At 42.7% G+C, this 144,179-nt stretch overlaps 4 protein-coding genes and 1 long non-coding RNA gene across 5 annotated transcripts; 2 read left to right on the forward strand and 3 right to left on the reverse strand.

Annotated features, from left to right (window-relative positions):
• Positions 1-3,018: 3,018 nt before the first annotated feature.
• Positions 3,019-6,903, reverse strand: LOC111958139 (uncharacterized). Its single transcript, XM_070437104.1, has 2 exons — positions 6,843-6,903; positions 3,019-4,438 (listed from the first exon to the last, which is right to left on the reverse strand). The coding sequence occupies exons 1-2, from the start codon at positions 6,901-6,903 to the stop codon at positions 3,441-3,443; spliced, it is 1,059 nt and encodes a 352-aa protein (XP_070293205.1). The 3' UTR covers positions 3,019-3,440.
• Positions 6,904-9,946: 3,043 nt separating this feature from the next.
• LOC111957386 (neuronal calcium sensor 1) lies at positions 9,947-38,943 on the forward strand. Its single transcript, XM_023978184.2, has 9 exons — positions 9,947-10,036; positions 10,145-10,313; positions 20,438-20,462; positions 31,275-31,413; positions 35,926-36,004; positions 36,452-36,540; positions 36,659-36,736; positions 37,701-37,817; positions 38,408-38,943. The coding sequence occupies exons 2-8, from the start codon at positions 10,250-10,252 to the stop codon at positions 37,797-37,799; spliced, it is 573 nt and encodes a 190-aa protein (XP_023833952.1). The 5' UTR covers positions 9,947-10,036; positions 10,145-10,249; the 3' UTR covers positions 37,800-37,817; positions 38,408-38,943.
• Positions 21,527-28,129, reverse strand: LOC111957387 (uncharacterized). The gene is made up of 4 exons (XR_002876382.2): positions 27,970-28,129; positions 26,611-26,685; positions 24,194-24,403; positions 21,527-23,755 (listed from the first exon to the last, which is right to left on the reverse strand). It is a non-coding gene; the product is annotated as an uncharacterized lncRNA (long non-coding RNA).
• Positions 38,944-42,529: 3,586 nt separating the features above from the next.
• On the forward strand, positions 42,530-118,836 carry LOC111958140 (hemicentin-1-like). The gene is made up of 81 exons (XM_023979324.2): positions 42,530-43,108; positions 46,585-46,655; positions 46,992-47,150; positions 50,958-51,080; positions 63,339-63,510; positions 63,786-63,892; positions 64,004-64,124; positions 64,207-64,470; positions 64,570-64,714; positions 65,811-65,932; positions 66,175-66,447; positions 66,941-67,082; positions 67,402-67,529; positions 68,310-68,423; positions 68,566-68,724; positions 68,931-69,125; positions 70,221-70,316; positions 70,493-70,620; positions 70,712-70,856; positions 71,187-71,299; positions 71,892-72,051; positions 72,250-72,409; positions 74,352-74,479; positions 74,618-74,869; positions 77,037-77,120; positions 85,557-85,748; positions 87,298-87,428; positions 88,362-88,509; positions 88,705-88,831; positions 88,938-89,095; positions 89,307-89,585; positions 89,706-89,848; positions 89,960-90,110; positions 90,251-90,484; positions 90,609-90,722; positions 90,859-91,046; positions 91,353-91,449; positions 91,621-91,782; positions 91,914-92,027; positions 92,139-92,335; positions 92,488-92,569; positions 92,689-92,820; positions 92,965-93,108; positions 93,265-93,424; positions 93,523-93,647; positions 93,762-93,945; positions 94,064-94,161; positions 94,257-94,526; positions 94,654-94,847; positions 94,950-95,031; positions 95,132-95,262; positions 95,376-95,517; positions 97,487-97,631; positions 97,750-97,877; positions 98,081-98,237; positions 98,343-98,464; positions 98,559-98,723; positions 98,833-98,940; positions 99,083-99,217; positions 99,331-99,465; positions 99,592-99,861; positions 99,992-100,182; positions 100,268-100,481; positions 100,599-100,733; positions 100,853-101,043; positions 101,830-101,911; positions 105,731-105,901; positions 106,058-106,210; positions 106,458-106,595; positions 106,938-107,059; positions 107,197-107,437; positions 107,642-107,701; positions 107,827-107,946; positions 108,263-108,397; positions 108,552-108,671; positions 108,796-108,921; positions 109,053-109,181; positions 109,290-109,583; positions 109,774-109,893; positions 110,006-110,132; positions 112,565-118,836. The coding sequence occupies exons 1-81, from the start codon at positions 42,835-42,837 to the stop codon at positions 112,953-112,955; spliced, it is 12,639 nt and encodes a 4,212-aa protein (XP_023835092.1). The 5' UTR covers positions 42,530-42,834; the 3' UTR covers positions 112,956-118,836.
• Positions 118,837-123,583: 4,747 nt separating this feature from the next.
• On the reverse strand, positions 123,584-126,848 carry LOC111958063 (uncharacterized). Its single transcript, XM_023979246.2, has 2 exons — positions 126,595-126,848; positions 123,584-126,148 (listed from the first exon to the last, which is right to left on the reverse strand). The coding sequence occupies exon 2, from the start codon at positions 126,115-126,117 to the stop codon at positions 124,807-124,809; it is 1,311 nt and encodes a 436-aa protein (XP_023835014.1). The 5' UTR covers positions 126,118-126,148; positions 126,595-126,848; the 3' UTR covers positions 123,584-124,806.
• Positions 126,849-144,179: the final 17,331 nt, after the last annotated feature.

A 144,179-nucleotide genomic window follows, 5' to 3' on the forward strand; every position in this document is an offset into this window, starting at 1 on the left:
CCCTCCCACTTGCTAGTCAACAGATTTTCCCGTGGAGTTTTCATTCAATTGAGTTTTCACTACATTTATCTAAAGCCATCCCTTTAAATTGGCATACCGTTAATTACAATTTTCTCAACAGAGTCATGGAGAGCATGGTTCAGAATATTAGGGATCAATTAAAGAAAGCCATGTAAATACTAGGGCCGGAACAATACCAGTATTGTGATACTTGTTCATATCATGGCAAGGAAACAAAACACGAAGCAGTGTCACGACTTCCGCCAAAATCAGTCCCTCTCCTTGTTCGGGCGGCGTTCGGCGGTCGACGTCACCGGCCTTCTAGCCATCGCCGATCCACTTTTCATTTTCCATTTGTTTTGTCTTTGTCTTACACACCTGGTTTCAATCCCCCAATTTCTTGTTCATTATTTAACCCTCTGTTCCCCCATGTTTGTTTGTTTGTTTGAGTAATTGTTTATTGTAATGCCGTCCGTTTTGTGGCCTTGTATTTATACGACGTGTATTGGGATATATTTGAGTAAAATTGCTTTCATTACTCATATCTGCTGTTCTGCGTCTGACTCATCTCACCAGCTACACACAGACCCTTTACAAGCGGATCTAACTTCTTTAGGAAAACAGACCTAATTTTAGAAACAAACATTATTATGTTGTTATCCAGAATAACATAAATTTATTTTCCAAGCTATAGCACACATGATTTTACATCCAGCAGTTTGTTAAAGAGCCAAAGAGTTTGGTCTGCTTCCTGTTTTCATTTTTCATTTTTGCCATGGAAAAAACATTGCGATACTGTTATCGTCCAGGTCAAGTAAATACAAGCATATTCATCTCATTTTCAGTACCAATTGGTATATTTAAAAATAGTCTGAATTTGTATATTATTTAAGGTTAGGAAAGTATTTATGAATAATAAAAAAACTTTAAGCACCAAATATATTGGTGAATAAAAAATACAATGGTTTGATTCATCCTGAAAGTTGTCATATTCAATTGTTCAATCCATGAAATATTGGAAGGTGAGAAAAGTGTACARTAGGGGTTGAACAGTAGTCCTATAAATCTACCCTAATAATCCTCACTAATCATGGAACTGTGATGACAACGGTCCAGTCGTCGTGAACCGTGCACCAGGCTCCAGGCTCCAGGTTTAAACTGATATGTATGGTATGTGTTGCATAATGATTCAAATAGGCTACATGTCCTAAATGATTGCACAAATTGTAATGTGATAGCCATATGATCCACTATTGCTAGCGAACTTCGAGAAAAATCACACAAATGTGACAGAGGAAAGAAAAGTAAACGATGTAATGGAATGATGAACATTTTAAGGAAAGACTAAAGTGACAGACATAAATGTATGTGGGTATAACTGACGTTGGCTACTGATAGTGGCTAATATTTAGCACAATACAAATTGTAAAAAGTAGTCTGGGCATATAATTCAAACATTCTAGAAATCATAAATGAACTCGGTAGGTTTGGCGCTATACTATCATTTGCACATGGCTACAGAAGCCTATAGCTTGGGTCTCCAAATATAATACCTGCAAGTTATAAGGCCAGCATTTAATAAACTCCAATGTGGAAAAGTTATGTTGATATGCTTCAGTTTGCTGCCATATGACTGGTTTCACAATAATTGTAATTTATATTTACAATCCCCTTATCCAAACGGCTTCAATTTACATTTTATCAATTTGTAAACTACAGCGCATGGAGAATGGTGTTATTTCTATCGGGAAAATTAAAGTAATGTTGTTCCAATTGGAACCGACGGGTTTCGCGACCTTATTCATCGTGCATAAAGGTGATAGAATTATGAGGGAATTAAGTCCAGGTCAGAATATTGCGTATCTGTAGAAACACCTTAATTTCTTTGATCTCCACCCCAAACAAATATCGGGTGAATAGCATGTTATTCTCATGTTTATGTTCAAGGTCAGAATACTCGTAGAGAGAAAAGTGCATAAAAGGGAAATACAACCATTTATGCATGCTTTACTCCTCGGAATTACCCCCAAAGAGCTTTGAGTCACCATCATTAAGTATTCACCGCCAAGTCAGTCATTGTGAGTCATCCCAGGTTTCAAAACCTCTAAAGTAGAAGTAAGTCAGAGTCAGAATCTGTCAACTAAAACTTTATTATTGAATAAAACATTGATATACACTAGTATACACATATACACTACACTATATATACTAGTTTTTCATTTGCAAGTATATATTGTTTTCCTTAAGTCCCCCACTATTGGCAAGATAATTATAATTTTGCACAAAAAAACGAAGATAAACAGGCCCATTGGGCTAAAAATGGATCAGCCCATCTGGCATTTGCCCAAAAATCATTGGCCAAATTGTAATATGTTAGCCATATGTTCCACTATTGCTAGCGAACCTCAGGAACAATCACACGAACGTGACCGAGGAAAGAAAAGTAAAAGATGTAATGGAATGAGGCAATATGTATGGAAACTAACACTAAAGTGACAGTTATAAATGCATGTGGGTATAACTGATGGAGAATACACATTAGCAATTTTTGTTTGCTGATAAATGCTTTTTTTCCCMTTGAGACTGAATTGTGATGGCTAGTCCACCTCCGGGTGTTTGTGAAACAGGAAGAGAGGAATCAGATTAACATATTTTGTTAGTTTTTTTCAATTGAAAATCACTTAACAAATAATGATGCACTCTCACAAACAGTAATAGTACACACCCAAACACACAAATGTCAAATGGAAATTAATGTTATTAATGTTACTAATTATTCAGTAAATTATTGATAATTGCTGAATAATTGGTTGAAAACGTCACATCCTTTAATATAACGGCRCCTTTTTTATACACAAGGGGAGGTTCTTGGGACAAGTTAAAAACAGGTTTGTTAAATAAATGACATAAACAGAGTTAACCAATGTGTCAAAACTGAGAATCTAAGCCATTTTCGTCTGATATTTACTACCCTAACATATGAAATTGTTTTAAGATAGTAATTACATGGACCATCTAGCTGTTTTATTTTAGGACCCCTGGGGGTATAAGAAACAAATGTATTTATTTGTATTTTTATGAAACATTGAATTTGGCCTTAACGCTATTAACTCATGGCAACGCACTGAATAACACACAAATACATAGCAAAAAAGATAGGCCAAAAATAAATCAGAAGGAAGTATGGTTTGTAGTGTCTKAAATGCATCAGGTAGGTATTGGAAAKCTCAGGAAAACATCAGGGACRATCATAATGCAATAATTGTCCATTCACTCCCMTTCATTTCATCGCGCAGTCATTTTCTGCTGAGTTGGGATRTGGCTGACCTTACTGTCTAACGAGTCGTCAAGGCTTGGCTAGAGCAAAACAGACTATTATTYAGATGAAATAGGCCAAGAAACAAACATGACAAAAGAATGTYAAAATCAGATTTGCWTCATCAAAGCAACAGTCCAGATTTCCTTAAAGTGTTGTYAACATTTTGAACYAGCTCCTTYTCATATTCCCACAGCTTTTTGTCCACAAGCAGCTGATCTTTAGTGAGGCTCCCTTGCAGGGGAACTCTGACGTGTACTAGCCGACACACATCAGGTGGTACCCAGAAGGTCTCCCCTAAAGTCTTCAGCACAGAGTGAACAGATGTCTGTACTACATGTCTAGGGTTGACAATCAGTTTGGTAGGGTTGATAACAGCTTCTCTCGAGGGTTCTCTGTAAATATGCTCCAGGATATTGATCCCTGGAATTTCCCTCCATTGTGGCAGTTTGAACTTGCCACTGTCWTCGTAATGGTTTTTGGGGAATATGTGGTTCTYGATGASGAAGACTCYTACTCTGGGGTGCTGGTGTTGAARGTCCTCCAGYAGTAGATGCAAATTGGCATGTTGGTAAGGCATCACGATCTCATCAATGTCATGAAGAAGTACATACTTCGACTGGTACATGTATCTATAGATGCATTCATTCAGAGTGGTCAGCTGCCCATAGTAGTGGAGATCTCCTTTGTGCTCCTCAAACCTCCAGCCTTTGGATGGGTTGAGGAAYTGRTCAATCGRCCATTCTACTATTTCCAGTATACCCTCTTCCCTGTAGTGAACTAACACTGGTTCCAAGTCCTGACCACAGCTGGTGTTATAGATAACCACTCTCTGCACCCCAAGGAGTTTGTACATCTCCATAGTTTGGACAAACTGCAGGACATTGTTATAGCCCCCGAAAAGATTGGAGATGCACACTGTAAAGTTGTATGAAAATATCTTCTCCTCTCTCAGTTCTTTGTTTTGTATGGACAGGAAGTGCTGGTTTTGGGTGGCTTTGATATCTGAATGTATTGATATAGTGACATGTGTCACATTATACATAGATGGACTCTGGCACAGCACATCTGTGGTCACAAAGGGGAATCCAAAATGGTTGCTGTGCATCTCCACCTGTGCCACTGAGGCAGGAAAGCAGTCATGTCCACCACAGAAAAAACAATGAAGTGGGTATTTGTTTGTATTTGATTTGATATATATGGACCATGTCCAACATAAACATACCACAGCAAAGAATATTAGAAGACCAAACCTAAATTTCAGCATACTGTAGGCTATGTCCATCAAAATCCAGCTCTGTGATTCCAGACCAGACCTATTGGGGGGAGATGTTATTGTTGAGAGCTCAAGTTCTCTTTTTTAAATACAGTAGCTAACCAATGCAACTTTGTCCTTGTTTTTTTATTTGCGGACTCGGATGTGAATATTTTAACACTGCAACATCCACATTAAAAWATATATAATTTTCCAAATTAGGCTTTTTTTTGATGGGATGCGCATCAGAATGTTTTCACTCTAGTGCAGCAATAATACGAGCACTTAATTTCCAGATGAYGTTAACTATGAGGAAACACCGGTAATTATAATAACAGATTTTAAACATAATAAGGTAGTTGTGAGCTACATATGCTTTTTATCAGCGTAGTATAACATGAATTCGAGGAATCAATGTATTTACAATTGTCTTGATCAAAACAATCAAACATACAAAATGTCCCATTTAATAATAATTGTGTAGGCTACATACCTTATTCATTGATCTTTCTTAGCAGGTACTCCTCAATGCCATCGGAAGAATCCCGGAACATATTCCAGTCTGTGCTAGCAAAACAGTCCTGTAGTTTAGTATTTGCTTCATCTGACCACTTTTTTATAGACCGAGTTACTGGTGCTTCCGGCTTTAATTTTTTGCTTGTAAGCAGGAATCAGGAGGATAGAATTATGATCAGATTTGCCAAATTGAGGGTGAGGGAGAGCTTTGTACGTATCTCTGTGTGTGGAGTAAAGGTGGTCTAGAATTATTTTCCCTCTGGTTGCACATGTGACATGCTAATAGAGATTAGGCAAGACTGATTTAAGTTTCCCTGTAGACCTCACAGTGAAATGCTTACTTACAGGCTCTAACCAATAGTGCAAAAAAGGTATTAGGTGAACAATAGGTAAGTAAAGAAATAAAACAACAGTAAAAAGACAGGCTATATACAGTAGCGAGGCTGTAAAAGTAGTGAGTTAGTCAGGCTGATTGAGGTAGTATGTATATGTAGATATGGTTAAAGTGACTATGCATATATGATGAACAGAGAGTAGCAGTAGCGTAAAAGAGAGGTTGGTGGGTGGTGGGACACAATGCAGACAGCCCGGTTAGCCAATGTGCGGGAGCACTGGTTGGTCGGCCCAATTGAGGTAGTATAGGAATGAATGTATAGTTAAAGTGGCTATGCATATATGATAAACAGAGAGTAGCAGCAGCGTAAAAGAAGGGTTGGGGTTGGGGGGGTACACACAATGCAAATAGTCCGGGTAGCCATTTGATTACCTGTTCAGGAGTCTTATGGCTTGGGGGTAAAAACTGTTGAGAAGCCTTTTTGTCCTAGACTTGGCACTCTGGTACCGCTTGCCATGCGGTAGTAGAGAGAACAGTCTATGACTGGGGTGGCTGGGGTCTTTGACAATTTTTAGGGCCTTCCTCTGGTGTAGAGGTCCTGGATGGCAGGCAGCTTAGCCCCAGTGATGTACTGGGCCGTACGCACTACCCTCTGTAGTGCCTTGCGGTTAGAGGCCGAGCAATTGCCGTACCAGGCAGTGATGCAACCAGTCAGGATGCTCTCGATGTTGCAGCTGTAGAACCTTTTGAGGATCTCAGGATCCATGCCAAATCTTTTTAGTTTCCTGAGGGGGAATAGGCTTTGTCGTTCCCTCTTCACATGCCCTCTTTTCTCCCAGATTTGAAGGGTGCTTTCTCCCAACTGCTGTTTTCAGATCTCTCCCCAAGTTTTCAATGGGATCTAGATCTGGACTCATTGCTGGCGACTTCAGAACAGTCCAGTGTTTTGTCTTGAACCATTCCTGGGTGCTCTTTGAAGTGTGTTTGGGGTCATTRTCCTGCWGKAAGACCCATGACCTTTGACATAGACCAAGCTTTCTGTTACTGGGTCCGACATTGCGCTCCAAAATGCCTTGGTATTATCCTGATTTCATGATGCCATGTACATGTTCAAAGCACCCAGTGCCAGAGGCAGCAAAGCAACCCAAAACATGAACCTCCTCCATGTTTGACTGTAGGGAAGGTGTATTTTCTTTGAAGGCTTCATTTTGTTTTCTGTAAACATAGAGATGGTGTGCTTTACCAAAAATCTCTAATTTGTCCACAGGATAAGGATTTTGGCATGTTCAGGTGTGTTTTGGCAAATTGCTGTCAAGCTTTCTTATGTCTCTCTCTCAGCAGTGGGGTCCTCCTGGGTCTCCTACCTTATAACCCCCTTTCATTGAGTTGGCGACGGAAGGTGCGAGTTGAAACTGTCATACCTTGTGTCTGAAGGTCAGCTTGAATCTGTGTGGCAGTTGATCGAGGAGCTTTCTCCACCATTCAAACAATCCTTTGCTTCAATCTTCCATTAAGTTCTCTCTGCTTGGCTACAGTGGCATGGGCCTTAAACTTCTTGATAACATTACATACAGTGGAAACAGGAACATCAAGGTCTCTGGAGATGGACCTGTAGCCTTTAGATTGTCCATGCTTGGCTACAATCTTGTGTCTGACCTCCTCAGATAATACTCTGGTTTTCTTTCTTTTTTCCATGCYCATTGCAGTATACACAGTGACACAAAAYGGGAGAATAAGTCCTTTTCTCTATTCAAACTGGTTGAATGAGTGATTTTGATATTGCAGGCACCTGCAACTCACGACATGTGAGTTCAATTCCAAAGTAAAGGAGAATCACCTGCATGAAATCAAATTACTTCTAACTACTTCTAGAAGGTGCCAATAATATTGTCCGAGCCATTTTAGGATTTCTTTGTGGAATAAGCTAACATTTAGTAAATTATTCCTATTTTTTTGTTTTGTTCAACTGCAACCAAAGACATACATATGTGGATACCAAAATATGTTTTAATTTCAACACAACAGTTTTCTGGAAGAAATGGTGCAAAATTTGCAAGGGTGACAATATTTTTTCTAGGTACTCTTTGCCTGGTCCAGTCAGTGTGCTGCCTCTGCAAAATACCATTGACAGATCTTTTTGTAAATAATGATGATAAAATGTGGGATAAAAATGAAGAAATAACAAACCTGAGGGGGCACCTGCCCTTGTGCCCCCTATGGACATGACATCACTAACTGTAATGACAAAGTCTCTCATCCAGAACACCACAGCACACCACTAGAGATGGCACTCTCAAGGTGATATTATTTAAAAGGAATCCCAGCTCCACTGCCGTTGTGCCTTTGACCAAGGCACATAACGCCAAAATTTCTCCAACTGCACTGCACCGCTGCTGACCCTGTTCCACATTGGTGTGTGTCTGCTGGTTAATTAGGGAAGAGAACGAATCTCTGTTTCTAACCAAATGGAAAATAAAGTATCTATTCTGTTATATTCTCTTACACTTAATTGCTGTTCATCTTGAATAATTTCACAATACCTCTGATTTACAGTTCGAGACAGACTATCGAAAATTGCACAGGAAATAAACGGTTAATAGCACATGTTGTCCTGAGGTTCAGGACTGCGATGTCAGGCGCTTCTGAATCTAGCTGACGCCAGTGGATGAGACCGGCAGGAGAAGCGCGCTCTTGTAGACTACAGAAGCCTCGCGGGAAAAGCAGATAATTCGTCCATTTACAGTTAATTCCGGATGCCTGTCTGAAGATGAAGGTGAGTGTTTCAAAAGAAATCTGCCATCATGTCTTTCTTTTACAAGGGTATTATTTGTCATAGATAGTGGAAGTAGCTTTAGAAGTAAACGAATGAGAGGTAACAAACCGAAGAGGTCAGCCTTCACCGTCGCCATATCCATTTCTGTTTGTGTTGCTAAGCAATAGCGCTGAATCAGTCTCTGCTACTGGTATTCTACTTTCGCAAACTGGTAGCCTACTTTTTGACTGTTCCGTTATTGAGTTGTTATTTTGTTCAAAGAAACATCGCACAGCCTGGGTATAGTAGAAATATTGTAGTGAACTCAAACCAAAATGTAATGAGGAGTAAAATTATTATATGTAATTTAGATATGTTATTTTCTTTGAGCCTGGCAGAATGTCTTAATGTTTTTGGATAATTGATATGCTAGATTGAATGACATAGGGCAATTCCAAGGTAATGCTGAGACTTAGATTTTTCACTTTAAAATGTAGGCTATGTCAAACTAAAAAAATATGATTGCAAAGTTAAAGAAACCATACAACTCTATGCACAATAGACTACTTTTATTAATTACCACTGAACATTTTACCAAAGCACATTTACTTGAACAGTGCAGATGCAAAGTTTGGTAACAGAAGGAAGATTTGTGCTGTTTGTTCTGTCATTCCATTACCAAACTTTGCATCTGCACTGCAAGAGCATTGTGAGGACTGCATACAGGAGCAGGGCATTTCTCTCAACCCAATGAAGCCAAGCAAGTTGCTGTTTCATTATTGTCTGTGAATGCTTGAGGAGAACTCGGCATTGACAAGTGCTCAGCATTTGACACTGTCATTGGTGTGGAGTGGGTGAGATTCCAGGGATTAAGGCTTGCTGATGTTCACAGCAATCTTGCCCTCCTGGCACTGTCCTGACCTTGCAACTGCTGTTTGTTTTTTTACAGTGTCTGGGTTACTCGGGACCATGGAGCTGAGCAAACACAAGACGATGATTACCGTCACCACAGTCACATGCATAGAGAAGACAGTTCTGGCCAAGAACAGAACAAACACAGACATAGACCCTAATGCTTAGTGAGGAAAGGTGCCGTATTGTCCTGTGCTGTACTGAGACTCAGCCACCTACTGAGGTAGCATCTATGAATGCCATCTCAGGCCTGTGACACAGAGAAATTCCATTATTCATCTCCTGGCCACTGTGAGGCCAGGAAGGAGGGAGAATTATGAGTCAGAATGGAAGAGAAAAGAGAACTGTCACTCTGTAAATCCCTCAGCCTGTAAACTCACTGGGACATTTTTATTTTCTCTCTAATTTTCTGTATTTTGCATTTAAAATGACACTTTAAGTCGCAAAGACCTTTTGACTTTGTATTTTCTGCTGCCGTGTTTGAAGGAAGTCCTGCTGGGATCTGAGTTCAAGCCTGGGGTGTAATTGAAAAGGGAGTGCATCTAAGGCTGAGCCCTGTTCATTGTATTTTTTTTACCCACCCCCTTATCTCAGCTGTCAAGAGGGAGGATTCTCTTATAAGTTACCCGAAGCCACAGAGACAGTGGTGGGAAAAGAGGGTGGGAGGAAGATAAAGGAGGGGTGAAAGGAACAGTGAGCTGAGTGTGAGGGAGTGTGTACATACATCCCAGAGACTGAGTGACTCCTGTAACCAAGGACAAAGGTAGCAACGCATCACAACGTCACTCTCGCCCACTGAACATTCTAAAGAAAGGGGAGGCGAGCACTCTGAATCAACAGTCTCCCATTATTCAGTGCTGAGCCCCTGGGGTTGGAGTGATTGCCCTGGAGTGCTGAAGTCTGGGCACATCTTGGCCACATACAGAGTGGACTGCACTGAACAGAAGCCTGGTGGGTGGATGGAGTTCAAATCTCTGCCAGAGTTTACTGTTCTCTTATTTCAGTGGTATAATTGCATTGCTTTCTTTAACTGGCCCATATTTGCATCTGTTTGACCAGCGAGGACTGAGGAGTAGACTGAGAGGGGTGTTCAGTGTGTGTCAAGGTGGAGCTGGAGGAGGCGTGAAGGAGTAACCCAAGGCAGTGAGGACAAAGGTACCCACCATGGGAAAATCAAACAGCAAGCTCAAGCAGGAGGTGGTGGAGGAACTCACCAGGAAGACCTACTGTGAGTGGCCGTTTTTTTAATGTTCTATCTTCTATCTATCTTTTTTCAACTGGACTGAGATAGGACGTGGATTGTATAAAATGCTAATATTTTATTTTGGGATAACAAAATCATTGTAACATGGATTAATAAATAACCTATACTAATACATGCCTATTTCAAAGCTATGTAACAGCATTAAAACAGCACTATAAGAGCACTGAACCAAGTCTGATTTAGTGCTGGTGAATTTTCTAGTGCATTTTATGATGAGCAATATTGAATAAAATACTAAATGTGTACCTCATATGACCTGGTTTCCATGTAGCCTGTATAAGACATCTAGGCTTCTGTTTCTCTTAATCCTCAGAAACAACAGCACAAATTAAAGGCCCAATGCAGCCGTTTTATATCAATATTAAATCATTTCTGGGTAACAATTAAGTACCCTACTGTAATAGATGAATATTAACATGTGCAAAAATAGCTTTTTTTAAAACAATTTCTCAAGCAAGAATTTTGCTATGACTGTCTGGGAGTGGTCTACGTGGGGAGGGAAAACTGGCAGAGAGGTTTGGAACCGCATGGTGATGTCACCATGGAAACTCCAGCCCATGCAAACCTGCTGATTAGAAGGTCCTGTGTAGATTGTATTTTTAACAAGAAACTATCAGGAAATAACACTGATCACATTTTTCACACTTTTACAGTATTTGTTTCACCAGCTGTTACAATATGATAAAACACATAGGAAAACAGAATTTTTACTGCCCTGGGCCTTTAAATGTCATCTCCTCTGTGGATATAGCCTAGGCTTCATATTTTTGGCTGGCATAAATATTTCTATGGTGTCACAAATTGTGATTAGTTCAGGTCTTTGGAAACAGTCCACTGGGAAGGAGAGATATATGAATATGCAGATGGAGTTAAGACTTTGGATCAGCAATCAAGCTGGTGGTGGTTTGCCAAAAGTGAGCAAATATGGGCTTGATGGAGCCTTCATACATTGCCATTAGTGTATGCACATTTAGGCAAAGGTCTTCAAGTAGCAGGCAAAATAACACTATTTTCATTGTGTGCAATAGGTCACTTAGCCTAAGTCAGGCAAAGTGGACTGGAGGCATTTGCATCAATAACAAGATAATCACAATTATGTTAATTAGGATCTCTAATCACAGAATGAACATATCCACATACAGTTGAAGTCAGAAGTTCACATACACCTTAGCCAAATACATTTAAACTGTTTTTCACAATTCCTGACATTTAATCCTAGTAAAAATGTCCTGTCTTAGGTCAGTTAGGATCACCACTTTATTTTAAGAATGTGAAATGTCAGAATAATAGTAGAGAGAATGATTTATTTCAGCTTTTTGTCTTTCATCACATTCCCAGTGGGTCAGAAGTTTACATACAACATTTTTATAGGATTGAGGTCAGGACTTTGTGATGGCCATTCCAATACCTTGACTTTGTTGTCCTTAAGCCATTTTGCCACAACTTTGGAAGTATGCTTGGGGTCATTGTCTATTTGGAAGACCCATTTACGACCAAGCTTCAACTTCCTGACTGATGTCTTGAGATGTTGCTTCAATGTATCCACATAATTTTCCTGCCTCATGATGCCATCTATTTTGTGAAGTGCACCAGTCCCTCCTGCAGCAAAGCACCCCCACAACATGATGCTGTCACCCCCGTGCTTCACGGTTGGGATGGTGTTCTTTGGCTTGCAAGCTTCCCCCTTTTTCCTCCAAACATAACAATGGTCATAATGGCCAAACAGTTCTATTTTTGTTTCATCAGACCAGAGGACATTTCTCCAAAATGTACAGTCTTTGTCCCCATGTGCAGTTGCAAACCATAGTCTGGCTTTTTTATGGTGGTTTTGGAGCAGTGGCTTCTTCCTTGCTGAGCGGCCTTTCAGGTTATGTCGATATAAGACTCGTTTTACTGTGGATATAGATACTTTTGTACCTGTTTCCTCCAGCATCTTCACAAGGTCCTTTACTGTTGTTCTGGGATTGATTTGAACCTTTCGCACCAAAGGACGTTCATCTCTAGGAGACAGAATGCGTCTCCTTCCTGAGCGGTATGACGGCTGCGTGGTTCCATGGTGTTTATACTTGCGTACTATTGTTTGTACAGATGAACGTGGTACCTTCAGGTGTTTGGAAATTGCTCCCAAGGATGAACCAGAGTTGTGGGGGTCTACAATTTATTTTCTGAGGTCTTTTGGCTGATTTCTTTTGATTTTCCCATGATGTCAAGCAAAGAGGCACTGAGTTTGAAGGTAGGCCTTGAAATACATCCACGGGTACACCTACAATTGACTCAAATTATGTCAATTAGCCTATCAGAAGCTTCTAAAGCCATGACATCGTTTTCTGGAATTTTCCAAGCTGTTTAAAGGCACAGTCAACTTAGTGAATGTAAACTTCTGACCCCCTGGAATTGTGACACAGTGAAATAATCTGTCTGTAAACAATTGTTGGAAAAGTGACTTGTGTCATGCACAAAGTATATGTCCTAACCGACTTGCCAAAACTATAGTTTGTTAACAAGACATTTGTGGAGTGGTTGAAAAATGATTTTAATGACTCCAACATAAGTGTATGTAAACTTCCGACTTCAACTGTAGCCATTTAAATGAAGCTGTCCATTTTGCAAATAAATATTGCTTTTTGTTCCTTCAGCATTTAGAAGACTAGAGTTGAAACTTTCCATTTGTGCTCACAGTATTGAGTCTAGTGGGGTGGTGGTTAGCTTGTAGCATTGCATGCCAGGTGTTGGGTGGGAGTTGACAGCCAATGGCTGCCTAATGACAGTTCTGTTCACGCGGTGGGCTTCACCACACCACAACCAGGGAAGGCTGCTGTGGCAGGAGATTGAAGTGCTGAGGAAGATTGGACTTCGTGCTGGGATGGGCTGTTTGCTGCTCTCCTTTATCCAGCTCTCTCTTTTCTGTTTTCTCCTTCTCTCTCTCTCCCTCCACATCCCCTAATTGCCCTATTTGAGCAGGGAATGGAACAGTATAATTAGGATCTCATCTCCTTAGCTTTGCACAGAGGGGCACCCAGCCTTTTCTCCCAGCATGCCCACTCCCTTACCCCACTCTCGTCTAATTTAGACCCCTTATCATTTCTTCCCTCATTCCATCTCATTTTCTTTCTGATTCTTCTTCTCCCTCTCCTGTTGAGAGGCTTAAATATTCTTCCTCTGACTTATAAATCATATCCTTTCTTCCTTTCTCATCGGAAGTTGTTTTCAGTGATCAATTTTGAGCCCAGGAAGTTGTTGGCCTGTTTTCAGTGCCATAATAAAAGATTAAAAGAAGCTGGCTTACCCTACTGTCCTGTCCATGGCACACACCCAGATTAGAGGAGGAGCACCGTCTGCGCGTTAACAATTTCAGGATGCAGTTCTGGAGATTGTGTTTTTTTTGCATCTAAGGTAATTTGACAGCCAGTCAAGTAAATCTCATAAGCAACGTCTTTACTCCTATTGCCAACCTCACTTTGATCCAATGTCAAGTTTGAGACATTTTCTTTTGACACTTCAAAGTAAAAGCCTGTCTATAATTATACCAGTCTTACACGTTTGGTTGTGCGGGCAGAAAGCAGAGATACTTCCTCTGCTTTCCTTCTTTTTCTATTAGCTATTTCAATTTGCCAATTTAACAAGCATTTAATATTGCATGTTATGGCTTAAAACATACCCATATTTTAATGTTAGGGGGCCTCAGTTTATCCTACTGTACCTAAAACTAAACAAGCCTAAATGGTTTTCCAAATGACTGGTCTGATATCATATGGAAAGAGGAATCCCAGTCAAATAACTTGAGGATGTAATAGGTGTTTTTGTTAGCCGTCAGACTCAGCTCAGAGGTTGATACTGACAGAGTGCAAGCTGGATGTGAGTAGGCCTGCAGGGCAAATTAGCTGCTAGCCCTGGCCTCACTACTCTTCTCCCTCCTCATAGGCTGATTGTATTACTGCCCATTGCCTTTGACTGAGTTACATAATCAAACTTGATTAAATCTCAGCCATGGTGAATTGCCTAGATTTTTGGGCGGCATTGACTTTTGAGGCCAATTTAATGGCTTGCCTGACAGTCGTGAGATTGACTCTGTAATTTATGAATGTGTCACACGATAATTCTCTGTGAAGCGCTGAGCAAAGCAGGGATGTACATGTGGGCGTAGGGCGTAGGCTATACCCTCAGTAGAAATTGGTTGCATCATGTCTCTTTACTGCTCTGATACTAACTGCACCAGTCAGCCACAATACTGGACAATGATTCTAGGCTAATAAAAATATTGTAACTAGTCTGTTAAAACCTCTACGGGATCGGTGTACCCCCTGCGGGATGGCTGAGCTAACGTGCACTAATGTGATTAGCATGACGTTGTAAGGAACAAGAACATTTCCCAGGACATAGACATGTCTTATATGGGCAGAAAGATCAAATGTATCATAGTTTTGTTTGATAAAATCTATTTTTATATTCAAATGTAGGAACTGGGTTCTTGGGTACTTGGGTACTTGAAAATGTATCAATTAGGGCCTCCCGGTGGCGCAGTGGTCTAAGGCAACAGGGAATGGCAGGGAATGGATGCTACCCGTTAGATAAAATACGGAACGGTTCCGTATTTCACTGAAAGAATAAACGTTTTGTTTTCGAGATGATAGTTTCCGGATTCGACCATATTAATGACCTAAGGCTTGTATTTCTGTGTGTTATTATGTTATAATTAAGTCTATGATTTGATAGAGCAGTTAGACTGAGCGGTGGTAGGCAGCAGCAGGCTCGTAAGCATTCATTCAAACAGCACTTTAGTGCGTTTTGCCAGCAGCTCTTCGCAATGCTTCAAGCATTGCGCTGTTTATGACTTCAAGCCTATCAACTCCCGAGATTAGGCTGGTGTAACCGATGTGAAATAGCTAGCTAGTTAGCTGGGTGCGTGCTAATAGCGTTTCAAACGTCACTCGCTCTGAGACTTGGAGTAGTTGTTCCCCTTGCTCTGCATGGGTAACGCTGCTTCGAGGGTGGCTGTTGTCGATGTGTTCCTGGTTCGAGCCCAGATCGGAGCGAGGAGAGGGACGGAAGCTATACTGTTACACTGGCAATATTAAAGTGCCTATAAGAACATCCAATAGTCAAAGGTATATGAAATACAAATCGTATAGAGAGAAATAGTCCTATAATTCCTATAATAACTACAACCTAAAACTTCTTACCTGGGAATATTGAAGAATCATGTTTAAAGGAACCACCAGTTTTCATATGTTCTCATGTTCTGAGCAAGGAACTTAAACGTTAGCTTTCTTACATGGCACATATTGCACTTTTACTTTCTTCTCCAACACTTTGTTTTTGCATTATTTAAACCAAATTGAACATGTTTCATTATTTATTTGAGGCTAAATTGATTTTATTGATGTATTATATTAAGTAAAAAAATCGTCCGATTAATCGGTATCGTCTTTTTTTGGTCCTCCATGTATCGGTATCGGCGTTGAAAAATCATAATCGGTCGACCTCTACTCTATATATCATCAAAGTGTGTCATTGTTAATCCCAAATTACTTGTATAATACAACAATTACTGATCTTAATGCAATTGACAAAAATAACCCTTATTTCAGTATAGATATAAGTACTGTAATTACATGCATGTATATTTAAAAAAGTCAAAAGTGGACACATTTTATTTTTACAATTTATCCAAGGTCTTTACTGGTAATATTGGTTTGATTGTTATATTAAGACGTGGATATTTTAGGTTATAAGGTATTTTAGATGTATATCTGGGTTGAATAAGATCCTATGGGCAAACGGCATAACACAATATGAGATATGGACCAAAAACTTGGGATATCCAACAACAATATAGGTAAGTGTGAAAACAGGTACACATGTCAAAATGGAGGATATCCTCCTTTAATTAGTGGGGTTGATCTTTGCTGGAACACAAACTGTCGATTATGGCGTAAAGAAAATTAAATGGAGTTTATACACCCCATATTTCTTGATAAACCCTACTTAATCAAATAACTGTTTTTTTTTGTTTTTTTTTATCGTGAAATTAGAATGGTATTTGAAGAAAACCAGATCAAAGTATTATGACCAACGTTTGAAAAATGACTTGCTTCTACATTGATAACATTTAATCATAAAGTTTCTGGTCCCCTCCCCCATGTCAAACACTTAGATTCATTATTGAGGGGACAAGGTGACATTACCTTAACTCTCATTTAAATACACCAATGGTAACATGATATCCTCTTACTTCATTGAAATAAGTACTGCCTTGTAACCAACATCGGAGAAAACGTGTTTCAAGAGGAGCGTGGTTTATATAGCTAGATAGCTACTCTACAGGTGCCAAAATTTGACTGTAGGATGTCAGCAAAACTCTATTAATCTATGGCAAAGATACTTACAATAAGCTCCCTGCCAACTCAGCCTGTCTTTTCAAACTTCCTGGTAGTTAGCCATGAGAGAAAAAGTACTTTTCAGAATGACTGTTTAGGACCTTCCGATTTAAGTAGTGGTCCTAGTAAATAAAGAAAGTTACCAACACAGCACATCCAAATTAAGGTTCTCATTACCGAAACGGACCTAAAAATGGTGTGGTAATGAGAAATTGGTGTTTCGGTAATGTTACCTCCTAAACTCAATCTGCAAATAATAGAAGACAGATTATTATGAGTCAGCAAACAATTGACCACATCACATCACTAAAGCACATTCATGCCACCATGTTAACCATGGTAATGGTTCTCTGACTTTTCTCCAATTTGAGATTTTTTGCCATTTTGATAATGAAAAGGCCAAGTGGGGTATTGGGGTTGTTTGAGAATAAGAACCTTTTTCTGAAGGCATATACAGTGGGGAGAACAAGTATTTGATACACTGCCGATTTTGCAGGTTTTCCTACTTACAAAGCATGTAGAGGTCTGTAATTTTTATCATAGGTACACTTCAACTGTGAGAGACGGAATTTAAAACAAAAATCCAGAAAATCACATTGTATGATTTTTAAGTAATTAATTCGCATTTTATTGCATGACATAAGTATTTGATCACCTACCAACTAGTAAGAATTCCGGCTCTCACAGACCTGTTAGTTTTTCTTTAAGAAGCCCTCCTGTTCTCCACTCATTACCTGTATTAACTGCACCTGTTTGAACTCGTTACCTGTATAAAAGACACCTGTCCACACACTCAATCAAAGCAGACTCCAACCTCTCCCACAATGGCCAAGACCAGAGATCTGTGTAAGGACATCAGGGTAAAATTGTAGACCTGCACAAGGCTGGGATGGGCTACAGGACAATAGGTAAGCAGCTTGGTGAGAAGGCAACAACTGTTGGCGCAATTATTAGAAAATGGAAGAAGTTCAAGATGACGGTCAATCACCTTCGGTCTAGGGCTCCATGCAAGATCTCACCTCGTGGGGCATCAATGATCATGAGGAAGGTGAGGGATCAGCCCAGAACTACACGGCAGGACCTGGTCAATGACCTGAAGAGAGCTGGGACCACAGTCTCAAAGAAACCATTAGTAACACACTACGCCGTCATGGATTAAAATCCTGCAGCGCACGCAAGGTCCCCCTGCTCAAGCCAGCGCATGTCCAGGCCCGTCTGAAGTTTGCCAATGACCATCTGGATGATCCAGAGGAGGAATTGGAGAAGGTCATGTGGTCTGATGAGACAAAAATAGAGCTTTTTGGTCTAAAACTCCACTCGTCGTGTTTGGAGGAGAAGAAGGATTAGTACAACCCCAAGAACACATCCTAACCGTGAAGCTTGGAGGTGGAAACATCATTCTTTGGGGATGCTTTTCTGCAAAGGGGACAGGACGACTGCACCGTATTGAGGGGAGGATGGATGGGGCCATGCATCGCGAGATCTTGGCCAACAACTCCTTCCCTCAGTAAGAGCATTGAAGATAGGTCGTGGCTGGGTCTTCCAGCATGACAACGACCCGAAACACACAGCCAGGGCAACTAGGAGTGGCTCCGTAAGAAGCATCTCAAGGTCCTGGAGTGGCCTAGCCAGTCTCCAGACCTGAACCCAATAGAAATCTTTGGAGGGAGTGAAAGTCCGTATTGCCAGCGACAGCCCCGAAACCTGAAGGATCTGGAGAAGGTCTGTATGGAGGAGTGGGCCAAAATCCCTGCTGCAGTGTGTGCAAACCTGGTCAAGAACTACAGGAAACGTATGATCTCTGTAATTGCAAAACAAAGGTTTCTGTACCAAATATTAAGTTCTGCTTTTCTGATGTATCAAATACTTATGTCATGCAATAAAATGCAAATTAATTACTTAAAAATCATACAATGTGATTTTCTGGATTTTTGTTTTAGATTCCGTCTCTCACAGTTGAAGTGTACCTGTGATAAAAATTACAGACCTCTACATGCTTTGTAAGTAGGAAAACCTGCAAAATCGGCAGTGTATCAAATACTTGTTCTCCCCACTGTAAGTGAATAAATTCACTTCTGCTTACCTAAGGACTACTCCTCTAGATGATGCATCATGGGTGATTAACATTTTTATTTAAAAACTGGTTGGAGTTTTTACAGGAGCTTGAAAGTGTTGAGACACATCCACAGAGTGTTTTTATAAATATTATAGTTTAATGTAAACGTAAACTAGTATTCAATTTTTATGATTTATGGAAAAACTAAAGCAACATATTTTGTTGTTAGTTTTTTCTACAATGAAATTGTCACCAGATCTCAACCCAATTGAACACATTCTAGAGCGGTGCCTGAGACAGCGTTTTCCACCACCATCATCAACAAAACACCAAATTATGGAATTTTTCATGGAAGAATGGTGTCGCATCCCTCCAATAGAGTTCCAGACACTAGTAGAATATTTGCCAAGGTGTATTGAAGCAACGCCCTGTTTCCTTTATTTTGGCAGTTACCTGTATTTATTAAGCAAAACACCCAAGAAAACAACACTGCATCAGGCAATGTAAATAAATAGCCTATCCTTTGCTCTACATGACAAGCTTCATTAAAATGTTGAATTAACTACTTAGTGGTGAAATGGCACTGTCTAGGTTACTGTTGAATGAAAGAGGAAAATGAAGAGAACGGTTTCTTTTTTTTTTTGGTCTTTAAAATGAGGCAAATCTTTTCCCAAATGATATTTGTTTGAGCGTGTAGGAGGAAAGGCGGACACCTACTCTCAATTATATCATCCCTCTTTCCACTGGGAACTCATTCACTCACTGGCATGAGCTTGTACTTGAAGGTTACAGGTATGCCTGGACATGACTTTTGCACATTCACTGTGTAAGGTTCAGGTAATATGATAGTTGTGACTATTCAAACCTATGAATTATTCCCTCCACAGACTGGATAAAGTCTTGCAGGATTCTATATATGAGTTTTTTTTTTATCCAACCAAGATTATGGTGACAACAACATTATGACCTGTGGCAGAGGGAACAGCAAAATATAGCTTGTTGTATTGTGTGTAGTGCCTTAACCTTAAGTAGCATCCTGTATAGAGAAAGCTACCTGTCTGTCCGAAGAACCACTGCTATGAGCAGTGTACCTTCAGAACGCCGTCACAAGACCACCAGGTTTTCAGCCCTTGTTTTAGAGAGTATGCCCCAGGGTTCAGATTGTGAAAGGAGAACCATGAGGGAGTGGTTGATTAGATACTGGCAGGTAATAACGCTGCTTGTGTGGGCATAATAACATGTCTAGTTACCCAAGCCACTCACCTTCCTGCTGGGTGACCTCTCTCTCTCACACAATGTGCTAAATTGACCTTTGAAATAATAATAATGATGTGGTCCTTGGGAGCAATACAGCAGATTAGTGAATTCCATAGCTTCAGGTGTGATGAATAATTCAGTTTGTTAACAATATGTACGGAATTACACATTATTCCTCAGGGTGGTTACAAATTGAGAAACCCCAGTGCAATCATAATTTAAATAGACAGCACTATTAATAATATGCTTTCAAGCCAGATATACTGTCAGCCCAACCTGTACAGTCATGGGAATCAGTGATTTTCAACTGCCAATGGATTTGCCAAGTCATCTTAATGGTCTGATACATAGTACATTAGTTTGTCTCTTGCTAAAAACAGTTTCTTTTTTTCTTACAGTTACAGAGAAAGAGGTGCAACAGTGGTAAGTACATCCTTTTAAATGACCCTCCAAATCTCCTTCTCCTGCTCTACCCTTTTTTTACCCCTCTACTCCCAAAACTCAGATTCTTCTAACCTATGCATTGCCCCTAGTCCTCAAATAGACTCAAATAGAACTGTAGCTGCCCATGTGGGTGAGATGAGTCACTGAGTGACTGAGTCACCTGCAACATGTGCTGTCTACTACATTTGGCAGATGTTCTTGTGTTCATGCCAGGTGCACCAGGGGCCAGCTAAAGGCTGACTGCAGTCTACAGGGTCACTGTGACTGGTCTGAACCTGGAGAGTAGGTCTGCTGCTCTGGGGGCTGAGAGCAGTGACTAGGGTGTGAGCTGGCTGGGCTGGTGGCTAGGAGCTTCCTGAGTTGTTGACTCATGTCTGACTGATGCTCCAACTCTGCAGCTGGGTATTAAGGCTTTTCTACAGAGGGAGTATTTCACTTTATATAGCCCTCTGATTAAATCCTCAATTTGATAGATCTTTGACACACAGATATTGCTTCTGAGGTGAAATCCATGGGAAAAGTATTTAAGTAGGCTAGTTCTACTGCAAAGTTAATTTCTCACACATTGCCTTGGAGACAGATGAGTTCTGAAAATAGAATGACTTTGAAGCCTGATAATAGTGAGACAGAGGGAATTTCGGAGTCTGCCTGCTAACACTGATACAAACACCTCCGTGATCTAATCCCTGTGCCTCCCGGGGCTATTTTCAAGAGGGACTTCTGATAACAAAACAAAATCGCAAGGTGCAAAGAGCATTCTACACTCTTTTGTGTTACTATAGCTCATAGCATTCCCTCCGTGAGATTGTGGGTGTATCACCAGATTGCACCTTAAATGTGTTTCAGAGAGGGTAGCCGTATTACCATGTATTGCTCTCTGGCCTCCCTCTACTCTCAGACTGCACATAACCTACTGGCTTTGTGATTAAATAGGCCTACATGAACACATACACCTCTCAAACCAGCCAGGTCACAGATTTCCTACAGAGTCAGGGATTGGTGATATTGTTGATGAAGTCAAATCAAAGTTTATTGGTCGCATGCACAGTTTAGCAGATTGTCACGAATACGCAGGGAGTCAGGAAGCAGGTGCAGAAGGGGAGTTTAATAACAATGATGAAAGGCAAATTAACAAAACAGGAGATGCGTACTGAACATGAAAGCAAACCAATACTGCCTGATGACTGAGGCTACTGAGGGCCAAATAAAGGGAGAGTAATCAAGGTGATGATGAAGTCCAGGTGTGCATAATGATGGGGAGCAGGTGTGTGTAAGGATGGTTGCCAGCACCGGGGTTAGTAGACCGGCGACGTCGAGCGCTGGAGTAGGCGTGACATGTTATAGCGGGAGCAGCAAAATGCTTGTTACTAGCTCCTAACAATGCAGTAAAATGTCAAACAAGTACACATATAATAACAATTTTAAATAAAAACTAACGATCACCCCAATTAAATATAATATATACTGAGTGTACAAAACATTATGAACACCTGCTCTTTCCATGACAGACTGACCAGGTGAATCCAGGTAAAAGCTATGATCCCTTATTGATGTCACTTGTTAAATCCACTTTAATCAGTGTAGATGAAGGGGAGGAAAAAGGTTAAAGAAGGATTTTTAAGCCTTGAGACAATTGAGACRTGGATTGTGTATGTGTGCCATTCAGAGGGTGAATGGGCAAGACAAAAGATTTAAGTGCCTTTGAACGGGGTATGGTAGCAGGCACTGGTTTGTGTCAAGAACTGCAACGCTGCTGGGTTTTTCACGCTCAACAGTTTCCAGTGTGTATCAAGAATGGTCCGCCACTCAAAGGACATCCAGCCAACTTGACACAGCTATGGGAAGCATTGGAGTCAACATGGGCCAGCATCTCTATGGAACGCTTGAGACACCTTGTAGAGGCCATGCCCCGATGAATTGAGGCTGTTCTGAGGGAAAAAAGGGGGGTGCAAGTCAATATTAGGAAGGTGTTATTGTTTTGTACACTCACTGTATATTTTATATATTTTTATTTTACCTTTATTTAACTAGGCAAGTCAGTTAAGAACAAATTCTTATTTTCAATGACGTGAAAATAATGGACATCAAAGTCCATTTGATGTCACAAAGCTATCCAGTACTTTCAGAATATCCTCTCCTGTTATCCTGGTTTCCAGTGGTTTGCAGAAGAGGATGTCTTTCTTAATTAACCCCCCATAAACGTAACGGACATATACCAGGAGCTGTGCCAGGCCCGCCACATCTGTTGACTCATCCAGCTGTAACGCATAGAATTCACTGGCTTGTATGCGAAGCAGTAATTGTTTMAAAACATCTCCWGCCATGTCACTGATGCGTCATGAAAGTGTTGTTTGATGAAGATATTGTCTGTATAGTTTTTTTGGCCTTTTCCCCCTGCATTGTCCCAGCCATATCTGCGGCAGCAGGAATAATTAAGTCCTCCACAATAGTGTGGAGCTTGCCTGTTCTAGCCACTCGGTAGCTCACCATATAAGACACTTCTAGCCTTCTTATTAATGGTATCTGTTGCTTTTATACATGTCTTACTACTCGAAAGTCGTTTTAATTCTCGCTCAAAAAACTCCTGTGGCTTATTTTTCAAATTGTCATGTTTTGCTTCTAAGTGTCTGCACAGGAGTGAAGGTTTCATCGAGTTGTGAGATAGTACCTTTGCACATATAACACACTGTGGCTGAGGAAAAGCACTACTCCCAATATACACTACCGTTCAAAAGTTTGGGGTCACTTAGAAATGCCCTTGTTTTTGAAAGAAAAGCATTTTTTGTCTATTAAAATAACATCAAACTGATCAGAAATGCAGTGTAGACATTGTTAATGTTGTAAATGACTATTGTAGCTGGAAACGGCAGATTTTTTTTATCTACATAGGTGTACAGAGGCCTATAACCTGTGGGTACATGTACCCCCCAGTTTGGGAATACCGGATTTAAAATATTGTGTGCTACAATGTAAGGCTGCTTGTTTCCAACATTAGGACTGTTTTACTCAGGAAATGTAGTCTGCTGAACTGTTTTGTTTCCTTGCCACAATACCTCTTGAGTATCACGATACTGGTATTGTGACAACCCTAAAACATATACTTTATTGAAGTTTTAACAGGTTAGAAAAAAAAATACCCAATTATGGTCTCCCCATCATCATTGACACAAAAAAGGGTGTTGCTAATATTGGACATTTGTGCTGTACTGTATTATTAGTAAACTCCTCATTGTGGATGTGTTGAGTGCTTGGTCTCTCTGCATTTCATGAATCTGTGAACACATATAGAACAGTGACTGTGTGTTACCTCCCCATCGACGACCGTTCSTGAGCAGGCAAGTGGTGAGGCTGGAGGTGAGGTATTTGCTAGCGCCCCATTGATGAGCATAGCAGCATAGATCAGCTCCTAGCCCCTTATCAAAGATACTGGTCAGTCGCACACACACAGAGCACTGATTACATTATCAATATTGGTTATGATTAGCCTGGTGAAACCAACCTTATCGATGTGATCACCTTTCTATTTCACTTCAGATATCATCAAATGTGAAGTGAAATAGAATGGTGAACACAGCGATCAGGCTGGTTCCACCAGACTATGTCATGCCCTAAACATTATATGCATCTAAGAAGTCGTAAATAAGCAACAAATAATGTCAGTTTACATAAATTATGTTTCACAAATGTATCAAAGTGCTGAAGTGGCTTACCTTCTGTATTTGTACAAATGATGAGCCTGTAAAAGCTGTTTCCGCTGACAGGTGAAGGTTGCTGGCCGCATACTTGCCAAAATGTGGCTGACTGTTCCATTCATAGGAATGCTTACCGTGAGGACATGTCTTCATGATGGTGATGAGGGCCCCCTTTCTGGTCTTCTCTATGCTGCATGTTTGGCAGCAAACTGGACATCTCACAAACAACTGCAGAAGACAATCTTATGAGGTGGTGGCAAATTGCATTTTGTTCTAAAGGACAAAGCTTTTTGCTAATGCACTTCACAACCAAAATGACTCGATCAGTTGTATATGCTTGGCTGGGGAATTAGCCTACTAGTTTATCAAGCCAGGTATTTTTCAATGCAACTTTTCACATAAACATTATCTGTTGTTGTTAATGAAGCCGTCTGTGTTATCAGGGCAGTAACTCGGGTCACTATCAGAGGCCTCATGTCATGTCCTTTTCATAGGAGTTGAGGGAGACTGATGTCAAAAACTACTTTTTCCCCAAAACACTTGAGAATGCTGTCTCTGATCAACTTTTTTGTTATCTCTCTCAGAACAATCTTCTTGACCCTAACCAGTCAAGGTGGGTCACTCAACAGAGATTGCTCTTCTCTGCATCACGGAGACTCTCCGCACTGCCAAAGCTGACTCTCTCTCCTCTGTTCTCATCCTCCTAGACCTATCCGCTGCCTTCGACACCATGAACCATCAGATCCTCCTCTCCACCCTCTCATGGCTGGGCTTCTCAGGCTCTGCACACTTTTTGGATTGCATCCTACCTGGCAGGCCGCTCCGACCAGGTGACGTGGAGAAGATCTGTGTCTGCACCACAGACTCTCACTATTGGTGTTCCCCAGGACTTGGTTCTAGGCCCTCTCCTCTTCGCTTTATACACCAAGTAACTCGTTTCCATCATTTACTCACATGGTCTCTCCTGCGGGTGACACTCAACTACTTTTCTCCTTCCCCTCTTCTGACACCCATGGCAACATGCATCACTGCGTGCCTGGCAGATATCTCAGCTTGGATGTCGCCCCCACCACCTCAAGCTTTACCTCAACAAGACAGAGCTGCTCTTCCTCTCAGGGAAGGCCTGCCCGCTAAAAGTCCTCTCCATCACGGTTGACAACTCCACAGTGTCGCCCTTCCAGAGTGCAAAGAACCTTGGCTTGACCCTGGACAACACCCTGTCTATCTCTGCAAACATCAAAGCAGTGACTCGCTCCTGCAGGTTCATGCTCTACAACATCCGTAGAGTACGACCCTACATCACACAGGAAGCGGAGCAGGTCTTAATCCAGGCACTTGTCATCTCCCGTCTGGGCTACTGCAACTCGCTGTTGACTAGGCTCTCCGCTTGTGTCATCAAACCTCTGCAACTTATCCAGAACACTGCAAGTCCGCCTGATTTTCAACCTTCCCATGTTCTCCCATGTCACCTCGCTCCSCGCACACTCCACTGGCTTCCWGKAGAATCTCGCATCCACTAAAATACCATGGTGCATGCCTACAGAGCAGCAAGAGGAACTGCCCTGCCCTACCTTCAGGCTATGCTCAAACCTTACACCCAAAACCAATCACTCTGCTCTGCCACCTCTGGTCTCTTGGCCCTCCACCCCTACAGGAGGGCAGCTCCTGCTCAGCTCTTTTCTGTCTTGGCAATCCAATGGTGGAACCAGCTTCCCGCTGAAGCTAGGACAGCAGAGTCCCTGCCCATCTTCTGAAATCACCTGAAACCCTACCTCTTCAAATAGTGTCTTAAATAATACCCCTCCTTACCTCGAACCCCCCCCCCAAAAAAAATAAATCAATAAAATATAATTCCTGAAGCAACATTTGCAGTTGACTGCTCCCTTTCTAGCTCTGACTTTGCTGAGAACTACTTTATTGGGGAAAAGTGTACTTACTATGCATGTGATATGTGGTTGTTCCACCTAGTTGTCTTAAGATGAATGCACTAGCTGTAAGTCACTCTGGATAAGAGAGCCTGCTAAATGACTAAAATGAAACAATGGAGGTGTCACAAGGGTACTTGTGTCGCATTACACTTTTATTCTGAACTTTTGCCTGACAAGCTGTGAAAATTGCAAGTAAACAGTGAATTAAAATATTTTGTTAGGTCGCTAAACCATTCGGGTTCCCGAGTGACGCTGCGGTCTAATGTACTGCATCTCAGTGCTAGAGGCGTCACTACAGACCCTGGTTCGATTCCAGTCTGTATCACAACCGGCCATGATTGGGAGTCCCATAGGGCGGCTCACAATTGGCCCAGCGCTGTCCTGGTTAGTGTTCGGCCCGGGGTAGGCCGTCATTGTAAATAAGAATTTGTTCTTACTGACTTGCCTAGTTAAATAACAGTTTAAAAAAAATTGCAATCACATTGCTGGACATKTTACGATACCCACCTTTTCTCCTTCTGGTAGGTCCCGGCATCCGTTCATGACCAGGGGATCAGTCTGGCACCCAACTGTGCACTTTGTCTAACAGAAAAACAGGGTCAACAATTGTCATCATCCCTCAATTATAAACATAGCTCGAGAAATAACAATCTTGTTTGGAAGCTAATTCTATGCTTTTGTTAGGAGAATGAAGTTCTCATGTCCTTTAACCAATTCAATTAAATGACTCCGTCTGCTATATCAGGATTTGTAGGATACTGATAGAAATAAAAACAGACAGAGGCCCAGTCTACAATAGTCAAATGTTTATTTACGGGAACGTTCTGCCTATCATTTCCTGTACATTGGTCTATATACCTCACATTTCATCATAAATGTCCCTCCTCCTCTCAGAAACAATGACAATATAGTTCACAAGTCTTCTTCTCATGCATTGTCTGCCACTTGTTATACAATCTACTACAAGCCCAAGGTCTCTCCCCTCCCTGGGTGGGGACAGAATGTCCTGTAAGGAACACAGTAGTAGAGCTTGTCTGTCGATAGCTCCTCTTATCTCATACATTGTCTCACAATTGCACCCTGCTTACATACTAAAAAGGAACAAAAAGTCATTTTTTGTACACACATCAGATTTATAGATGTATGATTCTAATAAATTTCATACAATCATACAATGACAGGGTAGTTTTAGTTATAGTTCTACGTTAAATGTATACATCATTTAGTCATTATTCATAAAAATCCCATAACAGCTTTACAGATGTTGACTGATTGGCTCCAGATTGGATTCGATTCAGGCCGGTGACACCATACAACCTACTGTGACATGTTTTGTCCAGCCCTGGGTTGGTTTGAGTTGGTTGCTGCTAGTTAGTACACTGCTGTAGTCAGACATGAGTTGTTAGCTAGTACTACCATAGGTCCATCCAATATTTATTTGTGTCCTAGTCATGGGTTGCACCTTGGAGGCTAATGTGACTGTTTCATCTAAATTACATTAATTTACAGTGGCATGGAAATACGATGACATTGCTAGTAGGCAAATAGGCAAATAATTAGTAGCAAATAACTTTGCCATATAGCTAGCAATGCTAATGTTAGCTAGCTAAAAAAAATGGTGGTCCCTTCAATCTTAGTTGGCTGGCTAAAGTTATATTGCATCTAAAGTCAATCTGGCGACATCACAATCATGACAAAACGTTGTCCTACTAATTATATGCCTTGTTTTGAAATGGTATCGTGTTTCCAAGCCAAATCCGAGTTGTATTGAGGTAGGCTAACGTTATCTAGCTAACAGTGATAATGATTATCAAATATACATAACCGGCAGTCTATGGCCTASCTAGTTACTACCGGTATACTCACCACTGGGCTCCTTTCGCAGAGCATGCAAACCATTTGGATGTGCATCCTGCTGGAAGCATGCATTGCATAGTTAATCTGTATAGGGCTTTTCAGTCTAAAACATCTGTGATCCTTTGAACGCATTGGGGCGATGAAACAACGGAGCCACATTGAATGAAGGGAAGCGAAGTGGGCAGAGGGGCGATTTGCACGTGGAGCTTGGCAAAAGAGGGCATGATTTGTTTACATAATTGTAATCCAAACCCAACCTACTTCTACTTGTTGTGACGCACTGAGGTTCCAAACTCCGTTTCAGACAAGACTGACTTTATGACCAAAATTATCCTCTTTACACTTTGTAGTCAATATTGACACTAGAATACATGTTTCTGACTCAAATTGATGCCTCAGGCCGTTTTCAAAGGGATTAGTTGGTGTTTAGGGGCAGCAGCTCTTTAAGCAATTTGAAGCACACAGGGAATTGGGTCATTTCCTCTGCCATGCAATGCTATAACACAGTCAACTAATCTCAAAGCAAAATAATGATGGAGCTGCCTGATTATTCTGTTTTTATTTTTCTAGTAAATTAGTGAATGAAAGATAAATAGTTGCATACATCTTACCCCCAGGCTAGATCTAGCTATACAACATATGATGATTTACTGTAGCCTATAGCACTTTGTAAATGCTGCCTTTCCCTATCCGTCTCACGTGCCAGGTCTTTAACATTATTTCATCTGCCTTGGCTTTGTGTCAAAACCTGATCCTTGTACGAGAGAGAGAAGTCAGTGCCTCGTGAGCCAGTCAATCAGTGTGTTGATGCTCTACCCTCTCTGATAGGGTCAGGGAGCAAGGGCTCATCCACATCCCTGTCCACACGCAGCAGAAAGACAACGCTCGGCTGGCTGCTTCAGCACGTGGCTACAGAGTCAGCCAGTCTCAGGGGCTGCCTGGGTGCACTGGGGCAGAATAACACCCTGGCTGTGCACTCCATCCAAGTCAGTCAGCCTTCCATCCATTCTTTTACATAAAACGTTGCATGACTCCTCAATGGAAGATCAGCCGCAATCACCATGGTTGAGTGTGAAAGATGAGAGGCAATTTAAACAGGGGAAATGCAAGATGGTGTGTAATTAGTGGAGAAGCCACGGACAGACATAGAATAAATAGCAAGGTTAGATAAATAGACTCTTAAACACGACCCTAGGGACCACATTGACTAGGGTTTCACTCTTTTGGCATAGAGGAACTACATCACTGCCTAAGTCGATAAGAAAAAAAATAATACATCTGGGGGCTCTCCCAAAGAATCTCGAGGCAGACATGCCAGAATGCCGCGATTGAAAATCAAAGTTTGCAAGCAAAGCCTTTGCAGTGGTTTTAGTTAAGGTAGTTGATGCAAACTAGCCACTTGCGAAATGCACACATTAAAAATAACCTCTCCATCTTGCTAGCTACTATTTAGTATTTTGTTCAAGCAGATAAAGTAGTGACGTAGTTCCTGTATGCCTAAAGAGTCCGTCATTGAAACCAGACCCTAGTCACTGTGTTGCCTACGGTCGGGTTTTTGAAACTCTTAGATAAATGCTGGTACTGTTAAATGTCTCCTTCATATTGATCAATGCTAATCTATTCAGGGGGAAATGTCATTAGCATGCTTAGTGCTCACCTGCAATCAATAACACAGGGACATAGCCAAGTATCCCTGCCAACTGGACAACAACAAGGGAAAATAGCTAAATAGCCTTGTCCACAACACTGTTTATAGCCATCCACCATGATGACAGATTACAGCGTGTTGGTAGAAAGCTGCCAGTCATGTAAAGTATATCCCCAGGTTGCCTCACTAACTATGACATAAAGTCACTGGTCTACTGGTTTAGGCTATTTTCATGTGAGTAAGCACAATTATCCTGAAAGGCCTGGGAGCTAGGCTACATGTCCATGCACAACTGCACATATGCTAGTGAGTTAGCCAGGGTCACATCAAACTAGAGAAAGATGCTTCACATTTATTTAGATTGGGATCATTCTGCCCAATTACTAGTCAATGGTTACTAAGCAACTGATTGAATCTAAAGGCCTGTTTGTTTTTGCACTAGCCTGTTTTTGCATGAGTCCCCCAATGAATATACAGTACTGAAACGATTTCCCTCTCACAGAGACAATGGGAATTTCACAAATGAGTCAGACAAAATCAATTTCACTTGAAATGGGTCATATTGAGATTATGATGTGCTTTGTATTACCTGCCCGCTGAACGGCAATTAGACTTGATTCCTCATTGTTCTTCAATGGGCTTTCGTTTCCTCTGCATATCTCCACATCCGGATATGCAAATAGGAGGATTATGGCCTTCTCTTCAAAATTTTCTCAGCCCATCTTTAGAGATTCTCTGTGCACGTCTGTCCTATTCTAGGTTATGCAGGAGTGTGTTTTATCTGCGAGGCAGATTAAAAGTATGAGTTTCAGAGTGAGGAGCCAAAGGAAGGAGTGAGTGTAGGGAGGATCTGTCCTTGCTTCATTCTTCATTCCTCTCAGTCTGGCCTTCATTACAGCAGATCCTCATCAGGACCCGTCTGTGTCTGTTGTCAATCACACAGAGACATGGGAAGTTATGGGAACTCACAAAAGACCTGTCTACCTCTGAACATGACTGTCTAACACTGGGTCAGACGTCATGTGGATGCACATTTTAGTCCACCAAACTGATAATACCCCCATGCTTTAACCAGAGAGCGATGGAGAGAGAAATATACACTTATCTCGTTAAACTAGCCTGCCCATCTCTGATTCCTTCTTCGAATCTCCCTCTCCGTCTCCCTCTCTGTACAGACCCATTAAAGGCTTGTTATTTTACTATAACACTGTTTCTTTATTGAGTTGTACAACGAGACTGTCTACCTTTGAGTGACGAGGCTTGAAATTGGTTCTATAAATAGCTGTGGTGTTATGTCATTCTGGACATATCATCTCATCTCTAGAGGCTAGAAGCTCACAGATTGATTGATAATTTATGCACATTATCAAAAGACAAGAAAGTAATTTGATTTTAATTAAACTCCCTCTGCCTATTATATTTGATTAGAGACATTATCTTATCTGATAGCAAGATAAATAGCTTTGGGTTAAACCTTTTTATACAACATGCTGTTTTAAACTAGATCAATGCTGCTTGCCTGTGAAGAGCTGTGTCTGAAGCTCAGTGTTATTGAACAATTTCATATTATATTCAATAGGCTAATTGTATCCCTATCATGTTAACTTTCTCTTGTGTTCTCTTTGCCTTCCTCTCTTATCATTATCATCATCATCATCTCCTGCAGGTACAAAGGCTTTATAAAGGACTGTCCAAGTGGTCAGCTGGATGCTGTGGGCTTTCAAAAGATCTACAAGCAGTTCTTCCCTTTTGGTGACCCCACCAAGTTTGCTTCTTTTGTCTTCAACGTCTTTGATGAAAACAAGGTTTAAATGTTTTTATTATTTGTACCTCCATACAATTACATGTGCTTTTTCTGTGATTTTAATGACATTTTCAGTCRCTGTCATGTTAGGGGAGTAAATGCTTACATACTGTATAGTAAAAAGGTTTAGGATGCTGTTTCTGGTAGATGGGTGAGATTACTCTGTGATGATCTAACAGTTTCCAGTCTCTGTGGTGCCTTGAGGGTCATAGCACTGTGTAACGGTCTCTAATCAGAAGTGGAATCTGAGCGCAGAAAGGGTCCCTTTTGTGGGATCAATCAGAGGTGAGATGGGTTGACAAAGCACATGTCAGAGATTCCTGGAAATGAGAGGGAAATGGACTTTGAACAAAGGTTTTTGTGATTCACAACAAGGCATTGCAATTCTTGTTTCATCCCCATGGTCTGTAGGCTTTGAGAGGAACCCCAAACGTTGTGTGTGTGTGTGGCTTGTTAATGAAACATGCTAGCGCAGCCTGGCATTATGTTATCAATATTCAATATTAATCATTCATAAAGCAGCATCCTCGTTTAGTTATCAAGGTCATCTGTTGTGTTGTTAAGAGCAGCCCGCAGGCAGGCTGGTCGATGACCCCTGGCGGCCATAGCCACACACTGGTTCGGATGTTTCTTTATGAGTTTAATTTGTGCTAAGCACCCTGTAGTTAGAGAGAATGCATTGGTTCTAATAGTATTTGTAATCAGTGTAATTTTTCAGTTCAATGTCTGTTTTACAACAGCTGGCTGGCCGGCTGGTCCCTTGTCTGGTGGAGATAGAATCAGTCTGAGAGTCTGTAAAATGCTGTTAGATCCCATATCTCTCCTTTAGCTGGCCTGGCTCAGGTCTGGGGTATATAACCTAGGATGTAATTTTGCCTACAACAATATCTCATGAAAATCAGAAAAGGTCTACTGGTATCTTGAAAATAAATATTTTGTTCCCCTCTTCTCACTATCATGTAGTAGCAGGCATTGCTGTGTATTGTATGTAATCACAAGCGCATACATTTACATTACATTTAAGTCATTTAGCTGACGCTCTTATCCAGAGCGACTTACAAATTGGAAAGTTCATACATATCCATCCTGGTCCCCCCGTGGGGAATGAACCCACAACCCTGGCGTTGCAAGCGCCATGCTCTACCAACTGAGCCACACGGGACCACAGTCAGGATGCTCGCTGCATTTTGGCCAAGTTTTGGCAAATATCAAACAGCTGATTGTTTCGCAATTTTCCAAAATACAATCACGGGAAAAACAAAGTTTGGAAAAGCAAATGGTTTCTGTTGCAAATAGTAGATTCTAATCCGTCTGTAAAGTTGAAAGAAACAGATCTAGGCTTCACAAGCAGTGACGATGAGGATCACCCCAGACGCTCAGAGGCCAGCTCCTCCCAAGATTTTTTAGATCAGGAAGAGAAGTCACGCAGGTTCCTCAACAAGAGAGGGAGAGGACGCGGAAGAGGCCAACACGGAGGGGGAGGAAGAAATCAAGACTATCCAACCACACGGAGCAGGACCAGAACAAGACTGTGATCAACATTTCTGGAGAACCTCTTTCTGATGATTGCATAAGGGTCTTGTCTAAAGGACTGTCCTTTGCCCCCACATATTCAACTAATGAATTTAATACAAAGATTGACCTATTTAGTTTCTACAGGAATCTACATCTGAAGGCCTAGTACAAGCAAAACATCTCTCCAACTACAGACGCCAGTGTCTCAGGTCAGGCAGTTTCTGTTCCCTCAAAAACACCTTTTAAGCCCAAGTCTTGTTTTTGTCCCATCGTCCAGAATGCCACACTAAATACATTTGCCAAGAAAGTGAATTTTGATGTGGAGAATCTGTTTAAGGGTAAAATTGACTCCAACCAAACACRACGTAATCTTTCTRAGACAGAGMGGGATGCAGTTGAATCATTGTCCAAAAATGAACAGATTGTGGTTAAAAAAGCAGACAAAGGTGGTGCTACAGTAGTGTGGAGTAAAGACAAATATGTGACAGAAGCCTACCGTCAATTAGACAATGATGAATTCTACCAATCTCTTACCTTCAACYCTACAGAGGACCTAAAAACTGAATTGAAAGGGATCCTCACAGAAGCTAAGGAGAATGGCTACATTTCAGACAATGAGTTCAAATTTCTTTTCAATGGCAGTCTGCGTATGGCTTCTTTTTACCTTCTTCCAAAAGTCCACAAAAATCTTGAAAATCCCCCAGGCAGACCAGTCATTAGTGGTAATGAAAGTCTGACAGAACCCATCTCTAAGTACATTGATTACTTTATTAAGCCTTTTCTGACGTCACTCCCAGCCTATCTTCAAGATACCACAGATGTGTTGAACAAAATGTAAGGAATTGAACAATATAGGTACAGCTTCCTTTTTAGTCACCATGGATGTGGAGTCTCTATACACCACCATTGAGCATGAACAAGGTTTGGCAGCTATGCACCATTTCTTGAGTACCCGGCCTGAAACTGAGATGCCTCCTACAGAATTCATTGTCTCATTGACTGAATGGACTCTTAATCATAASATCTTTATCTTTCAGGACCGTATTTTTAAACAGGTCAAAGGATGTGCCATGGGAGCTTGCTACAGCCCTTCCTACGCTAGTTTGTACTTGGGTAAATGGGAAAATGACTTCATTTTGGATCCTTCTAATAACCATTTCTTTGACCGGATTATATGGTGGGGACGCTATATTGATGATGTTTGCCTGTTTTGGTCTGGCTCAGAAGATGAACTTATTTCCTTCCACCAATACCTTAACAGCATTAACCCTAATATCAAACTAACTATGGAGTACAGCAAGGATAACATTCATTTTTTGGACCTCGACATTAGTAAAAATGACAGGTTGTTTGCACACATCAATCTTTAGGAAGCCTACAGATGGGAATACCATTCTGAGGGCAGACAGCTTTCACCCCAAAAGGCTAAAAGAGAATATTCCATATGGCCAATTCCAAAGAGTCAATTTGCGATCAGGAAACAGACTACAGTGTCAAATCTGCTGAATTGGAGAATCGCTTCTTGRATCRGGGCTACAGCGTTCAGGTCCTGAAAGATGCAGRTATAAGGGCTGGATTACTTGACAGAGAGAACTTGTTGCGAAGGGGAGTGCCTCGTGATACATCAGAGAGAGTGTATTTTGTTACAAAATACAGCACTGAAGCAGAGAACATTAAAATAATAATTAAAAATAATTGGGTAATCATCCAAAGTGATACGCTACTACGCCAAGTCTTTCCTGAGCCACCAGTCATAAGCTTTAAGAGATGTCCTACCCTAAATGACAAATTAGTCCACAGTTATCTTCCGTGTGACTCTCAAAAAACTTGGCTTGACCACAAACCCAAGGGCTCTTTTAAATGTAACCAGTGCAACCATTGCAGTAATATTGCACAGAATAAGTATTTTGTTGACACAGCTTCCAAAATGGAGTATTACGTCAAGCATTTCATTAACTGTAAAACCACTCATGTCATCTATAGATTGGAATGTCCACAGTGCAAGGTGTTCTACATTGAACGGACAAAGAGACGCCTTCAAGACCGCTTAGCGGAACACAAGTACGCCATACGGGTAGGCAATGAAGACTACCCCATGACAAGGCACTACAAGTCCTTACACCATGGCAACCCTGCCTCCCTACAAGTTATGGGTATTGATCATATTCCCGCCTCTATTAGAAAAGGGGACCGTCTTAAACAGTTAAACCAAAGGGAAAGTTTTTGGATTTACAAACTACAGGCCACTAAATACCCTGGTTTAAATGAAGATATGGATTTCTCACCCTTCCTGTCGGGTTGTGATAGGTCCATTTGCTGTCATCTAGTGKACATTTTGCTCAATTGCCCTCAGCTATGTTTAGACTGTTGTTCATGTTTTGCTGTGTTCTAGTGTACTATGGAATATATTGMTTTCTTATTCTTGACACAAAATCCCTGCTGCAGTGTGTGCAAACCTGGTCAAGAACTACAGGAAACGTATGATCTCTGTAATTGCAAACAAAGGTTTCTGTACCAAATATTAAGTTCTGCTTTTCTGATGTATCAAATATTTATGTCATGCAATAAAATGCTAATTAATTACTTAAAAATCATACAATGTGATTTTCTGGATTTTTGTTTTAGATTCCGTCTCTCACAGTTGAAGTGTACCTATGATAAAAAATTACAGACCTCTACATGCTTTGTAAGTAGGAAACACTGCCGATTTTGCAGGTTATCAAATACTTGTTCTCCCCACTGTATATAGTGTACCTGGCAGCATGCATCCATCTTGCTAATGACCAGAGTTGACATGCTTTAGCCTCGGGAGATCCAGGTGCAGAGCAGAAATAGCAGCAGACATGAAGCACAAGTCTGCCCCACTTTTCAGCAGTAGACCAAACAAACTGTTTTGGGGAGTTAGTGTGAAAGAAGATATTTGTCTTGTGTCTAAACCCCCCCCCCCCTCTCTCTCTCTCTCTCTCTCTCTCTCTCTCTCTCTCTCTCTCTCTGTTAGGACGGACACATAGAGTTTTCAGAGTTCATCCAAGCCCTGTCGGTGACTTCGCGGGGGACACTGGATGAGAAGCTCAGATGTAAGGAGAGATGACCCCTTCACATCAGGCAGTGCACCTTGACATTTCAGTGACAGGACCTGAGTCTTTGTGATCGTATTGTTATGCATGTACAGAACAAAAAGACTGACATGCTCAGAAGACTGACAGGCTCTTACTACAAATAAGAGATTTTTAAGTATTGTTTTCCACTGTTCAATGGTGTTGCCTACGATGTGGGCACTGGGTTTGGATTACCTTTAGAAAATATTTGGGAGAAATAGTTCTGACTCTGTGGGGGTTCATTCTATCTCAAAACCCGCATCCCACCCCACTCCCCCACATACAGCCACTCATGTTTAATACCTTAGTAAAAGGTCAAGGCTACATACATTCATCCATCCCCGTCTACCTGTATACACAATCCCAAAACAACTTCATTTACAATCAGTACTGGGCCTTCAMCTTCTGTTTTTTTGCTGTATTTAGGGGCTTTCAAATTGTATGATCTTGATAACGATGGCTACGTCACACGAGATGAGATGTTAAACATCGTAGACGCCATATATCTGATGGTGGTAAGTTATACAATACCAAAATGTTCCAGTGTCAAAAAGGCTAATGGTAGAATTCACATACAGTATTTTACATTGACCTAAAATATTGCAAGACAATATATTTGCCTTTGTGTTCCAGGGGAACACTGTAGAGTTACCAGAAGAAGAGAATACACCTGAGAAGAGAGTGGACCGTATTTTTTCCATGATGGACAAGGTATACCTCTATTCCACAAATAAAACACTGTAGTAACCCAAAACCACCACCATGGGTTAAGATAGAATTATGTAACTATTTGATGGCCTCTGGTTTGTTGGTAGCTATTTTGCTCTTAGTTGTACAACTTATAGATCACTTTGTTTCTCAAGTCAGTGGCAGTACTATTGTAATGAGCTGACTAGCAACTCCACAGAAAATACCATGTATATTGTGTTCCTACTGTGTCCCTGTGCTGTAGTGCAGTGAGGCGGGCCGTCTAGAGTTTAGACCTCTTAGCCGTAGCCATCCCAGCATCACTAACAATTCCTGCAGTCTATAAACACCACAGATACCCCCTCCACCACCACAGCCCAGTGCTAATGCCCACTCAGCTCACTCAGGCCCTCCTCGTCCTTGGCTCAGTGAAAGATGAGATGGAGCCTGCTTGGGCATGTTTGTCAGTTCCATACCCAGTGCAAGGATCAGCCGATAGGACTGGCTTCAGAGCACAGCAGCAGTTGCTCAGTCATTTGTATGGGCGGAGGGAAGTGAGCTGACCATTCATGTGCACTGAACTAGATCAGCCAAGCCATGTAGAAAAGGCCCTGGTATATTACATTAATGGGGACGGAGTGGCGCAGAGGTCTAAGGCATTGCATCGCAGTGCTAGAGGCATCACTACAGACCCGGGTTCGATCCCGGGTTGTATGACAACCGGCCGTGATCGGGAGTCCCATAGGGCGGCGCGCAATTGGCCCATCGTCGTCCGGGTTAGGGGAGGGTTTGGCCGGGGTAGGCCGTCATTGTAAATAATAATTTGTTCTTAACTGACTTGCCTAGTTAAATAAAGGTTAAATAAAAACTAAAAACAATTACTCATGATTTGTTTGCCCCCTGCTGGTAAGATAGAGTAAAAGCGGCCTGATCTGCGATGGAGATGCTGTTCCGTTGTGCTATATCTTCTCCTGTGTTCTTATTCCAGAATGCTGATGGCAAGTTGACCCTGCAGGAGTTTCAGGAGGGTTCCAAGGCAGACCCCTCAATTGTGCAGGCACTGTCACTGTACGATGGGCTGGTATAGGGCCTAAAGTGTTTAAAGGTGAGTGGAGSAGTGATCATGCAGCATTGAATTCAATACTCCAGTGGTGGAAATGTCATAAGGTTGTACATACTGTATCATATAATCAAAATCATGTTTTATAATAAGAGAAACAAGGAATTGTGTGGTCAATTGATCTGTTTGAGGATGACAATGTGTGTTATTGAGAATACTACAGTTTACAAAGTGCATTATAGTGTAGAGGTCAGAGACTCGGTCTGAAAACAATGCAAAGCCGCCATTGTCAGACCACAGTTTGTCCTTATGCATTATTCAAGTGCCCTCTGCTGATTGCTGGCAATGAAACAGCCATGCAGTGCTCAGAGAGGAGAAAGGGCAGTTAGCTGGTCTATCCTCCCCTCTGTCTAATGTATTCCACAGCCCATTATTGCTRTAGCTGACAACCTGCTCAACATGGGATAGAGTGTGTTTCAGCTCAATATAGACACATATATGGGACAGCTTGGGTTTAAAGTAGCACTGCATTTACTTGTTAGTTCTGTGTCTCTTTTGTCAATAGGATCTTGCACTGTTTGTGTCCATGTCTGATTTCATTGTCACATTGAACTCAATGGTGATTATTATTACAGATTCGCAGATGAGTCGAACATAGTGCCATCACACCTGCTATGAGAAAAAAGCATCTACAAGCATCAACATCCCTCCATGCACCATCCAGAAGGAGATGTGTGGTGAGGAGAAGGGCAAGGACTTGTGTAATACTGCTGCTGTCAATTGCACATATTCATCTGCACTCTAAGCATTGAAAACAACTCTGAGCGCTCTGATATACAAAAATGTAAAATAAAAAAGGACAAGAGGGGAATATACACTGAACTTAYACATACAAGCAAGGCAGTTGTTTTTCCTTGTGGACTATACTGGAGGATACCCCTTGAGGTGTGTGTGAACTGTGAACGGCGCTCAACAGAGTCAGAGTGGTGTGACTGACACGTGGAGAGCTGTCACATGGCTACCTGAAAGACTACAGCAGGAGACATCAGCAGGCACTGATTGTTTTTGAGAGTGTTGAGGGAGATCAACTTATTTATAAATCCATGTATATAGGATATACTATAAATAGTCTTGTTATGTTGTGTTGCTTTGCTGCATTTGTTGGATTGCTGTTCATTAACATGAAATTAAGCTTAATCGTTTTTTAATCAAATTAATGGAATGCTTTTTTTCTTCCTGCTTCCTGCACAAACTTCTTCCTTAGTTATCTTTCATATTTTTATTTGAGGAATAAGTGGTCAGGGAGGGGCTTTCATTTGTAAGGCTTAATTTATTATGTTTGGGTTATGTGCCTCCTATTGTGTTGGATGTATGTGTCGTTTCCCATCAGCACTACTGTCCAGGCACTGTAATGTCTCAATGCCACATCCTGAATGACATGATCAAGCAACACAGTGTAATTCCTCACAGTTGACATATCTCAATTGAGGCTCATTATTTCCTTTGACGTAGTCTTACTCCACCCTGTGTATACACAAGGCTTCAGCTATTGAGAACAAACAGACATACATTCTCGTTGTAAAGCTTTTTGCAGGATGTGTGTTTGAGCCTGTCCTTTTTGTGTGTCCTGTGTGTTCAACAGAAGCCATAAATCCCAGCATGTGATGATGCCTTTCCCGTTCAGTCTCGGTCATTTCAATCTTAACATTAGGCATTTGTCAGCTTCACTGATTTAGCCTTACTCAAGTGATACAGATAATTTCCCCCTGTGCTGTCATTTACATTGAACAACACAGAGCACAGAGTAAAATGCATTTTAAAGCTGCAATATGTAACTTTTTGAACGACCCGACCAAATTCACATAGAAATGTGAGTTATAGACCTGTTATTCCCATTGAAATTAAGTCTAAGAAGCTGTAGACCTGTTCTATGTGCGCTATTTTTATGCTTCCCGTTCATAAATTTTGTTTTTGCATCTTTTACTTTTGGTTTTGTACACCATCTTCAAACACAGCGGTTTAGATGATATGATGATTCTCTACACTATACTTGCTTGTTTTGTTACATAAACTGAAATTAGGCGAACTATTACAATTTTAGCAACCAGGAAATGTCGGAGCGATTTCTGCATAGTGGACCTTTAAATGGCTGCCTTTACATTCTGTGTGATTGAAATTCTGTTTTTGTAAATTCAACCTCAAAGCTCTCTAAACTCAACTCGTTTCTGAAATGGTGTCTCGGTTCCCTCAAATACCCTTTGATTCAAAAGGGATACAGGAACAGAACTCAGCCAGAAAGTGGTTGAAGTAATTGTTCAATGGAGATTCAGACTTTTGTTCAACTTAAACATGAATTACCCTGTTATAATGAATTAAGGATTACATTGACTGTAACTTGTTCATTAAACAGTGCTTTAAGACAGTTCATACTGTAGATATGAGTAAAGACAGGCCTTAGTATTGCTTTCCACTTCAAATCCATAATCTACTGCTACACCATAGGTTCGCAGTGTAAGTTTTTATGTCCTGACCTAACTTCAAGTATTCCTACAGCAGACTAGCACACTTAGAAGAGACCATTAATAATTAGTGAGATTTTCTTGGTGTCTGATATGTGCCATCCCTGTGCAGTTGAAAAACCCATCGTGGCTGGGTAGAGGCTAGCCAGGCCCTCAGCAAGTTCCACTAGGCCATTAATCTGTTTAACATTGTCTGTCCATTCTTATCCTACTGGTCTGGATGCAGGAGATATAAGAGCCATTAGAACTGGAGTTACTACATGCCAAAGGAGGACCAAAGTGGGCCAAGCTCATACAGTAAGTCTAAATAATGACCTGGAAGGTTTAGGAGAACATTTCTTTATCATTGCAGTAAACATCTTTAAGTCATTGTGTCCTGGCATTGGTGTTGCAGCGGCATCCCATAAAAGGTATTTTTTCTCTTTGATATGCTTTTCTTGGGTAAGCAGAATTGTGGAATAGTAGACTGAAATCATGAAAAGTGTGACTCTAAAATCTCTGTCAATTTCTTGAAGAAAGGTTCAACCTGTCTCTGACACCAATGGTTCTTTTTTGGGGTCATTAAAATGTTTTCATTCTTGCAGACCCTTTCCTTCCTCTTGTATGGTTGCCTTCTCTCCTCGCCAAACGTCCGATATGCTGCATCAATCTCTTGGCTTGCATGGCTTGACACTTCTTTGTGCTCAAATAAAACTCAGTAAGAAATCTTAAAATAGATAAATCCCTGAGAGCGACTGCCTCACCATGTGATGTAATCGAAGTATCCGTTCTTATCAGGATCTGTAATCCGACGAGAAAGGGATGCTTGGCTTCCTCAGCCTTTCCTCTGAAGAAGCATCTGGCATTTCTGTCTCATGTCAAGCCACTGACTCCATTTATTCACCAGCGGGATATATTTATATAGATATTTATATATACATATATTTTGGTGTCTTTTTTTTCCAGAGACAACTAATCTCATGCTATTCTACACATTTTACAATGAGGCTGAGAGAATTTGTCACTTTAAAGCAAATTTCCTGCAATTCTACACATATTGCCATTGGGGCAGAGAGGAAAATATGCAGTTTTATACCGTAGCTAATTTCATACTATTCTATACATTTTGGAATGAGGCTGAGAGAATTTATCATTTTTAAAGCTAATTTCCTGCTATTCTACACATTTTTCAATGCTGCTGAGAGAAAAGGGTGCAGTTTTACAACTGATTTCCTGTAATTCTATTTTTTTTTTTTTACATGGCTTATGACGTGTTCATATCTTACCTGGGGAGGGGGGAGCAACCATAGAGATCCTATTAAATTACTAGAAGGGCTACGTTATAAACCTTCACATTTCCAAATGGGGTGAAAATGGCAGCCATATTGATCAGACAGAAATCCAAACCAGTCTAATTGGAATTAATGGCATTAGAGGCATACTCCTAATTTGTCTTGCGCAGGAAAATGAAACAAAGGCATGTGATGTATCAGAAATGGTGTAATTTAATTATTGTTAACCTACAATATTGTCATATAATCCTAAATACAGTTTATACAGGTTTTGTACACATTTTCTGTATAAATAGCCTATAAAATATATGTAAACATACCATAAATGTCTAAATGTTTTGTTTCTTGGAAAGCTGAGAGTGCTATTATATGATACAATACCAGTGCTTGTTGCATTTACAACATTTTAAATCCTATCAGCTACTGATTTCAGTCAGTGTATGGCTGTGGATTGATTGCATTGTTTGAATGGAATGTTGGCAAATTAGCAGTTAATTTGTCAAATTAAACGAATTATTCCTCTGGCTGGCTAGCAAGCTAACAAACATACAGTGCAGATACATTCTTCAAATTAATTATTTTACACACCATGGTTGACCAACTCCCTGATTATATTATAATATTTGTGTATTATTTTTTTGGGGGGGGGGTTGGGGGCCACAGAGCCTATGGAAGGTGCGTGATATGCCAGCTAAACATAAACACTGCTGTTATAATAAAGCTCAAGCCATTTCGACAATGCTGAATCGTGAAAACAATTCTTCTCCACTGTAAAATTGCTTAAAAGTTGAGCACAATTGCACCTCTAGCTTGGCATAAAGTTGACCGGATCCAGCCATGAGTACCCGGCCAGGAGAATGTGGACGGGGTTGGGCTGGAAGTGATAGCCGGGTCAAGTTACACAAATAAAATATGCTTGTTCCTACTCAGGACCCTTTTAACACCCATCCCTGCCCCCGTTCCGAGCGCTCAGCATACACTACCATTTCTCCAGAGGAGCTGCTTTCTTCAATCCGTCCAAACTTTGGTGCATGGATGTTACTCGGGACGAAMTAACGTGCTACACCATCTAGTCTAGATCTACATGTAGGCTATTTCAGTTGAGGCACAACATTTTTCAAAGATTTTTAGTTTGGTTGTCTTTGGCAATATTTCGATTTCTATAGATACATTTTTGTGGGGGATGCGCCAAAACGTATTTTTTTTTATGTGTTAGTGTTTTAACTGGTTTGTTACATTTATGAAATCAAACACAGATGCAGTAAATTGAGAATGACCGCTATTATGTTGAAGTGCCTTGTCTTGGCGCTCTTTATTTGCGGGCAMAAAGTCCTGACCGACCCGCGAGTTGAGGGTGGCCAGGAGCACATTGATTCCATGGACAGTGACAGCGCTTCAACCCTGGCATTTGTGTTCGATGTTACTGGCTCAATGTATGACGACCTCAAACAGGTGATAGATGGTGCCTCTCGGATCCTGGAAAAGACCCTCAACCGGAGGACAAGACCCATCAAAAACTTTGTCCTCGTGCCATTTCATGACCCAGGTAAAACAACTTTTGGAAAAGTTGCATAACCCTTATTRTTTCTTACAAGAGTAAGATATTTAGCATTTTTGAAAAAGACAAATGACAATAGGCCTACATTATTTACATTAAACAATTGACATTAAACAATAAGGCCTCAATCAGATCAAACATTAAAGGAACTGTCCAGTGTTTCTAGATTTCTATGAAATATGACATAATTAATTACAATAGGAAGTGATGGGCCAGCTCAACTTCTTCAGGAGCATGACATCATCCTCTGAGGAAATAGCAAGCATTTTTAAAACTTCTGTTTGAAATACAAATTTAAGGTGGGTTTTTTAAAACAGTTGATTTATTTATTTATGCTTTGGCCACAAATACAAGTATAGGATGAGTCCCCAAGCGCCCCTCTTCCACTCAACCTCTATGGGAAAGCTGGAGCTTGAAAAAAAGAGAGTGCCCTAATGGGGGAGGGTGTTTGAGCCCTGATGAGAAGCATATGCTGTCTGCTTGTGTGTAATTACCCCAATCACCCCCATCCACCCCTCCGGAAAGCCTACCAGCCCCAGTAACCAACCCTGGGTGGAAGGGCTGGAGGCTGAGAAGGGGATGGTGTGCTCGGCTAGCTACACTAACGCCACATATTTTATCTGTGTTTAATTTACTGTGCCCTTGGGTGACTTTATAAGCCTCCTAAGATTGCAAAGAAACAGGGTGACAAAGAGGCGTGACAGTGTCTATGTTGTATGGGCTCTTATGACTGAAGTGGGGACAAAGCCTTAAAAAGCCAGACAAAGAAATGACAGAGGGAGAGAGAGGAATCAATAAATACTCACCAGGTAGTCTGGCAGTCTGACATGTCCACGTATTATCAATGTCTAATAGTTATATTTGGTAAGCAATGGGATGGCAAAGCTTGAAGCACACACACAAACACACCCACACTGCCCCTAACCCAATCTACAGGCCTCTCCCTCACACTAGAGTGAAAAACTGTTCTATATGGCAAGCTATTCTATATGACAGTCAATATATTCTCTGTGTGTTGATTAATGTTTACTGCTCCATCGACCAGCCCCTGAAGGATTCCAAATAAGTGTCAGATCTTAGCAGGCTGTTATTAGTCACATTGGGGTCCACTGCAGTATGAGAGAAGTTCAGGTCACCCAACAGAGAGTGCTGACTTGAGCACTAAACACAACTAATGATTACTCAGTCATCATGGGCATTTTGAAGATGGCACAATATCACCACAGACATGCTATATTTAAGCAATAAGGCACAAGGGGGTGTGGTATATGGTGCTTGCCTACGGAGCTGTGAGGGGAACGGCACCTCCGTACCTTCAGGCTCTGATCAGGCCCTACACCCAAACAAGGGCACTGCGTTCATCCACCTCTGGCCTGCTCGCCTCCCTACCTCTGAGGAAGTACAGTTCCCGCTCAGCCCAGTCAAAACTGTTCGCTGCTCTGGCACCCCAATGGTGGAACAAACTCCTGCAGACGCCAGGTCAGCGGAGTCAATCACCACCTTCCGGAGACACCTGAAACCCCACCTCTTTAAGGAATACCTAGGATAGGATAAAGTAATCCTTCTAACCCCCCCTTAAAAGAGTTAGATGCACTATTGTAAAGTGTTGTTCCACTGGATATCATAAGGTGAATCACCAATTTGTAAGTCGCTCTGGATAAGAGCGTCTGCTAAATGACTTAAATGTAAATGTAAATGTAATGTATATGGCCAATATACCATGGCTAAGGGCTGTTCTTAAGCACGACACAACGCGGAGTGCCTGGATACAGCTGTTAGCCGTGGTATATTAGCCATATACCACAAACCCCYGGGGTACCTTATTGCTGTTATACACTGGTTAACAACGTAATTAACGTAAATTCATATTTGGTCATAGCTGTGGTATACCATGGCTTTCAGCAAATCAGCATTCAGGGCTCAAACCACTCAGTTTATAATATAGCATCTAGCATGTACTGTATGTGATACTTAATTGTCCACCAGTAATGATTTAGGGGACTACGGCCATTATTTCTGGCATAGGCCCTCAGATCCTCAAAAAGTTCTATAGCTGCACCATCAAGAGCATCTTGACTGGTTGCATCACCGTTTGGTATGGCAAATGCATCGCCCTTGACCGCAAAGCGCTACAGAGGCTGGTGCGGACAGCCCAATACATTACTGAGCTCCCTGCCATCCAGGACCTTTATGTCAGGTGGTGTCAGAAGAAGGCTCGAAACATTTCCTAAAACTACAGCCACCAAAGCCATAGACTGTTCACTCTGCTACCGTCCGGCAAATGGTACCTGAGCATTGCCTCTCAGACCAACAGGCTTTGAGACATCTTCTACCCCCAAGCCATAAAACTGTTAAATAGCCAGTGCTAAATAGTAAATTAATGGTTCCCGAACTATCTGCAATGATTCTATCTTGCACTGACCCTACGTAAACCATATACACAGTCACTCACACACACTACATTGATACTCCAACACAAACACACATACATACACATTACACACACACACACACACACACACACACACACTCACACACACACACTTTTACACTCATCATTTGCTGCTGCTACTCTGTTGTCACGAACGTCGTCAGGGAAATGACCGGACCAAGGTGCAGTGGTAAGCGTACATTTTCCTTTATTATAAATGTCACCAACAAAACAAGAAACAACAAAAACGAACGTGAAGCTGACTAGGGCTACACAGGCCACTAACAAAGACAACTACCCACAACTAAGGTAGCAAAACAGGCTGCCTAAGTATGATTCCCAATCAGAGACAACGATAGACAACTGCCTATGATTGGGAACCACACTCGGCCAAACACACAGAAACACAAAACATAGAATGCCCACCCCACATCACACCCTGACCTAACCAAATAGAGAAATAAAACGTCTCTCTAAGGTCAGGGCGTGACATCTGTTCTTTATTTTAATGTTATTATTATCTATCCTGATGCCTAGTCACTTTACCCTGCCTTCTTGTACATATCTTCCTCAAATACCTCATACCCAAGCACATTGATCTGGTACTGGTACTCCCTGTATATAGCTTCATTCTTGTGTATTTTATTCCTCGTGTTAGTATTTTATTTCTGTGCATTGTTTGGAAGAGCTCGTAAGCAAGCATTTCAAGGTGAAGTCTACACCAGTTGTATTCAGCGCATGTGACAAATACCATTTTTATTGGATTTGAGCAGCATGAACTGCTGTTGAAATTAGTAGTACCTCCATTTAGCTTTTAACTCCAGAAATCATGGATGACTGAGGACTTTAATTACTCAATGTGGCAACTACAACATCCTTTCCCCATTTKTATTATGTTCCAAGAGCTAAATAACAAAATAGGAAAGACCTGTAGTTTTCATAGTAGATCATCAAGCACCATATAATTTTTCAGTGCAACTAACTTAGCTTTTTAATGATCTGTTAATAACATCCACATTATGTTTTCTCCTAGACATTGGCCCTGTGTCCATCACCACTGACCCAAAGAAGTTCCAGCAGGATCTGCAGGAGCTGTTTGTCCAAGTGTGTACCAGAACCAAAGCCTGATACAACGTTATAGCTATACCATCTCTGCCAGAACATCCGCCAGACTCCATATGATAGGCTTAACATACATTATATCAATCTGTAGACCAGGAAGGTTATAGGATATACAGGATATGTAGATATGCCGACTGCTTAGAATATGACGCCAATTGTCTCTACAGTCAATACAGTATACGTTTCTAAACTAAATAGGATTATGGTTAGGCTACACAGCACAGGTCTTTAGACTATGCATAGTGATGCATTTCCTGTTCCTATTGAGGCCCTCAGTGATGGCGTTGGATCAATGGTCTGTGTCTTGTCTTCTCTCAGGGAGGTGGAGACTGTCCAGAGATGAGTATAGGAGCCATAAAGAAGGCTCTGGAGGTGTCCCTTCCAGGCTCCTTTATCTACGTGTTCACTGACGCCAGAGCCAAAGACTACCGCCTCAAACGGGACGTACTGCAGCTGGTGCAGCTCCGACAGTCACAGGTAATGATTGCACTCTAGAAAATGCTGGGTTGTTTGGTTGACCCAACTGCTAGGTTGCAGGCGTTGGGTCACTTAGTTGGGTTGTTTTCTTTAACCTTTAAAAGTCTAGCCCCATAGAAATGCATTAAATAACACATTAATAAATGGCTGAAAAGACTGTAGAAAAAAATAATTTTAGAAATAAGGTTTTGAAGTGTCTGTCCTATATCTAGGAGATAGAATTATTTTTGTTTTTTTGACACATATTTAACCCCTTATTTTTGTTGGCACAAAACTACCTCCGTACTTCCAGGAATTTGGATGAGTTACCTTCAAACGAGTCCCGTAACTCTCGTGGGGGTTGTAGAGCAAAACAGAGAACACCTGAGAGTCTCATCTTTCCATAGAGTTTTTGTGAGAAGACCGATTTTTGGTATGTCTCATGGTCTGACGAACACCGCTGTAGCTCGGCCACCTTCCCCCGCAGATGCTACCTTAAACTGACAGATTTTGATGGGGATTTTTTTATTATGTTACTTAGATTGATGCACGGGTGCGTCAATAGACTCTTAAGGATTAAAAAGAGCAAGGTTAGGTTGTTGAGTTATTGGTGCTGGGATATTGAGATATGACCCAGCAGGTCAGATTAGAACACTGGAGGTGTAGTTTAGTAGGAGCGGGGCTTTCATATAGTTCTTTTTAGTCACCCATGAGAGTAAATGTAATTCCTGTTCATTGTAATTCCTGTTCATTGTTGTATAATTATCATGTGCTAAGGTTGAACATTGGCATTTTTTTTGCTTCAGTGAGACTTATGGAGCAGTTTAAATGTACACAATTGTTACCCGAATGAAAATGGGGGAGGGTCAAGCTTTTTACATTTCAGTCAGGGGGAGAATTTAGTATTTTTTTTATTTAGTCCAGGAGAGGGTCATGTAATTTGCAATTAATGAAATGTCGTATTGGTCACGGTGTGAAAATGTGTTGCTTATTATAGTATCTAATGTGTGCCCGATGATGCCCCTCATCCCTGATTTTCTGCTCATCGCGCAATAGTGTTTGTCTAGTGTGGTCACAATAATATGATCCATAGGTAAACTATAAGAAGAGCATGCACGGAGAAGCGCAGGGCAAAGTTATTTTCTAAAAGAATGTACTTCCTTCCCGAGTTTTTACGCTGCTGGGATGATGTATATAAAAATAGGCTACACTGCATTACACACTGCTAGACGTTACAAATCAACTTGCTGATGTAAACCCTTTTGTGTTGCCTAACCAATGACTGTGCTATGTACGGTGGCACTTCAGGAGGTGAGTCAAAGGTTACTTCAGAAAATAATGTTTTATTTGTCCCAATAATGCTAAATATATGCTTTACGTGTGGAATAGGCCTTCTACTTTCCTGTTCAGTTTAAGAGGGAGAGCACGAATATGAAAAGGAGGACCGGAAGTAAGCTTGCTACTGCTATAATTGATTTTATTGATGTTTCATTGTCCGTAATGAAATTATTTATAAGAGTTATTGACCTCCCAATTAGCCATATTCAAGTAATTTACATAATTTACATTACTATGAAGCGGCAGCCGTGGAGATGGACAGCGAATGGGTGCTGAAAGTAGGCTAATTTGAGAAGGTCTAATTCATTTAAACAATCTTAATTTTAATTAGACTTTAGGCTACTAACAACAAGAGGGCTGTACCCTATTTGGTCCTATTCAAGAAATAAGAGGTAGGCCTACCTGTTTGACAGACAAAATTATAGTCTACTATCCATAGATTTTGTCAACCAATTCCTTCAGTCTCCATGCACTCCATAAATATCTCAGTGTCAGTAAAGAGCTTGGTGTGTTAAGTTAAAACCAGGGCTCAAATTGAGGGGTAATGTGAGGGTATTGTGGTCTTTGTTAAAGAAAATGTATAAAAGCATAGGCCTACCCCTTGTTAGTTTAAGATTTWAAAAAATAGCAACATTTTAGTCCGCAATGCTTTAAGCTAGAAACAAGCTGTAAAAATGCCAGGTAAACACGTGATTCCGATGCATATGATATATCTTTGGTTTGCCTCTATGACATTCAGAGGCTGCGCTACAGCCTTTTGTAGCCAAGAAGACAAAAAATGTACTTTACTTTGGAAGTAATGTGTGATTTTGTCACTACACAATTGACGTTCGACATTTCAACAGGCTATTTAACAACATACTAACTCTAAATGAGTCAGGAGCAAGCCAGGTAGCCTAAGAAGGAACGGAACTGAATTATTTAGGCTATATTATTATTATTATTTCAAGGCTATAGATTGCCATTTAAGAAATCAATTGTGAAGCATTTATGACACGCTACAGGCTGGCAGGAACACTCAGCATGTCAGCAACATATCAACAACAGCACTTCAAAAACATGCCTATAAATGTTGCATTAAGGCTGTATAAAATTWAATTAATTACTTAGAATTAAATAATAATGAATCAGAAAATGCCTTATTAGACTATACAGTCATTCTACAGTGCCTTTGAATTAACTTTCAGATACACGAGTTTGGCCAGTCTTTGGTTTGAGGATCATGCAGTGAGCTATGCATGCCTAGTTTGTTAATTTAGCCTAGCAGATGCTCTTATATTCCCATGCCCTAATCAATGTCAACACAAATCTATTTTATAACAGCAATATCATGGAATAAAAAATAATACATTACAAAAAAGTTACAATGGCATATAGGCCTACAGTACCTGATGATACACGGCTGCTGTGTTAAACAACAAATTGCTTTTTCTTGAATTAATTGATGATCAGTTACTTCAGTTGTAACTGGTTCTGTTGCTCTCAATTTTTAGAGTTGATAGACAACTTTAGCACTGTTTCAAAGTTAGACTATCCTCTTTTTTAACAATAGCCTGTATAGAAGTCAAAATGTCTGTGGTGCTGCAGCATGCGCTCATTCATTGTCATGTTCTGTTTTGGTATTAAAAAATATTCTACTTGTCTCCGGTCATGTAAAATGACAGAATTGCATGAAATGCGTTTATAAAATATTTTTTTCCCTTGGATCGCTAATAACATGATAGATTCATGCAGTGTTTTTATTGTAATGATATCTTTTCACCCATACCCTTGTCCCCTAAGATCTCCGTATCCACAACCTTCTGGCTACTCTGCCATGTAATGCTTACAAAACGAAGAACAGTTTCTAAAAGTGGATATCTAACGCTCTGGGCTAGGTTTCCCAAAAAACATTGTAGCACTAAGATAGTCTTCCGTCCATTTAGTGTCAATGGAATTAAGATGATCTTAGTGCTACGATGCTTTTGGGAAACCCTTGTCTGTCCTAGGAGTGAGGGTAAACGATTGGCATACTCTATGCTATTTTTGTAAGTGTTCAAGGAGGGTCGGGTTAAAATATATTTTACTGAATGTAGGGCCATCCATTTATATTTCAGAGAGGTCCAATTTTCTCCAGGCACCCCTCATTATAAATAACGTACAGTCTCTTACAGAAGTGTACGAGTTCAATAAAATCCTATAAAAATCCCATTGCTGGGGTACAACAAGGTGGCAGATCCTTATTATAATATTCTAGAAGAATGTGGAAAATACCCAAATGATGGTTAAATTAACCCATGTTTGGGTAATCACACAGCCCAACTAGCTCAGTCAAAATAACCCAGGATGTGTTCCGTCCAATATTTACTCAGCAGTGGGTTACCAAAAAACCCAAATTAAGTTGTTTTTAACCCAGCATTTTTTAGAGTGTGATGGCAATGTATGATAACAATATTCTCATGRAAGTTCAGTAGTAATAACCATCCACCGCTGTCTTCTGTGTGCACCCAGGTTGTGTTTGTGCTGACTGGGGACTGTGGAGACCGCTCTCAGCCTGGGTATAGAGCCTATGAGGAGATCGCTGCCACAAGTTCTGGACAGATCTTCCACCTGGACAAGCAGCAGGTCAATGAGGTGAGAATCAGAAGAGGAGAGTTCAAACCTCTTTATACTACAGTACCAGTCAAAAGTTTGGACACACCTACACATTCAACATTCTACATTCTACATTGTAGAATAATAGTGAAGACATCAAGACTATAAAACATATGAAACATATGTAGTAACCAAAAAAAGTGTTAAACAAATCAAAATATATTTTAGATTTTAGATTCTTCAAAGTAGCAACCCTTTGCCTTGATTACAGCTTTGCACTCTCAACCAGCTTCCCTGGAATGCTTTTCCCACTTATGCTGAGCACTTGTTGGCTGCTTTTCCTTCACTTGCGGTCCAACTCATCCCAAACATCTCAATTGAGGTCAGGTGATTGTGGAGGCCAGGTCATCTGATTCAGCACTCCATCGCTTTCCTTCTTTGTCAAATAGCCCTTACACAGCCTGGAGGTGTGTTGTGTCATTGTCCTGTTGAAAAACAAATGAAAGTTCCACGAAGCGCAACCCAGATGGGATGGCGTATCGCTGCAGCATGCTGTGGTAGCCATGCTGGTTAAGTGGGCCTTGAATTCTAAATAAATCACAGACAGTGTCACCAGCAAAGCACCCCACACCATCACACCTCCTCCTCCATGCTTCACGGTGGGAACTCACACATGCAGAGATAATCCGTTCACCTATTCTGCATCTCACAAAGACAATGCGGTTGAACCAAAAATCTCAGATTTGGACTCATCAAACCAAAGGACATATTTCCCCGGTCTAATGTCCATTGCTCATGTTTCTTGGCCCAATCTCTTTTCTTATTGATGTCCTTTAGTAGTGGTTTCTTGTAGCAATTCGACCATGAAGGCCAGATTCATGCAGTCTCCTCTGAACAGTTGATGTTAAGATGTGTTACGTGAACTCTGTAAAGCATTTATTTGGGCAGCAATTTCTGAGGCTGGTAACTCTAATGAACTTATCCCTGCAGCGGAGGTAACTCTGATTCTTCCTTTCCTGTGGCAGTCCCCATGAGAGCCAGTTTCATCATAGCACTTGATGGTTTTTGCGACTGCACTTGAAGAATCTTTCAGTTCTTGACATTCAGTTCTTGACAAGTTCTTGACATTTTCAAATTGACTGACCTCATGTCTTATAGTAATGATGGACTGTCATTTCTCTTTGCTTATTTGAGCTGCTCTTGCCATAATATGGACTTGGTCTTTTACCAAATAGGGCAATCTTCTGGATACCACCCCACCTTGTCACAACACAACTGATTGGCTCAAACACATTAAGAAGGAAAGAATTCCACAAATTAACTTTTATTGAAATGCATTCCAGGTGACTACTCATGAAGCTGGTTGTTGAGAGAATGCCAAGAGTGTGCAAAGCTGTCATCAAGGCAATGGGTGGCTACTTTGAAGAATCTCAAATATAAAATATATTTTTGATTTGTTTAACACTTTTTTGGTTACTACATGATTCCATATGTGTTATTTCATAATTTTGATGTCTTCACTATTATTCTACAATGTAGAAAATAGTAAAAATTCAAAAAAATCTTGAATGAGTAGGTGTGTCSAAACTTTTGACTGGTACTGTATATTTTTTCAATCACACTCATGAGGGTGTGCTGAGTCAATGGTCAACCATAAGTGAGATTTTTCTGTAAGAATTATAGGTTTTTAGTCTCTTCAGGACATCTGTTTAAAAAATGCAGGCGGGTTCAAATGAACACATGGTGTATGGAGAATATTTTATATGTAAAAGCAGTCGAAAGAATAGCGAAATGAACCCAATATCACTCATACATGTAATCATAGTGTATTTTATTGACACACATAAAATATTTTTGTAGTGCATATTAATCGTACCAGGAACTATATAAGAGTGGTGAGTGATTACTTTATCTCAGCATGTAACTGAACCACAAATCTTGGAAACCTAAGTCAACGGAGCTCAATAACTCGCAGTCAAACTTAAAACAAGACAGAGTTTCCTTTGGGAGAGACACTGGTATCCTGCATGTCATCAGAGGAGATGGCTGGGCTGAGGAGATGGCAGCTCTACACTTGAGCCAAGTATTACTGTTCACTGGAAGGTGGCCCACTGAACCCCTGAACCCAGCTCTCTATGTGTGTTTTTATGTGTTTCTGTCTTTCTTTCAAATCATGTCGGTCTTTATGTATTMATGTGTATGTATGTATGGTGCGTGTATGTATGTGTGTGGGATCTGGTTCTATTAACACTTCATAACCTCCACAGTTCATTGAGGAGTGTTTGAATGTCAGATCCACATTGCAGGGCATAGCTGTGTAACAGTATAATGGTTAATAATGAAGAGCTGAGGGACCACATTCACACCACCAACAGAAACCAGTCCTCTCATCGTGGGCCAGAGTGTGGATTGCCTTTACATGTTTTAAAGTGACCACTCTCACCTTTCAAATGTTATGCTAATTGACAAGCTCTCCACTCATTTAGCATGGATCAACAGAACTACAATCCTATTTCAGATGTACAGTACTCCTGGGTGGCATGGTATTACTGAATTAATTTAAATCCTTTAATCCTTGGAAACTGCATACCTCAAATCTAACTAAAATCTCCCCTCTTAATATTAGTTTAATAAAGTGTGGCCAAATCAAATATACACAATCTTTTGTGGTCTCGGCAGAGATGTGGAAAGAAAACAGACTGCTTATTTTACTCTCTAATACCAGGATATGATCTGTCATGGCTTCCCTCTTTCTTTCCAACACAGCTGCCCTCTTGAGCTGGCTCCAAATCCACACACAACAGCTCATTGTGAAACCTTGTGTGTGACACTCCTTAAACTCTTAATACTTAACTTGTTGTAATCACTGGAGCAATCTGTCAGCAAGCCCTCGGGCAGAAAAATAACACTAATGCGCTGTTTAAAACCTCTTAAGGATATGCCTCTTTTTTCCCATTTTTGCCTACAATTACATACCCAAATCTAACTGCCTGTAGCTCAGGCCCTGAAGCAAGGATATGCATATTCTTGGTACCATTTGAAAGGAAACACATTGAAGTTTGTGGAAATGTGGAAGGAATGTAGGAGAATAACACACAATAGATCTGGTTTAAAAAATAAAAACGATTATTTCACCTTTATTTAACCAGGTTGGCTAGTTGAGAACAAGTTCTCATTTGCAACTGCGACCTGGCCAAGATAAAGCAAAGCAGTTCGACACATACAACAACACAGAGATACACATGGAATAAACAAACATACAATCAATAATACAGTAGAAAAATCTATATACAGCATGTTCAAATGAGGTAGGATAAGAGAGGCAAGGCTATAAATAGACCATGGTGGCGAAGTAATTACAATATAGCAATTAAACACTAGAATGGTAGGATGTGCAGAAGATGAATGTGCAAGTTGAGATACTGGGGTGCAAAGGAGCAAAATAAATACATAAATACAGTATGGGGATGAGGTAGATTGGATGTGTTATTTACAGATGAGCTATGTACAGTTGCAGTAATCTGTGAGCTGCTCTGACAGCTGGTGCTTAAAGCTAGTGAGGGAGGTAAGAGTCTCCAGCTTCAGAGATTTTTTGCAGTTCGTTCTAGTCATTGGCACTAGAAGGAGAGGCGGCCAAAGGAAGAATTGGCTTTCGGGGTGACCGGTGAGATATACCTGCTGGAGCGCGTGCTACGGGTGGGTGCTGCTATGGTGACCAGTGAGCTGAGATAAGGCGGGGCTTTACCTAGCAAAGACTTATAGATGACCTGGAGCCAGTGGGTTTGGCGACGAATATGAAGCGAGGGCCAGCCAACGAGAGCATACAGGTAGCAGTGGTGGGTAATATATGGGGCTTTGGTGACAAAACGGCATCCAATTTGTTGAGTAGAGTGTTGGAGGCTATTTTGTAAATTACATCGCCGAAGTCGAGGATCGGTAGGATGGTCAGTTTTACGAGGGTATGTTTGGCAGCATGAGAGAAGGATGCTTTGTTACGAAATAGAAAGCCGATTCTAGATTAGATTTTGGATTGGAGATGTTTAATGTGAGTCTGGAAGGAGAGTATACAGTCTAACCAGACACCTAGGTATTTGTAGTTGTCCACATATTCTAAGTCAGAACCGTCCAGAGTAGTGATGCTGGACGGGCGGGCAGGTGCGGGCAGTTATCGGTTGAATAGCATGCATTTAGTTTTACTAAATGAGCAGTTGGAGGCCACGGAAGGAGAGTTGTATGGCATTGAAGCTCATCTGGAGGTTAGTTAACACAGTGTCCAACGAAGGGCCAGAGGTATACAGAATGGTGTCGTCTGCGTAGAGGTGGATCAAAGAATCACCAGCAGCGAGAGCGACATCATTGATGTATACAGAGAAGAGAGTCGGCCAGAGAATTGAACCCTGTGGCACCCCCATAGAGACTGCCAGAGGTCCGGACAACAGGCCCCCCAATTTGACATACTGAACTCTATCGGAGAAGTAGTTGGTGAACCAAGCGAGGCAATCATTTGAGAAACCAAGGCTGTTGAGTCTGCCAATAAGAATGTTGTGATTGACAGAGTCGAAAGCCTTAGCCAGGTCAATGAATACGGCTGCACAGTAATGTCTCTTATCGATGGCGGTTATGATATCGTTTAGGACCTTGAGCGTGGCTGAGGTGCACCCATGACCAGCTCTGAAACCAGATTGCATAGCGGAGAAGGTACGGTGAGATTCAAAATGATCGGAATCTGTTTGTCAACTTGGCTTTCAAAGACCTTAGATAGGCAGGGTAGAATAGATATAGGTCTGTAGCAGTTTGGGTCTAGAGTGTCTCCCCCTTTGAAGAGGGGGATGACCGCGGCAGCATTCCAATCTATGGGAATCTCAGACGATACGAAAGAGAGGTTGAACAGGCTAGTAATAGGGGTTGCAATAATTTTGGCAGATCATTTTAGAAAGAGAGGGTCCAGATTGTCTGTTGACCGGGGTAGGGGTAGCCAGGTGGAAAGCATGGCCAGCCATAGAAAAATGCTTATTGAAATTCTCAATTATTGTGGATTTATCAATAGTGACAGTGTTTCCTAGCCTCATTGCAGTGGGCAGYTGGGAGGAGGTGCTCTTATTCTCCATGGACTTTACAGTGTCCCAGAACTTTTTTGAGTTTGTACTACAGGATGCAAATTTCTGTTTGAAAAAGCTAGCCTTAGCTTTCCTAACTGCCTGTGTATATTGGTTCTTAACTTCCCTAAAAAGTTGCATATCACGGGGGCTATTCGATGCTAATGCACTAATGGTAAAAGATAATACAAAACCAACCGTTCTTTTGTATTTTTTTGTACCATCGTCTTTGAAATGCAAGAGAAAGGCCATATTGTATTATTCCAGACCAGGTGCAATGTACATTTTGGCCACTAGATGGCAGCAGTGTATGTGCAAAGTTTTAGACTCATCCAATGAAGCATTGCATTTCTGTTCAAAATGTTGTATCAAGACTGCCCAAATATACCTAATTTGTTCATTAATAACTTTTTATGTTCAAAATTGTGCAATCTCCTCAAACAATAGCATGGTATTCTTTCACAGTAATAGCTACTGTAAATTGAACAGKGCCGTTCGATGAACAATAATTTAACCTTTCTGTCAATATCAGATATGTCTATGTCCTGGGAAATGTTCTTGTTACTTACAACCTCATGCTAATCACATTAGCCTACGTTAGCTCAACCGTCCCGTGGAAGGGATACATATMCCGAAGAATTAAACTTGAATTCTGGTCGTAATGGTCATGGAGGCCATCCTCAATTTTCAGTGTGTGAGGGATGTGAGAGGGCTGAGAACCTGGCCAAGAGAAATCTTTCTGGGCTCTGGGAGGTTTCATCTATGCTCTAATCCGTGCGCATGGATGATGTCTGTTCTGTTGCGTGAGCCGACCATGAGCTCATGGGTTATTGCTGTCCATCTATAAACTACTCTAGGCTGTTTATGATCACCTTGTCAGCAGCCTGGCTAATGCATGTTCGTGTCTCTGTGTTTCAACTCCACACGCACTCCTCACTGAAGTGGCTGGACTTCTTTCCATAGAAGAACACTAGTAACATTGGCCCAATGGTTTCCTCATCAGGTGGGCCCAGTAGTGAGTTAAAGGGACAGGGGTTTTTGTTAAAAGATCAATTAAATCCACTTAATCCGTATCCTCTGTCGTGTTCCTGATGTTAGTGAATAAAGCCAGTCTCTGTAGTCTAGACCTGCTCTCAGAAACAGGAAGACAGATGTGGTAGACTCTTGCTTGTTGTCTGGGGGAAAGGCAAGGCAGGTGTTTTGAGGTCCCCATCCAATAGGAGAACGGGGGTCCATCTGGGACTGATTTGGCCTAATAGCCTAGTTTCTGGCACCCTGTCTCCTCTCTCACAGTGATGGTGGTAGCGGCTTAACCCCAGAGCCGGAGTTGGGAGACCCCTGTGTGCAAGGAGGGCTGTGGTCTATAGGTTCCCCAACCACTATGGGAGAAACATTCAAGCGGTCTGCTGGGGGGGTTTCAAAGGGGCATGAGGAGGAGGAGGAATCCCTGTAGAAAACAACCTAGCTGGAAGATGAAAAGAACAGTGTATCTCCTCAGCCTTAGCTGACCTTCCTCTGGCCACCCTCCTTGCTCTAGTCCTAAAATAGCAGAGGTGCTTCTTCCTGACACAACACCACGTGCCTGTTCAGCCGAGACACGGCAGATGAGGTTTCAAAGACCCGTAGATCCTCTGTATTCCCCATGGCTCAGGCAGGGAGCGGCTGTTGCAGCAGCAGAACGCAGCATGTTCCTCGAGGCACACCTTGGCCAGACCAAACAGCATCAGCTCTATCTCTCTGTCTCCCCTGTCCCCCATGTCCCACACTAACAAATAATGGTTCTAAATTGTACCAGATAGGGGTTCTTTGGCTTGTAACCACAGCAAAACCCTTTTTAGTGCTATATAGAATGCTTTTTTGAAGGTTCAATTAAAACCATGCTCATAAGGTTCTAAACGGAACCTGTATGGTGCTACAAAGAACCCTTTCCTAAGGTTCTATAAACAACCATTAAAAAAGGTTCTATGTAACACCAAAAAAAAACAGATCCGCTATGGTTACAACTCTTTTTTTATGGTTCTTTATAGAACCTTTTCTCAATCTGAAAGGTTCTGTGTAGATCCTTTTTTTATTCGGGTCAGACAAATTATATTGATAAACTTTCATAGGTGTTATTATTGCGTTAATTGACAAGTTGAAACAAGTGCTCTACATCTGGAACAGCTGGGGGTCCCCTGAGGAGAGAATTGAAAACCACTGACTGATTTAGTCAACTGTTCTCAATTGACTTAAGGCCATGCATTCGTTTTTCACAAGACACCATCACTGGCCATAGTCATATGTAATTCATAATGGCATAACACAACATATTAAATAAACTGGAATGATCTCATGGTTGCACAAAAAGCGCTGTGCATAAACCACACCCCCAAATATTCAAATGTGCTGCCTCCCGTACATTTTACTTATCACTAAAAGAGCTGTAAAGAACCTTTGATGAGCTCAAAGGGTTATTTGAGTCATTAGGTTTCCACAGAACCATCACCCATCCCAAAGAACCCTTGAGGAACCCTAATGTTTTAGTGTGTAAGTCTTTGGGGAGATCTCCCTAGGTGCTTGAGATGAAATATACACCGGTTTGAGGCAGATGTACAGTAGGTCACTCTATAGCAGTTTCCTGCTCTGCTGGGGATGGCAGCACATGTGGCAGAAATTACAGCTGTTTCCAGTTGTAAACTCAGAGAGGATCCAGCTGCTGTCAGCACCCAGTGGGCCGGCTTTGCTCACTCCAATCTTCTCCATTATTCCTAAATATATTAAGATGTGTTGAATAAGCCCCATTTCTCAGAGGGGCCACTGAAGCAATGTTTTCTGTTTGTTTTATTATAGACACAATGCAACCATAAGGTCTGTACTCGCGATTATGGGGTCAAAACAAATACAAGACCACAGTTGCTTGTTAAGCACTTGAAAGATGGAAAAAATGATGATCCGGTCAGAAAAAAATAGATTCAGTTATACAACGGGTTCTTCTCTTCTTTTCCTGTAATGGGGAAAGGACACATTGTTTTTTCTTCTGAATCCTAACCACCAGCATGATTTCACCTAGAGGGTTGAGTATATAATCCAACATTGAAATTATACCTGTCAAATATTGTACAGTAATAGTCAAGGGGAAAAGTATTCTCAGTGATGATTACTCCTGAAATTGATTGTAATAAAGCTCCCCAGGCTTATTTCAGACTCAGCGGAAGCCAGGCATTGGCTAATCTGTTCTCTGAGAATAAGATAATGACCCTCATATCAGAGTGAAGCCTCCACAATCGCATCAACCCAAGACCAGACCAGTCCTCTCAGGCCATGTGTCACGTTCCTGACCTGTTTTATGTTATTTTTGTATGTGTTTAGTTGGTCAGGGCGTGAGTTGGGGTGGGCATTCTATGTTTTGTGTTTCTATGTTTAGGTTGTTGGTAATTAGCCTTATATGGTTCTCAATCAGGGACAGGTGTTTGACGTTTTCCTCTGATTGAGAACCATATAAAGGTAGGCGTTTCACACTGTTTGTTTGTGGGTGATTGTCGTCCGTGTCTGTGTCTGTGCACCACACGGGACTGTTTTCGGTTTGTTCGTTTTATGTAGTCTATTCCTGTTCGTGAGTTCTTTCGTGTCTTTATGTAAGTTCCATGTTCAGGTTTCGTCTACGTCGTTTTCTTATTTTGTAAGTTATTCAAGTGTTCTTCGTGTTTCGTCTTTATTTAATAAATTCATTATGTCATCATACCTCGCTGCGTATTGGTCCACCGATCCTTCTCTCCTCTCCTCGTCCGAGGAGGAGGAAGAGCTAGAGAACCGTTACACCATGTCCGCTATTTAAAACCCAACCAATTTGCAGCGTTCGGGAGTAACAGAATACATGTAGCCTGATGGATTACAAAAAAAATCAGATTACATATACATTTGAAAAAGTAGATGATTACTTCTAGAATGACTTTAAAATTCAGAAAGGATGTCTGCGGGATTTTTTTTTGATGAAGTTGGCGAAAAAAATATTGGCCTCCTTTCTGTTTTCTCAATGATATTCAAATTAGCTTTGAAAAAATGCCTGCTTTAAATTTGTTCTGACTGAGCAAGTGTGACCAGAAATCAGAGACCACTATGATGACACATAATGTGTTTGATGGATCGCAGGAAAAGAGCAGGAATAGGCTTTTGTAAACTACAGTACAAGCAATGTCATCCAATGGTGCGACTGCAAACAGAGCAAAACGAGAGTTTATATTGGACAAATTCAGGTAGGTCCCTCCCCGTTTCTTTCCGTCTGCTTCCATTTAAGAAACGTTTTGCAACAGAATCGGCTGCAAATTATCAAATCAAATTATATTCGTCACAATACACATATTTAGCAGATGTTATTGCGGTGTAGCTAAATGCGGGTTGTTCCTATCTCCAACAGTGCAGTAGTATCTAACAATTCACAACAATACACACACATCTAAAAGTAATAGAATGGAATTAAGAAATATATAAATATTAGGACGCGCAATGTCGGAGTCGACATATCAAAACGTACAACAAAAACGTAAACAATACATTTTTCACATGCAAATACCACTTTTGGGAGTGCTCAAATCATTTATTTTTCAACTCGAAGCAATGAGCTCAATCATTCCATCATAAACAACAGAGTAGGCTAATTATTCCATAGTTTTGGGGTTATACTCAGGTAAAACAATTTGACTAATCTATATTTCCATATTTCTAAGTTCTATTTTTGAAGGGGTATTATATTAATTGGAATAACTGAAAATATGACTGACTGTTGATGTTTTTTATGTAAAGATATAGCCTAATCATATTATTATCTGTAGTAGAAAGCAGTGAAGCCTGCAAACACCAACCCATTAAGTAAAATGCAACGTCCATTTATGTACAGCTATGTAAACTGTAACACTAAGGTAACCTGCCTAAATGACTACTGACCCGTAGCACTCACGTCTGTAGCCATGAAGTGCTTTGAAAGGCTGGTCATGGCTCACATCAACACCATTATCCCAGAAACCCTAGACCCACTCCAATTTTCATACCGCCCCAACAGATCCACAGTTGGTGCAATCTCTATTGCATTCCACACTGCCTTTCTCACCTGGACAAAAGGAACACCTATGTGAGAATGCTTTTCATTGACTACAGCTCAACGTTCAACACCATAGTGCCGTCAAAGCTCATCAATAAGCTAAGGACCCTGGGACTAAACACCTCCCTCTGCAACTGGATCCTGGACTTCCTGACAGGCCGCCCCCAGGTGTTAAGGGTAGGTAACAACACATCTGCCACGCTGATCCTCAACACAGGGGCCCCTCAGGGGTGCATACTTAGTCCCCTCCTGTACTCCCTGTTCACTCATGACTGCACGGCCAGGCACATCTCCAACACCATCATTAAGTTTGCGGATGACACAACAGTGGTAGGCCTGATCACCGACAATGACGAGACAGCCTATAGGGCGGAGGTCAGAGACCTGGTCGTGTGGTGCCAGGAAAACAACCTCTCCCTCAACATGATCAACACCAATGAGATGATTGTGGACTACAGGAAAAAGAGGACCGAGCATGCCCCCATTCTCATCGACGGGGCTGTAGTGGAGCAGGTTGAGAGCTTCAAGTACCTTGGTGTCCACATCACCAACAAACTACCATGGTCCAAGCACACCAAGACAGTCGTGAGGAGGGCACGACAAAACCTATTCCCCATTAGGAGACTTGGCATGGGTCCTCAGATCCTCAAAAGCTTCTACAGCTGCACCATCAAGAGCATCCTGACTGGTTGCATCACTGCCTGGTATGGCAACTGCTCGGCCTCCGACCGCAAGGCACTACAGAGGGTAGTGCGTACGGCCCAGTACATCACTGGGGCCAAGCTTCCTGCTATCCAGGACCTGTACCAGGCGGCATCAGAGGAATGCCCTAAAAGCGCCAAGTCTAGGTCCAAGAGGCTTCTAAACAGCTTCTACCCCAAGCCATAAGACTTCTGAACATCTAATCAAATGGCTACCCAGACTATTTGCATTTCCCCCCCTTTTACACCGCTGCTACTCTGTTATTATCATCTATGCATAGTCACTTTAATAACTCTACCTACTAACTGGTGCCCCCGCATATTGACTCTGTACCAGTACCTCCTGTATATAGTCTCGCTATTGTTAATTTACTGCTGCTCTTTAATTACTCGTTACTTTTATTTATATTCTTATTCACATTTTTATTTATTTAAACTGCATTGTTGGTTAGGGGCTCGTAAGTAAGCCCCTAACCTAAAATGCACACACAATTTGATTTAACATTGATTTATCCTGCAATAGATGTAATATACATTTTTGTCTTCTTCTAATGCCTCTTAAGCAGGTTGACGTTTATTGGGATGAGTCTTGTCCTTGAAGCAGAACTGAGTGAGGCTTTTTGGTCTTAATTTAAGGTTAGGGTTAGGCATTAGGGTTAGCATTGTGGTTAGGGTTAAGGTGAGGGTTAGGTTTAAAATCAGATTTTATGACTTTGTGGCTGTGTCAGCTTCTAACCTGCACCTCTTAAGGGGAAATAAATCTAAAAGTAACTGAAAATAATGAGATTATATGACTGAGTTTGGGTAATCCAACAGTTACTGATAAAAAATTTTGGGCATGTAACTAGTAACTGTAATGGATTACATTCAGAAAGGAATATACCCAACCCTGCCAATTTGACAGACAGTAAAAAAGTTCAGCCATATATAGCCTAAATTGATCCTGCCCATTGGACCTGTTAATAATCTGGAATAGATCTCAGGACCAGGGAACCAATGCCCTGATTCATTAAAAGAGGTGTGCAGAAGCATTGCCCTTTCTGTCAGACAGTGTGCTACCTTCCACTGTGAGAGAAACTCCTCTTGGGAATTCATGCTTAAGAGTGCAGAAAACTGTATGTTATCTTTTTGACAGTTGAGCTGTTTTACWTTCCTTTCGTTTMTGGAAGATCCCTTTGAGACATAAGATGGTTCAAAGACCAGCTTGCAGTGTTGAAGCAGACAGTTTCAGAATCAGAGAGAGGTCACATGCACATCCTTCCTGTCCTTTCCCTCTAATTGGGTTTCTAGTAGAGGTCTTTGCTAGAAAGTCTATCTATATAGTCTAGTCTAAGTCCCAGACCACCCCTGTCTAGTCTGTCCTCTAGCTGTGTGCTGTGTGGGGTGTGCTGCTATCTTGCTGAGATTAAGTCTTCTCTCCTGCCAGGTCTTGAAGTGGGTGGAGGAGACAGTGCAGGCCCTGAAGGTTCACCTGCTCTCCTCCAATCATGACAGCGCTCAGGAGAACCACTGGGAGGTGCCCTTTGACCCCAGCCTGAAGGAGGTCACTGTGTCACTTAGTGGGCCAGCCCCTCAGATCGAGCTCAGGGATCCCCTTGGTACATCATGCTTTCATTATCTATTTTCGCTGTATAGATAGCAAATAACTTTGTCAATACTTGAGAATAATACTATATATCCATCAGTGGAGAATGCTGAGGGGAGGACGGCTCATAATCATGGCTGGAAAGGAGCTTGTGGATTCCACTCCAGCCATAACCATGAGCCTGTTCTCCCCGATTAAGGTGCCACCAACCTCCTGTGATATCCATGTTGCTGAACATTAATGTTATTTAAAATTTTGAAATTATATTGTTATGTCTCAATTGCCTAGGTCACACTGTTAGAGTGGAGCAGGGCCTCACAGAGCTGCTGAATATCCCAAACTCTGCCCGTGTTGTCAACCTGAAGTTCCCCCGACCTGGAGCCTGGACTCTGAAGGTACTGTACAGTAGATCCTCCTGACGTGATCATCCTGCATTGAGAATGAGATAACTGCTTTAGTCACCTCTGAGACAAAATACAACAACTGAATGTCCTGTCTATGTCCAGGTGGGCTGCGGTGGCCGCCACACTCTGAGAGTTACAGGGGTCAGCAATCTGGACTTCCGGGCTGGGTTCTCCAGTATACCAGTGTCTGAGTTCAACCATACCAGGGAGAGACCCATCAAAGGTAATGTGTGCATGCAATTTTATATCTTTGTATGTATACGTGATTGCATTGAATAACATTTCGCTCCCCTCCCCTTCCAAAGGAGTTCCAGCCCATGTGTTGCTGAAATGTACAGGACTGAAGCACCCAGGTCAGCTGACTCACATGGAGTTAGTTTCAGGTTCAGGACGCTCCTTACGCACCCTCCCCGTGCCTCTGCCCTCTGACAGGGGCAGCCAAGGACTCTGGAGTGTCCCAGAATTTCGCACTCCTTCCCAAAGCTTCTTCCTCAAGGTGACAGGGAAGGATGAGGAAGGATACCGCTTCCAGAGGTTGTCCAGTGTCTCCTATACAAACATCATCCCATGTAAGAGATCCCTCTCCTCAGTCTCCTCCCTAGTGTCTCCAAGACAGACCTAGTCCTTTGTGTGACCTCTTCCCTCCTCTCTTTTTTGTCATGACAAAGATCCCCCAGCGGTGAGCATGCCCAAGGTGGTGAACGGCTTTTATATGCAGCCCGCTATGATTGGCTGTTCGGTAGAGAGCGACGTTCCCTATAGGCTGAGGTTCACCAGGAGTGGAGTTGCTATTGGGGAGGAGAAGTTGTTCCAGTGAGTCTCCGTCTGTTCTGTTTGTTGAACACACTATAACACACTATAACACACTATAACACACTATAACACACTATAACACACTATAACACACTATAACACACTATGAACACAATATAACACACTATAACACACTATAACACACTATAAACACACTATAACACACTGTAAACACACTATAAACACACTATAACACACACTATAACACACTATAACACACACTATGAACACAATATAACACACTATGACACACTATGGCACACTATAACACACTATAACACACTATAACACACTATAAACACACTATGCACAACACATATGAACACACTATGACACACTATGGCACACTATAACACACTATGACACACTATAACACACTATAACACCCTATGAACACACTATGCCACACATAACACACTATGAACACACTATGCCACACTATAACACTATTGTAAAGTGGTTGTTCCACTGGATATCATAAGGTGAATGCACCAATTTGTAAGTCGCTCTGGATAAGAGCGTCTGCTAAATGACTTAAATGTTAAATGTTAAATAACACACTATGAACACACTATAACACACTATGAACACACTATAACACACTATAACACACTATGAACACACTATAACACACTATGAACACACTATAACACACTATAACACACTATAACACTTGACTTGCCCTCCTTTTGGATGGAATAGCCATATGCACTCAATACCCACTGTAAAACAGCTAATTAGGTCATGGGGTATGTATGACACAGTGCACTGTTTGCAGTTACCAGCTCTGCAAGACATTATTGCCGATAGACTCGGTTGCCTTTTATTGCTGCATCAATCAGGAGACGGGTATACACAGTAGATTTTGTGTACATTACGCATTCGATTGTGTCATCTTGGAAAATTAACAAAGGATTATTTCTTTCTCCCTCTGTTCTGACACTCTGTTTTGAATTACATACATGAAATAATGCCGACCTCTGACGAGAGGTATTCGCTGTGTGTCTGTGCCAGAGAGGCTAATTTGTCAATGGTGTAAGACAGTATCATGTTCCAATCATCACTCACCTGCCAGCGAACTGTTCATGTGTCTCAGGTTCTCTGGCAAAGCATTTTGGGAAATTCCACATGCCTCAGGTGAGGATGAGGGTCCGTACGAGTGCATCGCTCAGAGCAGCGCAGGACTGGGACGAGCGCTCACACAGCTGACCGTGAGAGGTATGTCAGAACACACACACACACACACACACACACACACACACACACACAGATCACTTACAGTACTGTAGTAGCTAGTTAAAGCTTTCCAAAATACTTATCTTATTTATATATTGCTGATACCACTTTGAAACAAAACATGTAATTCCAAATGATTCAATTGACAGTAAAATTAACTGTTTTGTCCCTGCTCGTAGTGTGTTGTTTGTCTCACTGTGTTGACTGTGTTTTCCATGAGACAGAGCCTCCTCCGGTGCTGAAGGCCCCACTGAACGTGAGCTCTACTGTGGGGGCTGTGGCTGTGATRGCCTGCCAGGTGGAAGGCTCCATGCGCCACAACCTGACTTGGCAGCGGGCAGGCCTCACTATCTTGGCCCACTCCGGGAGGGTCAGGGTCCTGCCCAACTCCTTCCTGGAGATCAATGAGGTGCAGCCCCAGGATGCCGGACAGTACCAATGTGTGGCCACCAATGCCAACGGAGACAGCCGAGTCACAGTGTGGCTGCTCGTCCCAGGTACTGTAGCTCACCGCACTCCAACCACACTGTACCGATCATCTGCTTAAACACTAAACACACCAGGGCATCCTCCATACCTCCTCCAGGCCTCTGGCATCTGCTTTCCATTACTGCCTTAGTAGCATGACTGGCCCCATCTAATTATATTGATACATTTTTTATCCACTTCTCCAAAAACGCTCCCAGTCAGAACATGTTTCAAATCAGTCCAATTGATGCAAGTCGAAAATTGCAGCTTCTATGATGGGCATGGACTCAGATGCTTGTAATGCGTTTGCAAAGGACAAACAAATCTGAAACATGTCTCTGACTGTGATCCGCTGTGATCATGATGTCAGGCCCTCCTGGTCAATCACGCTCTGCCCCCAGACTAGCAGAGGTTTACCACTGCTTAGCCATGATCTGCCTGTAAGAAATGATTACTCATTCAAACATGACTGGGACATGAGTCATCAGCTCTTTCCTATGGATCCTCTCTGTCTCTCTGCAGAGGCCCCTTCTGTGGTAGTCAGACCCCAGAGACAAGCCTTCTCCAGGGGGTCTGAGGTCCGCCTCGTCTGCACAGCGACCGGCTCCCCCGCTCCGCAGCTCTTCTGGAGTCATGGAAACATGTTCCTCACTAATCGGCCAAGGTAAAGGAACTCTTAGCCCACTCAACACCTACACRACAGCAGCTGCAGAGAGTTGTTTGATTCTATTTTAACAGCCTACCATGAATATACAAATGTCACATCTTGTTTGCTTCATTTTACAGTTACAGCTAACCACAAACTATATTATTCCAGATTTTTGGTCAATTTACGTGATATGGCTGCCAATAAATACATTTTCAAAAGAGATTGGACATACTTGGACATCTAGTGATGAATTTCACCAAGACACCTGTATTTGTAATCATCTAAATCAATTAAAATGAATTCCCATGACTGATGTCTGTCTTACATAATACAGGATGAGTATATCCAACCATGGAGGTCTAACAATCAGAGATGCCCTCCCCGAGGATGCTGGGAACTACACCTGCCTGGCAACCAACGAGGCTGGAACCGCCACTCAGACTGTGTCTCTCAATTATGCAGGTGGGTAGAGATGTCTATCAGTTCCAGTCCTATTATAGGTTTAGTGAGATAGCACTATAAAGGCTATGATGTGGGCTTTCCATTTCAAGACTAGTTCTTTACCACTTTTACCCCACGCATATATTTTCAGTTCAGAGTAGGCTCACTTTTGAATGGTTTCTGTGAGAACTTTTGTTGAGTGCTGTTTGAATTAATGTCTACCTGATCCATCGTGTTTGGGCTATGCTATCTAGCTGTGAGGAGAGCTTAGATTGACAGTGGCATATTTCCCCGTCTTTCACAGTGGGTTATAGCTTCCCTGTGTTGGCAGGGTTGACAGTCCTCAGGATGTATTTTTAGCTTTGCTGTTATTGACTGCTTGACAGAGGGCACAGCACTGATGGACCATGGCAGCTTCTCCYTGGTGTGTGCTTGTATAATACTCACTTTTGTCTGGGAGTGTCATTTTGAACAACACTGATCTGTCAAGACACCATGAAGCTGGCTCTGGCAGGATACATCATCACATCCTTTCAGCTGTCTCTCTCTGGGCTCCTGTAGAGCTTGTCCCTGTCACGTCTCTGCAGACGTACAAAGCGTGTGAAATGTCAGACAGCGATACTTCTATTTTTACCTCCTGTCTGGGCCGCTGCCCAATTGACTGAATTCAATTCACAATAATTTGCTATTCTGATCACTTATAGCATTGTGAGCACATCTGACGATTTAGTAGATAATACAAAACGTTTTGATCATGTTTATTATTTAAGCTTTATCTTGGTTCACCCTTCCTCCATACAGAGGAACCAAGTATCTGGGTGGTGAAACAGGTTGTGATGGTGGCAGTTGGAGGTGATGCGACTCTGGAGTGCCGAGCCACCGGAGTTCCTCTTCCTCTGGTCAAATGGTCCAAAGGTAAAACACTGATCACTTGCGGGATACGTTGCCAATAGTACACTAGATAGGATTATATCTAATCACTTGTTTAATCTGTTATGATAAATGACATTCATTAGGTCGGTATTTGTCTGTGTGTCCTTTTCTTGTCATTTCTCAGGTGATCTACAGGTGAGCTCAGTTCCTTTTGCTGAGCAGGACGTGCATCACGGGACGCTGCAGATCCGAGGGGTGCAGGAGATGGATGCTGGGGAGTACAGCTGTGTGGCCAGTAACCCTGCTGGAACCTCGTCTGCTACTGTGTTCCTGGAGGTCGGAGGTGAGGGCAGCCATTTTAGGCTTACTGAATTAATGCCACTTTCAGATAACCAGTAATAATGGTAAGACATTTCATCCTTTATCTAAACCAAGCAGGTGTAATACAGAATATTGATGTATTTTGAACAGAGTAGTTCTATGTCCTTTTTATACACTGTATTTGATTATAGAGAACTTCACGTTGATCTCCCACTCTTTCTTCCACAGCGGCCCCTCTATTCTCAGAAACCCCAGTTGACATGACAGTGGATGTGGGGGAGAATGTCACGCTGCCCTGTGTAGCCCGTGGTTTCCCCTTGCCTACAGTTACCTGGCGTCTAAAGGATGGTAGAGCGATCATCTCTGAAGCATACAGCAGCGGTGGCACGGTGCAACTAGAAACAGGACATCTCCTGATCCAGGGTGAGTCTTATGTCCCTTTCTCACTATTCTTCTTTACACTATTACACTATCCCACTATCCCAATAGTGAGTTCCTTACCAAAACAGCAGGCACCAAAGAGACCACAGCCCTCCATTGGCACCAAGTGGGTGACTGGCATGGCTGACATTCTTTGGGTTCATAAACATAGAAGAGGTGGAGCACCTCAGGTCAGGATAAAGCTGGCACTGCTGAATGAATAGAGCGTCTCCCCTTTCTCCCTCAGCGAGGGGAACTGAGGCGCTTTGAGGGCCTTAGAGAATTGACAGAGACTTTAATGTCAAGTTAGGGGTGAGTGAAGTTCAACTGTATAATGTGGATATAATATATTTTGGACCATGCCTTGGTCAGAGAGGGAGGAAGGGAGGGAGAAACAGAGAGAAGAGAGAGAGAGAGAGAGAGAAAGAAAGAAAGAGAGAGAGTGGTTGGTATATCTATCCACAGCTCAGATCCTAAATGTTTCTAGGCTGGGTTCTTTTTTGTTGGGGAGGGAGAAACAGTAGTATTTGCATGACGAAGTGGAATTCCATCACTGGCCCCATCTGTGTCTATGTGCTGATCTGATTGTCTTAAATGGCAGCAGATGTTTCTGTCTTTACCCGGTATTGTTTAAAGAAAGAGAGTCCTGTGGTCTCTTTATTAATGTCTCAGATATGTAGGCTACTTATAGTACACGCATTGGACAACTTCGTTTTCACCGTTTACTCTTCACATGAGTTGACATCAGCCATTTAGAATGTAATCATGTTTTCATTTGTCATCATGTGGTCTAAGTAAAATATACTGTTTAGGACATGTTATATAGGCAGCTATACTACATTGTGTCTAATTGTATTGATACATTTTTTTATGAATCCTAATGACATTATAAATAAACTAAGAGATGATTGAGACAGAGTTGATGAAATCTTAGAATGATTCTAGCTAGTATGCACTTGTCTATTCTTAATTCCATTACTTGCACACGTAACCTGTCTCATACTGAGGTTTGCATGGAGATGCCATCCTATAAGTGGAATCTGTATTTATTTGATCATGATAACAGTATTCTCAGAGTAACTATGCATCTGTCCACAGATGTCTGGTTGGATGATGAAGGCCTGTATGTCTGTGAGGCCAAGAATCAGTTCGGAACCATCAGGACTGAGGCCAGAGTCAGTGTCAGTGGACTGGGTATGAACTAGTGTTTGTGTTCAGTCTTACATTTCTCTGCTGATAGATAACACCAGTATCCATTGCTGCCTCTCCCCATAATAGTTTCAGTTTGATCCTACATTATTTGATCAGCTGCTGCTTTGTATTTTGGTCTGTCTGCTCATGTAATGATATCCTCCCGTTTTGTCCAACAGAGCCCCCTCTTTTGGCACATGGTGCCCCAGTCATCACCACTGGGATTGGTCAGTCCTTGAGCATACCCTGCATGCTATTGGATGGAATACCCCTGCCAGAGAGACACTGGACCCACAATGGAAACCAAGTGAGGATGACCTGTCCTGAATAATCCTACATTACTACTTCTCAGAATGTGTGTTTATCATTGCCTAAAATTATCCATTGCTGTTCCCTAGCTGCAGCTGAGTGGCAGGAAGTTCCTGAGGAGCGATGGCAGCCTGTACATAGAGAGGGCACTCCCAGAGGATGCTGGGATGTATGTTTGCACTGCGGTGAACGTAGCCGGGTCGGTCAACACATCAGTCAGCCTGGAAGTCCACGGTGAGAGGAGATACGGTTTACAGAATGGTCAAAGGGCAGATCCTCTATAGTCATGGACCATCTAATTAGCGTAGGAATGTGCTGACTATTACTATGGRAATACAACATATTGAGCAACTTGTAACTTGAGCACCCTGCGGTGTTATAGTTGAGAGAGTGTTTCATATACTGCATGCTTTGATGAAGTCATTTTGTCCATAGACAATAATGACAGATTAGGGTTCATCAACAAGTTGCAATGATGATGATTTGAGCTAAATCCAGTGATAATTCTGCTCCCCTTGTTGTCCATGCTCAGTAGACAGCTGTACTTGTGACCTACTTTCCCAGTGCCCCCAGAGATCAGCGCTGGTCCATACCACTACATAGCCAACGAGGGTGTGGCCATCACCCTGTCATGTGAGTCCAGCGGAGTTCCCAAGCCAACTGTTGTCTGGTCCAAGGTAGGATGCTATGCTTTCTTCTCTGAAGCTATTTTTTCTTTAATGATGGTTTTGGCTCCATCATACGTGTGACAAATGGCCTTTGACAAATCGCATAATTTAGCACAAGGGAATCTAGTGGGGATTGCAATCACAGCCCATCCATCTTAAGATGAATGGCCACTAACATCATGTAAATAACCTTTAAACTAATATAACACTTGTGTATATATTATAAGGCTGCCTGTGTCAAGGAATGTTTATTCATAGCCTCGTTCCATACATTCTCAGATTAATACACTAGAGTCAAGTAAATTTATATTCTTGTCAGGTGAAAGTGAGTCTGCAAAAGTCATTTTGTGTTAAAAAAAGAAGGGGAAGTAGTACCCTGTGTGTGTGTGTGTGTGTGTGTGTGTGTGTGTGTGTGTGTGTGTGTGTGTCCTTGCGTGCGTGCGTGCGTGAGAGAGAGAGAGTTTAGTTTGGGAAGGGGGCTCGGCTCTGTAATTATAGCAAGCATCAGAAGTGAATTTGGGCATTGAACCTTTGGCCTAGTTATGTGTCCCAGTGCTGTTGAGTGTGTATCTGGGCCTCACTCTGCCTGCTCTTCCCTCAGGGAAGGGAGCCCATGCCCAGAGACAGGTCCTCCCCCCAGTCAGACCCTGATGGCTTCCTCCATATCCTCAACCCCACTGCAGAAGATGCAGGCATATATATTTGCACAGCCACCAGTGCAGTGGGCTACACCAGCCGTGAGATCAAGCTTAGTGTCAACAGTAAGGGCTGCACATTAACTTACAGCAAAGGCTGTCCAGTGCGTGATGTCAATGGCCTCTCTCCAAAGTGTTTCATTGATAGAGGAAGTACTGTGTAAAAAAKAATCATAAGGCATTTGACATGTTTAGATTACAAAAAGTTGTATGCTTAAGAGCAGACCTGCCTCTGTAAAAATAGAATGTTTCCCTTTCCCACAGCCAAGCCTAAGATCGTAGGTGTGAGTGGTGAGGAGAACACGGTGAAACTGGCTGCTGAGGTGGGCTCTGAGGTCATCCTCCCTTGTGAGGTCCAGGGCAGTCCCTCTCCTCTGGTCACATGGAGCAGGAACGGCCAGCCAATCCCTCCAGTCACTGCCTGGTAAGAGGAAGACCCATGGTTACATAAGAATGTAGCAACAATGCAGTGAAATGGTAATAGGCAATAAAAGGTAAGTTTCTCACCATACCAAGGCGATTACTTTACCCCTGACTTAACTGACCAACCTTTTACAAGGGACACTGATTGAATCCGGCTGCTATCTAAAGCAGACGTTAACTGTTGGATTTAGTGGTGCCTTTTGAAGCGGCAGAGGCAGCAGCCTGGCGCTGGGCTGTGTGTTGCGTGTGTGTAGTCGTATGGAACAACTTCTCTGAGGAAGAACATATGGTTACACATGACTCTCTCATCCCTGAATCTGTGGTCACTCAGCACAGGCTTCACTGTCTGGTGGAGTCTGTCTATAGGGCACAGACTAGAGATGACAGTGAAACCCACATGACCAGTCCCTATGTCTCTGGAGGAACTGTATGACAGTGTTGTTGAAGCTGTTGAAGCTGTGGTAGTGGTGGAATGAGGATGCTTATGTGGGGCCAGGAAGGAGTGGGGGACAGGGAGGGAKGAGAGGGGGAGGGGTGTGCAGACGGGAAGTAGGGAGAAGACTGACAGAAGAAGATAAAATAGTACAGCCTGTTTGACGTCTGGCTCCCCTGTGGATCTTCTGCCATAAAAGAGCATGTCTTCTCCTTACTCTTTACCAGCCCTGGCTGTCTGATGAGAATAACACACCTCCACCAACAACCCCTTCAGCCCTCAGCACTGGAGCGGACAGATGCATTCTCTCCATCCAGGAGTCTATCTGCCCCCCATCCTTTGGCCCAGCCGGTGTGAGCAGGGAGAAACTGATTGTTTTGAATAACTCAGTCAGTGGGTGTTCTGAGTGTCTGCTGCCGTAGCCCTGTTCTTCTCCACCACCTCCACCGCAGGCCCCAGCGCTGCAAACAGACAAACGAGAGAGAGAGAGAGAGAGAGAGAGAGAGAGAGAGAGAGAGAGAGAGAGATGAGAGAGAAGAGCGAGAGAGAAGAAGAGAGAGAGAGAGAGAGAAGAGAGAGAGAGAGAGAGAGAGAGAGAGAGAGAGAAAGAGAGAGAGAGAGAGAGAGAGAGAGAGAGAGAGAGAGAGAGAGAGAGAGAGAGAGAGAGAGAGAGAGAGAGAGAGAGAGAGAGAGAGAGAGGAGAGAGAGAGAGAGCAAAAGAGAGAGAGAAGAGAGAGAGAGAGAGAAAGAGGAGCAGAGGAGAGAGAGAGAGAGAGAGAGAGAGAGAGAGAGAGAGAGAGAGAGAGAGAGAGAGAGAGAGAAAAAACAGCGAGAGATAGCACAGCTGGAGAGTAGAAGAGCGCTAGCCCACACTGGGTCAGTCGGGGAGGCTAGGGAGCTGCACTCAGACCTCTCTGATAAGCCCAATTTGTCCCAGTCAGCATGTATACACAGATGAGGCTGTATGTTGGGTCCATGTCTCCAGTTTGTGCTCAGCTCCCTGCTCTCTACTAAGGTGACTTAGAACTGCTTTACTTCTCAGTAGAGACTGACCGCTGCTGCGCCAGTCATTCAGTTTCTATGATGTATGCTACTGGTTGGGTTTGGAGCAGTAGGGGGGCAGAGTGTTTCAGCCACATGTGCAGTGTTGAAATATAGGGCTGTTTGTGGTTCCAGATCATTTCCAAACATGTTATTGATATAATTTTAGTTGCTTAGCAGAGAAACGTATAAATCTCAGAGCATTGTTTACATATGTGCATATTATCCATTTCTGCAGCTGGGTGTAGTTCTGCTGGGGATTTCAGTTCAGTTGAGAAGTTCAGTTACTATTATGCAATGTGAATGGTATTATAAAAGCCAGAACTACACAGGCATGTACAGCACGCACACATGCACACACTCACACATATTCACAAAAACGTAAACAGGGTTGAGGATTTCCAGTGTGACTCCACTGTGAGTAACAGTGTTATACTCAGCCTGACCTCTGACCTCTCTCCATGTCCAGGTTCACTGTGCTGCCTTCTGGCTCTCTGAAGATCACCGATGTCCGACTGATTGATAGTAAACTTTACACCTGCTCAGCAGAGAATCCAGCCGGCAACGTGTCCCTCAACTACAATTTACACATACAAGGTATCTCGTTATGGATTCTCACTTTGTAGGTGCTATGTGAACTTGAGATCTGACAGCCTTTTTCACTTCACTGTTCAAGATGAAGTCATGCATCTAATAGATATCATGAGACACAAATCTTGTTTGTTTCTTTCCCAGTTAAGCCCAAGATCCAGGCAGCTCCGTCCCTGCTGAAGGCGCTGATAGGCCAGACGGTGGTTCTGCCGTGTGTGGTTCAGGGGGAGCCCAGCCCTGAGATCAGCTGGTTCCACAACGGACGTCCTGTCGGGGCGAGGGACACTGCAGCCCTCAGAATCCACAGGGCCAGCCTCACTGACCAGGGCACCTACAGCTGTGTGGCCAAGAACACTGCTGGACAGGATACCATGGAGGTCAAACTGGAGGTGCTAGGTGAGGCATCTGATTCATCAATGATGCAGCTTTTCTCTCCTAATATACTGTACATCTATTTATTTATCCATTCATCAGATCAGCCCAAGCACTCCTCGAACAATTTCCACAGACTGATACACAATAGTGTCATTGTCAATAGTGTTGAAAAAGGCTCACACAGAACTGACTGTAACAGTATACGTAAAACAGATATTTTCCAGTTTTACATTGAGGAATGTTTTGGACTTCTAAACCCTTTTTAACATTGTGAGTTTGAGCTTCTGGGTTGTACCATTGGATTTGTCTATTTAGTCTGCAACCGTAGATACCAAGTCTCTGTGACTAACGGAGGCTGAGCTAGAGCGGTGTTTGTGTGACAAGGGCGGATCCCGAAGGGGCCCGGGGCCGGGTCTTTTTAGAAAAATGTCTGTAGAGTCCGAATGGTTTGAGCTACAAACTATCTATGAAAAGCTAAGACCAACACGCACATGTTTTGCTCTATGATGTTCACAAGCTACACAAGACCCATTAGAAGGTAAGGGGTTCTTCTACATGGGAAATCACAGGACATGGCAGAGGTGGGACCAAGTCATTGTTTTACAAGTCACAAGTAAGTCTCAAGTCTTAGCACTCAAGTCCCAAGTCAAGACAGGCAAGTCCGAGTCAAGACCGTCAAGTCTCGAGTCAAGTCTCAAGTCCTAAACTTTTAGTTTCGAGTCCTAAACAAGTCACATTTGGTGAAGAGAACATTATAATACCATTTCATATTTTTAACAAGAGTAATAGTTAGTTTATTTCATTTACGCAAATCATGAATGCTTTAAAAAATATCTCTATATATATCTCTATACACCAATTTTTGCTGGGCTCTCGGGACTGATATGGTAAAAGACAGAATAGACAAGGACAGTTGTCTTTGGAGGTGCTTTCTCTGGAAGCAGCATCATATGGTCACAATGAAAGTGCAGCTCATGGGGATGTGCAGGGGTGTCATGCACCCCCAAAATCTGAGGAGGCACAAAGAACTTTATGGCTGGGTGGTGGTCTGGAAGGGGGCTAGGCCCCCCGTTTGTAAATGTGAGAATTTACCTTTTTTTAACCTTTTTCCTGCAATCTAGGCTTATTTTTCTGCATATCTAAGCATTCCTCTTGAGCTGTCTCCATCTTCCTGACTGGTGGTTCTTTTTTWWAAGAAATTAAACATGCTTCTCTGCATCTTTGCTCAAATCTGTGTAAAAGATTGAAAGGAATGTAAGTCTTATTCAGTACATTTAGTTACTGCTCGCTTTTCTAAAGTCTAACAACCTTGCCAGTAGGCATGCCAGCTAAGATAGTTAGACAAGCTAACTAYTCTAACTTGATTGATAGGCTGAAATAGCTTATTGTCAGCTAGTTGTGAAGTTGTCAGATGGGAACATATCTGGGCTAGCTAAAGCCAACTTCATAAAATTGCTAGGTGGCTATAAGTACAGTATTACAGAGAGAAAAAAAATATATATATATTTTTTATACAAGACAAATCTGAAGGGGCACGTGACCCTGTACCCCTTATGGGCATGACGCCTCTGGAGATGTGTGCAACTTACTCCTCAGCCTGAAGTGTCCCACTTGCTCCAGCGAATTGCTAGCTTTTCACTTGGATCCGACTGGTAAGATGCTTTAGGAGGGTGGTCACGTGTGCTAACAAGGCAGAGGTCCAGGGTTCGAGCTTCGTGTGAGCTGAATCCGGAGGAAGTGGTACTCGCTAAGCAAGCAGCGTGAKGTCCTTTAAACAAGCAGCCCTATAAACTCCATTCTATTTGACAAGAGCATGGGTCAGTAGGTTAGTGGGTGTTGATTGAGGGGATATTTGACCTTAGAGGTCAGCTTAAGCTGAGGGAAGGATTAGAGGAAGTCAAAGCTGGAGGTTAACGAGTGAGTAGGGGTCAAAGGAGACATGACTCACATTGTCAGGGTCAGTAGTACAACATCTTCACCCCACCGCTAGAATTAACCCTAGCACTCATGTCTTACCTACTACTCTAGCTGAACATTAACACTAAAATCAAGCCTATATCTTATAGAAATCTCAACCTAACTTTGACACATATTATTTACAGTAGCCTTTATAACCCATGACGCTAAATAAACCCTTTGTCTTATTCCCTGTGCTGTCCTAATGCTATATCCTTTATCCTTTACACAGAGGCCCCGTCCTTCGCTGAGCCTGGAGATGCCATCATGGAGAAAGTGTCTAACAGCAAGGTCACCATCCCCTGCCCCGCCGAAGGTAGGATAAGATTTATTTATGTATGTTTTCCGGGGTGATTTGCGATAGAGGGAAACACGTCTGGTGTCAGAAAAAATACACAATTTACACAGCCTGACCAAAGTGAACAAATCCGGTGAATCTTTTTCTGGTAATGTTTGGATGGAACTGTTTTGTTTCATCATTCCCAGAGCTAGCTCCATATTAAATGTAGGACAAGGTGTGGATTTATCTAGCTACCTTCAAGGCATTGCTCTGCTTTCTCCATAGGGCTTCATTTGTCTGTGGAAACAAATGTGTGTTTCAATACCCCTGCTATCCCTATGGTGTGCTTTCATTCTATTGAATACAGTTTCTGTCTCTATTTTAACATCTTGGTGAAGGGGGAGGTAGCACGCAGCATGGCTGAGAAAATGTGTGTGTGTTTGAGCATTCTTTCTTATGCGTGGGCCCATTGAACTTCTTGTTGATAGGGTATTTAAATAGGTGTTCAAATCAAATGTGATTTGTCACATGCAGGTGTAGACTAACGGTGAAATGCTTACTTACTGGCCCTTCCTAATGTGTAGAGAAAAAAAGAGAAATAATATAAATATAATAACATGAGGAATAAAATACAACGAGTAATGATAACTTGGCTATATACACAGGGCACCAGTATCGAGTTGTTTGTATGGAGCCGTGCCATGGTAACGGGCATGTTTGAGAAGGTGAGGAGTGGGCTAATACGGACATAGCAGCAGCTGGAACATCATTCTGCCTGAAGATGTGGCTCAGCGGGCCACATCTGCTTTCCTCTCCGCTCTGCGAGGGGGCCTGCTGGGAGAGGAATCCTAATTACAGGCTGCTGCTGGCAGATAATAGACAGAGATATCTGGGGTACTCCTCTACTGAGTAGGCTGGCTCCACTTGCCCTCATTGTACAGCTTAGACAGGCAGCCACACTGTTACCATTACAGGGTAACACCCCAAAGAACTCAAAACAACCCCAAACAACCCCCCAAAAAACAAACAACCCCAAACATGAACCTGAAAGAACCCAAAAGAACCCCAAAGTACCCTAAACAATCCAAAAGTACCCTAAACAACCCAAAACAACCCCAAACAGGTACCCAAAACAACCTAAACGTACCCAATACAACCCAAAACAATCCAAAAGTACCCAAAACAACTCTAAACAACCCCAAACAACCATAAACAAGTACCCCAAACAACCCAAAAGTACCGCAAAGTCACAAAATACCCAAAAGAACACACAAGCACCCAAAAAGTACCCAAAAGAAACCAAAGGTACTCAAAACAACCCCAACATATGCAAAACAACCCAAAACAACACCAAACAACCCCAAACAGGAACTCCAAACAGCCCAAAAGTACACAAAACAACAAAAACAACCACAAACAGGTACCCAAAACAACCCAAAAGTACACAAAACAACTCAAAACAACCACAAACAGGTACCCCAAATCATCCAAAAGAACTACAAACGGCCAGCCAAAACAACACAAACCCACCCAAATTATAAATTCAGGTTCATGTTTCAGACAGGTCAATAATAGCTTGCTTGATTGGGCTGGTGGTTCACCTCTACAGGCTACATGGACCCATTTGATTACACATTAGAGATAATCCAGGTCCCTCAAACATCATCAGTGACGTTTCCTGTAAACTRTGACACAATCCTGGTCTCCTGCCATGAATGGAGCGGTCTACAGAGAACAATAGTAATGCCGTCTTTTTGTAGGCACTAACTCCGCGATGGCTCGTTGGCCAAAGCCTACGGGGAAATTAATGTTTTTTTGGGGGGGGTTTGGATAAATGCCGAAAATAAGGCCTGTGATAAACACAGACTTAGGAGAGTTTCTACGTTTTATTCTATGAGATAATCTTTATCAGCTAACGTCACTGTTTGTGAATTTTGAAGCATGTATGTGATCAAAACAAGCAYGTAAAGGCCTCATAATTAAGAAAGTTGACTGACTGATATTCAGGGCTGGTTCCAGGCATAAGTGACATAAGCGGTCCCCGACCGAAAATGGAACTTATTCGGGGTCTCAACTTACTATTGCGCGTAAGAATAGTAGAATACACCAGGTGCAATTTAGAAATGTGGTTGTGCATCAGAAGTTTTTCCCTTGTTATGTCAGTCACTGACAGTCACTGAATTAGCCATGTCAGCTAACAATTTTTGATTGGTAGTTAGTTGATTGAAGTAATCATGACCGAATACTGACCGTGCACGCAGGGCACGTGCTCAGGGGCCCCGACCTTCAGGGAGCCCCTATTGATTTTGTTAGTCATTCTCACTTAGATATCATATTAACATGGCATAAGTCATTACAAAAATGTGTTTGATTGCAGGAAATTAGCTTCAAAACTGCAAAAATGTCTCAATACCCTATTGCAAATTGTATAGAATTGTAAGAAATTTGATGTAAAACTTTACAAGAATGATCTCTGCMCCATGGCAAAAACAAATTATTGAGCGGATGGTCGGGGGGCCGGAACATAATTACAAATCATTTGTACACTTCAAATTGACCGCAAGAAGGCCAAAAATATATAATGTTTAACTAAAACATAATAATTTMAAACGTTGATCACGTCGTGTCTCTCTATTATGCGTGGGAGTACTTGGGAACAGATTTCTTAAATTAAAATCACATTGAGCTGATTTCCTGGTGTTTTTTTACAGACTTTTATGTCCCAACAATAAAAATTCCGCATACACATTTTGATTTATTTTTGCTCAGAAAATGTTTGGGGGGGAAATAAAACCCTGGGGAACCCTGTCATAGAACAATACATATAAAATCTTCTAAGCCTGTGTTAATCTCAGACCTTATTTTCGCAGTTTATCCCAAAACCCAATTTTTCCCCATCATTTCACCCATAGGAAGGGCTGAACGAACCAGATGTAACTCGTTTCTGTTTTTTGGGACTACAAGCTGGCAAGCTCTATTGGCTAAAGTAATAGCTCTATCGACTCAGAAGAAGCTAGGCTATCATCCTGTGATAACACACTGACCTTATCTATTTCGTACCCAGAGTAACACACAGAGCATTCAAACTACTGGAGAAAACCCCTCACAATCATCTCAAATTGTGTTTTTACACAATAAATGAAACACAGACTACCTCTTGCTTATCTGGAGACTATCGGGTATGTTGTGGTGGACTGTCATTAAAATTGCTTCACGGGAAGCTGGTACAATTAAGTTTGTAGTGTGGCTAGCAACTAGATGGCTCTGAATGCACTGGCATGGGGTCAAATCTACTACTAACTACTTATGGACCTAACTAGTTCGCTCTAGTTGTATCCTGATGTCGACAGCAGATGATAGTTGTATTCATAATATGCTGTAGCTAATTTAGCTAGCTAACATACATTTTGAGAAAACAAGTTATATTAACCAGCTAGAGAGCTAGCTAGCATTAGCAATGTTTGGTGGTCAATTCCGGATTCGAAAAATACTCCAACAGCCTCTGCATTTCAGGAATCACAATAGCAAGTACGCCTGGTGCATTCACTGTTATTTAGACATTTAATCAATTGAGCTACGTTTTCTATGAAAACTCTGTTTTGTCATAGGTCYCATTGGCTTTCATGTGCTTGAAATGTGAGCTTGTCCGAGGTGTCGGACTCAACGACGGTTGCTATCCATTGGAGATCTACTATTGGTTGCCCAAAATTCTGGGTCTTGATTTAACGAAGGGTCAATTGACTGAACTGAAACGGAATTGACCCCAACCCTAACCCTGTCCCTGACCCACACACACAAATATCCCTATCTGCACTCACTCACATACACATTTACCAGAGTAGACAAATAATTATATCCACATGTTCATACACTACATGACCAAAAGTATGTGACACCTGCTCATCAAACATCTCATTCCAAAATCATCCTCTTAAGGATTAGCCCCGTTTTCTTCAATTTTTGCCTAAAATGACATACTCAAATCTAACTGCCTGTAGTTCAGGACATGAAGCAAGGATATGCATAGTCTTGATACCATTTGAAAGGAAACACGTTGACGTTTGTGGAAATGTGAAATTAATGTAGGAGAATATAACACATTAGATCTGGTAAAAGATAATACATAAAAAAACATGCGTTTCTTTTTTTTTTTTTGTACCATCGTCAAGCGAAAGGCCATAATGAATTATTCTAGCCCAGGCACAATTTAGACTTTGGCCACTAGATGGCAGCAGTGTATGGGCAAAGTTTTAGACTGATTCAATGAACCATTGCATTTCTATTCAAAATGTTGTTTCAAGACTGCCCAAATGTGCCTAATTGGTTTATTCATACATTTTCAAGTTCATAATTGTGCACTCTTCTCAAACAATAGCATGGTATTATTTCACTGTAATAGCTACTGTAAATTGGACAGTGCAGTTAGATTAACAAGAATGTAAGCTTTCTGCCATATCAGATATGTCTATGTCCTGGGAATTTTTGGGGTTTCTTACAACCTCATGCTAATCATATTAGCCTATGTTTGCTCAACCGTCCCAAGGTCGGGACACCGATCCTGTAGAGAATTTATGGAGAGCAGACATTTGACGTACTGACTTGTTGGAAAGGTGGCATCCTTTGACGGTGCCACATTGAAAGTCACTGAGCTCCTCAGTAAGGCAATTCTACTGTCAATGTTTGTCTCTGGATTTTATACACCTGTCAGCAACGGGTGTGGCTGAAGTAGCCGAATCCACTAATTTGAAGGGGTGTCCACATACTTTTGTATATGAAGTGCAGCTTGTTTTTGCCAATATCTACTATTTCAGTCATACTGTACTTTGCTTTTATTATTTCTGCTATCCTGACGATATAGAATCCTGACCTGAACCCAATATATCACATACCAAACTGAAACGTGAACCTGAACTGATCATTTGGGTGGTTTTGTGTTGTTTTGGCTACCAGTTTGTGGTTCTTTTAAGTACTTTTGGGTTCTTTCGGGTACCTGTTTGTGTTTTTTTGTGGTTATTTTGGGTACTTTGGGGGGTTATTTCTGCGACTTTTGGGTTGTTTAGGTTACCTGTTTTGGGGTGGTTTGGGGTTATTTGTTGTTGTTTGTGTTTGTTTTGGGTTGTTTTTGTTACTTTTGGGGTCACACTTTATTTGGATAGTCTGGATAGTCCATTTATAGATGCTCTACAGATGGTTATACTATCAACAAACTATCTGATGTTAAGCAACTGCTTACAAAGGTTACGGTTAGGGTTACGTTTAGAATAAGGGTTAGGGTATGGGTTAAGAGGGTTAGGCCTAGGGTTAGGGTAAGGGTTACGTTTAGGGTTAGGATGAGAGTTAAGGTTAAGGTTAGGGCTATGGTTAGGGTTAGTAGATAATTAGTTGAAATTTACATTTACATTTACATTTAAGTCATTTAGCAGACGCTCTTATCCAGAGCGACTTACAAATTATGTTGCTGATAGTATGTAGCTAGGACGATACAGATGGACTATCCAAGTGAAGTGTTACCCCTGTTTCTGAGTGGTTTTGGGTTGTTTTTGGATAACTGTTTGTGGTTGTTTTGTGTACTTTTGGGTTGTTTTGGGTACTTTGGGGGGGTTGTTTTGGGTACTTGTGGGTTGTTTTGGGTACCTGTTTGTGGTTGTTTGTAGTTGTTTTGGGTACTTTGGGATTATTTTAGGTACTTTTGGGTACCTGTTTGGAATTGTTTGGGGTGACTAGTAGGACCTGTTAAGGATCCCTCACAGAGATGGTCACAGCTCCAGGCAGCAGCACTAGGAGCCTTGCCAAGGAAACTAGGAAACAATAGCTTGTTCATCACCCATTGTTTCATATAAATGTATCTGTCTGCATGGATGTTGAATGGGAAGATGAAAGGAGATTCTACCATCAGGAAATTATTATTTTTTTACCAACAGGAACACTTAATGCCCAATAATAGTGGAAGACAAGTACTTGTTTAAAAAACACATGGAAGAGACAATCGAAGGAAACGTAGTGGACCCTGCAGATAAGTACAAGAAACAGGTTTTAATGAGATGTTTTTACTTTTACACAGAACATCTGTATGCATTTTCTCACAGCAATGAGATAATAAAATTGAGTCAGTGTTCTAAAGTGTAAACATGTGCTCTGCGTGGGACTGGGTGATAACATTACCTTTGGTTCCTCTCTGTGGTTCCTCTTTGTCCCCTGAGTTTAGTATTTTTGGACGGGGGATGAAATATGTGTTTAGTTTCCAGTACAGCCTCCTCTCTCTCTGGTGTTTGGATATGTTCTGTAAATAGAGATGGTACAGGGGTTTACTTCCTTCTCTGCTCTTAATGCAAAAAGCTGGACTGGATGTCCACACACCTACAGTTGAAGTCGGAGGTTTACATACACCTTAGCCAAATACATTTAAACTCAGTTTTTCACAATTCCTGACATTTAATCCAAGTAAAAATTCCCTGTCTAAGGTCAGTTAGGATCACCACTTTATCAGAATAATAGTAGAGAGAATGATTTATTTCAGCTTTTATTTCTTTCATCACATTCCCAGTGGGTCAGAAGTTTACGTACACACAATTAGTATTTGGTAGCATTGCCTTTAAATTGTTTAACTTGGGTCAAACGTTTCGGGTAGCCTTCCACAAGCTTCCCAGAATAAGTGAGGTGAATTTTGGCCCATTCCTGACAGAGCTGGTGTAACTGAGTCAGGTTTGTAGGCCTCCTTGCTCGCAAACACTCTTTTTCGGTTTTGCCCACAAATTTTCCATATGAATTGAGGTCAGGGCTTTGTGATGGCCACTCCAATACCTTGACTTTGTTGTACTTAAACCATTTTGCCACAACTTTGGAAGTATGCTTGGGGTCATTGTCCATTTGGAAGACCCATTTGCGAGCAAGGTTTAACTTCCTGACTGATGTCTTGAGATGTTGCTTCAATATATCCACATAATTYTYCTCCTCATGATGCCATCTATTTTGTGAAGTGCACCAGTCCCTCCTGCAGCAAAGCACCCCCACAACATGATGCTGTCACCCCCGTGCTTCACGGTTGGGATGGTGTTCTTTGGCTTGCAAGCTTCCCCCATTTTTCTTCAAAAATTACGATATTTGTCCCCATCTGCAGTTGCAAACCATAGTCTGGCTTTTTTATGGCGGTTTTGGAGCAGTGGCTTCTTCCTTGCTGAGCGGCCTTTCAGGTTATGTCGATATAGGACTCGTTTTACTGTGGATATAGATACTTTTGTACCTGTTTTCTCCAGCATCTTCACAAGGTCCCTTGCTGTTGTTCTGGGATTTATTTGCACTTTTCGCACCACAGTATGTTCATCTCTAGGAGACAGAACGCGTCTCCTTCCTGAGCGGTATGATGGCTGCGTGGTCCCATGGTGTTTATACTTGTGTACTATTGTTTGTACAGATGAACGCAGGYGTTTGGAAATTGCTCCCAAGGATGAACCAGACTTGTGGAGGTCTACAATTTTTTTTCTGAGGTCTTGGCTGACTTATTTAGATTTTTCCATGATGTCAAGCAAAGAGGCACTGAGTTTGAAGGTAGGCCTTGAAATACATCCACAGGTACACCTCCAATTGACTCAAATGATGTCAATTAGCCTATCAGAAGCTTCTAAAGCCATGAAATCATTTTCGGGAATTTTCCAAGCTGTTTAAAGGCACTGGCACAATTGTGATACAGTGAATTATAAGTGAAATAATCTGTCTGTAAACAATTGTTGGATTTTTTTTTTGTGTCATGCACAAAGTAGATGTCTTGACCGATTTGCCAAAACTATTGTTTGTTAACAAGAAATTTGTGGAGTAGTTGAAAAATGAGTTTTAATGACTCCAACCTAAGTGTATGTAAACTTCCGACTTCCAACTGTATGTATGTCCTGTCCTTCTTATGTAAGAGATACGTCAGACTGGCTTATATGGGGTAATGGTGTGCCCACCAAACACCATTCAGTCCCCTGCTCCACCACTAACTCCATCCCAGACTCCTTTCTCTGYTCCCGGCCCTTTTCCCCATTGTAAAGCTCCAAACACATCTGTTTCAGTCGCCGATACATCACATCAAGGCTTTGAACTACTGGCCCAACCACTATTCTTACTGCCCAGGATCCTCACCTATGATTTTGTTAGTAAATCATGACACCAGTACTTTAAATCAGGCATCTACCAATATATTGTGTTTGGCTTTTGTGTACTACTTTCTAGCCTTGAAGTATCCTAGCCCACGGACCAATAGGGTTCTCAGTCTCAGTAACAATTTGGCAACGTTTCCCCTGCTGTCCTGCTGTCCAATAGATAAATATAGGGCCCGCTTTTTCCAGTCTGGGACTCTTGCCCATTCAGCCCTCCTGTGGGGGAGCACAGGGACAGAAGTAMATTTTGTTTCTGTCAGTTATGATCGATAAATCCCTCCTCAGACCTCCTTACAACRCTACTCACACCACCTCTCTGTTCTCTCTACACCCGCAGGCTCACCCTTTCCAAAGGTGCGCTGGTTCAAGAACGGTCTTGGGATATTCCCTGACCAATCAGAGTTCTCTGTGGCAGAAGATGGCTCTCTTGTGATTGGCTCTGCATCTGCCAGTCACAGCGGGGACTTCAAGTGTGTGGCCAGCAATGATGCAGGCTCTGTTGAGCGGAAGACACGGCTGAAAGTGAATGGTGAGACCTCATAAACTCGAACTTTATACAGACCTGATGTCAGTTCAGATCACAATAAAATGTGACCGACCGCCTTGATTCGGTCTTATGTAGCAAAATTTGAAATTGTGTTTTTTACATTGGATTAAAGCAGAGACACAGAGCTACAAAATGRTATATCACACACTGCATTTGAGGAACAAGGGGAAAGTAATTCTGCTTTGAAAGTTGATAAACTTGTAATCTCACTTTTGAGAAAATTTGAGAGTTCTTCTTTGTCTACACCCATTCAGCATCATTCACACCCTCTTAAGCTTTCACCACACCCATCTCTTTAAACATTGATCCGAGCATTCTGTCCTAACGACAACAGTCAAGCACCCAAGCTACCTGGCTAACGTTGGCTAGCTTGTTAGCTACTTCCAGACACAAATGAGAGAMCAGCTCACTGATCATTTTATTCACCCTAGCAGAGCTGGTTAGGTGTTGAGCATTCATAATTTTGTCAGTTATTCTGCTCTCTGGCACACTCAGACGAGAGTGCTCTGAAATCGGRGTAGATAGCCAGAGCGAATTTACCAGCTACGTCGATCAACAGTTGTCGCAGTGACATTCTATTGAAATGTCTTCTTTTGTTAAGACATGTAGCTAGCTAGCTAGGTAAACAATGAACTATAATCCCAACACATGATTGGGTTACTACCTTGCATSAATCTGCAGGTAGCTAACCAACCAGGTTCAATGTTAGCTAGCTAACATTAGGCTATAACTAGACAAGCAAATGGCTCTGAGATTCGAATAATAAGATCATACACGTCACGTTAGCTAGCAAGCCAGCCAGCTAACGTTAGCTAGCTAGCTAACAGTACACTTTAACTTGAAATGAAAAAATGACTTTCTGTCAAAATTAGAAATGTGTAATCTGAAAATGTAGCTAGCAAGACTATCTTACCCATTTACATCATAGATGGATGCTTCTCCCTGTCACGGATGCCATGGTTGCCTTTAGTTTGAAGATGTAATCCGGAGACAGGTGTTTTCTCCATCTCCTTAGCTATCATACTCTAATTCCACTGATTTCAAAACTCGGTCCTCCAGAAAGTGAAGAGCAACACTAATGCAGTTCTACTACGTGATACATAAAAAAAGCAGCATTAGACAGGATTACCTACACATACTGACCAGCTCAAATAGACAGAAGTGTGCTATATGGCAGACCAATCCGAACTCATCTCTCGGCATGTGCAGCCCACTCATTATCTCTACCAATCAAGGCTAGCGGGGAGGTTGCCTCTTTTTCTGTGGCTAAACCAACTAGGCTCGTAATTTAACAATTTTCTTTGTATTTACAGATGGCATACAAGTATTTTATTAAGGGCACATGAAAGTTCACATGTTCCAGAAGGCATTTCTGCCAAAAAAAAACACATTTTGATTAAAATAAAGTTGACCTTCAAATGGCTCTCCTGTGAAGTAGTGACCCGCGACATACGCCTAGTTTACTGAAACTAGTCACAAATGTGTTAATAAGGGGACTTCCAGATTATGTCTGTCTCCTGTACTCCTCCAGTTCCCCCCGAGATCCAGGATGATGGACAGCCCCTGAACCTGACTGTCACCCTGAAGCAGCCCCTCACTCTCGGCTGTGATGCCTTTGGTATCCCCTCCCCCACAATCACCTGGACTAAAGACGGACATAATGTGAGCCACCTACCAGTCATTCAATTAAGCTTCTTAAAAAACACTAAGAAATGTTGTATATTGTATGTTACCATCTCAGTTAACACTTCTCGGGAGAGAGAATATTGTTGTATTGTTACCTGTAATGTTCCCCTAATGTTTGAGTGTCCAGTTTTTTGTTAGTTAGGGGAACATTATTTCTATGTTAACTAAAACTTTCGGAGAACCTTTTTAGCATGTTTTAATTAATGTTCTAGACGCGTTTTATTGCACATTGCAAGAACATTCATGAGTCCAGTTTCCTGAATGTTAGGACAATATACCATCAATGTCCCACCAAACATAGAACATGGTTTCCATTTTCTCAGAATATGCAACATTCCCGTGTCAGGTTTTCTGAGGGTTAGGAGAATATTCCATCAACGTCACATCAAAAATACACAGAACATGGTTGCCATGTTCTCAGAATGTAAGATATTAATGTTCTACACACGTGCCCCCAAAAAATCATTACACATCACATCTTGTTACTTTTGCAGAGCCAATCAAGGCCCATGTTCTGTGTATGTTTGGTGGGACTTTGATGGAATATTCTCAGAACCCACAGAAAACTGGACACTTGAATGTTCTTGCAATGTGTCTAGAACATTAATATCTGAGAACATGGTAACCATGTTCTGGGTAAGTTCTATTTGACMTTAAGGAAATGGTCTCTTGGAAACATTCCTTGCACATCACAGTAACATTCCTATGAAAACGTTAGTTAATGTCCTAATGAGACTCATAAGGGAACATTTTGTGGGAATGTTTGTTGTTAGCTGGGATACTTCTACTGCTAACTGTCAATGACAATCATGTTATTTGTATCTAGCAACACAGTGACACCAAGTGGTAATTTAGTTTATCACAGTTCAATATTTATCATACAGTAACAAGCACTAATTATGTGTATAGGTGGTGGACTCCCTTGGAGTGTACCTTCAGAATGGGAAGAGACTTCTGAGAATCTACCGGGTCCAGGAAGAGCATGGTGGCCAGTTCACCTGCACAGCTAGTAACACAGCCGGGCAGGCCCGAAGGGACTACAACATTGTAGTACAAGGTGATCCTTCATAGTGCTTCAAATCAAGTTGTGGTCCTACCGCTCCCATTGATTTCACATTTTAAGTTTAAGGAAAGTAAACAAGCAGCCATTACAGGTCCAAGGCAGAGTTGTATGCTTTCTTAAGCCTAATTGAGTGTGTGTGTGTGTGTGTGTGTGTGTGTGTGTGTGTGTGTGTGTGTGTGTGTGTGTCAGCCCCACCAGTAATCTCGGGGACATCCAGGGTACAAGACCTGTCAGTGGTTGCAGGACAGGAGGTGGAGTTCCAGTGTCGGGTCAGTGGGCGCCCAGCCCCCAAAGTTGAATGGAGCCGGGATGGAGAGTGAGTATTCCATTATAGTTGTATGAGTTTGATATCAGATTTTGTGTGGGGATTAATCGGTACACAATCGGGCTTTGGTGTATTGATCCCTATTCCTCCTCTCCAGGGTGCTGTCCAAGGATGGTGACCCCCATGTGGAGTTCCATGATCAGGGCCAGGTGATGAAGGTGAAGGCAGTCAGACTAAGGGACCAGGGCTTGTACCAGTGTCTGGCCAGTAACAGCGCTGGGACACAGATGCGCCAGTTCAGACTCATAGTGCTAGGTATCCCTTCTCTCATGTCTCCTTCTCAATGAACTCACACATACAACACAAACTTCCAAAAATCTCATTAAAACTCAATGTTTATCAATGTTTGTCAATGAAGCAGATTTATCAATGAAGCAGATTCACCTTCTATACTACAGTATACCTTGAGAAAGTCACCTTCTCTTTCTCTATCCTCACTCTCCCCTCCTTCCCCCTGTTTCTCTAGCTCCCCCCACCATCAGKGGCCCCAGTGAGACCTCAGAGGTGTCTGTGGTTTTGGGTTTCCCCACCGTTCTGCCTTGTGATGTAGAAGGTTCTCCCATGCCCAGTATCACCTGGCTGAAGGACAACCAGCCCATCGTGTCCAGTGCCCAGCTCACCTACACCCGGGGTGGGCAGGCGCTGCGGCTGGGGACAGCACATGGAGACAGTGCTGGTATCTACACCTGCCGAGCTTCAAACCCTGCAGGCACCACTCTCAAACACTACTCACTCAGTGTGCTTGGTAAGTGAACCAGACAGGGAGAGGGTTGATTCTAGAGTACAGAATAAAATGTAGTCTAACATCAACAAAATGAAATGTAAATGCAGGAGAGGATTTTGAATGTCTGGTTCATTTGATCAGTTCCACCGCAGCTTGAAGGCAACTCTACATCTCTGAGTTTCGGCGGCCAAGATGAGAAAGTGCGTATCAATGGYTCRTTAAYCCTGTCCTGTCTGGCTAAAGGCTTCCCTGAACCCRAGACCCAGTGGTTCAAAGATGGACTGGTTGGTTTGTGTTTCTGTCTGTCTAGCTATTTCACATAATTCAATTTAGCGCCATAGATGTCTATTTCTGCTAATATGAAAACGTGATGGTGTTGTACCTTATGTTTCTAGTTGTTGACTAGGAACTCCCACACTGGTATTCGTGAGAGTGGCCAGTTCCTTCACATAGACAATGCCATACTCTCCCATGAGGGACAATACACCTGTGTGGTCACCAACACTGCAGGAGAGGACAAGAGAGACTTCCATGTCACCATTCAGGGTGTGTCCACGCATGGAATTGACACTGTCTGCCCTTGGCAAGATTCGTTCATTGACACTGTGCAACCTAATCTCATAGCACTCTTGTGATACTAACTGAACATTATTTCTCTCTCTCTCTCTCTCTCTCTCTCTCTCCAGTTCCTCCCATCTTCCATCGGGTGAGTAACGGTGCAGCAGCATGGGGTCTGAGAGGAGAGGATGAAGAAGAGGATGGAGGGGACAGAGATGATGAGATAACTGAGAAGAGAGAGGTGGTCCTGGGGCATCCCATCAGCCTGTCCTGTGAGAGTAACGCCATCCCCTCGCCCCGTCTCAGCTGGTACAGAGAGGGACACAAGCTCTCCACTGCTGACGGAGTGGTACTGCTGCCAGGTGAGATGGGTCCATGCYCTCTAGGTCTAGGATATCAAACCGGTACAATGATCAGTATGGCACTACTGCAGCATCAACTCCACTGTGATCCAATGGGATGCTGTGTTATGTTGTTGTTCTTTAGGTGGGCAGGTGCTCCAGATCCCTCGAGTCCAGCAGGAGGATGCTGGAAAATATACATGTCAGGCGGTGAACGAAGCAGGAGAGGACCGCATGCACTTTGACCTGGATGTGCTGGGTAGGCATGCTTTCTTACTACTTCCTGTCATTCTGTCAACTCATTTTTCAGCGATAGCCTAACAACTATTAAATGTATGAAAAGGCCAAGGAGTCATTTCCTAATGTTTCTCTATGTTGACGTCCTGTTTGCCCAGTTCCCCCAGTGATAACTGGCCAGTTGGATGAGTTCATGCAGGAGATAGGGGCGGTAGTGAACAGTACAGTGGCTCTCCACTGTGACGTGACGGGTCATCCAGCACCAGCAATCTCCTGGCTGAGGGACGGCAYACCACTGCACTCCGGACAACACCACAGCATCAGTAAGGACGGGAGACAACTACAGGTCAGAATCCCATTATGACATGGTTGGAACAAAGCAATGCACTGCATATTACAGTGTCAGAACTTCACTTGGTTGAACGTCAACGCCTCCCTGCCTCCCCCCCTCCTCTGCTGGTGTCACTAATATATTATAATGCAATACAGGGACCTCTGTCACGTGATCGTTTGTGGCCTTTTGTGTCTTTATGTGCTGTACTGTGTGTTTTTATTGATTTGATGTTTATTTTTATTGTAGCACTGAGTTTTTGAAAATATCTAAACATTTTTTTAAAGAGGTGTAGGTCTATAGTGTTATTCTGTCTTTCAGGTCCTCAGTGTGCAGGTATCAGACATGGCTGGCTACCTTTGTGTGGCTGAAAACAAGGTTGGAGCAGTGGAAAAGCTCTTCAGTCTAACAGTGAAAGGTCAGATGGAATATAAATGTCATTCAAATACCACATTGAGAGGATTATTTCAATTCACACAGGAAGGACAGGGGTACTTTCTGGTTTCCTGTGAATGTGTGTGTGTTATTGTGAATGTGTGTTATTGTGAATGTATGTGACATGTGATGGTTGATTCCTGTTCCTCTCCAGTTCCCCCAAGGATGGTGGCTGGCAGGGAGGAGGAGGTGAGTGTGATCCAGGGACACATGGTGTCCCTGCTGTGTGATGTCCAGGCGTACCCTCCTCCAGAGATCACATGGACCAGAGATGGACAGATCCTCCAGTTCAGCATGGGAATCCACATCCTGCCCGGTCAGAGCTAGCTCCTAAACACATTGCCCAGAGCCCATAGCACGCTTCATAACTCCCAGTGTACTCAAATGTCTGATGAAATCACTGTACATAAACTATGCATTGTAATCWATGTATTGTCTGTACTGTAGGAGGTCAGATGCTGCAGCTKCCCCGGGCCAGACTAGAGGATGCAGGACAGTACGTGTGCACTGCCACCAACTCAGCAGGCCAGGACCAGAAGAGCATCCTACTCAGTGTTTATGGTGAGAACACTACGCTAGTATTGTGCTGCCCTCATCAGTGTCACACTTCACCTGCTACAATATCTGGAATAGGATTTACAATTACTATTTTATTCCTGCTGTGGTTTGCAGTCCTGCCCACGCTGAAGCCCCGCCTTGACTCTGAGTCAGRGGTCGTGACCCCTCAGATGGGCTCGTCTGTCACTCTGCGCTGTGAGGCTCGGGGGATCCCGGAGCCTGAGGTCACATGGTACAGGAACGGGCTACAGCTGGCAGCTGGGAATGGACTGAAGGTGGACCAGCAGACACTGGAGATCATGGGAGTGCAGGTAAACACACTGTCATCACCTTCAGTTTGTGCTACTCTAACTGTCTCAAGCATTAGCACTGATAACTGAGGGCATGAGATTAACCCTGTTTTAAGTATCAAAGTGAAACACTGTTGTTCTGTTTCACACTATCTATGGTTCATGGTCCATAGATGGCTGATGGTGGAATCTACACCTGCAAGGTGTCCAATGTGGCTGGACAGGTGGACAGGACCTTCCGCTTGACTGTCCATGGTGAGACTTGCCTCCCATGTACCTTCCAATTAGATCTGTTTCTTACATGTGGTAATAGTGGAATATCAGATGTCACAGTATCATGAATCTCATTCTCTCTATGATGTTCCTCTCCTCAGTTCCCCCTGTCCTGGATGGGCCTCTTCATGAGTCTCTCACTCAAAACCTGGGCTCGCATGTCACCTTGTTGTGTGAAGCTACAGGGGTCCCAGTACCTAGCATCACCTGGCTGAAGGATGGCAACCCTATTGGTAAGAGGGGGAAGTTTCATAAATGAACTGTGAAAATTCAGTTTTAACAAGATCACATTTTGACACTTGTATTAATGCTATTGAATGAATGAGACCTCCAGCTGTTGGTTTAGGCTGACCTCGGTGTGCTTTTTTCCTGCCCAGAGAGCAGTCTGCAGTGGCAGTGGTCGGTACGAGGCAACAGACTGGAGCTGGGTCCTCTCACCCTCTCTCACGCTGGGACCTACACCTGTGTGGCCAAGAACAGGGAGGGACAGACTCAGAAGGATTACACTCTCACAGTGCAAGGTAGGCTACAGGCTGTCCACTACACAATCTCCCACCTTTGAAAATTAGATTAAACCCAAGAGAATCACATTTTGTAAGAGAATCCCAACCTTCTGCATGGCCTCTGTTCCACTTTGAGTCAGTGCTGTGAGTCATATTGCTGACCTTTTGTTTCAGTGTCGCCCACGATCCTGGACTCTGGCCACTCGTCTGACCTGAGTGCCCCAGTGGGCGATGATCTGACTCTTGAGTGCAGAGTGACAGGGACACCTGCACCCCACCTCAGCTGGCTGAAGAACGGCGCCACTCTGGAAGATTCAGACCCCCAAAAAATAGAGTGAGTCCGTCTTGCTTACAGTGCAGACTCCAGCCTAGGTCTGTGTACCAGTGTTATGCTCTTAGTAATCACTGATATGCTTGTCTCCTGTGTTACAGCATAGCCCCTGATGGGAGCACTCTAACCCTGCTACGGCTCAGGCCTGAGGACTCTGGGACGTACACCTGTCTGGCTGTCAGCGCTGCTGGCCAGGAGAACAAGATCTACACCCTCTTTGTACTGGGTCTGTTGTCTTTTATCTACCTGTTGATCAAAAATATGTCCTAACTTAATTGGTACTGATCTTCCCAGAAGTTTTTTAGATTCTAGGTAACAATGATTTTGTAATGCCCCTCAGTACCCCCTTCTATCTCGGGCGAGACTAGCGCCCCCAGAGAGGTGCAGACCACCCAGGATAGTGTGGTGACACTGGAGTGCCAAGCAGCGGGAAACCCTCCACCTCAGATCAGCTGGCTGAGAAATGGACGCTCCCTGCTCCTGTCTCCCCGTACCCGCCTTCTCTCAGCAGACGCTGTACTTAGGTAAGGTTCTACACATGTCAAATGTCAAGTTTGGTTCGTCTCTCACAAAAATGCCTTAATGAAGGATAATGTTTTAGAAAGTGTGTTGGAGCTGTGTACATGCCCTGTGTGTGTGTAGGATTTCTCCAGTGCAGCTGGCAGACTCTGGGATATATACATGTGTGGCACGCAGTCGCGCTGGCCTCGCCGAGCTCAACTTTGACGTACAGGTTCAAGGTACTAACTCCCCATCTCCTTTTGATGCGTACACTACTGATCTGAAGGAGCTGTATATGTGTGTACTGATATCTGTGTATCTGTCTCTGTGTCAGTGCCTCCAGGTGTGGAGCCTGTAGAGTCAGTCACAGTGGTGCGGGGATCCTTGGTGACACTGACCTGTGAGGCACGGGGTGTCCCTCCTCCCTCCCTGACCTGGCTGAAGGACGGCCAGCCCCTGTCCCTGCACCGTAACCTGCTGTTGGACGGCCAGGAGACACGGCTGCAGCTGCCTGATGTGGGGCTCTCTGACAGAGGCCTCTACAGCTGTGTCGCCAGCAACCAGGCTGGCAGCAGCACCAAGAGCTTCAACCTCACTGTGTTGGGTGAGCAGACAGAACAAACATTCTCCATTCACCCAAACATAACCTACAAACAAATATCATGTTGTCATGTTAGTCATGTTAGTATTTATTTTGTGTTTTAACAATGGTGTCGTTTTGTCCGATACAGAGCCTCCAAAGATCTCCATCTCCAGTTCTCCAGAAGAATTGATGGTAGCTGTGAACACTGCTCTGGAGCTGGAGTGTACTGCCGAGGGCATCCCTCCTCCTACCCTCAGCTGGATCAAGGATGGGCGCCCCTTACAGGGAGATAGTGAGATAGTGCAGGAGGATGGACACTTTCTTAGGATTACCCAAGTGCAGGTGAGTCACAAACTCAATGACACAGCATTTAGTTGACATTCAGACCTTATTGCTGAATTATGATAAACACCAGATAATAACCAGTGATATCTCGGTTGTTAGGTAGAGGATGCAGGTCTTTATACCTGTCTGGCTACCAGCCCAGCGGGCGAGGATGGAAAGAACCACTGGGTCCGGGTTCAAGGTGATACATGCGTTTACTAGCCATACTTGTTGGTCCTGCCAAAAGATGACAAGGTACTTGTCTGATTCTGATTATCAACGGTTGTGTCTCCCTGTTCCAGTTCCCCCAACTCTTCTTGGCTCTGATGATGTCAGATTGTTGTCAGTCCCAGCCAAAGGACACCTGACTATGGAGTGCCAGGCTGACCTTGCACCTGACATAGAATGGTACAAGGACGACGTGAGACTACAGGTCAGACTGGACGTCAGGGTGGCAGGAATCAAAATACATGGTGTTATATAATCTTATTGACTCTGTCTCTGTTTCTGTTTCTGTCTCTCTCTCCCTTTCTCTCCTGGTTCCAGCTGGGGGGTCGCATCCAGAGGCTTGCCGGGGGTCAGTACCTGGAGATCCAGAATGTTAGGCCTCAGGACAGTGGCCAGTACAGCTGTGTGGTCACCAACATGGCCGGAAGCACCAGCCTTTTCTTCACTGTGGAGATCCTCTGTGAGTTGATGAGTTAAACAGAGGATTGGGATCATGCATTCGGTGAATTTAATTTACATTGAACAAAAATATAAACGCAACATGGAACAATTTCAAAGATTTTACTGAGTTACAGTTCATAGGGAAATCAGTCAATTTAAATAAATTCATTAGGCCCTAATCTATGGATTTCACATGACTGGTCACAGATACTTAAAAAAATGTTTAGGGGCATGGATCAGAAAACCAGTCAGTATCTGGTGTGATCACCATTTGCCTCATGCAGCGTGACACATCTCCAGGATGTTGATTGTGGCCTGTGGAATGTTGTCCCACTTCATTTCAATGGCTGTGTGAAGTTGCTGGATATTGGCGRGAACTGGAACACACTGTTTTACAAGTCGATCCAGGGCATCCCAAACATGCTCAATGGGTGACATGTCTTGTGAGTATGCAGGCTATGGAGGAACTGGGACATTTTCAGCTTCCAGGAATTGTGTAGAGATCCTTGCGACATGGGGCCATGAAACATGAGGGGATGGCGTCGGATGAATGGCACAACAATGGGCCTCAGGACCTCGTCACGGTATCTCTGTGCATTTAAATTGCCATCGATAAAATGCAATTGTGTTCAATGTTCGTAGCTTATGCCTGCCAATACCATAACCCCACCGGCCCTATGGGGCACTCTGTTCACAACGTTGACATCTGCAAACCTTACACGTGGTATGCGGTTGTGAGGCCGGTTGGACATATGGCTTATGGTAGAGTAATGAACATTAAATTCTCTGTCAACAGCTCTGGTGGACATTACTGCAGTCAGCATGCCAATTGCACGCTCTCTCAAACCTTGACACATCTGTGGCATTGTGTTGTGTGACAAGAGTGCACATTTTAGAGTGGCCTTTTATTGTCCCCAGCACAAGGTGCACCTGTGTAATGATCATGCTGTTTCATCCTCTTCTTGATATGCCATACCTTTCAGGTGGATGGATTATCTTGGCAAGGGAGAAATGCTCACTAACAAGGATGTAAACAAATTTCTGCACAAACTTTGAGAGAAATAAGCTTTTTTGTGCATATGGAACATTTCTGGGATCTTTTATTTCAGCTCATGAAACATAGGACCAACACTTTACATTTTGCGTTTATATATTTTTTCAGTATAATTAATATATATGTGTATATACAGTATATGCAATCTCCGTAGACAAACATTGGCAGTAGAATGGCCTTACTGAAGAGTTCAGTGACTTTTAATGTGGCACCATCATAGGATGCCACTTTTCCAACAAATCAGTTTCCAACTATTTTTGCCCTGCTGCTAGTGCTGCCCCGATCAACTGTAAGTGCTGTTATTGTGAAGTGAAAATGTCTTGAAGCAACAACGCCGCGAAGTGGTAGGCCACACAAGCTCACTCTTGGCATTCTCTCAACCAGCTTCGCCTGGAATGCTTTTCCTACAGTCTTGAAGGAGTTCCCACATATGCTTGTTGGCTGCACTTGTTGGCTGCTTTTCCTTCACTCTGCGGTCCAACTCATCCCAAACCATCTCAATTGGGTTGAGGTTGGGTRATTGTGGAGRCCAGGTCATCTGATGCASCWCTCCATCACTCTCCTTCTTGGTCAAATAGCCCTTACACAGCCTGGAGGTGTGTTGGGTCATTGTCCTGTTGAAAAACAAATGATAGTCCCACTTAGCGCAAACCAGATGGGATGGGATGGCGTATCGTTCCAGAATGCTGTGGTAGCCATGCTGGTTAAGTGTGCCTTGAATTCTAAATAAATCACAGACAGTGTTGCCAGCAAAGCACCCTCACACCTCCTCCTCCATGCTTCAGGTTGGGAGCCACACATGCAGAGATCATCCGTTCACCTACTCTGCGTCTCACAAAGACACGCCGGTTGGAACCAAAAATCTCAAATTTGGACTCATCAGATTAAACCTTCATCCATTTGAACGTGTGTTTTCTTTTATTTTTCGCCTCAGTGCCACCAGTCATCAGAGAGAGCAGCTCTGAGGTCACTGCACATATCAGGCAGGATGCAGTCCTGCCCTGTGAAGTAGAGGGGGAAACCTCACCTAGGGTCATGTGGAGGAAAAATGGCATCCCTATAGATCCTGACAATAACAAGTAAGGACTTACTGCTTTTGTTCCAGCCACTTAACTTAGGCTATAGAGGTTGTTGGGATACTGTCTTTATACAGATGGGTAGATAGTCCAGTTAGCTGATTGATTGCGTGTGTCCCAGGTACACCATGCTGTCTGAAGGCTCTCTGCGAGTAAAGGCTGTTCAGCTGAGTGACGCTGGCCGCTACTACTGCACCGTGTCCAATCAGGCCGGATCAGATCACAGTGGGATGGACTTACGTGTGTTAGGTAAATACAACTCAGAGAATTACAGAATCACACCATAACACGGTATATTTACGTTTTTACATGAACATTTAGGACATTTAGTAGACATTATCCAGAGTGATTTTCAGCCACTGCATTACAGTCAGTGCCTTACAGTCAAATGTGTTTGTATGCCATACATATCTGTATGTCATTCCTTATGACTCCATGTTGTGTCCCTGTAGTGGGTCCCTCGATCAGCCCTGGTCCTTTCAATGTGACGGTGACCACAGGGGTGAGAGCCGTACTGAGCTGTGAGACCACAGGTATACCGGCCCCTAAAGTCACCTGGAAGAGGAACGGTACTCCACTAGACCCCAACCAGCAGCCTGGCACATACAAGTAAATGAAGCAGAAGGACCTCTCCTGTGTGAATTATAACACAATGGACATAATCCAAATGGATTCATTCTGAAGTATTGCCTTTAACTTTTTTTTTTTTTTAAGGTTACTCTCCTCTGGATCTCTGACAATTTCCTCTCCATCCAATCAGGATGAGGGATACTTTGAATGCACAGCAGCCAATGAGGTTGGAGAGGAGCGCCAGGTCATTGAGGTCATCCTACAAGGTATTGTTGCTTTGAGGTCCTACTCAGACGTTTGTAGACTGCCCTTTCATCTCACATACAGCAGAACAGACTGAGATTTCTCTCTGTCCCTCAGTCGCTCCAACCATTGAAGATGACATTACAACAGTCACTGCTATCAAAATGGCCCCTGTGGTGCTGCCATGCCATGCACAGGGCATCCCAGAGCCCACTGTCAGCTGGACCAAGAGTGGAGCCAAGCTGGGCTCCCGGGGAGGGAGTTACCGGGTCCTGCCCACAGGTAGGTACACTTGCTGCTCAGAGGGTAACATGGTGCTGTTGCCATCAGTGATCCTGTCATGTTAGTACTTTGGTGTTCATTGTTGTGTTACTGTACTCTTTGGATCCAGGAGTTCTGGAGATCACAGCTGCTACCCCCAGTCATGCAGGGAGGTACACTTGCTCTGCCCGGAACCCTGCAGGAGTGACGCACAAACACATCACTCTCACAGTGCAAGGTGGGTCCTCAGGGGGATTGTTGTTAAGGTTATAAAGTAATGGTTCATGTTTTTGCTTTGTAACTCTCTTATGTCTTCATTTTACAGTTGAATAATCTGTGTGTGATAAACCATGTTAATGGGTTTGCCCTCTCCCACTCAGAGCCCCCGGAGATCAGGCCTATGACAGAGGAAGTACAAGTAGTGTTGCATCATGGGACGGTTCTGCCTTGCGAGGTGCAGGGTTTCCCTCGACCCTCCATCACCTGGCAACGAGAGGGTGTTCCCATATCAGCTGGTGAGAGTGCCCTCTTTGGACACTTGATAAGAAATCAAGCCATTATATAACACAATAGTCATTTATAGTCTGCTGTTTCTCAATAGGGATGTCTTCCTTCCATGGCTCTTCAGGTCACAAACTGGCTCTCCTCTCAAACGGAGCTCTGACGTTCTCTCGGGTCACTCTGGGTGATGCGGGCACCTACCAGTGTCTGGCACAGAATGAAGCTGGCACAGCAATAGGAAGGACACGTCTAGTACTGCAAGGTAACACACTACATTTCTACAGAGCACAGACATGTTGTTCAAACAGCATGGAGACACTTGTTGATACTTAGATGAATGTGTGGGCCTCAATAGTGAAAGGTACTATGTGTCTTCATGTTGCTCCAGTTCCCCCAGTGCTGAGAGTTCCACGTGAGGAGTACACAGCAGTCCTGGGCCAGCCAGTGAGCCTGGAGTGTTTGGCAGATGGACAGCCCCAGCCGGAGGTGTCCTGGCAAAGGGAGCGCAGGCCCCTCACAGAGGGGGCACACGTACAGCTCTTTGCCAATGGCACCCTGAGGATCGCAGCCACACAACGCAGTGATGCTGGCCTGTACACCTGCTCAGCCAAAAACCTTGCTGGCAGGGCCAGCCATGACATGAGGCTTGTCATAATGAGTGAGTGTGATATGTGGTCAATATGACACTTAGGTTCAACCTTGATTTAACCTGACATTAGGAATAACAGTGTCTCATGGAACAGAGTTACTGATCTGCCAGTAATAAACTGACTCTGTCTTTCTTCTAGTCCCGCCCATGATTCCTGTTGGTCAGCCGGAGTTGTCCGTCATCCAGGGCTTCCAGGCCTTGTTGCCCTGTGCGGCTCAGGGTTCACCAGAGCCCAGGGTGTCATGGAAGAAGGATGGTAACATTGTTCCCAGCCTGCCTGGCAAATTCACCGTGTTGCGATCAGGAGAGCTGATCATTGAGAGGGCAGAGGTCAGAGATACATTTCTGTTTTAYATTGCGTTATAATGAAGGTGGTTCAGGTGAAGGTCACTGATCAACGTTTTTGCCCTTGTAGCCAGATGATGGTGGTGTGTTCACCTGTGTGGCCACCAACACAGCAGGCGCTGTGAGACAGGACACCCGCCTGTCCGTCAACATCAGACCCGCCTTCAAGGAGTTACCTGCTGACGTGACCATGAACAAAGGTCAAAGTCTTAGCTTGTCTTGCCACGCCCAGGGCACCCCTACCCCTGTCATCTCCTGGACCGCTAACAATAGCCCCTATCCAGGTACACCACTGCCCTCCACTGGCTCCATGTTATGATCGATATGATGTAGTCGTAGGTACTGTATATAGTAATAGTAGTAATCATCTTGATTACTCCAAACATGTCTCTCTCTCTCAGTTTCCAGTGTGGACGAGGCAGGCAGAAGCTCCTTGGTAATAGAGAATGTGACCTTGAGGGATGCAGGAACCTATGTGTGCCTAGCAGAGAACAGTGTGGGCACCATCAGAGCACTCTCATTTGTCCGCATCAGAGGTGAGTACTTTCACCACCTCATGACCTTAAGACTATTTCTATTTGTATTAGTATTGTTTTATATTCCTTGGTAGGGGTACACTGTTTGTAATGGATGTGTTATGGTCATGTCTCCTTAGAACCACCGGTGTTGAAGGGAGAGGCCCACACCTCTCAGACTGTGGCCCAGAGTGGCACTGCCATGCTGGACTGTCCTGTCCATGGAGACCCCAGTCCGGTCCTCCGCTGGGTCCATGACGGCAGACCCCTTCTCCGCTCCCTTCGCCTGCAACCTCTCCATAATGGCTCCTTGGCCATCTACAGCATCACGGTAAACACAACCCTCCACCTGTCCTATCAGTCTCCCTCAGAAATCTATTTATCCAGTGTTAGTTTAATTTGAGAGTTCATATCTTGAGAGTAAAAAATGCCTATAAAAACAAAAAGAAAGTAGGCTTACACAAGAAATGAGAGTGAGAGGATGGACCACTGACTGCAGTCAATCTGCACTCCATTTGCAGTCCTGAGTCATGGAACATTGTGTGACCTAACTGCAGTCTGCCAGTCTGGCCAGTCAGATTGTAGTGAGCTCATTCTAAAAAGCCAACAGTATTAGCTAGAGAGGGAGAGAGGGAGCTCAGAAATTGATGTTCCCAGGCTCTCACTGTTGTGTTCTGTGTCTATAATTTTGTTAACTTTTTTAACTCTGTAATTGATGCTGTAATTGTACGCCCTGCAGCTAAAACTCTCTCAAAGACAAATGGTTCCCCTTCCTACAGAGTGCTCTAATGTGATACTTCCTCTCTCTCTGGTGTCATAATGACACTTACTGCAAACAAGCTAATGGAAAAACCTTAAATTCCCTTTTAGAAAATGTCAGCTTTTAAATGCCTCAATGAGGGATGAAAGTTCCATTTAAATATCTGAAATAACATAAAAATTATAAAAGCACTCCGTGGAATGTAAGGCAAATATGTTTACCACTGGAGAAATGTCACTAAATGACATTGTTATTTGGAAGAGTGAAAGGATGAGGGTCCTGAACAGCATATCAACCCTCATATTTCAGAAGAACGATGATAACGTGTTTATGCCCTAACATGTATATCTGTGTCAGAGAGAAGATGCAGGGGAGTACCAGTGTGTGGCTGAGAGTGAGGCTGGAGTCGCTGAGAGGACCATTTCTCTCAAAGTACAGAGTGAGTGATGTGGAGCATGAACACAGTCACACAACCTCTATTTCCAAATGCTGGCCTTCATTCAAACAATCCGGAATCAACATACACCCAAGCGGCCCAGGGTACCAAGCTCCCCATCAGAGTCTGGAGTTAGGTCACCTGCAGACAAAAAGGCTGATATGGAGGATGTAATTCTGGGAGAAGTGGAGTAAAGTCCCCCTAATTAGCCATCCAGACTGAATGGTGGAACATGAATGATTGAAATAATCTACATTTGAGTAGCCTATAATATCTGGGTCAGAGAAGGACATTCTGTGTATGTAAGCATAACCTCTGTCGGTAACATGGCTTTTCAAGAGAATGAGCAGTCTGCAGATAATAACATTTTAATGCCAACTCTTGATACATGTCCCAAACAAAAGCCACCTTCGAGACAGAAACTCAGTATCCTTAACGCAGGTATTAGAAAACATTGTACCATGAAACCTTTTCAAAACGTTAACCAGGCTTAAATGCTCTGGGACCCTCGTTCCAAGCCTAGAGGAATATTGGGAGGTCATCTGAATATTCGTAGAACATTTATTGAATGACTCTAATCTTGATTTGTTCTGTTTCTCTGAGAAATGTCTGAAGAAATCTTCTCCTATTTCTACCTTTAGTGTCCCTGGATATTCCATATTCAGGAAGGACAGGGGAGAGGGCATAGTGGGTGGATTGCTTTTGTACATGAAAGATAACTTTAAATGTAATCGTATCATATGGAAACATGTCAATGACCTTGAATGTATGGGGCTGAATGTCTTCCTCTCCCCTGATACTTCTCTCACTATTATTGGATTATATCGACCACCAACATCTGATATCTTGTTTTATGACCATCTAAATGCCATGCTCAAAGAATGTGATCATATTAAGGACATCATCTTCATGAGCAATTTCAATATAAACTGGAAAAAACTCAGAGATCACAGACTATTTCAACCTGACTCAAATAATACAAGGTCCAACCAGAGTAACACAGTCATCTCATACTCAATTCATCTGGTGTTTACTAACAGATCTGATCGAATAACTAAGTCCACTGACTTACTAACTGGCATATCTGACCACAATGTTACATTGGTGGTTAGAAAGATCACTAAAAATAGATTTATGAACCATATTAATGTGCAACAGTAAGATAAAGATATCCCGAAAAGTGAGCAGAGTCAAAGTCAAATTGACTGGTCTGATATGTTAAGCAATCCAGAGTCTGGATACAGAACATTTCTGTCAGCCATTGATAAAGTGGATACCTCTTTTACTTGGAAATGTTACGTTAAGCCAAGGAAAGCCTCTCTACCATGGCTCAACGAGGACCTCTGACTTGGAAATGTTACGTTAAGCCAAGGAAAGCCTCTCTACCATGGCTCAACGAGGACCTCTGACTTGGAAATGTTACGTTAAGCCAAGGAAAGCTCTCTACCATGGCTCAACGAGGACCTCTGACTTGGAATGGTTACGTTAAGCCAAGGAAAGCCTCTCTACCATGGCTCAACGAGGACCTCTGGAGGCAGAGGAGAGAACGGGATCTTTCCTTGAGAAAAGCACTGAAGTCTGGTCAGAATGATGGCAGACATATATTTACAGCACTGAGAAATAAGGTGATAAGGATTATAAAAAAAGCAAAAGCAGAGTTCTTTCTTAGAGTGATCAATGAAGTAAAAAGAAATGAAAAAGTGATTTGGGAAAATTTCAACAAACTAACAGGGAGAGGAGCTGAAAAAAACCCATTCTGAATTAAAGGTTAATGGGATTCTAATTCAAGACTGTCAGGGAACTGGCTCAAAGATTTTCAACCATGACCCCAGTTCTCACTCCCATAGATAATAATAAACCAATATTCACAATTACTGAAATCTCAGCATCAGCAGTGGACAGTATTATTGTCTTTTCAGGAGCTCTAGAACAGAATATGTATTTGGTCTAGACAATGTATTCCTGAAGAGACACAAATATTCTCTGATTGCCCCTATTGTACATCTAGTTAATCTGTCCATCAAATATGGGTTTTTCCCCAATGCTTGGAAGTCTGCTGCAGTGATACCTGTTTAAAATCTGGTGACCCAACACTGATTTAAAATTACCCACCTACAAGCATTCTTCCAGTGCTATCAAAAGTAGCTGAAAGATGAGTGGCTGATCATCTGACTGATCAYCTCATTCAGGGCAACTCCATACATCAAATTACATTTGGATTCAGAACTAACCATTCTACCGAAACAGCCAATTGCTATTTTCTGGAGTGCATTAAATCTAAACTGGACGTAGGTGGTGAAGTCAGCACAGTCTTTTTGGATCTTAAAAAGGCCTTTGATACTGTGAATCATGAGGTCCTCCTATCCAAACTATCCTCCCTTAATGTGTCCACTGAAGTTATTAGTTGGATGTATTCCTATCTGACAAACAGAAGTCAAAGGGTTCATTTGGGGGACACTCAGTCGGACTCTCTTTACTATAACATTGGGGTCCCACAAGGGTCAATATTAGGCCCCCTTCTGTTTACCATCTATATAAATGATCTCCCACTTGCTTGCCCACAAGTTAACATGCAGATGTATGCAGACAATACAGTTATGTATGTACACTCAAAAACTAGAAAACTAGTTGTTAACAAGTTAACTGACACTACGGTACATGTTTCTAAATGGATTACAAATTGTTGCCTGCATTTAAATATCGACAAGACTGTTTGTATGTACTTATCTAAGAAATCCATTGATTCTTCCCAATGAGCTGTTCTTGTTAATGGGGAGAATCTGGAATTTCGGCATCATTTTGGACTCCAACTTGACATTTAAGAAACGTGAAGAAGATGGTTAACATGGTCAAGTTTGGATTATCCAACTTTAGGTTTATAAAGACCTTTCCTTCCTCTGGAGGCCGCCAAACTATATATATGCATGCTGTGATCTTCTCACATCTGAGATATTGCTTCACATGCTGGTCACAAGCAGGAGCTACTATTCTGACACCAATTGAATCACTCTACAAACAAACACTTAGATTTTTGATAACAAACCAAACAGTTACCACCATTGTCATATAATTTACAAACATCATTTATTTAGTCTGGATAGCTTTAAGCAGTATGTAGATGCAAGCCTTGTCTTTAAGATCCTGCATGGTCTTGCCCCTCCACCCCTATGCCGGCATACAGTATAATGGTCAAGGAAAGCACCTCCAGGATAACAAGGGCAGTAAGAGGGGATTGTGTCCCTTTTCGACACAGTAAAATCGGTCAATCAGCCTTCTCTGTTAGAGCTACAATATACTGGAATGCAATGCCCATGGACTTGAGAAGCTGCACTGATTATTGTATTTTTACATTTAAATTGAAAACATGGCTCAAATCTATCCAAACCTGTTCAGAGTTATCTGTGGTTCTTCATATGTAAGACGACAGTTGATGATAGTGTTGTTGTTGTTAGAATTATATATTTTTGGATGTAATGTATTTGTATTTTGTATTGTATTAGTCAGTATTTGTATAGTGGCTGTGTAAAGGCCCTTACCTTTACACAGGCCCAAATGAGCTTTTGGCTAACCCCGGCACATTTACATGGATGTTGCATTATTGTAATATTCATGTTGATTAATGTTGATTGTCCCCTATAAATAAATAAATAAAATACATCTAATATTCCTACAATTAGATCAAATTAATACAAAAACACAAAAGTAATTATGGATTGTTTATTTAATTCTCTATATGGATGATCTCTCTCTCTCCCTTCATCCCCCTCTCCCTCCCTACTCTCCATCCCTCCCTCCCTACTCTCCCTCCCTCTCCTGCCACAGTCAATGGAGGTTACTCTAACTGGGAGGATTGGGGCCCATGCAGCACCACCTGTGGTCGAGGGAATCAGGAGCGAATCAGGTTATGCAACAATCCAGAGCCGGCCAATGGGGGGAAATCATGTGACGCTCCCAGTAGGGACTCCAGGAGATGTCAGACTGGACTCTGTCCAGGTACGGCTGATTGAACTGTTCTCTTATCACTCCAAACGGATGCAGCTGAATTTAACAATGGAATGATGTGTGTACATAGAAGGTGTAGTACTACAGCTACACTTAAATAATGTGTAACTTAATACTTATTCCTCTCTCTCTGTTTGTTGACTGAAGGGGAGGCCCCTCGTAAGGCCAGAGGGAGTCTGATAGGGGTGGTGAATGATAGGGAGTTTGGAGTGTCGTTCCTGGAGGCTAACATTACAGAGAACCCAGAAGAGGGCACCAGCACCCTGCAGGCCCACCTGGACAACATCCCTCCTAGTGTGGGTGAGTATGGGAGTGTGAGAGATGTCTTACAGTAACCAGTAGGATCCTCTCAGAAGCACATCTAAATGCAATAATCAAGCACTTGCTGTAAAGTTATTTCCCATAATCAAGTTCTTGCTGTAAAGTTATTTCCCATAATCAAGCACATAGATCACTCAGCCACTGATCATTGCTGTATCCTGACCTATCATACTTTGCTCAGAGGTATTTCCATAGAGGCTGTGGTCTTACTACTGATGTTTTGCAGGTCCATTGCTACGGGTGTTGGTGTCTCTGTTTGCTCCCATCTACTGGACCACAGTGCTGCAGACTGGAGGAGCCAGGAATGGCTACTCACTGACCCAGGGCCTGTTCAGACAGGAGTCACAGCTGGAGTTTGACACAGGTCAGCACTGAAGAACAGATACAGTAACATCCTGTAAATTAACCTGAACTAAGGTTTACTCTACTGTAAATGTAGTCCTATAACAGTGGTTGTCTCTCGTAAGCGGAATTGTCCCTTTAAATCTGTACATTGTAAGAGAACCAGCAGAGGGCAAAGTTCTCCATGACTGCAGTTCTTTTTTTTTTACTAGGATCTGGTTTCAATGACGGACTCCTTTGGCAACTTCAATAAGAACCCCCAAAAATATGGGGTGGGTCCTCTTCAGACAGACAACTCTCCCAAGTGACTGTTTTATAATGTATCCCAGATGTATTTGAATGTTGTGTTTGTGTTTGTAACCAGGAGAGGTCCTTCGGTTGACCCATGTAGCCAGAGGTCTGGACTCAGAGGGGGCTCTCCTAATAGACATTGTTATCAGCGGCTTTGTCCCTCCGACATTATCAACCTCCCATCTCAATTTGCAGGTGTGTAATGACTAACACTGTCATCCTAAGGCCAGCTGAAGTCCCTGACTGTGACTAACCATAAGTCTTAATTAAATCTCTTAATTAAATCTCTATATAATCTATCTCTAATATGATGATTGCTTTGTGTCATGCAGGAGTTTGATGAGTCATACGTGCAAACGGGACCAGGGCAGCTGTACTCATGGTCGTCCCAGGCCCACCAGAGAACAGGCGGTCCCATGGTGCTGCGCTGTAACCACTCCATCATCTACGAGGGCCGAGAGGAGCGTCAGGGGCCACTGCTGCAGCTCATCAAGGTGTCCCAGATGAATGGCATCTACAGCATGTTCACTCTCAGTCTGGACTTCCAGATCACAGCCTCCCTACTCCTACCTGGTCAGTGGAAATACAAGACAGATTACCACAAGGCAGGCTAACACAATACAGACTTACACAATACAGACAGTCAGTCAGACACTTGACTTTTAACTGATGTACTGTAGCAAACACATTCATTTTTAAGATGTCATTTTCATTGTTTAAAGTTGTGGTACAGTAACATCATCTGCTCATGGATTGAATGTGCTCCTCTGTCTTTAGATGGGGATGGAAAAACGTGCCCGGAAGGTTTTGTCCTGGATACAGCCTCTTACTGCACTGGTACATTTTGTATACCTTTTCCTCCTTCAATTTCTTTGTTGGATCGACCAATGTTATTTTGTGGTTTGCAATTCAATTAACTCATTAATGCATATTATCTTTATAAACTGTATCTGAATGCTTAGATGAGGATGAATGTGCTGCCGAGTCGCCTTGCTCTCATTCCTGCAACAATGTGATGGGTGGCTTCTCCTGTGCCTGTCCCTCTGGCTTCACCATCGCCCCAGAAACCAACACATGTCAAGGTCAGCCACAGGAAACACTAACTGAATACTTTATCACACCGTTATACAGTATCTCCTAATTAGATACATAGTTACAGTAAGTGATCGGTAAAGGGATCTGGTATAATGTTGATTTGTATGCTATATTTAGAAGGTAATCTATTGTGAAATTTGTAAAAAGAAAAATGTTGGGGGATAAAATGTAAACAGCATCAGTTAGCTAGCACACGCACTATTTGGTTCCGGGGTGATATTATCGCTGTGAAAGTATACATCCTACTGCTGTATTGCAGACAGTGTTCTTGTGTTTGACCTCACATGTGGTATCTCTCTACAGATATTGATGAATGTGCCCAGGGCTCCCACATGTGCCACTACAACCAGCAGTGTGTGAACACGGTTGGCACATACCGCTGCCAGGCTAAATGTGGCCCAGGGTTCAAGCCCAGCGCAATGGGAACCAGCTGTGAAGGCAAGTCTATTCACAACAAATACACTTTTTGGGGGGTGATTCTCTTTCAGTCATTCATCAACTGAATAGAATACATTCTAGTCTCCATCCTATAATAGGGTGCTGACAATAAGGCATATTAGTAACAGAGTTTGACCTGTGGTGTGAGTTTCAGATGTGGATGAGTGCCAGGAGTCGTCTCTCTCCCCGTGTCAGCAGCAGTGTCTGAACACCCTGGGCTCCTTCCGCTGTGTCTGCAACCCTGGCTACCAGCTGTCTGGCCAGCGCTGTCTGGGTCAGTGGACCCTGTGACTCACTGATGATATTTTCAACAGAATCAAATCTTTCATACCAGTATCATATGGAAGCAGTGATTTAAATTGTGGAATCTCTAACCCTTTATGTTTGTTTGTTTACAGACATCAACGAGTGCAGCAGGAATGTGTGCCCAGCTCACCAGCAGTGCCGCAACACAGAGGGAGGCTACCAGTGTTTCGACAGCTGCCCAGCTGGCATGAGAATGGGAGAGAATGGGGCCTGCGTGGGTATGATGCCATTTATACTTCACCCATCTTTTACTTTGAATGTTGTTGCACGCAGGTACAGGTTTGTGGTGTGAGAATTCTGATCCTACCATTACAGTATGCCCTGTGTTTACCAACATTGTGATTCACAGATGTGGACGAATGCCAGGATGGAAGCCACTTGTGCCGTTACAGCCAGATGTGTCAGAACACCATGGGAGGGTACGGCTGTGTCTGCCCCAGAGSTTATCAGTCCCAGGGGGTGGGCCGTCCATGCCTGGGTAAGACACTTCATTTTGGCATAGACATGTATTACTACACTAAACAATATGCTACTGTCCAATAAAATCTTGTTATAAGTAGTGTCTGAGTCTTGTTTTGCCTTTCAGACATTGATGAGTGCCTACAGACGCCAAGCCCCTGTGCCCACCAGTGCCGTAACGTGCCAGGCAGCTTCCGGTGCCTCTGCCCACCAGGCACTGTGTTAACGGGGGATGGGCGCTCTTGTGCTGGTCTAGAGAGAGGACAGGTCTTCTCCAACGGTAGCCGCATCAAGGCAAGACTGCGCCCACAGCTGGTGTCATCGCTGGGTAGGCCCATTCTCTCTCGGCATCATGGGGTATCCCGCATCACCAGACAGAGCTGCCCCATAGGCTATACCAACAGAGATGGCACATGTGTCGGTGAGTCCCCCCCCCGAAGTAGTAGGAGTCCCGTTCAGTCGTATATTTGGCATCTGTGTTTGTGGACAAGATGGAGAAAAAGCTTTGCAGCTTCTCATTTTCTTTGAATGTCTGTAAGCAAAGGCCACAAGCAAGGGAGTTGAGTCTGGTACGTCTTGCTCACCTCATTGTGTCATCTGTCTCTGTACAGATGTGGATGAGTGCTTGCTGAGGAACCCATGCCAACATGAGTGCCGGAACACATTAGGCAGTTTCCAGTGCCTCTGTCCTACAGGCTACCAGCTGTTACCCAACGGCAGGAGCTGCACAGGTATGGAGAAAACAAACAATACACATAAACACTACATAAACTACCCACCACGACTAGGTTTACATTGCCAAGAACACACACAGATACTGAGTTTCCTTTCTGATGCTTGCAGACATTGATGAGTGTGCAGTACAAGGCATCCAGTGTGGACACAACAAGATGTGCTTCAACACTCGTGGAGGATATCAGTGTTTGGACACACCCTGCCCTGCAACCTATCAGAAAGGAGGAAGCCCAGGGTATGGAGCTTCAATAAAACACCACTGTGTGTTTGCAATGTGTGGTTAGACAGATCGTTTCCTGGGTATTTTTGTAATGAAAAAACAAATTGTATTAGTCACATGCACCGAATACAACAGGTGTAGACCTTACTGTGAAATGCTTACTTACGAGCCCCTAACCAACAATGCAGTACAAATAAGAATAAGAAATAAAAGTAACAAGTAATTAAAGAGCAGCAGTAAAATAACAATAGCGAGAATATACACAGGGGGGTACCGGTACAGAGTCAATGTGCGGGGGCACCGGTTACTCGAGGTAATATGTACATGTAGGTAGAGTTATTAAAGTGACTATGCATAAATGATAACAACAGAGAGTAGCAGCGGTGTGAAAGGGGGGGGGGGGGGGGGGGGGGGGGGAAAATGCAAATAGTCCAGGGTAGCCATTTGATTAGATGTTCAAGAGTCTTATGGCTTGGGGGTAGAAGCTGTTTAGAAGCCTCTTGGACCTAGACGTGGCGCTCCGGTACCGCTTGCCGTGCGGTAGCAGAGAGAACAGTCTATGACTAGGGTGGCTGGAGTCTTTGACAATTTTTAGGGCCTTCCTCGGACACCGCCTGGTATAGATGTCCTGGACGGCAGGAAGCTTGGCCCCAGTGATATACTGGGCCGCACGCACTAGCCTCTGTAGTGCCTTGCGGTCGGAGTGCGAGCAGTTGCCATACCAGGCAGTGATGCAACCAGTCAGGATGCTCTCGATGGTGCAGCTGTAGAAGCTTTTGAGGATCTGAGGACCCATGCCAAGTCTCCTAATGGGGAATAGGTTTTGTCGTGTCCTCCTCACGACTGTCTTGGTGTACTTAGACCATGTTAGTTTGTTGGTGATGTGGACACCAAGGATCTTGAAGCTCTCAACCTGCTCCACTACAGCCCCGTCGATGAGAATGGGGGCATGCTCGGTCCTCTTTTTCCTGTAGTCCACAATCATCTCCTTTGTCTTGATCACGTTGAGGGAGAGCTTGTTGTCCTGGCACCACACGGCCAGGTCTCTGACCTCCTCCCTATAGGCTGTCTCGTCGTTGTCGTGATCAGGCCTACCACTGTTGTGTTATCCGCAAACTTAATGATGGTGTTGGAGTTGTGCCTGGCCGTGCAGTCATGAATGAACAGGGAGTACAGGAGGAGACTGAGCATGCACCCCTGAGGGGCCCCTGTGTTGAGGATCAATGTGGCGGATGTGTTGTTACCGACCACCACCTGAGTTGATGTGAGCCATGACCAGCCTTTCAAAGCACTTCATGGTTACAGACGTGAGTACTATGGGTCGGTAGTCATTTAGGCAGGTTACCTTAGTGCTCTTGGGCACAGGGACTATAGTGGTCTACTTGAAACATGTTGGTATTACAGACTCGGACAGGGAGAGGTTGAAAATGTCAGTGAAGACACTTGCCAGTTGGTCAGCGCATGCTCGCAGTACACGTCCTGGTAATCTGTCTGGCCTTGTGAATGTTGACCTGTTTAAAGGTCTTTTCTCACATCGAGAAAGAGAGAGCGTTGATCACACAGCTTCCAGAACAGCTGGTGATCTCATGCATGTTTCAGTGTTATTTGCCTCAAAGCGAGCATAGAAGTAGTTTAGCTTGTCTGGTAGGCTCGTGTTACTGGGCAGCTCTCAGCTGTACTTCCCTTTGTAGTCTGTAATGGTTTGCAAGCCTTGCCACATTCAACGAGCGTCAGTGCCGGTGTAGTACGATTTGATCTTAGTCCTGTATTGATGCTTTGCCTGTTTGATGGTTCGTCGGAGAGCATAGCGGGATTTCTTATAAGCTTCCAGGTTAGAGTCCCGCTCCTTGAAAGCGGTAGCTCTAGCCTTTAGCTCAGTGCGGATGTTGCCTGTTATCCATGGCTTCTGGTTGGGCTATGTATGTACGGTCACGGTGGGGATGACGTCATCGATACACTTATTGATGAAGCCAATGACTGATGTGGTGTACTCCTCAATGCCATCGGACGAGTCCCGGAACATATTCCAGTCTGTTCTAGCAAAACAATCCTGTAACTTAGCATCTGCTTCATCTGACCACTTTTTTTTTATTGATCGAGTCACTGGTGCTTCCTGCTTTAATGTTTGCTTGTAAGCAGGAATCAGGAGAATAGAATTATGGTCAGATTTGCCAAATGGAGGGCGAGGGAGAGCTGTGTATGTGTCTCTGTGTGTGAACTAAAGGTCATGTTGTACTTACCTTAATTACTTTATGGTGGTGTGATAATGTAACTGTTGTGCAGTTATCTATGTATGTAGTAAGTCACGATCATTGGTCCCTCTAAACAATCACATGGTTGTGTTGTACATTAGATATAGGATGTCACTGACCTTTGAAGCCAGCTGATAACAGACGGTATCAGTACCTCTGATAGTGTAACAGTTGACTCTTCTCTCTCCATGGCAGGACGTGCTACAGACCCTGCTCTCGGGACTGTGGCTCTGGGGGTTCCCCTCTGCTACTGCAGTACAAGCTTTTGACCCTTCCCCTGGGCATCCCAGCCAATCACAACGTGGTGCGCCTGTCTGCCTTCTCAGAGGGGGGGGTGTTGCAGGAGATAACATCCTTCACCATTCTGGAGCAGGGCAGTGAGGGGGGTCCAGGGGTGGGGGCAGGGGGCCAGATGTTTGGCATCAGGGACGAGGCAGGCAGGGGCATCATCTTCACTCTGCGGCCCCTGCAGAGGTCAGGTCTGGTGCGTCTGGGGGTGCAGGCCACCACTCTCTCAACACAGGGCCGCATCACATACCAGAGCATCTTCATCATCTACATCTCCATCTCTAGATACCCCTACTGAGATGAGCCCCCCCAGCTGGAGGCTGGAACTGACTGTGTGTGCCCCTGAGAGGCCACTGACCCCTCCTTCACCAACCTCTGTAGAATCAGGCCCACAGCCTGGAGGCCTGTGAGACAGAGCGTGCTAACCAAGCCAAGAAAGCACTAATCATGAGACAATGCAAGCAGTATTAACACTAAGGATTTCATGGATATTTGGACCCTCATCTCTGGTGCAGTAAGTAAACTGGATTGACATGGATCTTAAACTGTGGGGACACAATTTTGCCAAAATCTGTTCTTGTAAAGAAATTGACCTTTTATAAGATTTGTTGGATTCATTACAATGAACACTCCAAAGATGGTCCTGTAGCATTAGAATGGCGTGTAGTTATTTATATAGTGTTTTTCTATCATTTTTGAAGTCATTGTTGAACTAGCTATAAGGTGCTATTCTGAAGGTACTTGACAGCTTTGTTGAATCAGGAAAGCAAATGGTGTTTGCATTGCAAGAACAAATCGATAAGAAAAGATTGCTTCACCTGGCCTGGAATAAACCATCTTAAGCAGGAAGTACAAGACCGTTTGAGATTGATTGCACTTATCGGAATCTGTTTTGAATGGAGTTGGCCTTAGGTAGTAGGGCCACAATATGGACATCAGAGAAAATGTCCCTTTCTGCTTAAACCGCTTTAGTCATTAGACTGTAGTATTCTGATTTAGCCATCCATCTTTCTAAATGTGTTTCAAAGGTGCAGGGTTAAAAACCATGGAGGGGAGGAAGTAGCAAAGACATTGTGCTGAACTAGAACTGTTCATTTGTAAACCAAAAGCATACTCAATTAGTATTATACATGAAACACACCCCAAAATCAACGATAATTTGGAAGTGGAGAACCACATTCAGTGGGTGTTTGCAGGGGCGGACTGTGACAAGCAATCAGACCTGGCATTTCTAACACACCGGCCCATCTCTAAAGCCCTCACACCGGCCCATTTTCTTCCTCGAGGCCCCCACACCGGCCCCCAGTATTAGCCAGATAATAGTCATTTTGCACACCAAAAAAAACAAGATGGACCAGCCCATCTGGCATTTGCCCGAAATGCCAGATGGCCAGTTCACCCATGTCACTAAGTTAACATCCACCACCAACACTCCTCTATGAGATGAATGGAGCATCAATTTCCTGTTATAAAGGTAGAGATACATGCAGCTATGTGATACATTCACCACAGCACTGTTATTCCATTGCTCACCCCTTTAGACCATGAATGTATTTTGCAGAAAGGAACATTCATAACTTATATACAGCGATTAAGATATTCTTAACACGATTTCTGATATCAACCCAAAGTTTTGAACTGTTATAAATGTAACCTACACAAAAAAACGTTTTGCTCAGAGTGGAAAAATGGAATCTGTTCTAGATTAATCCACATATAACGACGGTACAACCTGATGCAGAGTGTCTTGAACATTTCCTCTCTGTGTGGCCCACAAGGTATATAAATATCTCACTGTGGTATGGAAGTACAAACATGACAAGAGGAACTGATGATCAACTACCCAATTTCGAAATTGCACCTTGTGCATTCTACTATGACAACTTTCAAGAGTAAGTTCCTAACAAAAAAAATAAAACGTTTGGTTTGTTGGTTCTGTTCCAAGAACGGGTTCCAACTCCTGTCTCTAACCTTACAAGCTATTTAATGAAATATGTTACCTAATCATTTTGTAGCCATTAGTTCAGTGGCTCGTTGACACATTTTATAGAAATTATGCAATTGGTGATTTTGGACCATTGCTGATGCCCTCGACAACCCTCTGCAGCCAGTAACCAATAAAGTACATATTTCAGTAGGCCCTATACTACAATAAACTATTTTGTCCCTTAAACCTAAGAATTGAATACTTCACCAGCTACAGTACCAGTCAAAAGTTTGGACACACCTACTAATTCAAGGGTTTTTCTTTATTTCTACTATTTTCTACATTGTTGAATATTAATGAAGACATCAAAACTATGAAATAACCCATATGGAATCATGTAGTAACCAAAAAAGTGTTAAACATATCAAAATATATTTGAGATTTTAGATACTTCAAAGTACCCACCCTTTGCCTTGATGACAGCTTTGCACACTCTTGGCATTCTCTCAAGCAGCTTCATGAGGAATGCTTTTCCATCAGTCTTAGCACTTGTTGGCTGCTTTTCCTTCACTCTGCGGTCCAACTCATCCCAAACCATCTCGATTGGGTTGAGCTCGGGTGATTGTGGAGGCCAGATCATCTGATGCAGCACTCTATCACTCTCCTTCTTGGTAAAATAGCACTTACACAGCCTGGAGTTGTGTTTTGGGTCATTGTCCTGTTGAAAAACAAATGATAGTCCCACTAAGTGCAAACCAGATGGGATGGTGTATCACTAAAGAATGCTGTGGTAGCCATGCTGGTTAAGTGTGCCTTGAATTCTAAAATTCAAAGCACAAAATCACTAGACAGTGTCACAAGCAAAGCACCATCACACCTCCTCCTCCATTCTTCATGGTGGATCCACACATGTGGAGATCATCCGTTTACCTACTCTGCGTCTCACAAAGACAAGGCGGTTGGAACGAAAAATCTCAAATTTGAACTTATCAGACCAAAGGACGGATTTCCAACGGTCTAATGTTTCTTGGCCCAAGCAAGTCTCTTCTTATTATTGATGTCCTTTAGTAGTGGTTTCTTTGCAGCAATTCGACCATGAAGGCCTGATTCACGCAGTCTCCTCTGAACAATTGAACAATTGTGTCTGTTACTTGAACTCTGTGAAGCATTTATTTGGGCTGCAGTTAACTCTAATGAACTTATCCTCGGCAGCAGAAGTAACTCTGGGTCTTCCTTTCCTGTGGCGGTCCTCATGAGAGCCAGTTTCATCATAGCACTTGATGTTTTTTGCGACTGCACTTGAAGAAACTTTCAAAGTTCTTGAAATGTTCTTGAAATGTTCTGAATTGACTGACCTTCATGTCTTAAAGTAATGGTGGACTGTTGTTTCTCTTATTTGAGCTGTTCTTGCCATAATATGGACTTGGTCTTTTACCAAATAGGGCTATTTTCTGTATTCCTCCCCTACCTTGTCACAAGACAACTGATTGGCTCAAACGGATTTATAGGGAAAGAAATTCCACACATGAACTTTTAACAAGGCACACCTGTTAATTGAAATGCATTCCAGATGACTACCTCATGAAGCTGGTTGGAGAACTTTGAAGAATCTCAAATAAAAAATATATTTTGATTTGTTTAACACTTTTTTGGTTACTACATGATTCCATATGTGTTATTTCATAGTTTTGATGTCTTCACTATTATTCTACAATGAAAAAAATTGTATAAAAAAAAAAAAACCTTGAATGAGTAGGTGTGTCCAAACTTTCGACTGGTACTATATGCCCTCATCATCAGGCGGTTTGTTATAATGTTATGATGGAATGCAGTGTATATATATATGACAGGATTTAAGACATAGATTTTATATTTAACAATATGGCATACTATTAGCATTATAATCACTATAAACCAGCAAACGATCCCTTTAGAAATATTATAGATAAATTGTTGTATTGTTTGAAAATAAAATATAGAAATTAAGGATGCAAATACTGACCAAAAACAGTCATGAATTGTGTTTTTGGCACATTTTGGAAAAATGTGGCTTATATTAGATTATATATTTTGGAAACCAGGCTAAATTGGTTTTGTTATCTACATAATTTTAATAAATGTTTTTTTTGTATTATCATTAGACATATTCCACCTATTACAGTTTTGTTCTGATTGCTTAGGCACTATCTTTGAAACTAACTATTTTTGCAAAACTCTACACACTAACCACAAAACCTTACACCAAACCAGCAAAACATTATACATCTCTTGCAAAAGCAAACAATTCTTGCAAAACTCTTCAATCTCTTTTTACATTTTTTTGTTTTTGCGTCAATACAGTACACACAAACCATCATTTGAATAAGCACACTAAGCACCAACTACCCACTGATTGTATAAATGAAAAACACTTGTGGCTTTTTATTTTTCTGTGTGCAGGGCATAGCAGTTTGCAATAACGTTTTGTCATACATGTAGTAAACACACATACACACAGGTATCCATTATGTGTAAAGTATGGATGTGCAGTCCGTACATAACACACTATCAATACAAATAAGGGAAAAAAGTAAAAGAAAAAAAATCGCAACATTTTCTAACACTCCTCAAACAACAAAAGCGCAGCAGAAGAAAACAAAAACATTTGTGCTAGAAAAAAAATGTGGGGCTACATCTCACCTTCTTTGTGGGTCTGGCCATAAGACTTCATCCACATCACATGCAATGTTGTCTTGAGCTAGGCTGCGTGGAAAGTATCACCTGGAGTGCCGTATCCAGGCCTGGCATGACCCCTGATCCATGTCTCCACAAGCCTCCTCCATTGCCTGTAGAAGAGGTATGCGCTGTTGGGGATGGCGACAATACACCTTCCAACGCCATGCAGAGAAGAATTCTTCAATAGGATTCAAGAACGGAGAGTATGGTGGGCGATTGAGTGCGATGAAAAGTGGGTGACCAGTGAACCAATTGCAGACCACAGCAGCCCGGTGGAAACTAATATTGTCCCAGATGATAACGTACCTGGGCTGCTGTGGCCCCTGGTCATTAGAGATTAGTTTGTTGTGGAGGGTGTCCAGAAATGTGATAATGTGTGCAGTGTTGTATGGACCTAGGATTGCATGATGGTGAAGGACGCCGTTTTGACTAATAGCCGTACACATTGTTATGTTGCCACCACATTGTCCCGGGACGTTGATTATGGCACGGTGTCCGATGATATTTCTGCCGCAGCTCCTTGTTTTTGCTAGGTTGAAACCTGCCTCGTCCACAAATATTAACTCATGATGTACTGCATCTGCTTCTAGCTCCATGACTCTCTGAAAGAGACAAGACAAAACAATGTAGCACAGTATGAAAAGACAGGGATCAGTCAATATGATGTAGCACCATACACTTCCAGTACCAATGACAGGATAGTATAGCTTACCTGCACATATTCATATCTCAGTTGTTTTACACGGTCTGAGTTTCTTTCGAAAGGGACTCTGTACATCTGCTTCATCCTAATTCTAATGCGTTTCAGTAGACGAGACAGAGAGACTCACTCTGTTAACGTTTTGGAATATGGTGTTATTTGCTATTATGTGGTCCTGCAGTTCTCTGAGTCTGATGCAGTTATTTGCAATGATCATATTTACAATGTGGGTCTCCTGCTCTGGGGTGAACAGTCAACCTCTTCCAACAGATAGTGGTTTTCTTGCAGTCCTGTAAAAACATTTGAATGGTTTTAGGGATAGATCCTTCTCATGAAAGTTCAGTACATATTACTGCACCAGTAAGACTACAGCACAGTTACTTACCGGTTCTCATTTCGAAATATCCGGATGATACCTGCAACAGTATAGCGGCTCAGATTTGGTTGAACCTGTTGCCCAACCTCTCATGCTCATCCCATGGTTGACAACATGGTCAACCACAGTCGCTCTGATTTCATCAGTTATTGTTTTCCTGACTCCCCTTCCCCATCCTACTTCACCTCCTCTTTCTCCTCCTCCTCTAACTTCTTCACGTCCTCGTCCTCCTCTAGTTCTCATCCCTCTTACTTTCTGTCCAATATTGGCCTCCATTGTTGTCCAAACCAAATGTTTATTTTTTTGTGCTCAAGTTCTGATTTGTAAGTGAACTCATTATCTAAAAGTGTTTTCACATGTGTCAATGTGGAAAGGCAATTGGCGAAATAGTGTAGCAATGTAGAGACCAATGTTTACAGTTTTGCTTGAAGTGTGTTATTAAATTGCAAACTGAGTGTAAAGCAGTGAGTTGTGTTTACAGTCTTGCAAAAAGTGTGTTATAAAATTACAAACTGAGTGTAATGCAGAGAACGTGCAATAAGTTTGGCACTGTTGGTAAATGCATTGGCTACAAGTGTCAATGATTTCAGAGATAGTGCTTCAAGAATCACTGTTAGTGTTTAAGCATTTAGAAAAAACTGTATTGAAAGAGTTCTGGCAGTGTCAGAACAATCCAATCAAAAACATTGCAGCTGTTTGGCGGCTATATTGGCAAACGTGTACCCTATGTTTAAAATCAGCAATAGCTGGTTTTCATTCAATATGGTTTTCAGTACATTTATCTATACAAGGCCCGATTCAGACTTAGGAAACGTACACCTTTCCTACACATGCTTTTTCCAACACACTTCTCAGTAGTTGTTATTCAGACTTACCTTATGCAGGTGTTTAACGGGCTTTGCAGGCGTGGCTCCCTGGGCTGAATACATTTTATTAAACTGCTGAAAACCCTCCCACTTTCTAGTCAACAGATTTTCTCATGGAGTTTTCACTACATTTATCTAAAGCCATCCCTTTAAAATTTGGCACACCGTTAATAAAAAAATATTGTGATTGTAACGGCAGATTTCCTCCTAGAGGAGGTGTAGCAGGGATCGGACCAAGACGCAGCGTGGTAAGTGTCCATGTTTTAATAGAACAAACTGAACAAGACACAAATACAAAATAACAACGTAAACCTAACCGAAAACAGTCCCGTGTGGCACAAACACTGACACAGGAAACAAACACCCACAAACCAACAGTGAAAACAGGCTACCTAAATATGGTTCCCAAGCAGAGACAATGAAAAAAACCTGCCTCTGATTGAGAACCATATCAGGCCAAATGACAAACCTAAACATAGAAACACAGAACATAGACTGCCCACCCCAACTCACGCCCTGACCATACTAACTAAAGACAAAACAAAGGAAAATAAAGGAAATAAGTGACAGTGATACTTGTTTGTATCATGGCAAGGAAACAAAACACGAAGTGGATTTAACTTCTTTAGGAAAACAGACCTAATTTTGGAACAAACATCATTATGTTGTCATCCAGAATCACATTTATTTATTTTCCAAGCTATAGCACACATGATTTTACATCCAGCAGGTTTTTAAAGGGCCAAAGAGTTTGGCCTGCTTCCCGTTTTCATTTTTGCCATGGAAAAAACATTGCGATACTGGTATCGTTCTGGCCAAGTAAATACAAACATATTCATCTCATTTTCAGCACCAATTGGTAGATTTAAAAATACTCTGAATTTGTAAACTCAGCAAAAAAAATAAACGTCCTCTCAGTCAACTGTGTTTATTTTCAGCAAACTTAACATCTGTAAATATGTGTATGAACATAACAAGATTCAACAACTGAGACATAAACTGAACAAGTTCCACAGACATGTGACTAACAGAAATGGAATAACGTGTCCCTGAACAAAGGGGGGGGGGGTCAAAATCAAAAGTAACAGTCAGTATCTGGTGTGGCCACCAGCTGCATTAAGTACTGCAGTGCATCTGCTTTGCACCAGATTTGCCAGTTCTTGCTGTGAGATGTTACCCCACTCTTCCACCAAAGCACCTGCAAGTTCCCGGATATTTCTGGGGGGAATGGCCCTAGCCCTCACCCTCCGACCCAACAGGTCCCAGACGTGCTCAATGGGATTGAGATCCGGGGTCTTCGCTGGCCATGGCAGAACACTGACATTCCTGTCTTGCAGGAAATCACGCACACATGGCTGGTGGCATTATCATGCTGGAGGGTCATGTCAGGATGAGCCTGCAGGAAGGGTACCACATGAGGGAGGAGGATGTCTTCCCTGTAATGCACAGCGTTGAGATTGCCTGCAATGACAACAAGCTCAGTCCGATGATGCTGTGACACACCGCCCCAGACCATGACGGACCCTCCACCTCCAAATCGATCCCGCGCCAGAGTACAGGCCTCGGTGTAATGCTCATTCCTTCAACGATAAACGCAAATCCGACCATCACCCCTGGTGAGACAAAACCGCGACTCGTCAGTGAAGAGCACTTTTTGCCAGTTCTGTCTGGTCCAGCGACAGTGGGTTTGTGCCCATAGGCGACGTTGTTGCCGGTGATGTCTGGTGAGGACCTGCCTTACAACAGGCCTACAAGCCCTCAGTCCAGCCTCTCTCAGCCTATTGCGGACAGTCTGAGCACTGATGGAGGGATTGTGCGTTCCTGGTGTAACTCAGGCAGTTGTTGTTGCCATCCTGTACCTGTCCCGCAGGTGTGATGTTCGGATGTACCGATTGGGGTGGTTAATTTCTTTACTATCAAATGAGGAGAGACAAACTTATCACACAAGTCAGAGTTATACTTAAACTAAATCTTTAATCACTTATTAATAAGGGAGCAGGTCAATACAACGCACGCATATAAAGTGAATCGATTGAGTGCTCTACGATAATGATGGCTGGTCATGGCTGGTCAACGATTCACACTCAGATGATTCGTTGAGAGCCACGAGACAACAGTACAAAGGTCTTTTCTAGCCAGGATACACCCCTTCCAACCTACATGACAAACAGATATAAATTGAATGGGTCACAAGGTTAAGATTTGTATGAAAGATACCTATAATACATAGCAGACAGTATCTGCTGTGTCAACAGTTTTCATTGTGTAGAGACCAGTGTCTGGCCCCGTATAGAACAGAAACATTAACTCATGCTCTAGAATGCTCTTTAGGTTTTATCACCCAAAAGACATCGTAAATCTCCTGTCAGTGTTATCTCCCAGAGGCCCATCCTCAGCAGAACACACACAATATATATATATATATATATATATATATAATACTCTATTCTGTTGAATAAAACAATCATTTGATGCAATAAAAGTATTATAACATAATCTTGCAATTTTTCCACCATACGTTCCTGTGCAGGTGTTGTTACACGTGGTCTGCCACTGCGAGGACGATCGGCTGTCCGTCCTGTCTCCCTGTAGCACTGTCTTAGGCGTCTCACAGTACGGACATTGCAATTTATTGCCCTGGCCACGACTGCCATAACTGTGACCTTAATTGCCTACCGTCTGTAAACTGTTAGTGTCTTAACGACCGTTCCACAGGTGCATGTTCATTAATTGTTTATGGTTCATTGAACAAGCATGTGTGTTTAAACCCTTTACAATGAAGATCTGTGAAGTTATTGTAGCCGATTTTTGTAGCCGATTTTGTTTTGGAAAGACAAGGTCTTGAAAAAGGGACATTTCTTTTTTTGCAGAGTTTATATTATTTAGGGTTAGGAAAGTATTTATGAATAATAAAAAAAACTTTAAGCACCAAGTATATTGGGGAATAAAAAATACAATGGTTTGATTCATTCTGAAAGTTGCCATATTTAATTGTTCAATCCATGAAATATTGGAAGGTGAGAAAAGTGTACAATAGGGGTTGAACAGTAGTCCTATAAATCTACCCTAATAATCCTCACTAATCATGGAACTGTGATGACAATGGTCCAGTCGTCGTGAACTGTGCACCAGGCTCCAGGTTTAAACTGATATGTATGGTATGTGTTGCATAATGATTCAAATAGGCTACATGTCCTAAAGTATTGCACAAATTAGCCATATGATAACTGTTAATATGTTAGCCATATGATAACTGTTAATATGTTAGCCATATGATAACTGTTAATATGTTAGCCATATGATAACTGTTAATATGTTAGCCATATGATAACTGTTAATATGTTAGCCATATGATCCACTATTGCTAGTGAACTTCAGGAACAATCACACAAATGTGACAGAGGAAGAAAAGGTAAACAATGTAATGGAATGATGAACATTTTAAGGAAAAATTAGTAAGACATAAATGTATGTGGGTATAACTGACGTTGGCTACTGATAGTGGCTAATATTTAGCACAATACAAATTGTAAAAAGTAGTCTGTGCATATATTTAAGCATATAATTCAAACATTCTAGAAATCATAAATCAACTTGGTAGGTTTGGCTCTATGCTATCATTTGCACATGGCTACAGAAGCCTATACCTTGGGTCTCCAAATATAATACCTGCAAGTTATAAGGCCAGCATTTAATAAACTCCAATGTGGAAAAGTTATGGTGATATGCTTCAGTTTGCTGCCATATGACTGGTTTCACATTGGTCTCCAACAATCATAAGGTAAAATAGATTGTAATTTATATTTACAATCCCCTTATCCAAACGGCTTCAATTTACATTGTATCAATTTGTAAACTACAGCGCATGGAGAATGGAGTTATTTCTATCGGGAAAATTAAAGTAATGTTGTTCCAATTGGAACCGACAGGTTTCGTGACCTTATTCATCGTTTCATCGCGCATAAAGGTGGTAGAATTATGAGGGAATTAAGTCCAGGTCAGAATATTGCGTATCTGTAGAAACACCCTCATTTCTTTGATCTCCACCCCAAACAAATATCGGGTGAATAGCATGCCTTTCTCATGTTTAAGGTCAGAATACTCGTAGAGAGAAAAGTGCATAAAAAGGGAATTCCGACCATTTATGCATGCTTAACTCCTCGGAATTACCCCCAAAGAGCCTTGAGTCACCATCATTAAGTATTCACCTCCAAGTCAGTCATTGTGAGTCATCCCAGGTTTCAAAATCTCTAAAGTAGAAATAAGTCAGAGTCAGAATGTCAATTAAACTTTATTATTGAATTTAAAAAATGTATATACACTAGTTTTTCATTTGCTAGTATATATCGTTTTTCCTTAAGGTCTCAGTATTAAAAAGATAATTACCATTTTGCACACAAAAAAACACAAGATAGACATGCCCATTGGGCTAAAAATGGACCAGCCCATCTGGCATTTGCCACAAATTTATTGGCCAAATTGTAATACGTTAGCCATATGTTCCACTATTGCTAGCGAACCTCAGGAACAATCACACGAATGTGACAGAGGAAAGAAAGGTAAAAGATGTAATGGAATGAGGCAATATGTATGGAAACTAACACTAAAGTGACAGTTATAAATGCATGTGGGTATAACTGACGGTGAATACACATTAGGAGTTTTTGTTTGCTGATAAATCCTTTTTTCCCCTTGAGGCCGAATTGTGATGGCTAGTCCACCTCCGGGTGTTTGTGAAACAGGAAGAGAGGAATCAGATTAACATATTTACCAATTCAAATGGTAAATTCAAATATTTTTCCAATTAAAATCACTTAAAAAATAATGATACACTCTGACAAACGGTAATAGTACACACCCATACACACAAATGTCAAATGGAAATTAATGTTAATGTTACTAATTATTCAGTAAATTATTGATAATTGCTGAATAATTGGTTGAAAACTTTACATCCTTTAATATAACGCCACCTTTTTTATACACAAGGGGAGGTCCTTGGGACAAGTTAAAACAGGTTTTTCAAATAAATGACAAACAGAGTTAACCAAAGTGTCAAAACTGAGAATCTAAGCCATTTTTGTCTGATTTACTACCCTAACATATGGAAATGTTTTAAGATAGTAATTACATGGACCATCTAGCTGTTTTATTTTAGGACCCCTGGGGGTATAAGAAACAAATGTATTTATTTGTATTTTTATGAAACATTGAATTTGGCCTTAAYGCTATTAACTCATGGCAACGCACTGAATAACACACAAATACATAGCAAAAAAGATAGGCCAAAAATAAATCAGAAGGAAGTATGGTTTGTAGTGTCTKAAATGCATCAGGTAGGTATTGGAAAKCTCAGGAAAACATCAGGGACRATCATAATGCAATAATTGTCCATTCACTCCCMTTCATTTCATCGCGCAGTCATTTTCTGCTGAGTTGGGATRTGGCTGACCTTACTGTCTAAYGAGTCGTCAAGGCTTGGCTAGAGCAAAACAGACTATTATTYAGATGAAATAGGCCAAGAAACAAACATGACAAAAGAATGTYAAAATCAGATTTGCWTCATCAAAGCAACAGTCCAGATTTCCTTAAAGTGTTGTCAACATTTTGAACTAGCTCCTTCTCATATTCCCACAGCTTTTTGTCCACAAGCAGCTGATCTTTAGTGAGGCTCCCTTGCAGGGGAACTCTGACGTGTACTAGCCGACACACATCAGGTGGTACCCAGAAGGTCTCCCCTAAAGTCTTCAGCACAGAGTGAACAGATGTCTGTACTACATGTCTAGGGTTGACAATCAGTTTGGTAGGGTTGATAACAGCTTCTCTCGAGGGTTCTCTGTAAATATGCTCCAGGATATTGATCCCTGGAATTTCCCTCCATTGTGGCAGTTTGAACTTGCCACTGTCATCGTAATGGTTTTTGGGGAATATGTGGTTCTCGATGACGAAGACTCCTACTCTGGGGTGCTGGTGTTGAAGGTCCTCCAGCAGTAGATGCAAATTGGCATGTTGGTAAGGCATCACGATCTCATCAATGTCATGAAGAAGTACATACTTCGACTGGTACATGTATCTATAGATGCATTCATTCAGAGTGGTCAGCTGCCCATAGTAGTGGAGATCTCCTTTGTGCTCCTCAAACCTCCAGCCTTTGGATGGGTTGAGGAAYTGRTCAATCGRCCATTCTACTATTTCCAGTATACCCTCTTCCCTGTAGTGAACTAACACTGGTTCCAAGTCCTGACCACAGCTGGTGTTATAGATAACCACTCTCTGCACCCCAAGGAGTTTGTACATCTCCATAGTTTGGACAAACTGCAGGACATTGTTATAGCCCCCGAAAAGRTTGGAGATGCACACTGTAAAGTTGTATGRAAATATCTTCTCCTCTCTCAGTTCTTTGTTTTGTATGGACAGGAAGTGCTGGTTTTGGGTGGCTTTGATATCTGAATGTATTGATATAGTGACATGTGTCACATTATACATAGATGGACTCTGGCACAGCACATCTGTGGTCACAAAGGGGAATCCAAAATGGTCGCTGTGCATCTCCACCTGTGCCACTGAGGCAGGAAAGCAGCCATGTCCACCACAGAAAAAACAATGAAGTGGCTGGAGATCATCTCTTCTGATTATACTAATGATGCGGATTGCTCCATCCACTCTGTGGTCTTTGTAGGCAGACACCATTAAATGCTTTGTGTCTTTAATCTGAGTTATTGTTTGATCACTTATGAGAATTTGCCAATGTGTTTTTGCAGGGTATTTGTTTGTATTCAATTTGATATATATGGACCATGTCCAATATAAACATACCACTGCAAAGAATATTAGAAGACCAAACCGAAATTTCAGCATACTGTAGGCTATGTCCATCAAAATCCAGCTCTGTGATTCCAGACCAGACCTATTGGGGGGAGATGTTATTGTTGAGAGCTCAAGTTCTCTTTTTTAAATACAGTAGCTAACCAATGCAACTTTGTCCTTGTTTTTTTATTTGCGGACTCGGATGTGAATATTTTAACACTGCAACATCCACATTAAAATATATATAATTTTCCAAATTAGGCTTTTTTTTGATGGGATGCGCATCAGAATGTTTTCACTCTAGTGCAGCAATAATACGAGCACTTAATTTCCAGATGACGTTAACTATGAGSAAACACCGGTAATTATAATAACAGATTTTAAACATAATAAGGTAGTTAGTTGTGACCTACATATGTTTTTTTATCAGCGTAGCCTAACATAAATTCGAGGAATCAATGTATTTACAATTGTCTTGATCAAATTCATCAAAACAATCAAACATACAAAATGTCCCATTTAATAATAATTGTGCAGGCTACATACCTTATTCATTGATGTTTCTTAGCAGGTGACAAACGCTTTCATATTTCAACGTCTCCACATGGTGGACTCTGAGCTAGTGTATGGTCGTTCTCGGACGAACCGCTCTTTTTCAATGGATCAAGAACCGAATCGCATCTGTGAAAGAGCCGTTCAATTAGCTACCTGATTTGCATAGGCTACTGCTTGAATAATCTTCCTTTTTTGAAGGCGATCTAATAATTATGTCTGGTTAAAATGTATTTGAATACACATATCACGATCTGACATAATGGCAGTCAACTTTTTAGGCTTTACATTCGAGATGTGCTATTTTTCATGGTTTTATTATATTTTTAAGCACTCGTCACCAGTGGAACCAGATGACCAGGGCTGACCGTCGTTATCGCACACACATCATCATTTACAGTACTTTTCCATGTAGCCTACCTTAAATAATCATTAAAATAACTGGTGACAAGAAGTAGGCATACTACTGGCTTGATGCTGAAAAAGCTTATTGTCTCTAATTGGCAGCTGTAGTGTCGTCGGTAGGGAGAAGGGCGGTTAAAGGGGGTGGGATGTGTGAGGAAAACTGCACGTGAACGGCAGGAGCACAGCTGCGCTTGACAAAGCGGCATATCTCTAGCGCCGCGTGAATGAGGAAATGGCCAACAAAGCTGACACACAGCGTGCGACCACTCTGGAGGGACTCCAGCCTCCGAAGTGCTCATTGCATTGCTATCTGGGAGGCTAGGTACTGAACAAAAAGCCATTTGGGCGCCAAATTAACAGCTATTTTAGGGGAATGGAGCCACAATTCCAGCTCATCAAAAAGACTCGGAATGCCCATCACTACTCAGGGCCGGCCCTAGCAACTAAGACATAAGCGACCGTTTTCAATTAACTGTTGAGAGTTAGAAAAGTAGATTCTTATTGCCAGCAGTAATAGTCTTATGACATTGACAGCAGTAAGATTTAAGTTCGATTTCCAAAAAGACAAGGCATGTAGCTTTCAAATGATGCCACTTTATATTATTTTTGTGTGTGCGCTCAGAGTTTAACAGGTTCTTAACCTTATCCCTAACCTTAACCACTAACCTTATGTTAGCCATCTAGCTAATGTTAGAGTTAGCTACCTAGCCCCCTAGCTAACGTTAGCCACAACAAATTGTAATTCGTAACATATCATACGAAATGGATGTTGGACATCGACAAATGAATACATACCATACCAAACGTAACATAGCATACTCATTTGAGTGTCCTGGATTTTCCTTTACTATGTTACATCTACATCTACTGAGTCCAGGTTGTTTTTTCTCTTGTTTTGTCAGTCACTGGCAGTTACTCAATTAGCCTATGTCAGCTAACATTTCTTAGATTGGTAAATTAGTCTAACCAGTTATCTAAACTCACAGTAAACATGGTCCACTAACCGACCGGGGCTCGCAGGGCATGTGCCCAGGGGCCCTGGCCTCCATGGGGCCTCTATTGATGTTAGTCACTCTCACTCAGATATCATATTAACATGGCATGTCATGGTCAAATGTGTCGAATTGCAGGATTTTTTTCTCTCTCAGCTGTCAAGAGGGTGGCCACAATTTGTATTTATTTTTTAGCTTAGGGCCCCCAAAAGGCTATGGCTGGGTCTGGGTGAACTAACCTGTTTATGGTATGGAATGATATGTTCTATCTATGGTATTGAACTCACTGCATGATAACTTAAGCAGAGATAATACACAGCTGATACACTCATTAAATCCCTCCCCTCACAGCACTACCCATCTTGGTTTGAATAAATGACAGAGCAACTTCCAAGATGGCGTAGCAGTCAGGCGTCTTTGTCTTCGTCTTGTCGTGTCCCGTGTATATATCGTTTTATATCTTTTTTTTCTCGCAAATATTTATTTATATTTTTCTTAACCTCAACTTCAACATACTCTCCTGCAACCCGCCTCACCCAATGTGGTATGGATGTTCTATTTTCTTTACTTTAGAACCGGAACACCCAACAGAAGCTAGCCAGCTAACTAGTGTAGGGGGTGGGTCCCAAAGACCCTCCCCATTATTGATTAAGGGGACCTTAAGATTCATATGTTTTGCTGCAGGCCTTATAATAAGATACTATTGCTATGTGTCTAAAACCTCTACCACTATACGTTGCACAAGCTATCTATATTAGTCTTTGTGCTTAAGCCCTGGCTGTTGCGAGAGTGTGCTTGCAGGCTAGGTCTGAGGCAGACCAAAACTAGATAAAGAGAAGTAACCACTGTCTGGTGTTGACATTTTGATATTGTGTGACAGTAGACAATGCTAATAAATTCAGAGAAGCTACTGTACTAGGTTGCCTAATAAGGTAACCTCAGCTTATTGATACACACATACATTGACGTAGGTGATCATACCACTAGGGAGTGATCACGTTTAAAATCAGCTGTGCCCTTAGGTGGGGTGCGGAACTTACTCGGAAACATGCGCGCTATGTTCCCGTTGTCAACTTCTCTCTGCACTTGCATTAATAACTGAATGATTGATTTACTTAAAGATATTGTCTGATTGCTGATTTCACCAATAAACAAATGATTAACAAGGAACGAACCCCGACACTAGCTACTAGCTAGTAGTCAGCTATCCACTGCTAGCGGTCATCAGCTAACCTTTAGCCTGGGCAACTCCTGCCAGTCTGCACAGCGCAATTCAATATCTCCGGATTTCTACGGCAAGCTCTGAACCTTTTCACCTAGATCATCGCAGCTAGCTAGCTGCTATCCGAGTGGCTACTCCTGGCTAACGTCTCTGTCCCGAAGCAAGCACCAATAAGCCTGGAGCTAGCCTATGTTAGGCCAATCTCCCGGCTAGCTGAAGAGGTCCATTAGCCACTCCTTGGGCTACAATACCTATTTTGCCAATTGGCCTGGACCTCTTTTACTGCCGATACGAAGCCCCGCCGATCCATCACGACTGGACTATCATGACCGGACGTAATCCTCCCGAAGGGGTTTTTCAACAGGCTCCTCCGTCGCGACGTCCCCTGAATGCCCATCTGCTAGCCTGCTAGCCGTGGCCCGCTAGCTGTCTAGAGCATATCGAACTGTTAGCTGAAGATGATCATCAGCCAATTTCTTGGGCTACTATACCTATTTTGCCAATTGGCCTGGACGCTTTTACTACACGGAGCCCTGCCGATCCATCACGACTGGTCTGCCGACGTAACCGCACGAGGGGGCTACTACAGTCTCTTCCGTCGCGATGTCCCTCTAAGGCCCTTCTGCTAGCCTGCTATCCCCGGCCCGCTAGCTGTCTGAATCGCCATGTCTCCAGCCCGCCTAGCTACTCACTGGACTCTATGATCACTCGTCTAAGCATGCCTCTCCCTAATGTCAATATGCCTTGTCCATTGCTGTTTTGTTTAGGGATTATTGTCTTATTCACTGTAGAGCCTCCAGCCCTGCTCAATATGCCTTAGCTAACCCTTTTGTTCCACCTCCCACACATGCGGTGACCTTACCTGGTTTAAATGGTGTCTCTAGAGACAATACCTCTCTCATTGTCACTCAATGCCTAGGTTTACCTCCACTGTATTCACATCCTGCCATACCTTTGTCTGTACATTATGCCTTGAATCTATTCTACCGCGCCCAGAAACCTGCTCCTTTTACTCTCTGTTCCGAACGTACTAGACGACCAGTTCTTATAGCCTTTAGTCGTACCCTTATCCTACTCCTCCTCTGTTCCTCTGGTGATGTAGAGGTTAATCCAGGCCCTGCAGTGCCTAGCTCCACTCCCATTCCCCAGGCGCTCTCATTTGTTGACCTTGGTTTCATGCATGTTAACATTAGAAGCCTCCTCCCTAAGTTTGTTTTATTCACTGCTTTAGCACACTCTGCCAATCCGGATGTCCTAGCCGTGTCTGAATCCTGGCTTTGGAAGGCTAACAAAACCCCTGAAATGTCCATCCCTAACTAAAACATTTTCCAAAAAGATAGAACTGCCAAAGGGGGCAGAGTTGCAATCTACTGCAGAGATAGCCTGCAGAGTTCTGTCAAACTATCCAGGTCTCTGCCCAAACAATTCGAGCTTCTACTTTTAAAAATCCACTTTWMAAAAAAAAAGTCTCTCACCGTTGCCGCTTGTTATAGACCCTTAAGCCCCCAGGTGTGCCCTGAACACCATATGTGAATTGATTGCCCCCCATCTATCTTCAGAGTTCGTACTGTTAGGTGATCTAAACTGGGATATGCTCAACACCCCGGCTGTCCTGCAATCTAAGCTTGATGCCCTCAATCTCACACATATTATCAGTGAACTTACCAGGTACAACCCCAAATCCATAAACACGCGTAATGGGTCTGCAGTGAAACGACCACCCCTCATCACTATCAAACGCTCCCTAAAACACTTCAGTGAGCAGGCCTTTCTAATCAACCTGGCCCGGGTATCCTGGAAGGATATTGACCTCATTCCGTCAGTAGAGGATACCTGGTTATTCTTTAAAAGTGCTTTCCTCACCATCTTAAATAAGCATGCCCCATTCAAAAAAAATTGAACCAGGAACAGATATAGCCCCTGGTTCACTCCAGACCTGACTGCCCTTGACCAGCACAAAAACATCCTGTGGTGTACTGCATTAGCATCAAATAGCCCCCGCTAAATGCAACTTTTCAGGGGAGTTAGGAACAAATATACACAGGCAGTTAGGAAAGCTAAGGATAGCTTTTTCAAACAGAACTTTGCATCCTGTAGCACAAACTCCAAAAAGTTCTGGGACACTGTATATTCCATGGAGAATAAGAGCACCTCCTCCCAGCTGCCCACTGCACTGAGGCTAGGAAACACTGTCACCGCCAATTAATCCATGATAATTGTGAATTTCAATAAGCATTTTTCTACGGCTGGCCATGCTTTCCACCTGGCTACCCCTACCACGGTCAACAGCCCTGCACCCCCCACAGCAACTTGCCCAATCCTCCCCCATTTCTCCTTCACCCAAATCCAGATTGCTGATGTTCTGAAAGATCTGAAAAATCTGGACCCCGACAAGTCATCCGGGCTAGACAACCTGGACCCTCTATTTCTAAAATTATCCGTCGAAATTGTTGCAACCCCTATTACTAGCCTGTTCAACCTCTCTTTCGTATCGTCTGAGATCCCCAAAGATTGGAAAGCTGCCGTTGTCATCCCCCTCTTCAAAGGGGGAGACACTAGACCCAAACTGCTACAGACCTATGTCTATTCTGCCCTGCCTTTCTAAGGTCTTCGAAAGCCAAGTTAAAAAACAGATCCAACCGTACCTTCTCCGCTATGCAATCTGATTTCCGAGCTGGTCATGGGTGCACCTCAGCCACGCTCAAAGTCCTAAACGATATCATAACTGCCATCGATAAGAGACAATACTGTGCAGCTGTATTCATCGACCTGGCCTAGGCTTTCGACTCTGTCAATCACCACATTCTTATTGGCAGACTCAACAGCCTTGGTTTCTCAAATGACTGCCTCGCCTGGTTCACCAACTACTTCTCAAGACAGAGTTCAGTGTGTCAAATCGGAGGGCCTGTTGTCCGGACCTCTGGCAGTCTCTATGGGGTGCCACAGGGTTCAATTCTCGGCTGACTCTTTTCTCTGTATATATCAATGATGTCTCTCTTGCCTGCTGGTGATTCTTGATCCACCTCTACGCAGACGACACCATTCTGTATACTTCTGGCCCTTCTTTGGGCACTGTGTTAACTAACTTCCAGACAAGCTTCAATGCCATACAACTCTCCTTCCGTGGCCTCAACTGCTCATTTAGTAAAACTAAATGCATGCTCTTCAACGTCGGCTGCCCGCACCTGCCCGGCTCGTCCAGCGCATCACTACTCGTGGACGGTTCCTGACTTAGAATTATGTGGACAACTACAAATACGTAGGTGTCCTGGTTTAGACTTGTAAACTCTCCTTCCAGACTCACATTAAGCATCTCCAATCCATAAATTTATATCAGAAATCGGCTTCTATTTCGCAACAAAGCCATCCTTTCACTCATGCTTGCCAACATACCCTTCGTTTAAAACTGACTCTCTCTACTGATCCATTGACTTCGGGCGAGATGTCATTTACAAATATAGCTTTTCCAACCACTCTACTCAGCAAATTGGATTGGCAGTCTATCAGCAGTGGCATCCGTTTGTCCACCAAAGCCTCGATTATACTCCCACCACTGCGACCTGTTATGCTCTGGTGGATGGCCCTCACTTCATATTCGTCGCCAAACCAACACTGGCCCAGGTCATCTATAAGTCTTTACTGGGTGAAGCCCGCCTTATCTCAGCTCACTGGTCACCATAGCAGCACCCACCCGTAGCACGCGCTCCAGCAGGTATATTTCAACTTGGTCACCCCCAAAGCAATTACCCCCTTTGCTGTCCTTTCTTCCAGTTTTCTGCTGCCAATGGACTTGGAAACGGAATTGTCAAAAATCACTGAAGCTGAAGAGACTTCATATTCTCCCTCACTAACTTTTAACACCAGCTGTAGAGCAGTCCACAGAGTCACTCACCTGTAATAACCCATCTGTAAATAGCCCCATCCAACTTACCGTCATCCCCATTACTGTTATTTTCAATTTGTTTGCTCGCTTTGGCACCCCGTATCTCAACTTGAACATTCATTCTTCTGCACTCTATCACTCCAGTGTTTAATTGCTAAATTGTAATTATTTCGCCACTATGGCCTATTTATTGCCTTACCTCCCTTATCTTACCTCATTTGCACACACATTGTTTATTCCATGTGTAACTTTGTGTTGTTGTTTGTGTCGCACTGCTTTGCTTTATCTTGGCCAGGTCACAGTTTTAAATGAGAACATGTTCTCAACTAGCCTACCTGGTTAAATAAAGGTGTGAAAAATAATAAAAAATAAGAGACATAGAGCTCCTCCCAACCACGTTTTTAAAAAGTGAACAGCCTCTCTACAATGATGAATGAGTTGTTATCATCCCTTCAGTATACAGGCCATACTAAGCCTGACTCATGGCTCACATCCCATCGTACTTTCCAGTACAATCTGTCAAAGCAGGATTGAATAGAAACTCTGAAAAGATTCTGCACAGCTTGTATTTGTTACAGGGTTAATAGTGGACTTTGCAGTGATCATGCTTGAGAATAAGCCAAGAGCACAGAATGAGCCCTTGCCAATTTCACTTTTTCAACACAACCTGCAAGTAAAATACAACTGGTGCTCTCTTATCTGTATGTACCCTGACAATATATTTGTGAATATTTACCCTATGCAAACTTTGCTATTGGTAGCTCCTGAAAGAGAAAGGGTGAGAAGCCGGATGAAAGGGAGTTTAAAGTACACTGGTGATTATGGATGGTGTGTAAGCCAGCCATGACACAACCCTGTCACCCACAAAGGTATTCGCTGAGATCTGGAAACACTATCACCATTGAACTGAAGAACACACACACTGACTGTAGTATTTCTATGATGAGATCCCCGAGCACTGTCAGAATGACCTAAGCAATTACCTTGGACCTGCTCATTCAAAGACTTTCATCTGTAAAACTTGAATGAAAGCAGATTTGTAATAGATGTAGGATCAGCTTACCCTCCCCAAATTCTAGAGGGAAAACACAAAACTGACATCAATGTTGAGGGGGGAAATTCACCCTACTGTACTCATTGGTGCCCCAGTTCATCTGACTGTTTGAACTTTGTACCCAGATTACCCCACAGGCTTTTAAAGGTGAACCCACCATCCACTGTGGAGTCCTAAAACTCTATCTCCTAGAATCATGTTTTTTGTTACTTAGCCTTTTCGAAATGTTTGATATGTGAATCAGGAGAGTTCATAACAGGGAGAAATTGTGTTATTGTGTTGTGTGAACAAAACTTAGTGAAGGGATGAGTTGAGGAGCTGTTTGGATCACGGAACTCTGTATGAGTGAGGGAAATTCAAACCCAAACAGTTGAAGACCAGGTAGTCTTCCAAGGAATTGACAGCATCAGTATTTCCACCATTGACCAGATTGTTCAGAAGATCTTTTTTTTAAAACTTATGTAGAGAATCTTTGAGCTGGATGCCATGGCTGACTCACAGGAATACATCTTCATTGACAAGGCAGGTTTCAACCTAACAAAAAGGCGCAAAAGGGGGCGCAACATCATTGGTCACCGTGCCATCATATAAGTTCCTGGCCAGAGGAGAGGCAACATCACCCTATGTGCAGCCATCAGCAATCGTGGTGTCCTCCACCGCCATGTCAAAGTGGGTCCATACAACACAACACAACTCCTTCAATTTCTAGATCAGCTGCACAATAACATTCTTCAACAGGAAGGGGAGCCAGGGCAACCAGAGCAAGCCCAATATGTTGTCATTTGGGATAACGTGAGTTTCCATCGGGCTGCTCTGGTTCGCTCCTGGTTCAATGATCACCCCAGGTTCACCGTTCATTTTTTGCCAGCATATTCCCCATTTCTGAATCCGATTGTGGAATTTTTCTCAGCATGGCAGTGGAGAGTGTATGACCGCAACCCCTACGCACAGCAAAACATCCTGGAGGCAATGGTGGACGCCTGTGGTGATGGGTCTGTGAAGTCTATCCAGGGTTTTCTAAGGCACACAAGGGCATTTTTCCCATGCTGCCTGGCAAGAGCAAACATAAGGCCTGACCCAGACCTGAGACGAGATGATGAGAACGCTGAAGCTGAGTAACCTGTACATTTGCTGCACTTGGAAATAAAGCTTTTGGAAATTGGGTATTTTACTGTGCATGGACTCTTCCTTACATGTTTTGTCAGTGTGACATTTCAAAGGTCAGGTTTTTGACCAAAACAGCATTTACAGTAAGTAGTATTCCCTTATCCACTAATGTAAGAGGTATTTATTACAGTACTGTTTTGAATTTCTCTCGCCAGGGTGTTCTGAAAGGGTCACCTGGATAATCAGTGCTGTGATTTTACAAAGTTCCAAATGATTTCTCTGAACCTATTCTAAACATTTTGGTAGCAGTGTTTAAGTAATCCCTCCAGTGTGTAACAAACAATCATGTAGTCTGTGTTTTTGACAGCTTGTGTGTTGTCTGAGTGCAAAGTTTGAATTGGGACCCAGAAGTTAGTACCAGAAGTTTGTACCGTTGGTTGTGAGTTTTTAAAATTGTATGTGAAGATTTAAGAAAATGGTGAGTTGTTCCAGGAATTATGTCTAAGCAATTGAGAAACTGTAAAAGCAAAATAGTTAACCAGCAGATGGCGAGCTTTCTCTGTATAATACATGGCAATGACACTTATCAACATGCTGAAATAACAGATCAAACTAACATACAGTGGTGATTTTAGCATGTAAATCTTGGTGGGACAAAACAAAGTGGGATGCATGCCAGCAAAGCCACTACACAACACTACATTGATTGCACTATCACAGTAACAAACGGTGCCCACAAACTGTTAGAGCCTACATAAAGCTGTCACAACAGCAGAGCCCCAACACCTTACCACTGCTACAGTTCATTCAGCCTCAGTGAAGTAAGCCTTTTAAATAAACATTGCTGATATGGCTGACTTACTTAAACAAATGTGGTTTCTATTGACAATTGAGATGTACAAACTATGTGTAACGGCTGTCTATCTCTTCCTCCTCATCTGACGAGGAGAGGCGAGAAGGATCGGAGGACCAATACGCAGAGTGGTTAGTGTCCATGTTTTAATAATATAAACTGAACACGACAACAAATACAAAATAACAAAAGTGAAACTAACCGAAACAGTCCCGTGTGGCACAAACACTGACACGGAAGACAAACACCCACAAACCAACAGTGAAAACAGGCAACCWAAATATGGCTCCCAATCAGAGACAATGCAAAACACCTGCCTCTGATTGAGAACCATATCAGGCTAAATGAACAAACCTAAACATAGAAACAAATAACATTGACTGCCCACCCCAACTCACGCCCTGACCATACTAACTAAAGACAAAACAAAGGAAAATAAAGGTCAGAACGTGACACTATGGCATAAGGGGACAACAAGYGGATAAGAGGCAATCCGTAATTTCGATTAAGACATTAATGAGTAAGAGACGACGGACGTAGTCAATATAACTATTTGTTCAGCACTTTTGAAATGTACAGCGACAGAATTCAGAACACGGGCTGTTCTTACATATAAAGAGACAATGAAAGCTCTTACAGTATTCGATGATTACATTTCTCTAAAACAGGTTATACTGTAGGCAAACAAGCACACACCGGCCACGAACGATGTGTTTACAATACCGCGTTGGTGAAAATAGACCAAATTATTAGGGTGAGGCACATGGCACAGCTTACTACACAACATACACTTAGTATTACTTTAGCTACTGTATACATTTCTCTCTGGAATCCTATATAATTTATGAAGCAGCATAAGACATTTTTTGGTCTCACGTTGTGATGTGCTTGAACAGGAAAGTGCCGTGGCGGTCCTTCGTGGGGAAATGTCATCAAAGAGAAAGATACAGGATTTACAATCCAGATTTGTTGTGTAATGTTTATGTCCAATGGCCGATGAGCACCGAGACGTTTTATCTCTAATTTCTTTTCATATGACAGGATTGAAAAGGATTTGATTGTCGACTTGATTTATGGTGACGACTGCTAGCTTGCTAGCTAAGCATTTTGAAAGCATGATGTTGACATGATCAGTCCAATCAGTTTTACCTAATTTCTATCAACATGTTAAATGTGGAAACAAAGGGAAAAGAACTCTTGACCACCTATACTCCACACACAGAGATGCATACAATGCTCTCCCTCGCCCTCCATTTGGCAAATCTGACCATAATTCTATCATCCTGATTCCTGCTTACAAGCAAAGATTAAAGCAGGAAGCACCAGTGACTAGATCAATAAAAAAGTGGTCAGATGAAGCAGATGCTAAGCTACAGGACGGTTTTGCTAGCACAGACTGGAATATGTTCTGGGATTCCTGCAATGGCATTGAGCATCATGGATAAGTGCATCGATTACGTCGTCCCCACAATGACTGTACGTACATACCCCAACCAGAAGCCATGGATTACAGGCAGCATCCGCACTGAGCTAAAGGCTAGAGCTGCCGCTTTCAAGGAGCGGGACTCTAACCCGGAAGCTTATAAGAAATCCCGCTATGCCCTCCGACAAACCATCAAACAGGCAAAGCTTCTATACAGGACTAAGATCGAGTCGTACTACACCGGCTCTGACACTCATCGGATGTGGCAGGGCCTGCAAACCATTACAGACTACAAAGGAAAGCACAGCCGAGAGCTGCCCAGTGACACGAGTCTACCAGACGAGCTAAACTACTTCTATGCTCGCTTCGAGGCAAAAAACACTGAAACATGCATGAGAGCACCAGCTGTACCGAAGACTGAGTGATCACGCTCTCTGCAGCCGATGTGAGTAAGACCTTTAGACAGGTCAACATTCAGACGGATTACCAGGACGTGTACTGCGAGCATGCGCAGACCAACTGGCAAGTGTCTTCACTGACATTTTCAACCTCTCCCTGACAGAGTCTGTAATACCAACATGTTTTAAGCAGACCACCATAGTCCCTGTGCCCAAAAACACTAAGGTAACCTGCCTAAATGACTACCGACCCATTGCACTCAAGTGCTTTGAAAAGCTGGTCATGGCTCACATCAACACCATCATCCCAGAAACCCTAGACCCACTCCAATTTGCATACCGCCCCAACAGATCCACAGATGATGCAGTCTCTATTGCACTCCACACTGCCCTTTCCCACCTGGACAAAAGAAACACCTATGTGAGAATGCTGTTTATTGACTACAGCTCAGCGTTCAACACCATAGTGCCCTCAAAGCTCATCAATAAGCTACGGACCCTGGGACTAAACACCTCCCTCTGCAACTGGATCCTGGACTTCCTGACAGGCCGCCGCCAGGTGGTAAGGGTAGGTGACAACACATCCGCCACACTGATCCTCAACACAGGGGCCCCTCTGTGGTGCATGCTCAGCCCCCTCCTGTACTCCCTGTTCACTCATGACTGCACGGCCAGGCACGACTCCAACACCATCATTAAATTTGCCGATGACACAACAGTGGTAGGCCTGATCACCGACAACAACGAGACAGCCTATAGAAAGGTCAGAAACCTGGCCGTGTGGTGCCAGGACAAACAACCTCTCCCTCAACGTGACCAAGACAAAGGAAATTATTGTGGACTGCAGGAAAAAGAGGACCGAGCACGCCCCCATTCTCATCGACGGCACTGCAGTGGAGCAGGTTTACCGCTTCAAGTTCCTTGGTGTCCACATCACCAACAAACTAACATGGTGACAAAACCTTTTCCCCCTCAGGAGACTGAAAAGATTTGTCATGGGTCCTCAGATCCTCAAAATGTTCTACAGCTGCACCATCGAGAGCTGTTTTGGGGCTGTTCTTTGTGCTTTCATTGTGGCCGCGAACCCCGGCGTCGTCGCTATCTTCCCTTACCTCCTTGCGTCTGCTTCCAAGGAAGGCTTTCGTGTCCTCCCATTATTCCCCCCTAGTCCAGGATATCTTCTCCTTGATTTCCTCCCAAGCCCAGGATGCCTTCTCCTCCTGGGCACGCTGCTTGGTCCTGTTGTGGTGGGATCTTCGGTCACAATCGTCGAAATAACATTCCGACCAAGGCGCAGCGTGATATGGGTTCCACATCTTTTTATTCGTGAAACGCAAAAAAATAAATAAAGCGCAAACGACACGTGAAGCTATGGAGTGCTCACAGGCAACTACACATAAACAAGGTCCCACAAAAACCCAGTGGGGAAATGGCTGCCTAAATATGATCCCCAATCAGAGACAACCCTAAACAGCTGCCTCTGATTGGGAACCATACCAGGCCAACATAGAAATAAAACAACCTAGATTACCCCGACCTAACCAAAATAGAGAATAAAAAGGCTCTCTATGGTCAGGGCGTGACACCCAGACTATTCACATTGCTCTCCCCTCTCCACACCACTGCCACTCTCTGTTGTCATCTATGCATAGTCACTTTAATTATGTCTACCTACATGTACATACTACCTCAACTTACCGGTGCCCCCGCACACTGACTCTGTACCGGCACCCCCCTGTATATATTGTTATTTTTTACTGCTCCTCAAAGTCCTGTACCTTTTCATAATTACTTGTTACTCTTGTCTCTAATTCTTATCCGCATTTTTGGAAACTGCTCCTTCGGTTAGGGGCTCGTAAGTAAGCATTTCACTGTAAGGTCTACACCTGTTGTATTCGGCGCATGTGACTAATACAATTTGATTTGATTTGAAATATAAGCACCCAACAAATGATTTATCATAGTGTGCTAAGTTGACCCTGTAAGAAGGTTTTGTAACTGCAGAAACAGTCATGTATGCTCTTTTACATCATATTGTAGGTTACAGCAAGGATAAGCCGATATCACGATATGCCTTGCTCATATCAATATCAAACAATACTGATAGTAAACAATATCGATTTCATACACTCTTAGAAAAAAAGGTGCTATCTAGAACCTAAATGGATTATTTGGCTGTGCCCATAGGAGAACCCTTTGAAGAACCTGTTTTGATTCCAGGTAGAACCCTCTTGGTTCCTGGTAGAACCATTTTGGGTTCCATGCAGAACCCTTTCCACAGAGGGTTCTACGTGGAACCCAAAAGGGTTTTTATCTGGAATCAAAAAGGCTCCTCCTTTGGGGACGTCCGTAGAACCTTGTCAAAACCTATTTTTCTAAGAGTGTACTATGCATCAAAGTGGAGAATTATAATTCCTGATATTACAGTGTATGAATGGTGATCAATAGGACTAATGTTCAAACAAATGAATTACTCACTGGGGCCAGCTGATGTACATGTGTACAGTTAGATTTTGAGGAAGTGACACTATCCTGCTCCAAGGTAGTTGAGAGAGAACACACATATTGGACACAAGTAAAGTGAATGTAGAATTATAAGACAAAATGAATTTGTTGATGAAATAGTTGTTTTAGCATTGATGACTACATTGATTCGTTGTCTATGTGATAGTCTCCAGTTCCCAGTCTTATTAACATGGCAAGTGTGGCTATTCTATTGGAACCGTGTTGATACTTGGAGAAAAAGTGCCCTCTTGTGTTGGATTTTGGTCATCGTTGTTGAGCACTCGTCCTACTTTTCTATGCTGTAGCACGGGGCTGAGGGCTACCTGAACTGTTATATATCCCATGTGATAAGCAAACATTCGAGCCTAATTTCTTCCACCTTCTGTTTCTGGACAAACATTCATGAAGCCCTACAGTATGTCCATAAAACTCTATGTAATTTGCCTAAAGAACACGTGTAACAATATGTAGTCTGAACCACTGGTAATAGTGGAAGAGCAATATCATTAGGGCTTAAACACCTACTTCTGAATGAAACAAGGAATCACACAAATCAAGTAAAAGTGCCATCAAAGGGAAATTAACTGCATCTCAATTGGGTTGAATAAAAGAAATGTGAGTGTCTTTTAAAGTTTTGATGTTCTCAAATGTCTACTAACACATGCACTCAGGAGCAGTCTTAGGGTATTTTTCCACAGTGCTATAAAAGTGGAGTATTTGTGGAAGTGAAGCAGCATGGGTGTGTTCCTGCTGAGGATGGCTTCTAGCCTCAACTCCCCTACAGCTTTTAACAGTCAGGATGTCAGGACAAACTATGGGCTCCACTCTAATGAGCACAACTTTTCAACCAATTAGTGTGTGTAAGCTATGGAGCTCTGACCCCAACCATAGGCATTACAACTTTATGCTCTCCAGGAACAGATGGGTTAGGGAGCAAAATTAGGCTACTAGGTCTAGTATTTTACTGTATTCCAGATACTGGTAGTAAATAATGTCCTAAACATAAACTGATAATGTATAATGTAAGTACAGTATGCCTGTTTACTGTTTAATCACTTCATAGGGTCACAATATCATAATGTTATGACTATAACTACTGTTGCCTGAAGGGGGAGACGAAGTACATCATACTATGGGGAGTCGCACTCTACTGACTTCGGTTTAAGGATCTACAATCATGTTTGTCAAGAACCAAGGCAGAAACGCGGAAAGGAGGGTCCGAGGCCACTGGTGCGCCAGACCGTCCAACAGGGCAATCAGGTCCCTCATCAAGAAAAAGCCCCTCACTCTGGGGGTTACCAACTCCAGGAACTGAAAATAGGACACTCCTCGTTTAATTGTAATGTGTAAGATCTACATGGACCCTGACAAAAATGCCTCCACTCCTGAGAGAGAGGGTCCCACCTGGATAAAATATCTGCACCCGAGTTGAGGCATCGGTGGACGTGCGCCGCCCAAAGCGAAAACGTGCTTACTGCTCCCCAGCAATAGGTAGCGAGCCAAGGTTAGGAGGGAGAGAGACAGAGTCTCTCCCCAGCTGTTGATGCACGCCACCAACTCAGCCCATGGGAGCCCCTTGACAATAGCAGAGGGTCCCACTAGTGGGCCATGGCCCGTAGGCCTGATAGGGACACCTGAAGCGGGTGAATGGCTAGGACTCAGCACCGGAAGGGCCATATCAACAATAGCCCCACAGGAACGACTTCCATCACAGAAGCCATCATCCCCAGTAGTCATAGGCACTGTCAAAAAACACACTGAGACCCAGCCGAGATTTGGCTGAACAGAGCCGGAACCCGGACACCCTCCGTGGGAATAGAAAAGCACGATATGAGAGTGAACCTAGCTCCAGACCCAGAAACGCAATGAGCTGAGATGGAGTCAGACAGCTCTTTTTCTGGTTTCTTATGAAGCCTAGAGACTGAATACGGGACAGTAGCATGGATGTGTGTATCACTGCTTGCCCCCTCGAGTCCGCCGCCACCAGCCAATCGCTGTAATAGCTGGTGGCTCATGAGCATTCTGAGTTTGTAAACGCTAAGGTGCTTGCTGAGAGCACGTAGGTCTAGAATGGGAATCAAAGTCCTGTACCTTTTCATAACCAGGAATACCGGCTGTACCAGCAGTCCCAGAACTTTGACATAGGAACCACTAGGGTTGCCTGCTTCTGGATACGAGAGGATATTTCCTCCCTCAAAACTGGCACTGGGGCCTCGGGAACTGTCGATGTGATGACCCTGCAGAAGCGTGGGGGACACACAACAAATTACAGCCTGTATTCCAGCGTCACTTTTCGCATGATCCAGAGCAACACTGCACAGCCGCGCCATTGGTTGCAGCAGACAACGAGACTCCCGTGAAGTGCCATCTGAAGGGGCGGGACGCCACCTTGTGGACTGGTAGAGATTGGTTCTTCTTCCATTTCCACAACTCTTGACAATCGTGTGTCTGAATACACTTCTAATCGAACTCACATACAGAGAAACTCACTTACTCATCCCATCGCGCCGGCTGGCGCATGGGGCAGCAACAAAGGCACTCCATTTCTGTCTGTCTCTGGCCATCTTCTCCACCGTGCCCCAGCTCTGCTGATGTTGTTGAAGCTCTGTCTTGATTGTTCTCCGCCATGTTGTGTTGGGCCTTTACGTCTGCCCTCTGGAGTCCAATGGACAGCTATTCTTGCGATAGAGTTTGTACGCTTTCTCAGGAAGCGTCCAATCCAGCTCCAGCAGCATCTCTTGAGTATGGCATCCACGGCTTCGTGCTTCATTTGGCTAAGGAGGTTGGTGTTTGATATTGTGTTTGGCCAGAAGATGTGCATGATTCATGTGTGAAATGTAGATCATTTTTTCAGTTCTGCTTCTGTCATTTTCTAGCATTCTGAACCATAAAGGAGAGTTGCCAGTACACAGCTCTGGTATATTTCAAGTTTTGTATTTGTGCTGCATTGTACATATATCCAGACTTTATTGAACTTCGGTTAAGATTGCTCCTGCTTTATTGATTCTGGTGCAGATGTCTTTGCTGGTGCCTCCATCATGGCATATGGTGGTCCCAACGTAAGTAAAACTGTGGTTTAACTCTAGGTCCTGTTCCTTGATTTTGACTGCTTTTGCTGAGTTGAAGTTGATGGGTATGACCTTTGTCTTGCTGTAGTTGATAACCAGGCCGACTGGCTGGCCAAAGGATTGGGCTCTGTCAGTTTTGTCTTGCAGATGTTGGTGTGTGTGTGATAAAAGAGCCAGGTCATCGTATTCCTCTTGCCTGATCTTCTGTTGTTCGCTGCATGACCCAGTCTATTGCCAGGTTGAAGAGTAAAGCTGACAAACCCCAGACTTCACAGCAAAGCTCATGTTGCTCATTCCCATAGTGCATGAAAATCAAATCAAATCAAATTGTATTTGTCACATGTGCCGAATATAACAAGTGTAGCTCTTACCGTGAAATGCTTACTTACAAGCCCAATGCAGTTCAAGAAATAGAGTTAAGAATATATTAACTAAATAAACAAAAGTAAACGTTTTTATAAAAAGTAACACAATAAAATAACAATGACGAGGCTATATACAGGGGGTACCGGTACCGAGTCAAGGTGAGGAATTACAGGTTAGTCGAGGTAATTTGCACATGTAGGTAGGGGTAAAGTGACTATGCATAGATAATAAACAGCGAGTAGCAGCAGTGTAGAAGCAAAGGGGGGGGGGGGGGAGGGGGGTCAATGTAAATAGTCTGGGTGG

This window comes from Salvelinus sp. IW2-2015, linkage group LG33, assembly GCF_002910315.2.
Source record: "Salvelinus sp. IW2-2015 linkage group LG33, ASM291031v2, whole genome shotgun sequence".
Lineage (NCBI taxonomy): Eukaryota > Metazoa > Chordata > Actinopteri > Salmoniformes > Salmonidae > Salvelinus > Salvelinus sp. IW2-2015.

What these genes read in the sequence shown, in the direction of transcription:
- LOC111957386 (XM_023978184.2), top strand. Translation starts at nt 10,250, where the DNA reads ATGGGAAAATCAAACAGCAAGCTCAAGCAGGAGGTGGTGGAGGAACTC. An exon ending in ACTGGATGAGAAGCTCAGAT is followed by an intron (nt 36,005 to 36,451) that starts GTAAGGAGAGAT and finishes TGCTGTATTTAG; the next exon opens with GGGCTTTCAAATTGTATGAT. An exon ending in ACGCCATATATCTGATGGTG is followed by an intron (nt 36,541 to 36,658) that starts GTAAGTTATACA and finishes TTTGTGTTCCAG; the next exon opens with GGGAACACTGTAGAGTTACC.